The following is a 131,520-nucleotide window of genomic DNA, read 5'->3' as shown; positions in this document are numbered from 1 at the left end:
ATCTTCAACGTATTTATAAATGGTTAAGAATGGATACGGCTGCAGCCTCAAGCTCTAATCAACATAAAGTCCCAGGGATTAATCCTTTACAAGTGTAGTTATGGAAAGAAAGACGTTGATTTTACAATACTATAAAATGTCTTGTAAATCTTCAGCACAGTTCTCCATCGTTAGTAGTAGATGCGGCTTTGCATTGCTTCAAGCTTTGGTCAAGTAGTTTCAAGTCCCTGAACTAAATAACGCATCGGTTTTGCTTCATAATGATGGAACTTCATTATCTAAAACTCCAATCTGATGTTGCGATCAAATAGCACAACGAATATACTAAGGAAAAATATATGGCCTTAAACCAGCCTGAAATTTGATTAACCATTATGAAGTCACACGGCTTGATAATTAGTAGGTAGTGCTTTTAGATGATGTGAACAAATCGTCTTAAAGTGCAACCCTACTCATGATAGGATTTGATTTTATAAAACAACAAAAAATCATCTACATCTTCAACGTATTTATAAATGGTTAAGAATGGATACGGCTTTGGATTGCCTCAAGCTTTGGTCAAGTAGTTTCAAGTCCCTGGACAAAATAATGACTTGATTTTTTAAAGCTACAAAATATCATGTATATAAATATCCAATTCATTTGTAAAAGTGAAGAATGAATACGGCTCTAGATAGCCTCAACTTTTGTTCAGGTAGTTTGAACTCCCAGGACTGAATAGTTCATCGGTTTTACTTGTTTTTACGGAGGTTGTGCTTTATGATGACGTGGCTTAATCGTCTTAAAGTACAACCCGACTCACTTGGACTTGATTTTATAAAACAAACAAAAAAATCATCTTTATCTTCAACAAATATATAAATGGTTAAGAATGGATACGGCTTTGGATTCCCTCAAGCATTTGTCAAGTAATTTGAAGTCCTTGGACTTAAATAATTCATCGGTTTTCCTTCATAATGGTGGAAGTTCATGATCTTAAAACTCCAATCTGATGATATGAAATAGCAGAAATATACCGACGAATAAACAGATGACCTTAAACCGGCTTTGATTCGTCAGTTTGAAGTCGTAAAGGCTTGACAAATAGCAAGTTGCGCTTTGTAACAATACGACTTGATCGTCTGAATGTACAGCCCGACTTCATTAAAACATGTCTTGCACGGTTAGAAAAATCTTATACAACTTTAGAAGGACCAAATTTTTGGAGTAACGAATATGGATTCAAAGATTCAAATTTTATCAAGTAGTTTGACCTACCGTCATACACTGCCTAGAAATACCATTAATATAATAGGAAATATTGATATGGTCTTAAACTTGCCTAATCACATTTAATCACATGAAAGTCCTTTACGATAATGCTTTTTAATTAGATAATTATATTAAGAACTAAAGTTTATTTTAACGTGGGGAATTTTCAAGTCCCACGACTTATCATACTAACGGTTTTTCCATTTAAATCATAGTTCTCGATCTTTTAAAGTCCAAATAGATGTCGGTTCCGAATACTATTGAGGACTCATACGGTCTAAATTGGTCCAAACTTTGGTCAACTTGTTTCAAGTCCCTGGACTTGATCAATAACGAGTTGTGCTTTAAAACGATACAACTTGATCATTTTAAAGTACAACCTGATTTTCATTAGAAAAGGATGATGTAGGTGTGTTAACTTGTATATGACCATTGTTGGGCCAAATTTTTGGAGTCGATGTTCCAGGACTTAATTCAGCAGAAATTGTCAGCATTGGTAAAACTCTATGGTATCTTCAAGTTGACTTAAAATTCGCTTATCGCGAGTATACTTGAGAAATCCAAGACTGGCAAAATCAGTATATTGTAAGTAAACTCATGACTCATGTGAGAAATCCTTATGACATGGGTCTCTGGATCGGAAGACTCAAGGTAAAAGCAAAAGTCAAAATGTCCTATAATCACACTTATGACACTTTGATCATAAATGTAGTTACAACTACAAGTCTTCAGGTATGATCAAATATGATTCGGATTATCAATTGAAAATACGAAAGTACTAACCTCTTAATGCATCGACGTGCTATACGGAAATTGGGCTTTTATATCCTTAGTGAGTTAAAGTTATGCGGCAATGATCATGATCAGCTGTCCCTCGGTCAATAATCATCAAATGCCCGATTGACAATGTTTAGTAACATATGAGCCAAAAAAGAAGAACAAGAGTTTTTTATGTTTTAACTTTGTTTCCAATACTGCTCATAAGTTTTAGAAATACTCGGTATTTGAGCTTTGTAGCTTGTTGAACGATTATGAACAACTTCAATCTCTGCGATTAGTCTTTTAAGTAGGAATGAAAATTAACGAGCCTGTTGGTATGATCAACAAGGAAACCAAATATACCATAATAGTTCCTTCCTATTATTCAAGACAAGAAAAATTATGCCAAAGCGACCAAATTACTCGAAAAAAATTAACTTCACAATGTTTTTCAACTCCCTTAAAGGACAATTGTTTCAGGTTCAATCTGATACTAATCGATTATTGCGAAGTGTAAATTAATCGATTAGTCTCATGCCAGAAATAAGTATGCACAAATGATTACCACATGTGGGCCAAATGAATGGTAGCGTAGTGTGAATCCCTTGGCAATAATAATCAATCCGTTCAGCTACAAATCGTTTATTTCTAAGCCCAAAATAATCGATTAGTCTCATACCATAAGTGATATGACCCTAGATGGGCCAAAGTGGCCCCTGGGAATAATCAATCCGTCCAGCTACAAATCGATATCAATCTATTATTTAAACGTTCAAAATGAGCGATAATACTATACAACAAACACATTTTGTGGCCATTGGCCAAAATTTTGGGCGCGTAGTTTCATACCCATGGTTGTTATAATCGAACCATTAAGCCAAAAATCGATTATTTAAAACTCCTTCGTAAGGAAAAAGGAGAACTCACGTTCAAAAGACAAGGGGATTCAATAATAACAAAAATCTTACTTTCATGATTAAAGATAAAAAAAATAGTAAAAAGAATGGTTCGCAATAGCCACGAGTCGGCTATTGCAAGCGTAATCATAACGGCATTGATTAGATAACAGTGACAAATTAAAAAGTGAGGTTATCTAAACAAATCACCTCAAATAAGGCTGGAAACAAAATAATAAATTTAAATAATCGTACTATGACCGATACATGGATGAGCCAGGTTGGCGGCAAGAGGTCAATCTGACTCATACACTACTAAAAACATACTGAGATCGATCGGATGATTAGTACATTTCCATGAACAATATATTCGGCGACGATCATGATCATAATATGCTCAAGTTTGTATTTGGTTCTGTGAAAAACTTTATAACTATTTTAAATATAAATTCTGTACTACAGTTTGTGTCGTACGAATCATGACTAACATACATTCGTCATGATATTAAACAACAAAAACTGATTTTTTGGTCGTTGAGGAAATCTGACAAATCTCACAGCCATAACTGATACAGTGACAAACCAATAAAATCTGTAAATTAAAATAAACTTGATCATGATGATGAACCATGATTCAAATAGCGGGCTAAAATATGGACCAATGATCAAAAACATACGATGTTAGAATCCCAAGAACTTCGGAGATGACCATGATACTATTTACCAGTTTGTATTATATTACGTCTTATACCTGTGTGATATGTTATCTCAATTAATATTTCATTTTCCTCGAAAGGGGGAAAATTATAAAGGTGAAAGCTTCGTGACGATGTTTTATACAGCTTCGTGTTCGTAGCTTTTTTTGTTGTTTTACGTTTTTGACTGTATTTCGTTTGCGTTATTTTTAATCTGCCAATACGGAAGAATTTTATTCAAAACGAGCCCATGTACAACGCAAAATTCCGAGGTTCACGTAGTGACAACTTTCGTGATTAGCTGTTCTTCTTGTCTATCCCTCAAAACGGTTTAAATAAAGTACAGAATTATGGACTGTAACAAGACCAAATTTAAATTAACGTAACGTTCGAATTTAAATTATTACCATTGAAGAAAGGTTCAAAAAAGTAAAAGATTATTTCCGCCATTTGGTTTAATGTAAAATTAGGTGATTGGTAAACAGTAATAAATTGATTTTTAAAATGATTTCTCTGGCACAATAAAAGGTCAGGAATCAACGTTGTATTTGAAATAGGAATTTTTTACCGCATAAAGACCGGATTGATTATTTGAAAAGAATGATGTCTTTTATATAGAAACCGTAGAAAAAGTGTCACAAAAGGATTTTTATGGGATTATAACCAGGAGTGTAACCTCCAAAAAGTTACAATGGAAAAAACCATGTTTATATAATTGATAATAAACCATAAGTTGAGTTGTTAGTTTTGCCCCAGGACCTAGATGCATTATAATCAGCAAAATTGTAACCTCCAATGGGGTTATTTGACACGACAGACAAAATAGCCATATTTGGGGAATGTTGTAAGCCGAGTGAGTCAACCTTACCTCACCTTAAAATAAACGATATGAAAATAACCTGAAACATTATAACCTCTCATAGGTGTTGAAATGGATGTCATCGTAGAAGCTAGGAATGCATGACATTGCGTGTATTTTTGATCTAAACGGGAAGATCAAAACATTGAACATCATTCAAAACATTTTTAAACATATAACCTGATTGCATGTAACCTCCTTATTATATACTTGTGATACATAACCGAAAATCTACTATTAAAGATTGAAAGTGGAAAATAATCACCAAAGGAATTTTTCTACGAAATATATAACCTGCCGTCGTGATGTTTCTAACAAACGGAAGGTTACAATTCGGAGTAATTTAAAGTTACAGAAGGTATGGATTGCGGAGGTAATTGCTGATAATCGATATTGCGTCTAAAAACAATGCGTGTAAACCCACATTAGGTTAATGAAGGTTGGTAAGTTATGGCACTCTTGATAACCTGCAACGGTAACCTCCAAGGTTAAAATTCGAAAAAATCGGCTTCTATAAGTTCTATAAGTAACTCCTTTAACCAACGGAAAGATAACCAACAATAATGAAACATAGGAGGTTATGTAAGATTAAAATATATATTATGAGTAGGTCATATAACAAAAGGTAACAAACTTTCCAATAAATCTGGTTTTAAGAAAAACGGCCGATCCAGTATCCTTGTTATAACCTGCAGTGAGGAAACCTCCAAGCTTTCATATAATACTAGAGCTATTAAGATGGTAACACGTTCATAACCTGGACGCTACGTCCGGTTGTCATACCCGGGAGGCTATGGTTATGTCATTCCATTTATATGCCATAACAAATTTTCAGTAGTATTATTAGTAATGAGGGCGACGGGATATTCAACATCTTTTGTTTCTAAAAATAACCTGTTTGAAACCTTTCAACCTAAAACGTAAGAAATATAGGACGGACACCTTAACAAGCAAATTTGTTGCCTGCATAATGCAAACATTTTACAGATGAATACTAGACAACGATGAACAATAATCTGTAAATTTGTAACCTTCCACAGTGAAGGTTATCTTTTCAGGAAAGAATGATAGACAGTTTTACATTCAATATTACATTCAACCGTGAATGTAAATATTGAATGTATATAACTCGAGCGAGTTAACTGTAAGTTAACGAGAACTGTTAATAAAATCAGTGCCATACTGAAAAAAATTTCCTGTAGTATTATTAGTAATGAGGATGATGGGTATATATTCTGATCGTTTGAACAAACATTGTATTTAATAATAAAATCTGGCAGGTTAAAGAATTCTATCATGATGACACTTGCTAGTATATAACCTTCAATACTGAAACTATTTACAGGTTAAGTTAGACCGAACGTGTTGTTCTATAACCTGCACATTAATAGGTTGAGGTAGATTGTACGTATTGACCAGCAAGTTTAAATTAAGGCAAACCGAACGCGTTACCCATAACCTGCAAATTTATAGGTTAAGATAGACCGAACATATAGAACCATTATCTGTAAGTTTATAAACTTCGATAGTGCAGGTTATGTTTAAAGAGAATCCACGGTTAGAATGCTGTACACATACTAATCGTGGATTTTCAGCCCATAGATGGCTTAAATAAGCAGTTTGCTAACCGAAATTATTCAGTGATAGTATTACTAACGGGAATGACGGGATAAACAAATCTGTGATTTCTGATAAAGGCGCTGTACAAAATTGGACCATTTTAGTTTTTGTAATTAAATGAACGGAAAAATACCCTCCAAAAATTAAACACAGCCATGGAGCTCAGAATTATTACTAAAGTAAAATGCTATGTACGTAATAACTTATACTGTATGTAACCTTCCTGTGAACATAATGTAACAAAAGAGGTTTTAACCAGAACTTATATGCTATAACCTAAGATATGAATAAAATAGTTTCAATATTTGTAAAGCCCAAAAGCAAAATATGTACAAATTTAAAAATTTAAAAGCCCATCAGAAGGTTAACAAACAATTTGTAACTGCTGGTAACCTGATAAGTAAAGTGACAAAACTATAACCCGAAAGTTTGTTAACCTTCAGAAGGTGAATTTTCAACTTAAAAGGTTATAATCACAACGTAAACATCTTTAGGCAAACCTAAATGAGTATAAATTACTATGTAACATTAGCAAGCAATTCTAGAATTAATGGGGATATTTCTTTCTTGAGCTTGTTGAATTACTATGATTCTTCATTTATTAAATATTCCGAAATTAATACAGAAGGAATAACCTGCAGTGTTGAAACCTCTTACCTTGCAGGTTATGCAACTCTTAGCAGTAGCGATGAAACCATTTTTCTTTGCGTTTTAGGCGAAGCATTTTTCAGTATGTATTCAAAATTAACCTTGTTAGCACAACGTAATCTGATTTATGGTTAGCTTAAAGTTTATGTAAGGTTATAATATTAGATTAGACGAATCAGTTACTAGCGTGACCAAGTTAACTGAAAGATTGTAACCTCTTTGAAGCTATCCTTAAAGTAATTAACAAATTAGGGCAAATTGAATCGTGGCCGACATATCAGAACGCCATTTTTTTAAAGGAAGGTTATATAAAAAAGGGTTTTCAATATGTAACCTCCAATGCCTTAACAACTTATTTTAAGTTCGTTGGGTATGGACCACTCAGATAAAATATTTTTTTAAAAATTTTAATAAAGCACCAACGTTTACGGCTCTACGGTAACATTTCCGAGGTTATGTAAGGTTAAACACAGGTGTTTTTACCATGAGGAAGAAAAAAAAGTAAAACAGTTTGTAAACAAAATGGACAAAGCAAATTTACCACGCTAAAGGGCGTAAGGTTATTATAGGAGGGTACGTGAGGTTATCCTGTTTTCCGCTGGGGTAGCCAAGAAGATAAAATATTGAAAGTTTTAGCTTTATCTTGTAAGACAGAGGAAAACGTTGAGAAGAGCAATAATCTTAAATAGTTTAACATTCTGAACGTTAAGAAAAAATATAAGTGAATATATAAGAAATATAAAATAAAAATATAAAAAGGCTACCTTTGTGAGGTAGCCTCCCTGATTGAAAAGAAGGTTACAATACAATCTTTATTGAAGGTAGTGTAAATGTGTAGAGTAAATTTACTAATTCTAGAATGATGACCTAGTGTGGTTGTTCAACAATATCGAACCATGGCTTTTTAATTAAGGATGAGGACTCTTAAGTAACCTGCAAGAACCTTCCCTATACAAAACATAAACATATTCTCACGTAAATGAATGAGGTTACGGTTTTAGGGTTACAATAAAAACAGTTTTTTCTAGTGTAGAGCTTAACCTGCGCGATTGAACTTTGTGTTAAGACGGTTCTAATATCCGTTTGTATAATGGAAATTTTAACAACAATTTGATTTTTATAACCAGTTTTGTCTGTTGTAACCTTCAGTAGGTTAACGGAAGTGCCAACTTGATGTTTAATTTGTTCATAAATGTAATTTCTAAACGTCAAAACCTGCCAGGTTGTAACCTCAAGGTCAATTGCTTGTGGTAAACGAGCCTTATGAGAATTCGGTACACTAAGATTTTTTTTAATACCCTTAGGAAATAATCTGACAGAATTTGACACCTTGTATATTAAAATCTAAAAAGAAATAACATTCAAGGGTCTAAAATGATTATTATAACCTGATCTGTAACCTCTTAGAACGTACCTTTAGGGAGGTTACACTTGGCTGAGAACCTGCGGAAAATAGTATGTCACATTACCGGATGATATAAAAAACCAGACTCAATGAAATAGACAATTTTGCAAACTAGACCGGACATAACCTCCTATTTTTTACGTAACCAGCTCTTTACCAACCTTGATTACAACAAAATGAGTCTTTTTTTATTAATTCGGAAAGTTAAAATAGTAAAGAATTGGGATTTTTATATTCATAAACGTAATTTCTAAAGGACATAACCTGCCAGTTTGTAACCTCAAGGTCAATTTCAAAAGCCTATGGTACAACGAGCCTTATGAGAATTCGGGCCATTCGAGGTCTTTGAAATGTTTTTTCTTTATCCCGCAAGTTTTAAATTACATTGCAATTATAATAATTGGGACGTCACGTATATAAAATTGGGGGGGTTAGAAATAGATTAATCGTTTTTGGTCCTCCGGGCCGGATACGTCAATAGACCCAAGACAAATCGACGTGTCCGGGTCGTAAGAATGATCATGAATGAGCTGACGAAGTAGATATACAAAAAATATGGATTGTACATTTTTTTCCTCTTCATAAACCAAATCAATATGAGAAACTGTACTAAAAAACACCTGGGAACATCTATGACTCGATCTTTGATCAGATTATGCTATGTATGTAGTTTTCATACATAAAGGCTTGAAAAACAATTCATACAAAAGAAAATTTCGGTAATCTGCTTGATCGTAGCCGCAAGGGATAACTAAGGTGATGGTAAAACAGCTCGTTATCTAGGCGTTCTGCGGAGAAACTGAAGTAAAAGTCAATGCAGTGAGAGCACAACCTGCAAGAAAGTAGCATCAGGAAGACCTAGAAAGTAGCATCAGGAAGACTTTTATAACTTTATTGACATAACCTCCAATCCGTTATCAACTATCTACTTCATTATTGATTGTTTAACTTTTAAGTTCGGTACACCTCTCATTCCATATGTAATCTTCATTTATTGAAACTATCCTGTATGTTAGTTTTACTTGCTAGCAACCTCAGCTAAATAAATACAACCACAAAGATAATAACCTCTTGAAGAATAAAAATGGTTGAGAATATTGAAGTTGAACGTATACTAAGAGGTGTAACAATATAACCTGCACAAACCCTCCAGGTCATCTTCCTACAGATATAACCTGAAAGATTGCAACCTCTTTTAACAATGTAATACGTTTGAACAACATTAAGGTAAAGAACGTTTACAATATAACCGAATAATGAGTAGAAGGTATAAGAAACTATAACCTGAAACGATGAAGCCTTCAAGGTGTTCATTGCACCCTGGTTAAAAATTTAAATCTGATTAATTCCTCCTTATCTGAATGTAGGTTACAAATCAACCAAAAGAAGCAAAACATTCATGTCACATTGCTGATGATATAACCTGCGAGATGGAAACCTCTTCGATGTTCAAATGTAAGTGGTATACAATTTATGGTCACGTATGTTGTGTCTAGAAAATGAATTTGTACTATAACTTGATCCGATGCAACCTCAAATTCAGCGGAGAATACGAGCTGATAGTTTAACCTAAGAATACGTAACCTCTTGGATATTAATTATAACTAAAAGGAAAAAAGCAAATATAACCTGATAGAATTTAACATCTTGGTAGTTAAAATCTGGCACGAAGTAACCTCCAAGATGTCAAATGCAAATCGTAACCTGGACAAATATAACGTCTAAGAAGGACGCATGGTGTTATATGGGTAACATATTGCTGAGAAACCGCAGAAAATAGGTGTCACATGTTCATCGGACATAACCTCCTGTAATATTAGCGATAGATAATACCTAGTCGTTTGTAACGTATTTACTCCGGAAATGTATACAAATCAATTGTAATATTTGCAAATCTTATCATTTAACTGGAATGGTCCCCCGGGACGGATGAAAGTTTTGGTGATATATTTTTTTTTTCTTTTTGTAATTGCAGCAACTAGAAAAAAGTCTAATCGGTCTTCTAAGAGGTTACATGAGGAAATAATAAAATTCCCTTTGGGAGAAATAGCAACTAGAGATGCTTTATATAAAGGTTTCACACTCGATATATGACCGAATAACAATGGCAGGAGGTTACGCTATTTTAAGCAAGAACGTAACCTCCAGCGGGTAAATTTAATGGAATTTTAACTATGGAAGATTTAAGCATGTTAGGGCAAAACCATCGAATAAGATTAATTTTAACACAGCTTGACAAAAAAATCTAACCAAAACATAACCTCAATATAAACAGCGGTTTTAAATAATCTTCATAAATTTTAAATAAAGATTGTCTTAACTTTTGTAATGAGGATGAACTGCCAAAAGATTATGTACTTTTCTATTATAACAAGCTAAGCTAGACAAGTAAATCATAAAATGAAGTTATCAAAAAATGAATAATTACGGTAATTTAAACTTTTGACCAACTGACTAAAGAACTCGTCGAGGTAACCCTCACGTAACCTTGACAAGGCAAAAGAGGTTGTAAGGTTTATAAATTTTAAATGATTGCTTTAGAAGTTAATTTAAAGCTTTTTTCCCATGTTAAAAGTCCCGCAGTGTGCCCAGGTTACAATATATTGAATTAGCTCATAACCAGCCTCCTGGTCTTAGTTATTGTATGAAAGAACGATTAGTAATTTCGGTTACATCCATAGTAAACCTAAACATCCCCATATAACACTCACATAACCTCCTAGAGTTGGATAAAGTCTGCAATAATATGATCTGCATGTTATTGTGCTTTAGAACCTCACCCTCCTTGATAGAACCTTCACATACGACGTTCCTGCACGTAACCTCCCAAAATTTTACTTACGTTGAAATTCGAGACATATCCACCCGTTTTGCTTTCTGGATTTTAAAAAAGAAAATAAATAAGAATTTATTATCCATTATCTTTTTTAATCTTGACATGTTAATGGCCAGGAGTAACAAACAAATATTACGATGAAAGACGTGTTTGTAAACTTTGTCGACATGTTATCTCCTTGTCCGGCCTAATTTCGTACCGGGACACTCCTTATCTGATACGCACAACTATTTATGACATTCGAGACGTGAAAGGGTGAACTAAGAGAAACAACCGAAAATAGAGCAACCCGTCTGGAACTAAACCCGGAAGCAGGGAATTCGCTGCATAACCTGCACAGTTGTAACCTCTGAGAGGTTATGGAAAGGCTGAAATAAGCTTATAACGATGTACCGTATGAAAATTCGACATGTCAGCAACTACAAGACATACAATTAATTCATAAGACGAAACGACGCATTCCGCCGAATACTTTATAACGAAACATCTTTGAGGTTATGAAAGGTTACAATAAAAATAAATGCTGTAAACATTTTGCAGCAACTATAAATTAGGGTAATGTAAAGAGTACAATGTGAATCTCGAGTCGCCAAGACGTGTTTAATGTGATAACCTGCGCGAATTTAAAACCGCGGAGGTTACCGATTACAGTTACCGATGACCTGCAGCTATAACCTCCACTGGTGAAACCGCCGAGGTAAAACCAGTATTTAAGACATTTTTTATGCTGTCTCTATTGTAATATGCACGACTCCTCTACATCAAACCTGCTCATGGGCGTGAGGTTTGAGGTTTTAACCTATCAGAGTAACACTTGGAGGTTACATATAACTGATAGTATGTAAAATACTTGTGATAGTATATCCTGTTTTATATTATTATAACCTGTTTTTAACAACTGTTGTAACCTGCTCGGATGAGACCTCCTAGAAGGTTACAACAGTGTAAAACCTAAAAATGGCAGATAATACGAACGAACGATCAATATCTAACAAAAAAACATTTATGTAAACTGATCGAAATAAAAGCTGCATTATCAAAATCTCCAATTGATATATAATCTTTATAATAAAATTGTCATAATATGGCCAGTACAAAATGACTCCAATTATATTTGTCAATAAGTATTGCATATGTATTATTTGTTTAAAGTGAATAGGGGTAACAGTGATGTAACCACCTGGAAGAGAACGTTTTTGCCTTCTGGTCTATGGAGTGGAAATAAAGTATTTTGGTAAAGAACTGGGCTCTTTTTTAAATTATAATTATATATTTTTTAACTCTATTTGACCTGATTTTTCAATTGACTTGAAACGGACACGGATATCTTTTTTTGGATCAGCCTGGACCAGCTCTAGAGAATACGGCGAGACCAGGCGGACCCTTCCGGTTAAATGGTTAATTTACAAAATCCCACACAGCCCATGGAAAAGAATTCGGTATTTTTTTAGCCAATTGAACTAACTACACATTTTGTAATTAGGAAGGCCTGGAGAATTTTTTTTTAAAAAAGAAATAATAAAAAAATTGGGTCTGCAGTTTTTTTACTTGATTTTAGAGATCTGTACTGATTTGAAATGGTCACCAATTCTTTTTGGGTCCGCCTGGACCAGCTTGAGATGGGAATGCGGCGAGAACAGACGGACCCTCTGGCTTAAATGGTTAATATTCAAAATCCCGCTGGTTAACATTATACTCTTCGTTAAAGAAATTCGGCTTCTCGACAAACATCGAAAGGTCCACGAGGAAAGAAACTTCGGTTTACTGAGAAGACACGATACTCATGACTTTGTGTCTGACATGAACTAACCAACCTCGGTGAATAACCTTCGGGTCTGACTCAATCCCGCAAACATTCTTTACATCATATCATATATATGATGACAGTCATATCTTCTCAACAGAGTAAAGTTAGAACTCAGGAAAGCATAGATACCATATGGTATGGAGGTATCAGATGACTACTCCAAAACAAACGAAGGAACCTGATCGGGTGTTTTCTGATGAAACACTTAGCAATTTATTTGCATAGCATAGTAGCTTGCATTTCTCAAAATCCTTCCTGATAACCTAGGGGACTCAGGACTTCCCTTCATGTAGCTTTGATTTAGACAAAAACCTTCTCTCACTGCCTTATACACCAAAAAATAGACAGCTTCGATTTCCTGCATACTAAATCGTGCTTTCCTGAAAAATAGAAGCTACTTTCGGAAAAACCAATCCTGATACTAAGAACAAGGGGTTCCATTAAAAAGCAGGAGCTTAGTTTCTGAAAACCGTACCTGATACACTAGCAACTCAGATCTTCCCTTGAAGTAAACCCATTCTGTCATACCAGAAGGTTTATTTGAATCTTCGACTTGAAAGGGTGGATTTTCCGAAAATCCAGTGATATCCTGCTACCCTAGTATCCCTTGGACAGGATTAGGGTGGAAACGTATGACACAACTTTCATACGAAAGGTAAGGAGCTTTGGCTTCCTTTGACATCATGATACCACTAATCAACTTCAAGTAGTAGCTTCCAATTTTTTAAAACGTTCAGATCGCAAGTTTTACGCATCGTCGTTCGTCTTCGAATTTCGGAGGGAAAATCTCCCGCGACTCATTGCGCCTGCGCTCGCGCCTGCCCGTCACCAGGTTCCGTATCGATCGATCCTTTTGGGAATTTCCGTCCGGGGATTGTCAGCACTGGTCCGAGCCGCTTATATGGCAACGTTTTGTAGCCCCGGTAAGGAGAACAAGCAGAGCGGAGGTGAGACCTGTCCCAAGAAGACGTCGACGAAGAGGCTGCCAACGGACAAGCTGGCGATTAACGAGGACGACGAGAAGATGACGGAGCACGTCGCCGTCAAGAACTTCAGAGAGTACCTCAGGATACCCTCGGTCCAGCCCAATGTCAATTACGGTCAGTCAGATTTTTCCATACATTTTCACCAAAAAATAATAAAATAAAATAAATAAAAAATAAAATATATGATGCAAACCAGACCTGGCATAATAAAAATAAAAAATAAGAAAAAAAACAGTATAACGACCAAAAGGTACACACAAAAAGACAATAATTGACAACTGTTGAGCCATTGATTGTCAGCTTAGTCTCGCTATGTCCGTGTCAAGAGGTGTCACCTTGCCCCAGCAGTGTAACAACCCGCAACCGCAACCGAGACCCGTGTCTTCCTGCATAATTGTCAATTTGATTATGGTGCAATACCGGCTTTGGGTCTGTTTAGTTTCGCTGTTTTTACTTTTTTCTTATTCTTTACGAAGCAGACCATTACTCCATAAACTGATCTGGAAGGTTTTCCGGCTTTTGAGGGCGAACCGTACAAAAATCTTGAGGTTTCTTCAATCCCGTTGGTCTCTCTCTTTCTTTTATGACCAATGAATGGCCCAAAACCAGAAAACGCCACGTTTTCCCTTCCTGACAATGGCCAAAATTTGTGATCATGTGATGATGACCTTTTGGGTGCGGTAGATCTCATAGTTTTCTTTTTTAGGGAAGAAAACAAGTGGCCAATAAAACTGGGTTATTTTGGCAACAGCGGGTCCGCCCGGTCACGCTTTTTTGTAACTAAATCATGTTCGAACAGAAAACCGTACAATCCCTGGTTCCTTTTGGTCCGACACATCTCATTTAAAAAAAAAACTAATGACCTCTCGACTGAGTAGTTTTTTTAGTTAAAACCTAGGTCCGTATCGTCTCGCTGTTTAAAACGAGTACAAATCTGACCTTCGACCCTAGAAGTCACATAGAATAACCTTACACTCCTGGTTAAAACCGTTGGGACCACCTAGTCTCGCTCCCTTTTTAAAAGATTCGTACAAGAACTATGAACTGAAACATATTCGCACTTTGTCCGTGCGCTATCGCTTTATCACATCGTGATAAAACTTCGTCGATACATCCAAATATGGTTGGATGGCTAACACAGCCAAGTCGAACGCCTTGAATGATCCCTTGTGACCGCCTGGAAACGCTATTTCCGATTAAAATTGTTTGCTCTGATCCAACAAATAATTGGGGTGTTTCGAAAAAAAAAATTAATAAAATAAAATTGTCCTGGCGCCGTACGTCCTCGCTAGGCGTCGGAACGAAGCACAAAACCTGATATTTTCCGTTTTTTTATTGTTATTACCTATAACTTATTAATTTACTATGTACTTTTATTTCAATCAGGTATGATCATCATTCCAGTAACTGGAGGTTTCGATTTTTTATTTGCCTTGAAATAAATAAAAATTGCCTAAGCATTTGGACTAAAAACCAAACAAATGTAGCCTGAAAACACGGTTTTACAGAGATCTTTCTGAAAATGCGCCATCCCTTTTACAAAAAAAAAATTAAAATAAACAGAACTTTCAGTCGTAAATGTAAACACCTCTTTTAAGATAAGAAGCATAAAACATTGGAGATTATCGGGCCAGATAAGATCTGAGGCGGTATGAAAACAATACTTTCTCATTTTCCTTTACTTATAAAGGTATAAAAGAATTAACATTTATTCATTATTATTATATTTAAAACTTTCGACGTGGAAAATAAGAAATCGAAACCTTTTCATTTTTTAAAAATAAATTATAGGAACTATCTCGTGTTCAGACACACCAGATATTTAAAATTTGAGAGATAGTGAATATTGATAATTTATTTTCGCACTTAACAAACAAAAATAAATTATCAATAACGATAAATAATTCTGTACTTATGTGAGTCGATCGGGGCAATAGATATAGTCATTATTAATTTCATTCGTTTTGTAAAGAAATGAAGTTATATAAACAGTTATTTTATCGATTGACAAACAGTAACTATTGACAAGCATCGATATATATACCGACCGACAATGTATCGATTGACGAATCAATTTATCAGTGTGAAAATATCGATTACCTGACATCGATATAAAAACTTCAACTGTGAAACATAGATGGCAACTTCGATATAATAACATCGATATATACCGACTGGCAATTTAAAAGTATCGATTGACGAATCTATTTATCAGTGTCAACGATAGATATAAAATGTGTCAAATATTCAAGTGAAAATGTACACCGACAAACATCGGTGTTTTTATCGATTGGCAAACAACGATGTACATCGACTGAACGACACTGTGAAAAAGATCGATTAACTAACATCGATATAAAAAATTCTGCTGCGAAACGTCGATAGCATTTTCGCTTGACAAAAACATGCGTATATACCGACTGTCGATGTATCCAGTAACAAATCGATTTATCGTCAACTATCGATATAAAATGTGTCAAATATTCACGTGAAAATGTACATCGACAAACATCGGTGTTTTTATCGATTGGCAAACAACGATGTACATCGACTGAACGACAGTGTGAAAAAGATCGGTTAGCTAACATCGATATAAAAAATTCTGCTGCGAAACATCGATAGCATTTTAGGTTGACAAAAACATGCGTATATACCGACTGTCAATGTATCCATTAACAAATCGATTTATCGTCAACTATCGATATAAAATGTGTCAAATATTCACGTGAAAATATATATCGACAAACATCGCTGTTTTTATCGATTGACAAACAGCAAAAAGATCGATTAGCTGACATCGATCTAAAAAATTCTTCTGAGAAACATCGATATAAACTTCGATTGACCAACATCAATGCATATCGATTGACAAATATTCACTCGAGAATATCGATTAACAAATATCGATACCACCGATAGATAAATGACCAACATCGATTGAGTTGTATGTCGATGTCGTCGATAGTCAACTATCGGTATAAAAATATATATATCGATTGTATATTTGAATCAACGTCGTCTTTTAACTATCGTTGACAAACAATCGATTGCTAAACATTTCGACTTGCAAACATCGATCTGAAAATATCGATTGATGGGTTTTGTATACTTTTTATAGTATCGATACCAACTAATAGTTTCGATATCAACTAATAGTTGGTATCGCTTTAAAACTGGCACATGGTTTTTCCAAATTTTCTTCTAGCGGTTTTAAAATTTATGCTGTTGTGCAACCGTGTTTGACTATAGACTTAAATAATAAAAGTCTGGAAGGCATGTAAACAACAAAATAGAGTAAACAACAATAAATTACCAGGAAGAAACATTGTGTACTTTAACACAGATAAAACTAGGAAAAATAGTCAACAAGAAAAATTGTTCGAGTTTATCGCCTGTCAGTATAAAAAAATCGGCGCCCCTGGTGTATTAAAATAATATGTATGAATTTTTTTTTTAATATAAAAGGAATATTGTGCTGTAGGGTAGAGAAGGAACAAAATCAAAAAGGTTCGAAGTTCCGTCGAGGTTGCAGCGAGGCAGGACGGATCCAATGAAGTTCAAGACATTTGATTTTTATGTCAGGTTACAAGGCTCTTTATAACAAATTTAGAATAAACTGACAATTTTTAGTCAAGCTCCTTCATGTAGTAGCATCGTGATATCATTTGCTTTAGACCAATTTCAAACGAGCTCCTGTTCATTGTTTTCCCCTGTACGAAAACCGACGGATTTTGAACAAGAGCTCGTTTTTTTAAGTTTCAGCTGTAATAATTAATTGCTACTTCAATTTTGTTTTTGTTTATTCAAATCCTGACGGTGATCTTCCAGTGACAGCGAGGATAGGCGGGCCAAAATGATCGCTAACGACCAAATCTACAAGACTTTTTCTTGGGGTTTGTTCAATGGCCATTATTAGTATGAACCTGACGGATAACCGAGAACCTTACTAATTGTTCTTGTTTGTTTTTATATGATACTGTTACTTAGGAGCTTCAATATCCAAGGTTATATATATAATTATTATTATTATTATTTTTTTTTTTTTTTTAATATGATCGGGAGCTTTAGAATCACGTGATTTCCTCCAAATTTTTATAAATCGATTCTGGTGATATACTATATAGGATACTATGGAAAAGCTTTTAATATCTTTTATTGGATCTCGATACCTTAGAAGCTCCTTTAGATATTATCTGCTTTTGTTATCCTGCGCTCTTTTCTTTTCATTCTTTATTTACTGTATCCTGATACGTTAGGAGCACGTTCCTTGATTTTTTTTTAGATTAGATTTTTGTCAAACTTTCATATGATTCTATTACTACTTAGGAGCTTTATTATCTACGGTTTGTTTGTTTTTAAATAACGATCATGATACCTCAAGAGCTAATCAAAATCACAGGAATCCCTTTTTTATAAATCCATCCTGGTGATTATAGGAGCTTTTAAGATCTTTTATGGGATAGATACCTTAGAAGGTCCTACAAATTTGTTAAATCCTGTTTCTACGTGCGCTCTTTTATTTTTATTTCTTTTTTTACTGTTATCGTGATACTTTAGGAGCACCCTTATTTTGACTTTTAGTTTAGATTTTTTTCTAAATGTTTTTATATGATCTTGTTATTTATAAGCTTCTCTATCCAGGGTTTGATTTTGTTTGGATATGATCCTGATACCGAGAGCTCTAGAATCACGGGAGTTCTTCCAAATTTTTATAAATCCTGATGATTGCTATATAGGAGCTTTTAAGATATTTTATTGGATCCTCGATACCTTAGAAGCTCCTTCAGGTTTTTTTTTTGTTAAAACTTGGCTCCATATGCGCTATTTTTTCCCTGTATATATATATTTTGACTTCGGAACCTGTCAACAGCAGGTTATCGAAATATTGCATCCTAAACGAACCGGCTTCGAGTAGAAATAAACTTTTTAGGTGGGAAGCGGTCTTTTAATAGATCCACTTGGGACCAGGACGAGACCAATTAACGTCCAACGCGCAGTTCACTCATATCCGGGAACCCCCCTTCGTCACAACTGTTTTGTTTATCCGAGGCGTTAAATTAAAAAATAATAAAATAATAAACTACCTAAGGCCGCATTGCATAACCTTCGATGGCCCACTAGTCACCGTTAATGGCAGAGGGCAATGCACGTCTCTTGATCGATCCCCCAGTGAGATATCCATTGCAAACTTCGCCCTCTCGGGGGTGGCACTCGGTCGACGCTCTGCTGCAAAGTAACGTCCGCATCGGCCGTTCAATGAACCCCCCCAGCCGACGATGGTGGAAAGGTCGTGATCGACAGACCTACCAGACAATCCACACTGGAAAAGTTTCAGCTTAAGTTGGAACGTCAACCAGTCACGCATTGTCATCAAGACTCGAGCTTGTCACCCGGACTGTATGCCATGCCCTCAAAATCCTGATTAATCAACGATAAATAAACGAACCTGAAATTTTGGGATTCCTTCTGATACTTAGCGTACGACAGTAAAGTTATGCTCCAGATTGATAATATCCTCGTGATTTAGATGCTCTGTTGGGATTAAAAGCCTGATACCATATTATATTGAGGTTGGGAGTTAGGTATCACCAAGTGGGAAGGGAGTAGGACAAGGGGGCCCTTATCACCGCTGTTATTTAACATAAGTGATAAGTGATTTTAGATTGATTGGTGAAAAATTAATGGGATATTGGTATCAAAGTTTGGTTCGTTGGGGTATGAGGACGTTCTGGTAATAGGCGCGCCTACGATGGGGTTGCAGAATGTTGATGAATCCAGCTGTTGGAGGAGTATTGAGATTTTTTTTACACTTAAGTGACCAACAATGGTCCATGGCTGTATTTGCCACATTACGTTCCCAATGGTTTGGGGTTTGCTAGGAGTTTGCGCTTTTCCTTATCGAACGAAATAGAAATTAGCTACTACAGTGATGGTGAAGAAGGCAAAGGTCTGTTTAAATCCTGTTACCTCACAAGCTCCTGTAAATTTTTTGTTCAATCTTTCGATTTCTCTTTTTTTTCCTGTTTCTTCATTTTGAATCTAATATATCTATAGAATAAGGATTATTCTGCTGTTCTATTAACGTAATAAAAGTTCTAGATTTTTTGTACAGAAATTCTGATACTATAGGAGCTCCCGTGGATTATTTTTATTGGATCCTGTTACCAAAAGAGCTCCTATAAAAAATCGTTTTTATCCTAACATTGGAGCTCTGTTTTTAATTTGATTTGAAACCATTATCTTTTATCTTTATGTATACCATTCCCTGGTAGCTGGCAAAACCACATATTTTAGATTTTCTGATGAAATTTACAGAAATTCTGATACTGTAGGAGCTCCAGTGGATTATTTCTATTGGATCGTTACCAAAAGAGCTCCTATAAAAAATCGTTTTTATCCTAACATTGGAGCTCTGTTTTTAATTTTAATTGAAACCTTTATCTTTTACCTTTATGTATACCATTCCCTGGTAGCTGGCAAAACCACATATTTTAGATTTTCTGATGAAATTTACAGAAATTCTGATATTAGGAGCTCCAGTGGATTATTCTTATTGGATCCTGTTACCAAAAGAGCTCCTATAAAAAATCGTTTTTATCCTAACATAGGAGCACTGTTTTTAATTTGAAATGAAACCCTTATCTTTTATCTTTGTGTATACCATGCCCTGGTAGCTGACAAAACCAAATATTTTAGATTTTCTAATGAAATTTACAGAAATTCTGATATTATAGGAGCTCCAGTGGATTATTTTTATTGGATCCTGTTACCAAAAAGAGCTCCTACAAAAAAATCGTTTTTATCCTAACAATGGATCTCTTTTTTGAATTGGGATTGAAACCCTTGATCAATGAACTCTTTTATCTTTATGTTTATGTATACAGGGTGTATTGTTTACCATGCCCTGGTAGCCGACAAATCCATTATTTTAGATTTTCTGATGAAATCTCTATACCGTCGATCAATATAACCCTAATCTATTCTGAGATTTGAGGAGGTCCTGGTCTTTGCTACTGACACGTGGTTCAATTAACTTTGATGTAAGCTATCGAATTTCAAACCTAAAAGGCGATTTGTACACTGAATATTATTTACTACCAAAAAAAGTTAAGCTATGCATTTTGTAACGTGTAGAATGAAACAAGAATAGGAGCCCCGGTAAACCCATAAATCCTGTTCACCTCTGCCTGAAGGACCGCAAAAATTTTATATATAGATGGCCTTAAAAATGCTTGATGTTTTATTATTTATATTTATTTCAGACGGTTGCGTCGACTTTTTGAAGAGGCAGGCTAAAGCCTTGGACCTTCCGGTGCGGGTGTTCGTACCGACGCCGGCCAAGCCCGTCGTCATCATAACGTGGCTGGGGCTCGAACCGAGCCTGCCTTCGCTCTTGCTCAACTCCCACATGGACGTCGTTCCCGTCTTTCCCGTGGGTATTTTATCACTAGAAAACGACCGTACGGGGAAAATAACGTTTTGCCTTTACAGGAGAAATGGACCCACGATCCTTTCGGGGCGGAGAAGGACGCCAACGGCAACATCTACGCGAGGGGGGCGCAAGACATGAAGTGCGTCGGGATCCAGTACATCGAAGCGGTTCGCAGGCTCAAGGAGTCGGGTGTACGGCTCAGGAGGACGATCCACATGTCGTTTGTGCCAGGTAAGAAAAAGAGCGAGGCGTTTTTTATTCTAAAACCTATCCTACTGAATATGATAAGGGATTTAACTTTTCTAAAAATTCCCACTTGGGGGTTGACATCCAAATTTGTGAGAAAGAAACACGAATAACAAAGTCAAGTTTATGATTAAGCATAATAAAATTTAAGGTCGTAAATGCAAGCTGTGAGCTCTCCACTGGATAATGAACCAATCCTGATATCTTTCGGACTAGAGCGTTTCGAATTCGGAAAGATATTAGGATATTAGGATCTTAGGAACTTAAAACTGAACTGAGTGACGACCTCGAGTTCCTAGCCGAGGCTTCTAGGTCGAGCTCCTCAAAGAAAATCATAATTTAGAACATTTTTGGACGGTCTCGAGCTTTTGTGATAATCTACGTCAAGCTCCTAACAGAAAATCCTGATACTTATCGAAAATATAAGTTCATATCGGAAAAAACCTTAAAATACCGAACGAAGCCCGTGCTCCTGTGACCACATGGGCCGAGCTCCTTACCGAAAAATCTACTTACATCCTCATATCCTTAGATAGTTAGGTGGATTATTAAATTCTTAAATAAGAACTAAATTAAGCTCTTGTGAGAATAGGTGACTCAAGACGTTCTTTACTGCAAATCTTGAAAAATTAGATATATTTCAAAAATGACAGGTTCAAAAAAATCGGAAAGTGTCAGGATAATCCATAAATCACAAGTAATTATAATCTACACAATCATCTTGAGCAGTTCGATAATTTGTTAAATCGGAAAAGTATCAGGAATCCGAACAAAGCCCAGAGCTCCTGTGACCACATGGGCCGATCTCCTTACCGAAAAATCTACTTGCATCCTCATATCCTTAGTTAGGTGGATTATTAAATTCTTAAATAAGAACTAAATTAAGCTCTTGTGAGAATAGGTGACTCAAGACGTTCTGTACTGCAAATCTTCAAAAATGTAGATATATTTCAAAAATGACAGGAATAAAATTGTCGGAAAGTATCAGGATCTTAAATCGAGCTTAAGATGGAGCTCCTCTAAAACAACTTGCAGTTATGAGTTTTCCTTATACCGTTTGATAATGTGCGTCCAGTCTAAGGAGACCTGGGTCCAACCTTATAAAAATCCTGTGTATATCCTAATACTTTCCGACAGAAAGTGAAGTGCTAAGTATGAATTCAGCCAGCAAGCTCCTGGAAACTCCTTTTCGTGCGAATCCTGATACTTTCATAAGAAATCTGAAGCATATGGAGCTCCTTAGTTCTGAATCAAGAAGATACTTCATAATTTTTAATAAGTTTTTTTTATCTAATCATAGACGAGGAGATTGGAGGTGAAGACGGCATGGGTAAATGGGTACTCACCGACGATTTCCGCAGCCTCAACGTCGGATGCGCCCTGGACGAGGGTATGGCCAGCGTCGACGAGACGTACTTGCTCTTCTACGGCGAACGGTCCATATGGCGTGAGTATTCCTAGGGTCGAAACAGTTCCGATTATCAGCTTTGGTTTCTTTGCTTAGAGGTGCACATCCACTGCCAGGGCACCCCGGGCCACGGATCGCTTCTCCTCCCCGAGACTGCCGGCGAGAAGATGAGGCGTGTCGTCGATGCGTTCATGGACCTGAGGGCGACCGAGAAAAAGAAGCTGGAGACCAACCCCAAGCTGACAATCGGCGATGTAACGACGATCAACCTCACGAGAGTAAAGGTATAACAAAAAACTGACCGATTCATTTCCAAGCAAAATAATTAAAATGAAACTTTTTTAAAAAAATCACCTCACGTTGCATTATTTTTGTTTTAATGGACGATATACAAAGGGGAGACACATTAAGCTCATTGATTTTTATTTGAAAACAATATTTTTGCCATTAAAAAGTAAGGTTCATTTCATCCAACAAACAGAAAATTATTGTTTATTTATTTGAAAAAAAAAAATATTGAGAATTTATTTTTTATTATTTTATTTGTTATGGTTTAACAATTTATTTTTTATTATTTTATTTGTTATGGTTTAACAATTTATTTTTTATTATTTTATTTTTCAAGAAGAAAAAGAGACACGCTAAGACTTTTGGACGCTATTCTTTTACGTTTTATCTTGTTTCGTTTAGTTTTTAATTATCGAATTTTTGGTTTCTTTTGAAAAATTTGCTTTTTGCACAAAGTGGCCACGGTCATTTTTAAAAGTATTCCACGTCGAAAAAAATCACGTTATGCTATCCTGAAATGGTTGAGAATGCACCAGGCCTGGGAAGAAAGATATTCTGCATCCTGATACTCAAAGGTGGTCTGAACAATTTCACGGGCTCGTACATCCTGGTAATATTTACGAGGGGCTCGAGAAAAGCTCGTTTTGGACCGATACATATCGATAATTTACCAGAAAGAAAGAGCTCGAGAAATGACTTGAGTTGATGCATACTTCTACCAGGAGCTCGAAAAGGTCCTGATATTTCTGACAGGTTTTCGAAAAGGCATTTGGTTGTTAAATCCTGATATTTGTAGAATGAGCTTATATAATTAATTTTGGGTCGCAACTCCTGTAAATAAAATGTTGACAGGACCTCGAGAGAAATGTCTGACCTGATGCATCCTGACACTTCTGGCGAGGTTGTGTTTTGCGTCGTTACTACTGTTGGCAGGAGCTCGAGAAATGTCTTGAGTTGATTCATCCTTACACTTCTATCAGGAGCTCGAAAAAATTGGATGAGACATGAGACACCCTGACATTGCAGGCAGGATTTCAAAAAGACATTTGGGTGTTAAAAATCCTGGTATCTGCTTGCATTTAATAACAGTTGGACAAAATGTTACAAATAATTTCGCAGGAGCTCGATAAATGTCTTGATGCATCCTGATACGTCTGACGAAAACTCGAGCAAGTTTTGGGTCATTACAGGATGTGAATATTGTCAGGAGTTCTAGAAATGTCTGATTTTAATGCATGCTGATACTTCTGGTTCGAGAATATGGCTAAGTGACCAAAACGTCCTCATGCTTCTTGCAGTATCTATGGATATTGACATTTTTTCATCCTGATATTGCTTACAGGAGCAAGAGGTCAGTACGTTAGAAATTGACTTTCTCGGCCTTCTTGATTTAAGCGTTTCTAACAAAGCCTTCTTTGAAAACGCCAAAAAAATATATGAAAATGTATTCCAAGAAAACGAGAAAGGTGTATTAAGCGTCGTCCAAGGCGATTAAAAAAATATTTTTGAAAGTTTTACCGGGCTGCATATTTATTTTGTTGCGCCACTTGTAACACGACAGAACCCTACTTCGTCATCATCCGCTCGTTTTTGATTAGTTCGAAAAAAATTTAGAATATTCAAAACTAGGATTTTTTTTTTAATCTATGAAACTGAAATTGCGTACATTTTGTCATTTCTGAAAAAAAATGTAATAAAGAAATTGTGGAGGTGGCATCAGGACGAATTCCGAATTGGATTTCATCCTAATACAACCAGAAAACGGGCGACTGCAAATAAATAATGTATTAGTAAACTAGAAATTAATGGTTAATAAATTAGGGCTAAAGTCAACCGTATCCTTGTTTCGTAAACCCTCAACAATTTCTCACATCCTGATATTTTTTATACTGTTATCAATGACATTTCCAAAACAAGTCACATCCAAATATTTTTGGAAAAGTTTGTGCTTTCCGAAAGCCTCACGTAACCTCTCACATCCTGATAGTTTTATTCGCCATGCAGCTGAAAATCAATCGTAGGAGCTCCTTATTTCTTAAACCCCCCACAATTTTCCACACCCCTGGTATTTTTAACCATCAAAAAACCTACGAGCTCTCGGTTACTATATGGCTTTTCAAAACAAGTCTCATCCTGATATTTTCGGGAAAAATTTGTGCCTCTCGTCACTTCTCAAAAAATGGCGTAGGAGGTAGGCTTTCTGTGCGCCCTTGATCACCCCAGAGCCCGAGTGCTTTTTCAACCAGCCTTCATAATACGGGATCGACTTTGAAGAGAGAAAAAACCTACGAAATATAAAACGGGCCAATGGTGTTTTATTGTTTTTAAGGGGACCAAACCACCCCTAAAATAAAGAATTTGTGTCTTTGCAAATTTAATTCAATTCTCAAATGTTACATGTCTATCGTTAGCGAAGGTATGTAAACATTTTTAAATACATTTTCTTTCTTCTTAAATGTTTTTTGGGGAGAGAGTTAAAAAGGGGAGATTTATTCTTTTTTTGTTCCAATTTTTACCTTTAAAAAAAATTCAGATAAACTGATAAAAATTAAAAAAAAGGATTTCTTGGTGTCTCGTTTTTTAGATATTGTGACAAGATAGACAATTTTTATTTTGGTTTTTTTAGTGTTTTTTCGTTTTATTGGTTAACTGAACATTTTTCCCTTGGACATTAAACACATTTTTTGGGGTTGTTGGTTTATAGATTTGCATGTTTTTGTTTTATTTGTAGTTAGGACTTTCCTCACTGCTGCGGTCTTGAATTGCAGTAGATGAGGAGCCCCCACTAGTATCCCTTTTAGTGTATTTTTTTAAATTAATTAAAATTAAATTAATGAAAAGAAATGTCTGCTTTCATCGATGCGACCTGCCCTGCTTTAACCCAGGGTGAGGCCGTTTTTACTAATGTAGTCTTTTCCTTGTTTTCCTGTTGTACCGTGGACTGACGAACTGGATGAAAAAAAAATTAATTAATTTAAAAAAATTATTTGAAAAAAAAATTTGACTCAATCGTGAGAAAGGGAGGCGTCCAGAACAACGTCGTACCTCCGGAATTGGTCGTCGGGTTCGACTGCAGGCTCTCGCCGACCACGGACCTCCAATCCTTTGAAAAATGGATACTAGTAAGTAATTAAAAAATTAAAAATTAAAAATAAATTAACTGGAATAATTTTTAAGGACGTGTGCGAAAAGGCGGGCAAAGGTGTCTATCCGGAGTTCCAGCAGAAACAGAACGCAAAAGCTCTTACGAGGCTCGACAAGACAAACCCGTACTGGGTCGTTTTCAAAAAAGAATGTGATAAACTGTAAGTCGAACCCCCTCCCATAAAACAACAACAACTACTCGATTTTTTTTCAGAGGTTTGAAATTGAGAGAGGCAATCTTCCCAGGTGGCACCGATAGCAGGTTCGTCCGCGATGTAAGTACAAAAAACTATCTAATGACCTAACTACTACTACAAACTTGACACCCAAGACTGCCCAAACACTCACAGTTGAGAAATTATGTTAATTTCTATCTAGTATGAACAAACCTGAACACTCACATGGCCTCCGACCATCTTCCATCGTCTGTAACATCTTTGTACGGATTAGAAACACCTAATCTCTAAACCGTGTCATTAATAACCATCACATTTAAATATTATTGATCAATAATGATAAATATGGCCAAATACGATAGAACTCCTACACCATCTGGGCACTTGCCACATCCAATAATTTAGAACTGGTGTGGATCTATTCACAAAGACATTGATATGAAATCAGTATGGATAGCGTCGATAGGGTGCTATATCGCCATTTGATCCCATGGCGTTTCATGATCCGAACGTGATTAGTAAAATTCAATGGACTATCATTCATGAGGGACACTTATGGAAGTTTTCCGAGGTCGAATGTACAAAACCGACCATCGGTTGACAATGTACAATAATATGTAGGTTAAAATTCAAACTATGATTAAATAAACTATGGACCCAACTAGCGAAACCGTGATGGTACAAAACACTAGAGCTGATATGAAACGAAGTGAGGGGGTTATGAAATTGGTTCATCAGCCGAACTAGGTTATACCTTGGTTTCACGCTTACAAAAATCTGTTATCTCAATAACTATGGATGTTACGCCAGGGCAAAACACCTTTAGTTATAGTTCAAAAAGTTGTTGATTATAGTAGGAAATTAAGAATTACTAGCAACAAAACACTATCGGATGTAGCGAGGTAGGTTAAAACGATGTTACAGTTACAGTCTGACACAACATCTTTAGTTATAAGGGAAATCTCGCCTGCCTAGAGATTTTATCTCGTAATGTGAAAGAAATTAAACATTTACTTTATAATCAAGACAGGTTATTAAATGTTTTTAAATTTGTTATGAAATCTTTAAAAAACGAATACGTTATCCACCTAGGTTTCACGTAACACCATTAGTTATTTGGCTTACTCGGAAGATTATGTTATCTTAAAAGATTTAAAAAAAAAGACGCCTTCGTTATTAGGATATGACGTTTTTCTAAAAGACAACAGCTTGGTAGGTTACAAACTGCTATCTCTTAGAGCATTTTCTCATAATGTATTCTTAGTATTGGCAAGTTATATGCTGTGAAAAAAAATAAATTAGCTATAATATCCGCTATGTTATTACATATTGAAATTGGAAAGTTATGATGGTTATCTCGTACAGTAAATTTTATTTGAACCAACATGGTTACTAGTTAACAAGTTGTTATGTTAAAAGGTGGCTTATCTCGAAATCAAGATTTTGAGGTTAAATAGAAAGATTATGAGCAATAACCTCTAGGGTTAAGGTTTGTAAGCGCAAGCGCAACTAGTAAAATGGCGCCATCTTGGAAGATTATGATCAGTTTTCCAAGGTAAAAGCAGGTTATGCCCTTGGTTTGATCTGGCATGTTATCTGGTGTAATGAATTAGTGAAACCATGGAAGGAAAGAAATTTTGATTTTTTAGAGATTTCATATTGGTCTGATCCAATGCCATTAGTAAAGATGTCTCCACATTGGAAGGTTATAAGCTTTTATCTAGGAATTCCTTGTTTTATCAAATGGCTTTAGTAGGTGCCATTGTTAGAACTGAAGAAGTTTACGTCTGATTTGATCAGAAACTACTAGATTGTTAAAGGAAGGTTGTTAAATGTTTAAATGTGAAGGTAATGTGATGTTACTATCTCAGAGGGTTCGCGTTTGTTATCGAACGCCATTATTAGAAGTGCATCACCTTGGAAGGTTAAGAGCAGTTGTCGCAAAGATTCCGTTAGTAAGAGGGCAACATATTTGAAGATTATGAGCAGTTATCTTTTCGTGATGCCAGGTTATGTTCTGAAGCGCCTTCTTATATGGATTGTGTACATCAATATGATGGATGTTTTAAAACTTTTTTTTTCAGCTTGGAATTCCAGCATTCGGCTTTTCGCCAATGAACAAGACGCCCGTCCTCCTCCACGACCACGACGAGTTCCTCTCAGAGTCAACATTCCTCACAGGTCTCGACATTTACACGAAACTGATCCCCGCCCTGGCCAACTCCTGACATCCGGAGGCCGGTGTCGACCCGGCCGGCCTTCAACAACAGCCGAAGAGGAGGCGGCTCGCCGAGCCGACCATCCTCAACAACATAAAAAGGAACAGCTAGTATAGGAAGGAGCGGGGCCGGACGGACCCACGACCGGGAAAACGGCCGGTCGGACGTCGACGGTTTTTCAACATCACGCGCAGCTTTCTATTCGTGAGTCGAACGATAAAATACAGGCCCAGTTTCCAGATGTTCCGGAGTCAAAATTTTAGTCCGCACAGTCTCGCTGTTTACACCCCCCACCCACACCCCCATCATCAAACCCTTAACCCAAACCTTCACATGATTGTCGGGAAATGAGTCGCATGTCTAGCTAGAGGGTCGTTAAAAAAAACACGTTTTAACAGGGGACACACATGATTAGATTAAACTAAATTAATATCACTAAGTAGGATTTTTTCTGTTTAAAAAATTGTCTAAAAAATATCAAAAAAAAAATTTTTTTTCGGACAAAAATTTTAATATTCTGTTAAATATTTCAAATTTTATTATCATAATAAAGAAGAATATATTTTGTTCTCATTTTGTGCTATTTTGTTTTATATAAAAAAACAAAAACCTACAAAAAAAGTTTGTACTGTTGTTCCTTTTTGTTTGATTTTCCTTTCGAAGTTGTTCTCTTCGGCTGTTGTGGCTTGGTGGTCATTTAATTAATTAATAAAAAAAATTAAAAAATTATTAACAACAAAAAATCGGGTGTATTTTCTATACACGATTAGTAAAATGATAAATATTATAACTAATTAAAAAAAATATTAAAACAAAAAATCAAATTTATATTGTAATAAATAATATAAAGATGTTTAATTTGTGTTTTATTTCTGAGACCCCCCTTAAAAAGGTTAGGTTACACTTCAGAAACTGTTACAACAGGACGAGGTTTCACGATCATATTGGCATGACTGTAATCTAACAATTGACGTTGGAACCAGAAGTTGGAGGTTGCACGATGGGACTGTTATATCATAATCTTCAGGTCCTTAAAAATAATCGAGGTTACACTTAAAAGACTGTTATCCTACGATAATCATAAAACTTTAATAACACACAGCTTGTGGAAAGACAAACAAAAAGGAAAAACCAAAGAAATGGCAGAGAGTACACTTAGAGACAGCTCACGGGTGTTGGAGGTTGCACAGTGGCTGTATAATAATCATCGACAAAAATATGTTTCAGGTTATAGTTTAAGACTATTATAACGAGAATAAGTGGAGTTTTCAACGTATATTACTGATATATCAACTTCATCATTAGTGTCCTCAGTGAAATGGTTGAGGTTACACTTTAAGAAGTTAGTTTGATAGCCTAAAACGATAAGTTGGAGGTTGTAAAAATGGATTGTTAAATCATCATCATGAGTGAAAACTTAGCAAAATGGTTGAGGTTACACTTTAATACGGCTCTTACGTTTGATAAGAATAAAACAAGAAATTATAGGTGGAAACAATGGACTGGTATTTATCCAGTCCATCATCATCATGAGTGACCACTAAAATGGTTAAGGTTACACTTTGACACTGTTATCTCTGAATTGTATAAGTACTTCAGAAAAGGTTTATTAACCTTAAACTTGACTTTTAAAAATTTTCGTTGCTAAAGAGACGAGGGGTTAAACGTACGATGGAAGAGGGTAATTTCTTCCATATATATTTGATGTTTTGAGGTTCACTGTTATCTCACATGTTTAAAATGTTTCAGGAAAGTGGGTTGAGGGTTTTTTATATGAATTATGAATAAACTATGATAAAATTTTGAATCTTACTGTTATTACAATAAGAACCCATTTTAACCCAAATTGTTATAACGTCTTAAAACAGATAGTTGAGGTTACACTTTCTTACTGTTATATCACAGTAAGAAGGCATAACCTTGCCAAATGAGCGAAGGGCAAGAACGCACACTTTCGGATTTTTATATCATTATGGTCAGTAAGTGCTTCCACGAGAATTGTTGAGGTTATAGTTTGAACCTGTTGACCCATGCTATCTGAGATACATTAGGGATATCGTAAGTTAATTTCGTCCAATTTAAACTATTTTATGGACTGTTCAATCACAAGCGTAAGATCTTAAGATACTTCGTAGAGGTTATAGTTATGACTATCCAAGTGTCTTAAGACTGATTGTGGTTACTGCAGCTGTTATCTCAATTGTAATAAGCTTACGAAAAGTGGATGATGGTGAGTCTTAGAAATAAAGACGTAAGTGATGAGGTTATACTGTTGTACGGTAGCGACCGTACTAGTTTGAGATAACCCCTGTCAACACAGCTCACTAATTCAGTTTAGTGGCTGGTTAAGGTTATAATTTAGAACTGTTACCATCCGATGGCAAAGGTGATATTATTAATGAAGACATAAATAAATGTATTGAGAAAGCTGGTTGAGGTTACAATACTGTACGTTATACCAGTTACCACTTACGACCAAAATACCTTAAGATAGATGGTAAAGGTTATTTATGGAGTCTTATCTTAAGATATATGGTTGAGGTTATTCTTGATTTCTCGCTGTTGACGGTTATTACTGTCCCATGTTAGGGCATTGGTTGAACCATTTTATTACCGGTAGCTTTGTATTTTCCACTAAGGTTAAAAGAACTTAAGCATCTGAACAATAAATACCTATCATTCTGTGCTGTAAATGTATTTTGCGTGCTGCCAACACTAAAAGGACAACGATGTAGTTTATACGATAAATGGTTGAATAAGGTTATAAACAGTTGAGGTTACTCGTTCAACGACGAGTAGATTTAAGAAAAGTATTTGAATTTTTCTTTTTTAACAAACTGTGAAGTTCAACAGAGAGCCCTACTTTCAAAAGGGACTTCTTAAGGATGGAGGTTATAGTACGGTTAAACGGAGGCTATGACCTTGTTTATACCACTAGTTTAAAGTTAATAAAATTGCTTTCTCATCTAATGTTTCGCATATTAGGGCGATGGTAAAATTTACATTTATAGGCCGAAATATAAATAAGACTTATCTTGGATGAGGTTATACTTTGTCTTATTATAGAGTTGACATAACCTTTTAGTCGAAGGTTATTATTTTAGGTCTTCACTGTCGAAGCCAAGGTTTGTTCAAGCCAACAAAGATAAGATTACACTTGTTGACCTGTTACATGTTATTGCACTGGTTTAACGAGATTATTATTTATTGGACATGTTATTGCAAAATTACAGGTATATATATTTGCCAATTAAGTTTGAAAGAACGTAAAATATCATCTAAACAATAAATGCCTTTCATTCTGCGCTGTAAAGATAAAAATGGAGTAAGGTTATACGGCCATTGGTTGGACGAGATTATAAACAGTTGAGGTTACTCGGTCAACCATTGGTCTGTAGATTGAAGACAAGTTTTTAAGTTTCTTCTCTTTTGAAGAATTGTTAGGTTGAGCAGTCTAGCCCAGCTTTCAAGTGACATATTACGTTGGAGGTTATAGTACGGTTAACTGGAAATTATGTCCTTGTTTATAGAAACTAGTTTAAAGTTATAACATCGTTCACTCATCTAATTAATGTTTCACATATTAGGCGAGCCGGACAAACACGATTTTAATCGATATTTGACCGATAGGTTACGACTTTGTTATATCAAATGGATGTTAGGTTAGGCGTAACACCAACCGCTGTAACCCCTCTAAAACTACATTTTTAAAAATAAATTAGCAAATAGTGATTCATCCAAAAAAAAAGGTTCGAAAATAATCTGTTGATACGCCGACCAACAAAGTTCAGATGTCAATAGGAAATAACAGGCAAGTAATAATTTGAATATTCAATAAAGAAAAATTGTACGTAAACGGAACGTGTTTGTTTCTAAAAGATTTCTGAAATAAACATTCAAAACCACAGCGAAACAACCCGCCTAAGTCGGATAGCTTACGCATAATCTGGCCGAGGTGGAAGGTTATTGATCGAGGATCACCGAACAATTTCGGTAATAACAGTTTACGTACAAACGTTCCATCTTAACATAGCCTGTCGAACCGTAAACCCACATTAAGGTGGTCGAGTCAATATTTTTATTTTGAACAAATGTAACCTTAGTTTGATAGGTTTATGTTTCTATGATTATGGTTGTGCGTCATAAACTTTTCAAGGTCCGTATTCCAGATGGCTTTTGTTGTAATGTTACTATTGTAAACGTTACTGTTACGTTGTACAATACTCAATGTGATGTGTCAACACGTACCTTCCATGACAGGTATTTTACATACATTCTATATGAGAGGTTATGTTTATCAAGAGTTATCTCGATTAAACGTAGCCTCCCAGATGCACACGGGCATTTCTGTCTTTACCTAGGTAAAGAGGTTTACGTACAGGTTAGTTAGGTTAGGTTGAACAATTATAAGCTGGTTAAAACATTTAGTTTTCTTTTCAAGCGTATTATATAGCAAGATTTTTATTTCAGCTTATGACTAATCCGTGCCTTATGTGAAAAGAACCTTTTTTTTATACGTAAAAAAAGCCTCGTGAGGAATGATAATTTCTACCACAACCTGCGCTCCAAATTTAACTTATGACCATGTAACCCGGCCACGCGTAAACTCAGCCAACTTATTACAAATGGGCAGGCTATGGTCTTGTCTTTTTTATTTTTAATAGAAGTCCACCATCCCTAACCATCCCTTAACCATTTATATAAGACACCATGAATTCATCATTCTATTTTGATACGGAATTTTTCCTCTTTATAATCAAGTTCACTTTTTGAATTTATATGGCAGGGTACGCAAGATATAGGCTATCAAGGCTATGCTACTGTTAAATAAAATTTTGAAGCTTATACAGTCACTAAGTTGATTTGTTGATAATTCACTTGTGAAAATAAACGGACGGACTACGTGATGATTTTCGTAAGGTTACGTTCTGCCACCATAACCTGGCCAAACGTAACCTACGGCTGTTATACGTGTTGAACTGCTACCCCGCACTTTGTAAGGTTACAGAATTATATCTCGTATAGTAATCAACTGATTGGACGTCCTTTATTGCACCTATTTAATAGATAGGCTTTTTTTTACAAGCATTATAATTCATACTTATAACTTGGCTTAACATAACCTACCGGTAGGTAGGTCAGGCAATGTTAAGCATGACGGGTTGTCAGCCTTGTTGAAGGTGAGGAGTAAAATACGTTATGCACTAAGGTCATCATTTCATTTTGATTTGGCTTTTAACTATTTTCAATTTTCATTGCGTGTTATTTAATTTTTATGTTCTGAATTATTACCTGACTGTAACCTACTCTAGTTACGTCAGGAAGTTTTGGCCGTAAATGTTGAAAGTTCATAAAACTGGTTGAACTCTTCGGTTACGTCTAGACACGTTGTCTTGTACGAATGGTTATGCGTATAATTGTAACCTGGCTAAACGTAACCTTTTACATATTTTTGAAAGCTGATTTTTTTTTAATTTTTTCATTTCAATCGTACATTTTCTCTTTACCAAGGCTAGCTACAGATGCTCGGCGTAACCTCTCAGTACAGCTGCGATAAGGTTATGTTGGAAAGTTATACTTGAAATCACAAGCTGTGCTGTTAGGAAATAGTTTAGTTAGAAGTTCACTATTAGATTGAGATTCATCTGTATGCGATACTCATTACAAAATAATAATTATCACAATTATAAATTATGATAGAAATATATATAATGTACAGGTTAAGTTACGAGTTAGATGATTTTGGCAATTAGTAACCTAACCAAATGCAACCTCCAGTATTGTGCCTACACCTGTAGTTGATGTAGATTTATCAATCATTTCGTGTTGCAGGTTAGTTTAAGACGATTTCCAAACCACGACCATAATACCATAACCTGTTATTAACATGTCCTAGCATGTTATGATTTTATGTTTAAAGAAAAATTGCTTTATTCTTAACCTGATAGAATGCAACTTTTCGTTTGCCGGTATGCGCAGGTTATTTCTTTATTCGATTTTTTAATAATAAACCTTTTTCAAGGTTGTAAGTTAGGACTGATCCTTAACCAGACTAAACGCAACCTCCCTTTTTAACGCGCATAGGCATGTTACATCTGATTGTGTTGCAGGTTACTCACACGTAACAAGTCAGGTTATGTTCATTTTGAGCAACGAAAACTGATATGCAATTGTTTTCAATCGTTTCGGATCCGGTGGGCCTTGGGATCAAATCAAAATTCCTACTGTTCACTATGTAAAAATTAAAAATAAATCGGCTTTGTTTTTGTTCATTTCCAGTTTTTTACAAAAAATTAAAGCAGAAAGAAGACGAAATTTTCGAAAAATTGAAAAATTTAAGAACGTCCAAGAAAACAGCACTATTGTGATTTTTTTCTTATTTCGATCGTTTTTTCAGCACTAATAGGTCAGAAGGGCCCGGAGTACACAATACACTTCTGTGGGAATCGGGCATCATTAAAAAACTTGTATATATAATTAAAAAAATTTATTGTGCTTAAAAAAAATAGTAATAATACAATAAAACTTGCAAGTGAGCAAAAAGAAACAGGAGCGTTACGATAAAAAATATATAATCGAGAGAAAAAAAGAATAGTAGTAGGAATTCGAAGAAAGAAGGCAAGCAAATTTGAAACCACCAAAATAATTTTATGTACAGTTTTGATATTTAACATTAAGATTTGTTTTGTTTAATATCTTAAACAGGGCTTATGACACCATCCCGGGTGACCTCGTACTGATGACAGTCTTCAGCGGATCGAACGTCAGGTCGATCTGCTGAAAAGTGTCGTCACAGGTCTCTCTGTTTTCTCCAAAATAATATAAATAGTTCGCAGATCGTATTTCTTCTCCCAAAGTCAGTGTTAAAAATTAATTTTTCCATGTGGGACCCAGTCTAATGGTATACTCAACTCAGAAATAATAACCAGATTTGGGTGGAGAAGCGTGTAAAAGTAACTCGAGAAACAACTCTGGAAGTACACGAAGGTTTTTTTCAAACATCAGGAGATCAGGGTAAAGTTTTAGTCCCAGGTTTAAGAACTAAGGGAGAAATTGAACCAGAGTTGCGTAGGAGTAAAACTAGAATAACTAACTAGCTTAAAACCAGAAGTAAATGAAACTGGGGCGATAGGAGCTTGATATATCAGGAGTAAAATGAAAAAGAGCTTTGGCTAACAGGAGCCACTGGAGTTTGAACTCTCAGGAGAAAAGGAATTTGAGCCCAGAGGTGCAACAAAGGCCCAGAACTGAAGAGATAAAAGCTTAAATCATCAAAAAAAATTACATTTTAGGCAATTTAAGCTCATATCTGTGAAAGGGCCCTACCCAGGAGCCATATAAGCTTGAAATGTCAGAACCCACATAAAAAAGTTATGCAATCGGGGACGATTGGAGCTTAAATATCAAGAATAAAACGGAGAGGAGCTCGGGCTAACAGTAATCAGAAAAGTTGACATCGCAGAAGAAAATGAATTTGAGCGCAGGGGGGCAACTAAGTTTCAAAACTGAATTAACAGATAAGAGCTTATATTATCAAAATCGTTTACGTTTTTCACCATTTAAGCTCTTATCTGTAAACTTACCCTCGCCATAGAAGCTTGAAATGGACCCACAGGACTTAAAAGAGTTATGCAATCAAGCAGCTTAAATTATCAAGGGCGACAAGAGTAACAAGTGGAAGCTATCTTGGCAACTGCTTCAAATATCAAGAGAAAACGAAACCGTAGCGTATTAAAATCAATAGGGGAGTCGAAAAGTCAAGACAATAATCAGGTGCAACTTCTTCAAATATCAAGAGAAAACGAAACCGTAGGATCTTGAAATAATAAGGATTGTTGAAAAGTAGACGTCGAAAAGAAATTTTCCATCATGAGCAGCAATAAATTGAAATATGAGGAGTGTCTGTAGGTGGGTAAAACTGTAACCACAGGGATTGAATTATCACGAGTAAATGAGACTAAAACTATGGAGCTTGAAAAATCGGGAGTCTCAGGAGCTTGTAAAATCAAGAGTAAACGGAAAAAGAAATTTGGGCTTATCACCCACAATAAATTGAAATACCAGCAGTGTGTGTAGGAGGGAATCCACGAGCCACAGTAGATTTTATCAGGAGTGAATGTAAACGAAACAATTAGATTTTTATCAGTCACAGAAGCTAGTAAAATGAAAATAAATGGAAAATGAATTTAGGCAATCATGAGCAATAAGATGAAATATCAGAAGTGGCTGTAGTTGTGAATTCAGCTGAAGCCATATGGGATTGGATTGGCAGGAGTATGTCAATGAATTAGCTTGAAAATCAAGAATAAGAAAAGCTATTTGGCTATTATGAGCGCCATATACCATCTTAACCGGAAACATCAGGAGTCCAGGAGCTTGTAAAATGAAGAATAAACGGAAAAGAAATTTAGGCTATCATGAGCAACTATCAGTTGAAATATCAGGAGTATCTGTAGGAGCGAATCCGGGAGCCAAAGGGGATTGAATTATCATGAGTAAATATAAACTTGAAAATTCAGAAAAAGAAAATCTTTTTAGCTACTATGAGCACCAGCACGTTCAAATATTATTATAAGTGCCTAAGAATAAATTCAACTGAATCCAGATTGCAAGTGAAACCATCGAAAAATAAAGACAATACATGGAAAAAGAATTTGGACAATCCTGAGCGACAATAAGTTGTAAATCAGGAGTGTCCGCAGGAGTAAAATATCAGGAGTGAATGTAATCAACAGGAGCCCCAGCAGCTTGAATTATCAAGAGTAAATGCAACTCTAGCCACAGGAGGTTGAAATATCGGGAGTGAGTTGTAGAGTAGTGAATTTACAAAGTCTGTAATAGTCTGCAAGCCAGGACCCACGGGGGATTTAATTATCAGGAGTAAATGTCTAAATGCTCAAATATATTTGAACTTGAAAAATAAGGAAAAAGTAAATCTTTTTACCTATTATGAGCACCAGTAAGTTGAAAAATTCAAGTGCAGACGAATTTGAACTCGAAAATTAAGGAAAAGTAAATCTTTTTAGCTATTATGAGCACCTACTGGTAGCTAGTAAGCTGAAAAATTCAAGTGCAGACGTATTTGAACTTGAAAATTGAGAAAAAAGAAAAGCTTTTTAGCTATTATGAGCACCAGTACGTTAAAACCTAAATAAAAGTGTCTAAGAATAAATTCAACTGGATCCAGATTGCAAGCGAAACCATCGGAACCGGAAACATCAGGAGTTCCAGGAGTTTGTAAAATAAGGCAGTAAATGGAAAAAGAATCCGAACAATCCTGAGCGACAATAAGTTGTAAATCAGGAGTGTCCGTAGGAGTGAAGTATCAGGAGTGAATGTATTAAATAGGAGCCCCAGGAGCTTGAATTATCAAGAAGAGCAACAAAGACGTTTAAATATGAGTGTCTGTAGAAGTAAATCCAGGAGACACAGGTGATGAATTATCAAAAGTTAATGTAAATGCATTTCACCTAGAAAATTCAGAATAAGAAAAGTTATTCGACTATTATGAGCGCCAAGAAGTTGTCTACGAGTATAAATCCATTGGGTATTGAATTATCAGGAGTTAATCGAACAGGCGATAATCAAATTGAACTATACGGACAATTGAAAGTACAGGAGCAGTGCTCGTGTTCTTTCAACGATCCATAGAGGGGAAAAATTAACCTTTCTACGAAAAGATGCTGACCAGGGCTTTTTCACGCAATGAAGACGATGGGAGGACGCCAAAAGGATTGACTAGTAGCGAATTACAAAGATAACGAAAGTCTTTTTGAGTATTTGTACACTTTTTGTGTTATAAATTTAAAAATATTGTAAGATTCTTTTTTATTGTCATGTTTGCCTGTATATGTCTAGGTGGTGTTGGACGGGCGGAAGTGGAACGGCGAGCTCCTCATCCTCTGTTTCGTATGACCTTTTCTCGTCTGAATATGGTGGCGTGAGGAGGGACCAGGTCGCAGGCTGGCTTTCATGCCTCGGAGGCGAGAGGAAGGACGACGCGTGGCGTAGGACGGTCGGCCTCACCAGATTGGCCGTGTTGGCCGTGGGTCCGCCGGCCATCGCTTCGCGACACGCGATCCGGAGCCAGCGCTTTTTCGGAAGCTCGCGTTTCCGAGGCGAGACGACGGCGGGCGAAGGTGGCGTCGAGCTGGGCTGGGTGAAGAAGAGATTCTTGACTGGGCGCGACCTGTCCGCGTTGCAGGGTCGCGGAGTCTTCAGTGGTGACTTTCGCGGCGAGGTCCACTCTAAAAGAGAAAACAAGTTGAAATCAATATTTCCCACTCCGTAATTGATATTACAAATGGCACTTTAAGAGATGAAGTTTATAATCGATAGTTGAACGACATCGACAAGCATAAGTATCCTAGTGTTGATCAAAATTGATATACAAATAAGTAAAGGATAATTTACAGTTTCATACAACGGACGTCGACATATACAGGCAAAAAAAGTAACTAGAAGCAAGAATCGATGTTATCAACAACTTAATATTCGATACGTAATATACAATACACGTTGGCGAAGTATGTTCAAGTTCGTATTACTCCAATACGTCGATGTATACAGCATATGTCGATATTTCTATGCTGAAGATGTGACAAGTATTAGAATCGATTATTAATCGATTGAATTGCGATGTGTAACCTACAAACGTTAAGAATGGTCGGTATTCTTTCTCGCAAGATACATCGACTTTTAAGAGTAAAAATGGATTACTATTGATGACGGATAGCTTCATACAATATATATCGAGGTATACAGCAAAAAGGATCAGTAGAAAAAAAATAAGTCGCTTACGTGATCGATATAAATCGAAGTGCGGTATTCGATATGCAACATACAATCGATATAATTTGGAGAAGGTTGATTGATACTATATCGATATTTAAAAACATACACTAAAAATATCAATCGATTATTATCGATACTTATAATTTAAGTATTAATCTATCGATTGTTGTCAATATATAATCGAAAAGTGTGATTCGATATGTAACTAACAATCGATATAAAACGAAGGTTCATTGATATTGTATCAGAAAATCTACATCGATATTTAATAACTACTGTATGTCGATATGTACGTACATATACATTCATGTACTTACTTATCGAGTTGAGGCTGCAACCGCAAGAAATTTGAATTACGTTTTCAAAGTATAATCGAAAATAAATGTTGATAATCGATGTAACGTCCATCGACCAGGGGCGTTGTCTTATTTATGGTGGTAACATAGCAGAATAAGGTGGTTAACTATTGTCAAATGAAGAAGTAGAAAAAATATTGAAACGTATATTGTCGATCCTTAAAATTATAAAGTTCTTCAATCAGATAAGGTAAAATTAGCGTATAGTTTAAATATGCCAACGTTCTAAAGCGGTCATAATCGATACGTAAGATTGCAAACTTTCACGAATCGATGTTGCCTGGGTGAGGTATCGAACTGAAAATCTTTTTTAAAATGGCTAACGGATAGTGCTGCCATTACGACCCCAATGAAAATCGACTTGGCGTATGTAGGGTTATGTTGTATGGAGTTTATTCGATATTGCATAAGATATATAAAAAGTGGCCAGATTGTAATTTATAAGTGCTAAATTTTATGAATCGATATGTTGACCGAGTGGTATCTGAAAGTCTTTTTTAGGCTAATCGAAAGTGCTGCCATTACGGCCCCAATGAAAATCGACTTGGCGTGTAGGTTATGCGGTATGGGTTTTATTCAAATTGTATATTATATATAAGGCACGAATCTGTAAGTGCATACTTTCATGGATCGACCGAGGTGGCATCGATTAAAAAATATATTTTAAAGGGTTCATCGATATAGCCTCCATCATGGCAACTGAAAATCGACTTGTGATGATCGATTAAAATCCGACAACGGATAAACAATTATCCTGTGTAACTTTTATGAATCGATATGTGAGTGTTATATATAGAAAAAATCTATTAATCGATATAGCTGCCATTACGGCCCCAATGAAAATCGACTTGGCGTATGTAAGGGTTGTTGGGCTTTTTGATGAACTGAAGCATATGGATTTGTTTATTTGGGGTTGAGAAATCATTCAACAATATAAAATCCTTCTTTCCACAACTGGGCAGGCACATTTGGCAAATTGGAAAAAAGTTCATCGTTCCTTATTGACTTCGAGAATCAACTAGAAACGAGGATACTAGGACGTCATGTGTTGATGGGCCCTTATATATTCAATATATTAGGCGAATTTGGTATGAATTTTTAGGTGAATGTTTACCGATTGTCTCCCCGGAGGCTGAGGTAAAATTTGTCATGTCGGCAAGCTCTCTGTCCTCGGTCCTCGGTGTGAGGACGTCAATTCTCGGCTTGCTCATCGGTGTCTGCAATGTGTCCTTCTTCTCCGCGGACCTCGTCTCCCTTTCAGCCCTGTACTTGTTGAACCACTGAAGTACTTCCCGGCTGCGCCCTGCCTGTTCCATGTCCAGGACGGGCGCCTGTTCCTCGGACCTAACGAGCGGTGCCTGAGGGTGTGCGGCGCAGTGCCTGTTGGCGTGTGTGAACCTGCTCGTGCACCTTCGAAAATTGAACAAATTAAGGATCGAACCACCGTGCATAGTGGGGGGGAAAAGTCTCACCCGTCGGCAGAGCATAGAAACGGCCTCTCGCCGGTGTGAAGCCTCTGGTGCGTCTTGAGTTGACCGCTCTGCTTAAACTTTCTCATGCAGCCGGGAAAATCACAGCTGTAAGGCCTTTCTCCTGAAAATTCCAAATGTAACATTTTAAAATGTATCCGTTATGTGTGTATATATATATTTAAAATGTATATGATATCATAACGTGTGTATGTAACAGAAACAAACTTTAAAGTTGGTGAGGGAATTCACTAACAATTCGCTCCACTACTGGCTGTAGTTGCATTACAGGCATTATAGTGCTCATATTTCATTACTGGCATCCTGTCTATAACAGTCACGATCTGACAAGTCTGTTTTTCGGACTTCACTTATGCGAACAACACTACCCGGGATTCAGCATCAAGAACCGTGACCATCCATAACAATCCGAGTACAGTCGGGTGGTCCTCAGACTATGACAAATTGTGACCGAAAATGCTGATATGAAATAATCGGTATCTACAGTTCGAAGAAAAAATAGCTTGGCATAGATTGTAAAATTAATCGAGTTTCGATAATCTACCACTGGAATAACAAACCAGCGGGTCAAAGTGCAAAATCCAATTGCGCTATTATATCGATATAACTGATATACGCTTAGTGTAGTATGAAGCATTATCGATGGTAGCAAACATCGATCCTAACGAAAATCGATATATCGATACTAAGCGATATCTTAAAACCCTATTGAAAAATCCATGTCCAAACAGATGAATGATATTATGAACTCTACGGACGAGGCGTATACAAATTTAAAAAGAACAATCAATATGTAACGCTAGCTGATCTGAAGTCATATATGGTAAACTTGTCAGGTCTCTCGCGAGACTTGTGTCCGTAACTCGGTAACTCTCCTATGAGGTTAGGAGGTTGTAACGTTAAGGTTAGGGAGGATGTAATGTCATGTTAACGAAATATGTTAAGATGGCGGCCCAACGGGATGACCGTGCTGTGAAGAACCGGCGAGTGAAGGCACCACAGCTATTATCTTCAACGACTAGCGACAACTGTTTGGCCTGCAGCGCTACAATAATGGTTATTTATGAAAGACTCAGGTTTAAGCGAAATCATAGACAACCAATAAGATTGAGATATAATCTACGAATATAATCCAATTAATAACATTAATCTATACAGCAGAACAATATATTGAGCGTAGAAATCGATATATATTTTAGGTAAATTCAGACATAATCCATACTGTCAAAAGAAGACAATCAGGTTATGTTACGTTGAGTTTTTTAAGCGAAAAATAGCGATATTTTTCATCAAAAAAGCATCATTTGATGTACGTTTAGACACAAAAAGATAATCGATTATACGTACATGTAGGAATTGAAAAATTCATTCTATGAAACGCAATCGATTAATATTGACAATTCTTCCAGTCCACTTGTCAATAATTCTATTTTAAAAAAAAATAGAAATAAAAGTACAAAAATAAAATTTTTGACATTCATAATTCTACTTGTCAATGAATTTGGGACAGTCGATGTGTAGATGTACATTTTTCAAAAGTAAAATCGATATTTTGCCAACAGTAATCGATTCCAAAAATCGATATTTTTCTTAAATGGAAACCGTGTAATCGATTTCGAATAAGACGATAAAAAGATCGAAAAATAAGAAGTACGTCTAAACATGGTCGATTAAGTGAAATAGTTAACTTTTTATCCTCCCAGAAATGATAATGGTTATATGATTTCTGGACAGATGTTTTATTATAAAAATTTAGAATATAATTTCTGTGCGTGGCTCGATTCTCTATAATAATAATTAGAATGGACGTATAAACTATGCGTCATGGAATTTAGTATGATAATCGATATCGTTGAAATTGGAGAATCGATATAAATAGGATCGATACTTGGCGTTTAACCGATGCCTACAGACAATGGGATTTCCCTGATGAACAATCAACATCCGCAGACGGGAATCGATACGGATTCGGATAAGTACCGATAGATATATTCAATATTTTATTAAATCTTTTAATCAACGAAACTTATTTTACATTAAGTATCGATAAGACGAAACAATTTAAGGATCAATTTTTTTACATTGAAATATGACGTATAAAAAACAAACAGGAATATCGATAGTTCCAAGACAAATCGATACGATGTATAAGAATCGAAATCGTTATCCAACCATTGTTATCGATATGCTTTTAGAAATCAATTGTAGTTATTTAATCGATATCTTACGGATATTAATCGTAATTACAATCGTATAGCTACAAGAACAATAAAGCCAATGGAAATAGGTTAGTTTCTATTTGATGATCTTACTTTTTTTACAATTTTTATTACAAAACGAAATAAACAATTTTATAGAAATCGATGCTGTATTTTAGGTTTTTTAGAAAATTATTAATCGATATATTTTTTTAAATCGATACCTCAGTTTATGGTGTAATCAATATTGGACGTAATGAAACGTACTAAAATTTTAAAATGGGAGCATCTACATAATTGTTATAGGACAGCAAACCTATATCCACAGGATTAAAAAAATAGATATGGATAATCGAGTCCGCCACAACGATAAGATAAATCGATTAATAACAATCAAAATCGATGTTTAAGTTGATTAAAAAAGGTCGACTTTCGTTCAATATCGATTAGTGGCAAGTCGATAAAAAATTCGGAAATCGATATCGGATTTGATACAAGTTTTGCAAATTTTGCCATGAAAATTGATATTCATCGATATACGTATTTGGAAATCAATTACTGAGTGGATCATCGATATACTTTTAAAAATCGATGACAATTAAACTGTATATTTTAAGGAATCGAATGTAGAAAATTATTTATTCGCTACTTTTCAAAAAAATCGATACCTTAGCGATTTTAATCGCGTTCCCAATATTGATCGTAATGGAATAAGTGATACAGTATTCAAATGGAAAATCGATATGACTTTCTTACGATTATTTTAACAATCGATATGCAATGGAAGAAATAATCTAAACAAGAATTGATGAAATTTCACCACTTGGCAGTCTTAAACCGATATATCGCTTCGATAACAATTTCATTTTTAAAGCGTATAACCTATAAGGTAAGGTCGTTTAGCCACCGATTTGATTAGTTTTTGAAAATCGATATTGGTTGTCAATAGAAACCTTTTAAATTTCGATTTGTTAATCGTCATGTTACGTAAAAACAGATAATCGAAACTTAAATAGTGTACAACCCAACAGTGGATATATTAATTGATAGGCGGTGTATTATCCATTTTGGAGTTATTCATTCTATGATTTAACTGACACGTTACAATTAATAAGTGTTGCCAACAGTGGACGTAATGGAAATAGGCGATATCCTTTTAAAATGTATAATATTATTTCACTATTATAAACGGTGTTAAGTATTAAAAAAATTGAAAAATAAAAAATGGTTAATACAAAATAAACAGAAAATTAACAACTCGCCAGGTGTTATCCGATACTTTTTTGAAATTGATAAAGTTGTTAATAGATACTCTTAAAAATCGATCTAATCGTTAATCGATAAACTTATGTTGAGAATTGGTTTGTTATAAAATATACAAAAAATCTATTTAAAACAGTAATAATCGATGTATCGATATACTTGGTATATAATGCAATTTCTGTACAAATACGGGCGGGGAGCCGCACTTTGTACAGAACCACAGGTAAATTTGTACAAGAATGACTCAGTCAGAACGAAACAAATACATGCAAAACTCGATTTGGTTTTGCAATACGTTAAAATAAATCAAGTCATCTTTTGGACGTCAGGATTACTTTGCATTATCAAATTAAGCGACTTGAAGAACTCAATGGAGCTTGAACTATTGTATTTTCGATCAGTTTTCAATATTTTTTTTTAAATGATGATCGATGTTTTAACATTACTTGTTAATCGATATTCAATGTTAATAAACGAATTCGTTATACGTTTTATAATCGATTTCTGTCGTTACTGGATATCAATTATTCTAAAAAGTTATACGAGAATTGGAATAATCGATGTATGTATAAAAAATCTATTTGGCATGTTATTTTAATCGATATGTAGCACTTATTAATCGATACTTTTTACAAAACTGTATATCAAGGTTGTCGATCTACATAACCTTTTTAAATCGATACGTGCGGTAAATGTTAACTGATGTGGTTCATAATAGATTTTTGACAGTATAGGATATTAAAATCAATATCTGACATAGAACGAAGGTTTTTTTTTAAAAATCGCTTTTCTGATAAACACAAAAAAAGTAAAAGAAACCACAAATTACAAATGACAAATATAAATAATTATCAATTCGATATATGAGATGATGTACCTCCACTAATGATTCTGAACGATTTAACAACTTTTGAAACTTATTTAATTGATTTAACACGTTATTAATAGAAATTTCACATTTTAAGAAAGCTCAAAATTCAATTATGCGGAGTTTCAAAAGATACAAACGGCAGAACATATTTGAAAAATCAAATTGGCGAAATATCCGTATTCTTTTATCCATTATAGATTTAAAAAACCCCTCCACAAATCGGTGGATTGGAAGGAGGCTGTCGACCTTAGCCTTTGGACGATCGTGGCGGCCACTTCGTACTAAGTAAAAACAGGCCCTTTATTAAAATAAACTGGGCTTCACATAAGATAATACGGATGTTGATCAGATATTCTTCAGGCCAAGAGATTCGATAAGAATGGAGTAGGGCGCATGAAATGAAAAAGAACACCGCTCCACCAGATACCACTGGAAAAGGTGAATTGCTTGACAGCAATTCTAGAGACGTGGAAAATGCTAATCAATGCTACAGCAGTGAAAGCAAAGAACGATAATTATCAGACACCTATGTATGTATCCATAAATTAATTTATGTCACGAAATGTCATAAATTAATTTACGACAACTAAGTTAAATTTTGTCCAATTGCAACCGCCCTGCTGGGGCAATGTCAAGTCAAGGCCTGCCACACAGCACTCAAGCTGATATTTGTAATTTTTCGTGGACCAATAAACCATGGTTTTTTACATTTTGTCCAAAGACACTTGTCAAAAAAAACACAGAAAATCGTCGCAACATCTGTGCTACCCCTTCAAGCTTATCTGGAAAGTTATGTTGATAGAAGACGAGACAATTCGCACGTTTTGTGGACAATAATTTTCCGGCTGGACCATCCAAAAATTTATTTTTTAAAATAATCATTTTTTTTATTTAATAAAGATATTAGCAGATGTTAAGAAATGGTCACACTAGCGCCCTCTGGCGGTAGATCGGGGTACTATTTCCCCCTACTGGACAGTACACCAGTACAATTTTGTGGACTGAAATTATTCAGATAGGTTTCAACAAATGACACAAAATTGGCCAAATTAAGCGAAGAGAATTTTTACTTTCTTGAAATATATTTCGATAAGAATAGTGGCAATTTGAAATAAAAACCAAATGTCATCCACAAAAATGGACCTAACACACCTGGGAGAAGAATCTTTTGCTAGCTTCAATGATTAACTGCCCAAACTTAAAATTTTCTTTTGATGAAAAATAACACAAGTTAAAAAAGCCAATTATCATCCACAAAACGGGACCAATATCATATATGAGAATTCATATCTTGGAACATCATACTTCTGGCATTTTGACAATTAACATTTGGCCAATACTATCCACAAATTTTTGAATTAACTATAGTTTAACTCCTTCAAACAGTCTTTAACCAATATAACATCTTTAAAATGGTATTGGCCTGAATATTGTTCATCCACAAAACGACCAAAATGACAGGAACAAGAAATTGTCAATTTGCTGTTTTGAAGAAATACCATCCTTTACAACAAATATTGGTTTTGATGATTCCTTTTTATAGTCCTTTTCCTTCAAATATTACATATATAATTGTCTAATATTATCCAGAAAAAAGCATCAAAGATATAAAGGGTGAAATTTACTGTCTGAAACTTTTTTTATTGACGACTCTTAAGCCCCCAAATTATCCACAAAAATCATAAATGGAAAGTATGAAAATTACTGTCTTCAAACTATCATAACTGAAAATAAGCAAGTATTATCCAGAAAAAAAAATGCGTGATTTTTTTTCTCGAAAAAATCAATTTCATGGAAAAACCATCATATGCAGAAAGATGGGTCAAACGGATCAGGGAAAGGAACTCTTCAGTATACAGTCATCAGTTATCAATATGACACTTAAAAATAGCCCGAGGATATCTAGAAAAAAGCATCGAAAATAGAAAATGGTAAATTTGTCTTGAGAAATTGAGAATAAGGCAGTATCCTACAGAAAAACTAGGGAAAATTCGTGCAACTGTCCAATATTTTTTGATCGAAAAAATCGATTTGATGGAAAATAAAGATAATTTAAAACTGACCAATAATATCAAGAAAGACGGGCCAAACGGATCAGAGAGAGCAACCGTTCACAATTTTCATCTTGAATATGACACATAAGATTTGTCCAATATTACACTCAAAAATCATCAAAGATGATAAATGTGACATTTACTGTCTTCAACAAACTATCTTAACTGAAAAAATAAGGCAGTATTATCCACGAAAAATTGAGAAAATTCGTGCAATCGCCCAATAATTTTTGTGGGTCGAAAGCATCCATCTGATTGAAAATAATGACAAATTTAAAACATATATGGGCCAAACGAATCGGGGAGAGGAACCTCACAATTTACATCTTGAAACATTTTTTTTATCAATGACACTTAAGAACTGTCCAATATTATACACAGAAATCATCAATGATGTAAAGTGTGAAATTCACTGTCTTGGAACTTTTTTTTATTGATGACATTTAAAAGCTGTATGTTAATACAGAAATCATCGAAGATGGAAAGTGCGACATTGTCTTCAACAAACTTTCTTAATTGAAAATAAGGCAGTATTATCTACAAAAATTTGAAAAAATTCGAGCAAATTGTCCTTTTTTCGTTGAAAAAATCCATAAATGGAAAACAGACTGTTTAAAACTGACCAATAATAACCAGAAAGCTGAACCAAATGGATCAGAGAGAGGAACTGTTCACAATTTACAGTCTTAAATTTTTTATCAATATGGCACTTAAAAATTATCCAATATTATCCACAAAAAAAATCATCGAAGATAATAGAAAGTGGTAAATTTATTGTATTGAAACTTTCTTAACTGAAAATAAGGCAGTATTATCCACAAAAAATTGAGAAAATTCGAGCAATTGTCCAATTTTTTGTCGAAAAAATCCATTTGATTGAAAATAAAGGCAATTTATAACTTGAACCATCTTATGCAGAAAGATGGGTCAAACGGATCAGGGAAAAGGAACTCTTCACTATAGTCTTGAAACTTTTTTATCAATATGATACTTAAAATAGCCCAAAGTTATATAGAAAAAAAGCATCGAAAATAGAAAATGGTAAATTTTGTCTTGAGAAACTGAGAATAAGGCAGAATCCTACAGAAAAACTTGGGAAAATTCGTGCAACTGTCCAATATATTTTGATCGAAAAAATCGATTTGATGAAAATAAAGACAATTTAAAACAGACCAATAATGTCAAGAAAGATGGGCCAAACGGATCAGAGAGAGAAACCGTTCACAATTTACATCTTGAATATGACACAAGATTTGTCCAATATGTTAGACACAAGATTTGTCCAATATGTTACACACAAAAATCATCAATGATAAACGTGACACTTACTGTCTTCCACAAACTATCTTAACTGAAAATAAGGCAGTATTATCCACAAAAAATTGAGAAAATTAGTGCAATCGCCCAATATTTTTTGTGGGTCGAAAGCATCCATTTGATTGAAAATGGTGACAAATTTAAAACATATATGGGCCAAACGAATAGGGGAGGGGAACTTCACAATTTACATCTTGAAACATTTTTTATTATCAATGACACTTAATAACTGTCCAATATTATACACAGAAATCATCAATGTTCACTGTCTTGGAACTTTTTTTTATTGATGACAGTTAAAAGCTGTATGTTAATACAGAAAAATCATCGAAGATGGAATATGCGACATTGTCTTCAACCAACTTTCTTAATTGAAAAAAATAAGGCAGTATTATCTACAAAAATTTGAGATAATTCGAGTAAATTGTCCTTTTTTCGTTGAAAAAATTCATAAATGGAAAATATATAGTTTAAAACTGACCAATAATAACCAGAAAGCTGAACCAAATGGATCAGAGAGAGGAATTGTTCACAATTTACAGTCTTAAATTTTTTATCAATATGATGGCACTTAAGAACTGTCCAATATTCACAGAAATCAATGATGTAAAGTGTGAAATTCACCATCTTGGAACTTTTTTTTATTGATGACACTTAAAAGCTGTCTAATGTTAATACAGAAAAATCATCGAAGATGGAATGTGCGACATTGTCTTCAACAAACTTTAATTGAAAATAAGGCAGTATTATCTACAAAAATTTGAGATAATACGAGCAATTGTCCTTTTTTCGTTGAAAAAATCCACAAATGGAAAATATATACTGTTTAAAATTGACCAATAATAACAAGAAAACTGAACCAAACGGATCAGAGAGAGGAACTGTTCACAATTTAGTCTTAAATTTTTTTATCAATATGGCACTTAAAAATTGTCCAATATTATATCCACAAAAAAAAATCATCGAAGATAATATAGAAAGTGGTAAATTTATTGTCTTGAAATGTTTTACATTAAAAAAGAAAAATATCGACTTTCGAAAATGGCCAACCTTATCGGCGAAATTGAGAGGAAACGCAACCGTCCCAAATTGTATTGTCCACAATTTGTTATTTTCGTAGCTTTTTAAATATTTAAATGACCAGTGGTTTTTAATTTTCCCGCCCGGCTCAGGGGCTGTTCTGATTGGTCGGCTGGTCCCCGTGAAAAACACGGTTTCTTAATGTAAATAATCCGGGGTTTTTTCTACTTTTTCCTGTCTATTTAATGTAATTTGGGTCGTTTTGGATTTTTGGTCATTGGAGGAACGATTTTCAGGCGGTTTTCGTGGCAAAACGGGACTGTTTTGGGTTATTCAGATCGCGGGGGTTCGGTGTCGGATTAAGGCTTTTCTAAGTGGATTTTGACGTTTTTGTTCGTTTTAGTTCTGCAGTTTTGGACGAAAATTGTTTTTTTGGTCGGTTTAGCAATGTATAAACGTAGTGTTTACCTGTGTGTACGCGCCGGTGGGCTTGGAGCGACTTGTCCCTGGGAAAGACCCTCGAGCACACTTCGCACCTGATCCCCGACTGGGATGTCGCTCCTTCGATGATCAGGTTGCTGATCGCAGCAGCTTTCGGCCGCCCGCGTCGCGACTCCGACGACCTGGGGCTGGTCGGAGGCTGGTACACGTTCTCGGACATGCCGACGGTGCGGTGCCGCTAAAACAACTGGTGGCCGCGGGAAAAGGGGCACGGCTGCCAACTTAATCACAACGGGCCGAGTGGGAGGGAAATAAAAATTCGAAGAAAATAAGCGCGAAAAAAATCAACAAACACGAAAACAAAAACAAAAAACTAATAAAAAGAATCCTTTAACAAAAAATCCGACCAAAATTAGGGGAAAGTACATGAGAAAAGGGTTTAAAGTGTCCTCGGCGGCCCCTCCTCGAATTCGTTAAAAGAAATCCAACCAAGGCCGTTCCTTTTAAACTGGTCTTTAAAAGTTGTAGAGGGGATGCTTAACGGATTTACCCGCTTCGACTACCTGCCTTTAAAACCCTCCGACCCACTTTTCCAGTAAAATTAAAAAGACAAGGATTACTTTTTTTTACTCTTCAAAACCCCACAAACACAGGGTGTTTTAAACGACATACATAACTTCAAATTGTCTTAAGGCAACGCCAAATTATCGAATTATGCCCATTAAGATCAATTTCTCAATGGACCGGACAGAAAAAACACATTTTAAAAATTGATCAGGCTTAAAAAGCCAGTTTGTAATAGACCTGGTCAATTTTAAATGTATCGAGTCGAAAATAAGACAAACTAAGTGTCGAATAACGATGATGGAATGCAATAATTAATAAGCTATCTCAGACAAATTGCTTACAATCGGTGGGCGTATAGTTAAAAAAAATGAAGCTTAGACGAATTACTTAAAAATAGGATTGATCAATAATTTGAACATTATTTTAACCGTGAACAAAAATTTTTGTTTTTAAATGTTTTTTTGGTATTTTTTAAATATCCTGGCCCATATTAATCAAAAATGATCCTAAGCATAGATCTTGCGTCGAAAAGAACTAGATGAAAAGTTGTTTTTCGACAAAGATGAAAATTAGTGGAAAAAATGGATTAATTATTTCAATGTTTGTTTTCCGTAAGTGGTCATTCGCATTAAGTCGAAGACCCATGGCCAAGATTTTCGCGCCCATTTTGAACGTGAAAGGAGAAAAGTGGTTGAAACCGAATTTATTTCACAATATAGCTCAATATTCCTTAGAATAGAGCATTTACTGAATTTATTTTGAATAGTATTTCTTAAGTACGGTCAAAAGCTGCGAACCCAAGAAGAAAAGACTCAATCCTTTTTTAAAAAACATAGTTCCTACTCACAGTAAGTTGTTTCACAAATAGCTCAATATTGCTCAGAAGAGTATTTACTGAATTTATTTTGGTAGATTTTCTTAAATATAGTCAAAAGCTGCGATCCCAAGACGAAAAGACCCATGGCAAAAACTCCCAAGTGGTCAATTTCCGACTTAGAGGTTAATACGTTGATCTGATCATCGCTCAATATTCCTCAGAATAGAGCACTTATTGTACTAATTTTATGTAGTATGTCTTAAAAATAATCAGAAGCGTGGATCCCAAGTCGAAAAGACCAAGGGCACAATGAGCCACGTGGTCAATTTCTGACTTAAAGGAGACTTAGAGGTTAATNCTCAATATTACTCAGAATAGAGCACTTGCTGTATTAATTTTATGTAGTCTCTTTATATTTCACAAATAGCTCAATATTCCTCAGAATAGAACCATTTGTTTTTAAAAATTGGTGAAAAGTGTCCATCCCATGTTTCTCAGAAAAGACCTAGGTCACAATGTCCCACAAGGTCAATTTTCAACAAAAGGGAGAATAGGGGTTAATACGTCGTCCATCATAGAAATCGCTCAATATTCCTCAGAATAGAGCTGTCAATAATAATAAAGGTGAGTCAGAAAACGGACAACGGAAACAATAAAAAACAGAATAAAGAAACAATAGTCAACCTCCTACTCGGTTTGGAGGGACGCCACGTGGCCTAACCTCTCAACCCACGCGATCGGAGAGTCGAGAGTGAAGAGGTGGATTATTCGAGAAAATGCCGAACCGCGTTAACATTAACAATTGTACGTGTTATAATTGTTGGATTAATCAACAGATACGTGACGACCGAGCGGAGGAGAACCGTACCGGCTCGAGTCTTAACAGATGAAGAAAAAAGTGGGGGTTGGCACACTACGTCATGGAGACGTACAATTTATACAACAAATTTTCATTTTTCAATACCTTTAATATAGTTTTATCATTTTTTATAGTTGTTCGTTTACATAATTTTCTTTCTTTCGAAATTTTGCCTTTTTTTTGACCACTAGTATATTTGAGTTTAGAATTGGCTCCCCAGAAAGCTCGCATTTATTGTATCTATTTTGAATAGTATTTTTTTAAATAATCAGGCGTGCATAACGAAGTGCCACGTGGTCAATTTTCGTCTTGAAAAAGACGACATACAAGTTAATACATCGATCTCAGAAATCGCTCAATATTCCTCAGAATAGAGCTCTTATTGTATTAAATTTGTGTAGTATGTCGTAAAATAAACGGAAGTCTCGATCCCAAGTCGAAAAGACAGGTTATAAATACCACGTGGTCAATTTTCGACGTAAAGGGAGAAAATAGGTTAATGCTTAGTTTATCGTAGAAATCGCTCTCCGTATTGCTCATAATCATGAGTTTATATTAATTTAGACTAGTATTTCTTTAAAAACGTTCAAAAGCGGCGATCCTTTTCGAAAAGACCGTGGTTATCAAGCCCCACGTGGCCAATTTTCAACGTAAAGGAAGACAAGAGGTTAATGCGCAGTTTTATCGTAGAAATCTCTCGATATTCCACAAAACAGAGCATTTATTGTATTAATTATGTACAGTAATTTTTTTAATTATCAGAATCATAGATCCCAAGTTGAAAAGGCCTGCACAACTAAGTGTCACGTGGTAAATTTTCCTTTTAAAGGAGATTTCGAGGTTAATACGTCGTTGATCTGATAATCGCTCAATATTACTCAGAATAGAGCACTTATTGTATTAATTTTATGTAGTATGTCTTAAAAATAATCAAGCGTGGATCCCAAGTCGAAAAGACCTTGAGCACAAAGTCCCCACGTGGTCAATTTTCGACGTAAAGGGAGAAAATTTGTTAATGCGTAGTTTATAGTAGAAACCGCTCAATATTCCTAAGAATAGAGCATTTATTGTGTTAATTTTATCCAGCATGCCAAACAAATAACCAGTCGTCGATCCCAAATCGAAAAGACCTTGGGCACGAAGTCCCACGTGGTCAATTTTCGACGTAAAGGGAGAAAATTTGTTAATGCGTAGTTTATAGTAGAAACCGCTCAATATTCCTAAGAATAGAGCATTTATTGTGTTAATTTTATCCAGCATGCCAAACAAATAACCAGTCGTCGATCCCAAATCGAAAAGACCTTGGGCACGAAGTCCCACGTGTCAATTTTCAACGGGAGGACTAGCGGTTAATACGTAGTTGATCTTAGAAATCGCTCAATATTCCTTAGAATAGAGCATTAATTGTATTAATTTTATCCAGCATGCTAAAAAAATAACCAGTCGTCGATCCCAAGTCGAAAAGACCTAGGGCACAGAGTCCCACGTGTCAATTTTCAACGGGAGGACTAGCGGTTAATACGTAGTTGATATAAATCGCTCAATATTCCTCAGAATAGAGCTGTCAATAATAAACAATAAAGACTAGTCAGAAAACAGCCAATAGAAACAATAAAGAAAGATTAAGTCAACCTCCTACCCGGTTCGGAGGGACGCCACGTGGTCCTAACCTCTCAACCCACGCGGTCGGGGCGAAACGCGAATACAGGTGTTAGAACAGTTAATGCGTAGTTTATCTTAGAAATCGCTCAATATTCCTAAGAATAGAGCCTTTGTTGTATTAATTTTGTCTAAAAAATAATCAGAACCGTCAATCCCATGTCGAAAAGACCTAGGGCACAAAGTCCCACGTGGTCAATTTTCAACGTTAGGGAGACGTTAGGGGTTAATGCGTATATCGTAGAAATCGCTCAATATTCCTCAGAATAGAGCTATCAATAATAAACAAGAAAGATAATAAAGTCAACCTCCTACTCCGGTTCGGAGGGACGCCACGTGATCCTAACCTCTCAACCCCACGCGGTCGGGGCGAAACGCGAATCCAGGTGGATTATTCGACAAAACTTCATACCACGTAAATGTAACGTTTGTACCTACTATAACTGTAAATGTCGTGATAATGGATTGACGGACACGCGATGATACGTGATGACTGAGCGAAGGAGTGAACCGTACCGGCCGACAGCCCGAATCGAACTGACGAAGAATAAAGTGGGGGTTGGCTGACTGACTACGTCATAGAGACGTAAAATTTCTATACATTTTCATTCGTCCAAACTTAACCCCACTTATCCGAATCATCGATCTCAAGTCAAAAAGGCCTGCACAACAAAATACCACGTGGTAAATTTTCGACCCATGGGAGAAAATTTCTTTATACGTAGTTTATTTGAGAACTCGCTCAATATTCCTCAGAATAGAGCATCGATTTATTAATTTCTGTTTTTAAATATTAGAATCGTCGATCCCAAGTCGAAAAGGCCTCCACAACGAAGTACCACGTGGCCAATTTTCGTCTCAATAAAAGGAGACTTAAGACGTTAATGCATCGTTGATCAAATAAATCGCTCAATACTCCTCAGGATAGGGAATATATTGTACTAGACTTGTACAGCAAGTCTTAAAAATAACGAGAAGCGTCGATCCCAAGTCGAAAAGACCCAGGGCACAAAGTCCCACGTGGTCAATTTTCGACGTAAAGGGAGACAATTTGTTAATGCATAGTTTATAGTAGAAATCTCTCAATATTCCTAAGAATAGAGCATTTGTTGTATTAATTTTATCTAGCACGTCTAAAAAATAATCAGAACCGTCAATCCCATGTCGAAAAGACCTAGGGCACAAAGTCCCACGTGATCAATTTTCGACGTAAAGGCGAAACAGTCAATGCGTAGTTTATGTTAGAAATCGCTCAATATTCCTAAGAATAGAGCCTTTGTTGTATTAATTTTGTCTAGCACGTATAAAAAATAATCAGAACCGTCAATCCCATGTCGAAAAGACCTAGGGCACAAAGTCCCACGTGGTCAATTTTCAACGTAAAGGGAAAACAGTTAATGCGTAGTTTATCTTAGAAATCGCTCAATATTCCTCAGAATAGAGCCTTTGATGTATTAATTTTGTCCTAGCACGTCTAAAAAATAATCAGAACCGTCAATCCCATGTCGAAAAGACCTAGGGCACAAAGTCCCACGTGGTCAATTTTCAACGTTAGGGAGACTAGGGGTTAATGCGTAGTTATCGTAGAAATCGCTCAATATTCCTCAGAATAGAGCTATTAATAATAAATAAGAAAGATAATAAAGTCAACCTCCTACTCCGGTTCGGAGGGACGCCACGTGGTCCTAACCTCTCAACCCCACGCGGTCGGGGCGAAACGCGAATCCAGGTGGATTATTCGACAAAACTTCATATCACGTAAATTAAACGATTGTACGTACTATAATTGTAAATGTGGTGATAATGTATTGATGAAAACGCGATGACACGTGTTGACCGAACAGAGAAGATCCGTACAGGACAACGGCCCGAGTCGAACTGACGAAGTAAGTGGGGGGTCTCTCATGTCGCCGGAACTATTAAAATTTTTTACTTATTTTTATCGTTACGAACGTTTATTCTCGTAGTTTTATAATTTATCTTGATATAATTGACGTTTTGTTTATATTCTGTTTTCTTTCTTTTGAGATTTTGATTATTCTTCGACCACAGGTTGTATATTTGGGGTTCGCCCGATCTAGAAAGTCTTGGCGGTTAGTTTGAATTATACTTTTTTTTGTATATATATTTTTTCCTCCTATTTTAACGTTTTTTTGTGCTTTATTGCTTATTTCTTTATTATTTCTGTTAGTTTATTGTTTAAAAAAATTAATTTGCGTTTTGGCGCGTCGGGTCATGTGACTTTTCCCGTATTGTCTGTTTTTCCTTTATAAATAATAAAAAAATCTTTCACAATTCCTCTACACTTTTACACACTATTCTGGCTCTATTTGTTCAAAAAACTAATCCAACACAAATGCGTCGACTTGCGGGCTTCGAGGATGATCCTGACCTGTGATGGAGTTCATAATCGAGATCATCCACCTTATTAACTTCGGCCTACCGTTCACCAACAGGAAGTTCCGAGCTATACTCTACATAGTCACTTACGTCACACCGTCACCGGTTCAGTTTATAGACGACGTCAACGCCAACGACTTCGAAGACATGTAAGAGACCCGGTGGACCCACATAAAAAACAAACTCAATATATTTCCGCTTCTGAACAGATTCTGATGGACTCTTTCAATCTGCTCATCGAGTGCGTCAACGTCCTCACCGTCTCGCTACCTTTCACCGTCGAGAAGCTGGTCATCACTTTCTACATGACCGTGTACGCCTGTCCATACCCGGTTGAGTACATCGACAACATAAGGAGCGAGGAATTCGTCAATCTCGAGGAGTAATTTTTTTTTTTTTTAAATAGGGGGCCGCGTGATGGGACGAGACACGACGGACCCACAGGACCTCTACTGACAAAACTGTAGTTGAAACACAGTTTATATTAGACATGGGAATGATTCATGATTGTGACAGAAAATCACCTCAACTGTTTGGACGTTTGGACAGACCTCATTTATCACTCACTGAATTTAACAGAACAAATAATGATCTCAAAGGTTTAGACACAAGAATTGGAAATTGACCTCAAATGCCATGAAAACCAAAGACCCTTGTTCGAACTAAAAACAAAGAAATGCCATCAAAGACCCCCCCACTGTGCCCAGCAATAACCAATACTGATTGAAACAACTAAAACTTTGACAGCTCTGGCGTTAAAAGTTGGAAATGACCTCAAATGAAAACATGACACCTAATGACCTTACCCAGTCGAAATAACCAAAACCCTTGCTTGCACTGACGCAAACGTTGGGAATGACCTCAAATGTAGACATGACACCTAATGACCTTACCCAGTCGAAACAACCAAAACTCTCGACAGCACTGACGTAGAAGGTGGAAATGACCTCAAATGTAAACATGACACCTAATGACCTTACCCAGTCGAAACAACCAAAACCCTCGACAGCACTGACGTAGAAGGTGAAAATGACCTCATATGTAGACATGACACCTAATGACTTCAACCGGTCGAAATAACAAACACCCTTGACTGCCCTGACGTAAAAGTTGAAAATGACCTCAAATGTAGACATAAAAAACATAACCTAATAAAATATGAATTATCTTTAGAATTAGAAACCTTTTGGAACGTATCTTCCTCAAAATTAATTTAAGCTCTACTAACGTTAATACTCAGTAAAAACAAGAAATTGGTGTAACGTAACCTCCCCAAAATTAATTTAACCTCTACTAAACGTTAATACTCAGTAAAAACAAGAAATTTGTGTAATGTAACTTTCCCAAAGTTAATTTAACCTCTACTAAACGTTAATACTTAGTAAAAACTGAAAATTGATGTAATGTAACCTTCCCAAAATTAATTTAATCTCTACTAAACGTTAATATTCAGTAAAAACAAGAAATTTGTGTAATTTAACTTCCCCAAAGTTAATTTAACCTCTACTAAACGTTTATATTCATTAAAAACATGAAATTGGTGTAATGTAACTTCATCAAAATTAACTTAAGCTCTACTAAACGTTTGTTAATATTCAGTAAAAACAAGAAATTGGTGTAATGTAACTTTCTCAAAATTAATTTAAATTCTACTAAACATTAATACTCAATAAAAACAAGAAATTGATGTAATGTAAGCTCCCCAAAATTAATTTAACCTCTACTAAACGTTAATACTCAGTAAAAACAAGAAATTTGTGTAATGTTACCTCCCCAAAGTTAATTTAACCTCTACTAAACGTTAATACTCGGTAAAAACAAGAAATTCATTTAATTTAACCTCCCCAAAGATTACATCTAACCTATACTTTATAAATTATTGAGTGAAAGTTGGTTTTTTCCTTTTCAGAGAGTACCTGTCCTCGGAGGACGACCTTGGGATGTAAGTACATACTGATAAACGCAGTTTGATGAGTTATTTTAATTATTTTGCTTTTCTAGCCTCCCGTTAGACTTCATAAACCCTGAATAGAGTTTGTGAGGAAATAGCTGTCGAACGTCCTTGTCTCCGTCTTAAAACCGTCCCTTGTGCTAACCTTGGTAATAAGGAGAGGAGAGAAATAAAAGAGTGTATTTTTTGATCGTTGTATTTGTAGTTGACCGGTCAGAATGAAGCGGACGAGCCTTTGTAGCCAGGTGGTATGAGCCGCCTGATCTCGCTCATCCTCTTGATCGTGCTGAGGAAAGTATCCTCTCGGTTGATGAACTTCGACGCCTGGAAGCGTTCCCTGTTTTTCCTGTTCATCTTCTCCAGCATTATTTTGTTCACACCTGGAATTACCAGACACACGAATTTTTTTAAACAATAAATAAATCAGAGAAAAATAAAAGAGGCGCGTTTTTGTTTTGGGTGAATGGTCACCTCCGTATTTCGTTTTGACGTTGTCTATGTAGCCAATGTCTCTGAGGTACTTGGGCTGATAAGACTCTGGATTCTCGACGAGCCAGACGACAAACTTCTCCAGTATGCTGTACAAAGGACAAAAAACAGGTAAAAAGGTTTATCTCAGGGTAAAACTTGTCTTACTCAGAGTCGAGTAAGTTCTTGAAGAATGTCTCTGTGGTGAGCAACTCCTGTGGAATTGCGTCCGTCTCGATCCACTCCCTTATCGGGTCCGGCTTGATTCGCTTCTTCTTCAACACTTTACTGAAGAAGGCGTTCTTCTGATCAGGCCTATCGTGCTCGATCTTGTCCCACATTATCTGCCTGTACAGCTCGGCGCGGGTCGACTCCTTTAAAATTAAGTTTATTATGTGCATAGATTTTTAAGAAACAAATTACTCACAGAAGGCGCGTGTTTGACGATCTTGCTCGGTACGCTCTGCAGCTGTCGGACGTTGATCATCATAGACTCGACGACGACGTTGTCGGTGAACTTGAAGCGGAAGAGGTCCGAGATCGTCTCGACTGTCAGAACTGGGCTCTGAAGCCCTTGGCTGTTGGCCCACTCGCACAGCTCCTCGGCGATCTGTCGGACAGCAGTTGAGAGAGGTGATGAGTGTTACAATATCAGCTGATAATCTGATTGAAAGCGAAAAAGTTTCTAAGAAAATGGCGATGGAAACGACCAAAATCAAAGAAACCAAGACATCATGAAAACAAATCGTGTACTCCGATGATTTCCTGGAAAATGTTACATTTTATGGACAAACAAAGGACTCTAGGAAACATTGAAAATAACTTGGATAAAGTATGAAATATTCGATTTGAAATAAATGCAGGACGAGACTAAGAATCGGCCAAAAACTACACAAATCAGGAGGCCATAACTATTGTGTTCCACAAGAATTTCCTACAAAGCCTTATCTTTTGTGGACGAGTTATGTTGCAGAAAACGTCAAACATGGTTTATGTTAAGTAGAAAATGGTTAGGCTTTGAACAAAAATATAGGAAGATAAACATAGAAACAAAGACAAAACTAAAGCCAATTTAGGCTACAAGGATTCTGAAAAACTTCTATGATCCAGGAAAGGTCCAAATTCCTTGGATAAAGTATGAAATAGTTTCGTTTTAGAAGAGAGGGCATGGCAAAGCCGCGAATTGGACAAATTCCGCAAGGATTTTCTGAAAAACTTGAAAATTTTACTTTTTGAGGACAGATTTATAGTTCAGGGAACATCCAATATATTTTAGCTAAAGCGTAAAATGGGTTGGGTTAGAAAAGAAAGAACCAGGCATCACCAAGAAACGAACAAAAACCAAAGAAACTGTGGCAACCACCTGCAGATGCCACGGTACCCACTAGGTGTCACCAACATGTCAGGCAGGTGCAGCCAATCAGAGTGGAGCGATGCTGTACATAAGCAGGGGGACTAAACCGCTGACTTCACACGGTTAGAGGTCTCAACACGGAAGATTCGTCTCTCCGACGAGCTGTATCTACCTGGACAACCAGCTTAACAGCAAGGGCACTCACAGCATCAGCCTCGCTCTGGCCCTCCCAACAGCCGACTTGGCTGCCGGCCACCTGCTGCTGAATCCCTTCTTACGCTGCTAAGTCTACCGGATTCACGATGTCTGACCGCGACCTCTACCAACGGCACGTACATTCACATCCATCGGCTCTAGCTCTACACTTCACAACCACCAGCCCTTATCAGGGCCACCAAACCTCCCAATCACTAAAACAACCATGACAAAACTTACCTCATAAACGAGCGCTTCGTCAGTGTCGATGACGTTCAAAGGCTTCGTCCTCTTCTTGTCCTTCTCCCACTGCTGCCTCACGTCATCGTCCGTCTTGTTCCTGAATTTGTTGAACACCTTGTGGTTCCACCTTCTTTTCAAGGGTACAAAAGTTTAGAAAAAAGGCGAAAAAGTATACGGGGTCGAAACGACTCACCTGTCGTCCCCTTCCACCTCGGCTAGGCCGCTGACGTGCACCTCTAGATCGTCCTGGGAGTCTTCGATCTCAGACAGATTGTCCTCATGGTGCATCTCCTTCTCGAAAGGGAGGTCGCTTATCGAGTCCATGACCCAGAAATTGTCATGATCTGCATCCTCGTCCACCGAAATGTTCATCTGGAAGTTTCATTTTGTTAAAACTGTACAGGTTTTTGTTCTTTTAAGGGAGGACCTCGAAAAGGTCGCGTTTCTTGTCTTCTTTGCCTCGCCAGTAATCACTCTGGTAGTAGCTCTCCTCGGACGAGATCGTATCTTCGATAACCTCTTCCTCCTCCACTTCAGATTTTGACGGCTCGGCTCCGGTCGGCTGCGTTGTCAGTGTGTCTGTCATAAAGGCCCAATAGTCATAACAAATATCCCAGTGGTTAAAGGAAACGGCGTACCGATTGAATTGTCTTCTCCTGATATCCGTTCGCACTTCTCTAGGTCGTACATGTCAGCCAGCTCTTGGCAGTGTTGCATCATGCCGTGCAGCCGCAGAGGAGCCTCCATGAACTGAAACTGCAAAACCACAATCAGGCAATGATCACCCTCTTGGCCCATCGATCCTCAACCTTCTTCGCGTCTTTCTCCAACTGGGCAAGCCGCTGTTGACGCATCTTCTTGAGCTCTTCTGTCGTCTTCTCGTACGGGCTGTGGTCCACAATGGTCGTCCATTTCATCTCGCTGTCGAATATGAGTACTAACAAACCTAAACTAACTCTAAAGAAACTAAATCTAAAGACTAACTAAAACAAAGTTTTCACTAAGGTCAATTCATCTACACATGATTTTTTCACACAGCTTTTTTTTCTTTAATATTGACAAATTACATAGATGACATAGGTGAGAAAGTGTTTTGGGCCATAGGGTATTTAAGCTTTTGCCTTATTTTCAGGTTGAATAGGGTGTGTTTCTTTTTTGCTGTGTTGTGTGTTTTGAGGTGTACCTGTGACCTTTAGAAATTAAAATTTTTCCTGGATTTGAAAGCTCTTCAAACCTCCAAGTGCTGGGGTGACTACGAAACGCAGAAGCTTTTTGAACATGGGGCACGTGAGCTGAAAGCTTTGGGTTTTTTGTTAGCTGTATGGTGTTTACAGGTGTGACCTGATCGACGTTTTAAAGCTTAAAGCTCTTCCTGCGTGTTGAAATCTTGTCATACGTCCAAGTTCTGCGATGTCCACCAATCACTGAAGCTCTTCCGCGTGAAGGCAGGTTGTTTTAGGCACATCACGACCTATGACTGTTCAAAAAACTATAAAGCGCCAAAAACTTTGCCTGCCAAAAGGAAACTTGTGGGAGTGAAAATTCAAATTTCCCGCGTTGGTTTTGTCTTGCCGACGGGGGAAGAACCAGCTGTGTCTTGTGTTCATGCGTTCAGAAGGTTACCAGTAATATTTAAAAAATAAATAAAAAATTTCTGTCCAAAATTGTTTTTTCTGTTTTGTGGATGCTGGAAGCGGATCCACGAAGAGCATCGACGAACCTGAAGAAGGCGGTACTCCTGGACTGTCTTTTTGTTAAAAAGTATGTGTTTTTTATATATTATATATCTGACGTTTGTATAGTTTTCTTATTTTTAGCTTTACCTTGCGTGTGGTGTTTTTATGCCTGTACCGCCCAGTGGTGCTAGTCGAGGTGTGCATGGTCAAACGTTGAGTAGGTAGTTTCTGGGTTTTGTTGCATGTTCAATACTTTGTTGTTGCTTATGTGTGTGTGTGTATTGTGCTTTTTATTGTGTTGTTTGAACGTTAAGTAGTATGGATGTTGGTGTAGTAAGGTCAGTAGTTGTTGGTTCATGGCTTAACTCTATTAAAGGACAAAGGCAGTGTCTTTCTCTCTTAAAAAAAGTCTTTAATTGACGTTCACAAATTTTTTCTGCGAGTTGGTCGTTCCGATTTTACCGATCCCGACAGTTTGCTGTCTTTGAGCCGGTCCGAATTGTCGGAAGCGCATAGGCGGGTTAGCGACCGGGTCCTTCTTCTTCGGCGTCGCCTTCACTCTCGTCGCCATGCCGCTATTTTGCCTTGACAAGGATTTAATAAGAGTCGATTGTTGAAACGTAAAAAGATTCGACTTACGATTTGACAGGCTGCGGCTTGTTCTGTAGCCGTAGTATCTCCTTCTTAGCGTCGTTCAGTTCCATCTCTTTCACCTTGAGCTCCCTTGTCCTGAAGTCGAGCTCGTTCGCCTTCCACGAGTTGAGGTTCCTAAGGTTCTGTATTTCCTGGTTCAGCTTGAGTATCTTATTCCTGTTAGCCCTCTCCCTCTCCCATATCCTCGTGCACGCCTCCTCCCTCTTTTGCAGTGCGCCTTTGAGCTCCATCATGTCCTCGTCGATCCTGTGTATTTCTTCCCTTGAAGAAAGTCAGGAGTTATTATAAAGAATTGGATCGTTTTAGCCAAAGTCCTTACCCAGAGATGATGATGCTCTCTGAATTCTTGACTTCGCAGATGATCTCTTTCTTGGAGCCGCACTTGGAGCAGAAGTCGTCGGTAGATATGAGATCCGTGGAGGACGTGGAGGCGTTGAGGGTCTCGCATCTCATGACCTTCTTGACGCCTTCTTTCCCCTCGTTCATGAACATCTTGAGCGCCTCTTCGAGTTTTTTGACCTGAAGGCTCATATCGTATGTCTCCTTTTCTGCCAAGATCCTCCTGCCTTCTAGATCCAAGAGCCTTAACGCAACAAAAAGAACCACAATAAAAAAAATAATAATAATTTAAAAAAACACATTTACTTGTCCTGAAGGAATTGGTTGTCGTCGAAGAGGATGGAGTTGCGTCGGGTCATCACCTTCCTCGAGTCCTCGGCTATCTTGTACTTCATAGTCAAGGTCGCGAGTATGTTCTTGAGCTGTAGTATCTCAGCCTTCAGCGACTTCTCGCCGTCCTCGCCTGGCTCAGGGTCTGCGGGAGAAAAGACATACGTATTTCGTCTCCTAAGCATGCCGTGGTTCGGGGACTTACGCTTCACCGCGAAGTCCTGACCGTCGGCCATGTGGCTCTGAACTGTCAACCCGCCCCCCTCCATTGAATATCGGTAAAGATATTCCACTATGAATTTGGCCAATTTTTTTGTGACTTACTTGTTTTTTTTACAATTTGGAGCCAGAAATTGATTTTGTACCATGTGATCTCGAGGGATTTTTTTAAAATTTTTTTATTAATTTCATCTGTTCGCCTATTACGAATTTTGGAACCGTCTCACATTCAATTTAAATCATATTTAAATAGACCTCTAGACAATATCCATAAGCATATTGCCATCCTTCTGCTTCTCTTCCTTGTCAACACCCTTCTACACCGTGACTCTTTACCAATTTACACACCATATTCTTCTCCCACCATACCAACTTGGCATACTCATACCAACATACTTAGACGCATCGTACTATTCGCCATATTCCAACATCCATCACACAAACGTTACATCCCCCCATGGTTGTTCATCAAAATTTACTCTATATCCCCCACCGAGTCACATCATCATGTGTCATGCTGCATCCAACATAATCTGGCCTTGAGAATATGACAATCAGCGCCATAATTGTTTATCAAATTTGCAAACCATATATTTCACATACCAGCAAAACCATTCCGCATACTCATACCAGCATACTTAGACTAATCAGGCCATATGCCATTCTCCACCATCCATAATACTTTAAGCTTGAGAAAGGTGACAGTCAGCCTATGAACTGTTCATGGAAATTGAAATCACATATTCTATACATACCAATAAACTCACCCTGCATATTCATACAAGAAACTAAGACACGTCATACCATATGATTCAACCTCCATCAAATCCTGACCTTTAAAAACGATACAGCCCGCCCCATGCGGTTAATTAAAATTTACATTACATATTCTCCACATACCGATAAAACCCAATCGGCATACTCATACCAGCATGCTAAAACACATCAGACCACATAATCTAACCTTTAAGAAACTTGCCTACCTATTAATCATGTTTACATTCCATATCTCTACAAACCAACAAAACCAATACAAACATAAGACCATCTTGACTGGCATGGCATCAGCCAACGTCAGGTTGTCTTATCTTTCCTGCTCAGCTTGTCAGGTTCAGAGTACTTTGGTTCAATCATACTTCGACACATTTGACTATATGCCAAAGGATTTACATCTCATCCAGCTTCCTCTTGTTCAACCGTACAAAGAAGGCCTTTATTCCAAGGGGCTTACATCTCATTCAACTTCCTCTGGTCCAAATATACCAGAACCCATATGACTTTATGCCAAGGCACTTACATCTCATCCAACCTCTTCTGGTCCAACTATACCAGGACCAATTTGAATTTATGTCAAGGCACAGTCATCTCGTCCTGCTTACTCAGGTTCAACCATATGCCGGTATATGCCAAGGCACTTTCGCCACATCAAGCATACTCTAGTTCAACTATGTCATATTCTCAATCTTCCAGATAGTCGTTCTCTTCACCCATACAATATTTTTTTAGGGATGTCGGACAGCTTGGAGCTTCTCAACAGGTTAAGCGTTTCAAACGTCTTGTTGGACAACAGGATGTACAACCTGAAGGCGAAAATCGCCGGGAAAAAAGACGAGGTAGGAAGGATAGAAGATGAGATTAGGAGGGAGCAGTCGGACCTTGCCAGGATAGAGGAGGACCTGTCCGACGGCAAATCTAAGGAAGGGAAACTACTTAAAACAGTCCAAGGGTATACTTTTCAAGTAGAAAAAAAGAACGACTTCGAGATTGATGTTTTTCTGCGCGTTGAAGGCTGCAGCAGACGAAATCGATGTTGGCCAACCTGAAATCAACTTTGGAACGTGGGATCAGGTCGGTTCAGGAAAATTTCAGCCGAGTCGTGTCAGAGAGAAACGGCATTCTGGACAGGTACAGGCGGACAATCGAGGCCCACCGGACCGGCTACGAGTCGCTGAAGGCATACAGATCCATCTCAGCCAAGAGGGCGGAACGCGCTTCTCTCAAGATCCTGATCAAAAAGTGCCGCTTCGATTTGCTAGAGTACAAGGCTAAAGTCGCCAAGTTGAGAAAGATCTCAGGTACTTTAATTTTTAAGCACGGCCTAACTTCGACTTAATCTTTTTCCTACTGAAGCGCTCAGGTTGAACAGTGCTGTAGTCGAGTTTGCCAAGCTTATGGTTACGATGAAGAACGCCAGTTTACTTCAAGTCCAGCCACAACCATACAGGTCCATTTTAAATGAACTTCAAACCACTGTTTCTTTTAATGGATAAACCTTTTACAGGCGGACGGATGACTTTTCTGAAGAAAAGGCGGCCCTGGCACGGTCGGGCGTGACACTGACAGTCAGGAAAGTCCCAATGAAGATGACGGTACTTCGTCCATTCGCCTATGCTTATTATTATTATTTATTTATTTATTTTTTTAATTGAACACCGATTTATTTTTATAGATTTTACAATCCGGCTTCACCTCGATAAAGGAACGCATTGGTGTTAAATCGGTAAGTCAGTTAGAAATAAAAATCTTCCTTCTTCTCCGTTCTTCTTTTTCTAGACTTTCACGTCTCCGTACGTCTGGGAAGAAGGAGGGCCGAAGAGCTTCCAAGAGGAGTTCACGCCGCAGGCTGCAAGCAGCCAAAACCCACTCGAGTACACCTTTCCGCCCGGGACTTCGATCTCGATCGTCTCGCCCACCGTCGAAGATCCGTCCATGTCGATGGACGACATTTCACAAAACATATCAGCTATCTTTCAGTTTTAACTTTTTTTAAAACTTTGTACATAATATTCAATAAAGCCATACGTGCTTTCAACGAGGTGTTACCTAAATAAATAAAATATCGACATATTTTGGATTGTCTTAATTCGAAGGTCGGTCAGTGCTGACAAATCTAAGTTGAATTTCACCTGAAATAACAACTTTTTATAATGATAGAGTACTACTATCAACTTTCCCAGCAGCTGTTGTGTAAATGAGTGAAAAACATACTTCTTTTGGTTTCTTCCCATACGGGGCTTAGTTTATGACAATTTCCGAAGAAAGATGTATAGCAATAACCTTAGAACAAAGCAACATTTTAATCTTAATCTTTAACTTTCAGGCCAGGAGCTGATATTTAAACGGGTCTTGGGATGATCAATTTCAACTTGTGCTTATTCACGACTTAGCTGATGACAGAATTATGGTTTATTTCGGAAGAAAGTTTAGTAGGAATAACTTAGACCAACACAATGCTTGCATCTAGTGAACTTTGCAGCCACGAGCTGTTATGTAAACGACTCTTGAGATGATTAATTTTGACTTGTGCTTATTCATGACTTAGTTGATGATAAAATTCTGCTTAATTTCAGAAGAAAGCATAACAGAAATACCCTCATACCAACGCAACGCTTTAATATGACGAACTTTCCAGCGAGGAGCTGTTTTGTAAACGCCCCTTGAGATGATTAATTTTAACTTGTGCTTACGCATGACTTAGTTTATGACAGAATTATGCTTAATTTCAGAAGAAAGCATAATAGAAATAACCTTAGACTAACACAAAGCTTTAATCTAGTGAACATTCAGGCCAGGAGCTGTTTCGTAAACGACTCTTGAGATGATTAATTTTGACTTGTGTTTGATGGTAGATTTATGCTGAATATCATCCGAATATTTAGCAGTAATAGCCTAATCCAAACTTTTCACTTAGAAACTGAAATGAAAACGAATCATGTTAGGATTATTAATGATTTGTTCTCATTTATGGCATATTGGAGGAATTGTTTTAAGTACTGTATTGTAGGCTGATTTTTTTACATCAACTTTTTTGTTATAGGGATGTCCATATGTTTTATTAATTTTATGCAACAAATTTTTCGGTTTTTTGTGTCTGGCTTAGGTTTTGATAGAAGAAAACTAGAGAAGAATGTGAAATCACGATATATTTTGTTGGCTGAGATGTCTGTCACTTCTGCGCGTCCAACATACGAAGGTGCAAGTCCACAGGGACGTCTTGGATCGAAGCCCGTCAGTTTTCGACGGGCACGTGTTCACTGAGGGTGCTTCCTTCTCAACACTGGCTGCCGTTCCCTCGCCTTTTCGACGTACTTGCCGTTCTCGTACGCCGGTATCAAGTGGTACATGAGTGCGAGGGAGGAGTCCGGCTCCGGAACCCCGGCGAACGGAGCGTAGTCCTCGTACGCCATCTCATAGCCGATCCTTCCGCCCAGTTTGAAGGACATGTTCTGGGATATGAACGACGGGTAGATGCCGGCGGCCACCTCGATCCTGTAGCCACGGCACATGCAGAACAGACACTTCAGAAGGGCCTTGCCAATCCCTAAAGAAAAACCGAAGAAAAGTAGAAGAAAAAGACAAAATCTAAAGAAAGATTCCTTTCCCACCTTTTCTCCTGTAGTCTCTGTGAACGACCACCATGTATATTTTGTAGTACTTGTTCTTGGACAACGACTTGAAGATGTCAAACTTCTTCGAAATAAAGTGCTTCGTCGTCTGCACCGTCCTCAGAGGTTCTGTCTTATACATCTACCACAAAAACAAATAAATATTTTGTGAAAAGAATATTTTTTAAAGAAATCATTTCTATGGAATTATGGACTATCAAATTGGTCTTTCAATTAGCTAAATCATTATTTATTATCATGGCGATGTTTTCTTCGAGTTCTTCATTTTCTTCCTTGTTTAATATTTTTTAAGTTGTCTACAATAAGCCTGTTAGTGGTTTTTAAGGTATTGGACATGCAGAGGTCAAAGGGTAAATCAGTTCTGTCATCCTCTATGACATTTTGGTTGTTTTTATTTGTGAATTTTTTAATAATGAGAAACCAAATGATTTTTAGACTTAGAAGACCCCCAAGACCATACCGTACCATATCTTCGTCGTAAAAGACAGTCACAGGGGCCCATTTTTTCTTCGGCATGGGTATCATATCGTGGGGCCGTTCGAACCTGTTCACCCTCCTGACCGGAGGGTCGAAGGGCATGGAATTGTCCCTGCTGTTGGAACCTTTCTTCTTCTTACCGCCGGTTTTAACGCGAGGCCCGTTGACGCCGGAAGTCTGCCTCCTCTTTGTCTTCTTCGACGACGATCGCTTCTTGTGGACTGGCGATTTGGACATCCTTCCCTTTTTCAGCACGATGCTCGACACGTGGTAGGTCTCGGTCGGGGGCGCGTACACCAGCTCTTCCTAAGGTTTTTTTTTCAAAGATTAGTATGACTGCACGTTGTAATAAATCATAAGCCTTACTTCAATGAGAGAGTACTCGAAGTTCATATCTTTCAAGACGCATACCCTGCCTATGAGAGCGCCGACGGCTTTCTTCTCGCCTTCTTCGACTGCTACCAGACTGCAAGTGTCACGTATCCACACGTTGCAGAGTGAGAGAAACTCGTCCATAGACGCCTGGTCCTGGGACATCTTGACGGACCTGAAGGTCGGCTCGTCCGGGATGTAGTGCCGCTGGAAACTCCCCCGGTTAGCATCAACACAATACCTGTTTTAAACCAAGGCACCTTGACCAAGTCGACCACTTCCTCGTAGTATGACGTTTCCAACTCCTCGATCCTGACCCCGAATGGTAGACGGCACCAGACGACCGGCTTCTTCATCCGCGCCATGAAAGCCACTGTCTCCGTGTCCATGATCGCCTTCTCAAGGCCCTCGTCCTGCTCGTCCATGGCTTCAAATTTATTGTAATCGAGTTTTTCACTTAGCTATTTATAACGGATCGGAACGGCAAACTCGGCAAACTAAAACAACAAAAACATGTGACCTTTTTCGACCAAATGTGAAAATTGATAGCATACCATGAACCTCGACGGGAGGGGGGGGGGCAAATTGCTTTAAACGGATATATTTAAAAGGAAATCATAAAACATGTTGACATATTCTTGTTTGAATTGTATTTAATAAAAGAACACCATGACCTTTATATCTGATTCAATTCAAACACCTTATTCGCGACAGTTACTTTATACTTGTCCAATCTGTATAAATTTGCATGCTCACCTGCGATCCAAAATTAAGCACACACGTATCAGCAGCAGTCCCACTGAAGTACAAAAATCCTATTAAGACTTTTACATAACAGCTTGTATGTGGAAAGTTCATCAGATCAAAACCATGACTAAGATTAAGGACATTTCTTTTAAATTTTCTTCTTAAATTCAGAATAATTCTGTCAGCAACTAAGCCGCGGATAAGAAGAAAACAAAATAAATACATTTTGCACTCGATTACCCAACAGCTCATGGATGAAAGAGAAGTCAAGCCGTACATCGGCTTAGTCCAAGCCCATATTATTAAAATTTCTGCCGAAATTCAGTGTATATTCATGATCAATAGTGACTTTGAATAACAACAAACTAAAATAAACTCATTCTTATCCATTTAAACAACAGCTTGTGGCTGACATCCAATGGCTGAACTGTCAGCATTTGAACTATTTTTCATCTATGAAACCAAAACGTTTTTTTATGAAACTGTGCCTTAATGTTCATACCTTACAAACTACAAATAAACTTTTCGTTGGAACTATCATATGTTTTATTGTATTATTCTAGTCCACAATAGTAGTTTGTAGTAGGCAAATTTCAAAATCTCTTTTTTCGATCTTAATTTTTTTTATTTTTTGTTGTGTGTTTTTGTTGTTTTCTTTGATCATGATCCAGCAGGAACAGAACGACGTCGGCATGGAGGACGCCCTAATGGACAGCCAGGCGAACGCGTTCATGGAAAAGGCGAAGAAGCCGATCGTCTGGTGCCGTCTCCCTTTCGGCGTCCGTATCGAGGACCTCCACCAGTCCTACTACGAGGAAGTGATCGACCTGGTCAAGGTGGCTTGGTTTAAAACGGGTGTTGTGTTGATGTTAACCGTGGGCGTTTCCAGCGGCACTACGTCCCGGACGAGCCAACCTTCACGTCTGTCAAGATGTCCCAGGACGAGGCGTCCATGGACGAGTTCCTCTCACTCTGCAACGTCTGGATACGCGACACTTGCAGCATGGTAGCAGTTGAAGAGGGCGAGAAGAAAGCCGTCGGAGCTCTCATCGGCAGGGTCTACATCAAGAAAGAGATGAACCGGGAGTTCGCACGTGTGTCGGTAAGGCATTAACAAAACAACCCACACAATACAAATTTGTCAGTTAATTCTTGTTTCGTTTATAAAAAATTAGCCCGAATTCGAATACATGTCGCCGCCTCCTACTGAAAAGCGCATGTCGACCGCTAAAGCCGCTGACCGTCCAGGATCGAAAAAGTCCATTAGGAGGCCGTCGTCTAAAAAATCAATCAGGCGACAATCTTCCAAGAAATCCATCAGACGCCAGTCCTCGAAGAAATCAATCAGGCGTCAATCTGCAAAGAAATCCATCAGGCGCCAATCTACGAAAGGGAAACACGGCCCGAAAGCCGGTAAAAAGAAACATTCGTCACGGAAAGACAATGCGTCCATCACGTCGGACACGAACAAAGTCAAGAGAGTGTACACTTTCCAAAGGCCTCACGATTTGATACCGAAGCCGAAAAAGAAGTGGAGCCCGGTGACCGTATTTTACGACGAAGACCTGGTACGTCAAAAGCAAGAAACCACCAAAAAGCTTCAAACTAAACCGTGACAAAAACAACTTGGAAAACTTGAAAAAAGACCAAAAAGTTCCATATGGAATGACCGTAATGACTAAAACATATGTCCTGCTTAGGTCTTCCTAAATTAAAACTAGCATTGTTTTATTTCCGCACCGCTTGTAAAACTTAGAACACCATCAGGAAATCGAGGAGAATCTGAAGAAACCGGACATCAACCTTTTTAACTATGACACCCTAGAATATTAAATTGTTGTTATACTAAAAACATTTCCTAACACCGAAATGTTCACTTTTTGTTGGGTAAACTATGTTTTCTTTTTGTGTGTTAGATATACAAGACAGAACCTCTGAGGAAGGTGCAGACGCTGAAGCACTTTATTTCGAAGAAGTTTGACGTCTTTCAGTCGTTGTGCAAGAAGAAGTACTACAAAATATACATGGTGGTCGTCCACAGAGACTACAGGAGGAGAGGTAAGATGACATTTGTTTTTTATGTTTTTTATTTCTTTCGTTTTTACGGTTTTCCCAAGGGATTGGCAAGTCTCTCATGAGGTGCGTCTTCGGCATGTGCCGCGGCTTCAGGATCGAGGTGGCCGCGGGCGTCTTCCCATCGTTCATATCCCAGAACATGTTTTTCAAACTGGGCGGCAAGGTCGGTTACGAGATGGCGTACGAGGACTACGTTGTCGACGGGAGCGTTGTCTTCAGCAGCACGGGCGACCTCAACTACTCTCTAGCGTTGATGTACCTCATCATACCACCGAAGGACGAGGGCGTATACGCCGAGAAGGTGGAAGACAGGCCGCCTGTACCGAGGAGGAAAGACCTGCAGTTCGTTTCCGAGTCGAAGACAGCCAAATCATGACCTATGGGATGCCAATGCTGTGAACTCCGACTTAGTCAGGGTCAAAGACGTACACGTCCCAGCCAGCAAAATATATCATTTCAAACCTTCTTACCTTTTCTCCGTTCTATTTAAAAGAAAGTTTCTGTTTTATGGTGCGCGTGATATGGGAGAAATGCGGGCATACATGTATGCGCAGGTTATATGAGCTCGGTGCGGAGGTTTAGTTAGTACAAGTTATGAGATCTCAGATTACGTGGCGCAAGTGAAGTGAGTGCAAGTTAAGTGCGATCAGATTATGGGAAAGAAAATCAAGATATATGAGCAGGGTATAGAAGCAAAGGATATGCTAGTGAAAATTATGTGCAGGTTATCTAACATTAAGAAGTGCGGGTTTTGGAAAAGTACGTTACATTAGTGCAGGCTACGTGTCATCGAAAAGTTGAGATTCGAAACTTATGAAAGCGCAGAGCTTAAATTATGAAGTTATGTGAGTGCAGGTTATACGAGGCCAGATTATGTTAATACGTTATAGAAGCAAATTTTATATTAGCAGAGATTAAATGAGTGCAGGCCCTGTGAACTTAGATTATGAAGCGAAGGTTATATGGGTGAAGATTATGTGAGCTCAGGTTAAAAGAGTTCAGGCTGTCAGCTTAAATTATGAGGTGAGGGGAAAAGATGGTTATGTGAGTGTAGATTACACATGTCCAGATGTGAGTAGGCTTTGAAAGCATAGGTTATATGAATGTAGGTTGTTAGTTCAGGCTGTCAGCTTAAATTACGAGCCATGTGAGGAAAAGCTGAGATTTGACTATGGGCCTAACGTTATGTGACTGCAAGTTAAGTAAGTGCAGGCCATGCGAGTTTAAATAACGGAGGGAAGGTTATGGTGAGTGCAGGTTACACATGTCCAGATGTGAGTAGGCTTTAAAAGCATAGGTTATATGAGTGTAGGTTGTTAGTTCAGGCCATGTCATCTTTAATTACGAGTAATGTAAAGAAAAGCTGAGATTGGTTTATACCTAAGGTTAGATGCGCGCAAGTTAAGTGCAGGCTATGCGAGTTTAAATAATGGTGCGAAGGTTATGTGAGTGTAGCATAGGTTATGTGAGTTCAGGCTTTGTACCCACCGTCGCCCCTGATCCTTGTTTTCAAACAACCCTTCAATCCAAAAAATAAAAATAAAAGTTCGGATATATTCACGTTCGCTGGCTAATATGCAGCATATTATGCTTTAGCAGATGCTCTTCATGATTATTCAGGAATGATTGAACCTATGATTAGATATTAGTGAATGAACTTAAAGAAAAAAAAACTGCCAACGTACAAAAAGCATCTCAGTTTATTTGTTGACGTCCGTCTTATCGAGCCCGTCTTCTGAAGACTGTAGCGTCGGGGCACAGTCCTTGTTGTCGGGCTTCCGGCTCGTCTTCAGCTTAGCCATCACCGTCCCGTACTTGGCCTTGTCCTCGTGGTTCTTCTTTACCTGTTCCTCTATCATCTCCTCGATCCTCTTCAGCTTCATCTCGATCCTGAGGCGGTTCTTCTCGTAATAGGCCGCCTCCTCCTCGATGCTGGCGAACTTGGCCTCTTCCATGACGCAAAATTTGATCGGTGGTGTGAGAAAGGAAACAGGCCTAAGTCTTTATTTGGTTTTTTTGAACTTTTTGCTTTTTTACAAAGAAAAAATTAACAGAGGCCCACTGGGAAATTTAACAGTTTTTTTTCTAAAAGCCGAAATGCATTTTATGCCAATTTGATGCTATCCGGGAAATAACATGTGGTAAAAATTTAAAAAACAAAACAATAAACCGACAAAATCAAAAATTTTTATTATAAAAAAAACATCACTTGTCCTCCTCATCGGTTTCAGAAAGTACTTCAATCCTATTCTAAAAAGACAATAACAATTAAATTAAAAAAATAATAAAAATAAGCCCTCTGACGCTAAAAATGTAATCAAAAACATGATTAAAAGAAAACGGCAGTGTCCCCATTGGGGCCAGTTCGCCAAAGAAGCCCTCGTGTATCAAGAGTACCGTCGATGGGTACAGTATTGATTACGGATGATCTGAATGTATTTATTAGCGTGAACGTGTGACGTGAGAGGGTCGATGGCGGAATATACAGACCCAATCGACCCTCAATAAGGTCAGTTGTATAGTATGTGTAAAGGTTGTGTCGAGAGTGAATATATTTATTAGCATGAATGTGTGACGTGAGAGGGTCGATGGCGGAATATCGAGTACTCCATCTCAATTAGGTCAGTTATATGATCGTGTAAAGGTTGTGTCGAGAGTGAATGTTTATTAGCGTGGATGTGTGATGTGAGAGATTCGATGGCGGAATATAGAGACACCATCGACCCTCAATTAGTTCAGTTAAGGTTATGTAGTGAGTGAATGTATTTATTAGCGAGAATGCGTGATGTGAGATTGTCGATGGCGGAATATGGAGTACCCCATCGATATTAGGTCAGTGTATAATATGTGTAAAGGTTGTGTAGAGAGTGAATGTATTTATTAGTGTGAATGGTTAGAGAGCCTCGGTTGCTGAATGGATAAAACTGCCAACACCACGGGTGGGTGATCTTGAGTCTGCCGGCAATTTACTGTAAATAGCTGGAATTGCCGGTGGACTACGAGTAGTAGGTTCAACTCGGCACATGTTTTTATGTATGTTCGTACATATATATGAGCCTATACAAATACAAATCATAAAAATAAAACATGATGTATACTTGAATCTCCTTGGCGGCGGACGTCCCCTTGTTGACTATCGTCTTGACGATGACGTTGATCTCGTCCTTCTCCCTCTTGCAGACGCCGTCTTTGTCCTCGAGCTCCGTGCATCGCTTGCTCATCTCGTTGCAGACGTCGTCCCAGGTCCGCTTCATCGCCTCGCCCTTCGTCATGAACGGCTCGGTGCGTATCGTCTCTCCGGAGGTGGCCAGCTTGTCAGCCACGTTCACTAGCATTTTGGCAACGACCTCGTTCCTTTTCAGCTGCAAGGAGACGTCTACCAGTCAAAAAATGGAAATTTCATAATTGGAAGGGTAAACTTGGCAGTCACAATATGAGCAGTTTCATACTTAGGAACACAACCAACTTAGGAGAAGGGTCCCATGCTGGATATTTTGTACTTGGGAGACAAACATGATAGCGACAAAATGTAAATATATTTGATAGTAAAAACTTGTCACAAAATGGAAATTTTATGCTTGAGAAAACAACTTGATGGTAACAAAATGCAACATTCCAACTTGATAGTTGTCCTCCCAAGGCCAAAGTATAAAATGATTTTTTTATTAGTGCGTTTTAGTTATTTTACTTATACGTATAAAATTCTCATTTTGAGACTGTAGTAAATTTTACTTCCAAGTATAAAATTCACATTTTGTGACTAGTAAATTTTACTTCCAAGTATAAAATTCACATTTTGCCACTGTAGAAAATTTTATTTTCATGTATAAAATTCACATTTTGTGACTAGTAAATTTTACTTCCAATTATATACATCTCACATGTGACTAGTAAATTGAATTTGTGAATAAAATTCACATTTTCTGACTAGTAAATTTTTATTGGAGTTGGTGACGTACACCAGCTGATACAATTCGCTCTCCATTGTTCGGAATGTTTACTAGTGAATTAGTGTGTGTACCGTTTTTAAGTGTATGTAACTTGTAATATTGATGTATATACAACGATTGTAAGCGATAGATGAAGATAAAAACATTAAAGATGGGAAGATAAGGATTGACTACCTGCCCACCGAGAGTATGCCAGCAGATATAATGACCAAAGGACTTCCAAAGAAGAAACACGATTATTGTTGCGAAGAATTGGGAATTAAAAGGATAATTAGTTAAATAATGGAGATTCGATTGAGAGGGGGTGTTGAAGTTGGTGACGATATAATTCGTTCTCCATTGTTCGGAATGGTTGTGACTATTGAATTAGTGTGTGTTCGGTCTTTTAAGTGTATTAACTTGTAATATTGATGTATAATTAAAGTTAATAATAAATCTTGCTTCTGCTTTTCACTTTTGCCCCTTAACAAATTTTACTTCCAAGTATGAAATTTACATTTTGCGACTGTAGTGAATTGTATTTCCAAGTATAAAATTACCAATCTGCCATAACCATCCAAGTATAAAATTCAAATTTTGTGCCTATGTAGTAAATTTTACTTCCCAGTATAAAATCCATATTTTGTGACGTAAATTTTACTTCTAGGTGTAAAATTCCCATTCTACCGTAATCATCCATTTATAAAATTCAGATTTTGTGGCTATGTAATAAATTTTACTTCCAAGTATAAAATTCCCATTCTACCAAAACCATCCAAGTAAGATTTACCCTTTTTGACTACTATATTATCTTACCAGGCAGAAAATTCTCATTTTGTGACTACGTACCAAATTTTACTAAAAAGTATAGAATTTCCATTTTGTGACTAGTACGTTTTACCACCAAGAAAACTAAGAAATGAAATGTTATACTTGGTAGTAAAAACTTCGTAGTGACGACAAGAGAATTTTATATAAAGTAGTACAACTTAGAGAATGTAAATGTTATTCTTCTAAGTAGAACTCGGTAGTCGCAAAATAAAAATACGAACTTTAAATTACCAAACATAATGATCAGAAATTGACACTTTTACATAGAGAACCAGTTATTCTTATATATCACAAAAGGGCACTTTTTACTGAGAACTACGTAACAGTCATCATTTATCACCAATGGATACTTTTGATCAGGAAACGTTTCAGACAAACCACAAACGTCTCTTTGTAACTGCTAGGGTATAAGTTAATCTACAGGTCGTCCCGAAAAACTAGTCATACCTGACCGCTGATCTGCCTATTGAGCATAGTTATGCCAGAGTTGAGCTTTGCGTACGAGTCCGTGTAGACGGTGGCGTGTCCCTCCTCGCTCGGTTGGGCCGAGTCGATGGCGTTCCTGAAAGTGGTCTTGCTCGCCCTGATGAACGACCTGAGGTCGTCGAAGCCATTGGGCGGTGCCCTCGGGTCAGACTCGGTGAGTGCGGTCGTCTTCGACTCCCTGCAGAAGGTGCGACCTCCTGCCGACAACAGCTTCGACGCAGACCTCATATCCGATATGTTGTTTGGCGGTGGGAGGGGGACTTGATTTTTTTTTAGGACTTGATATTGACTTGATTTTTAGGTTTTTTTCGGAAAGTTTCTAATTCATGGCTTGGCGTTTCAAAACAGCTGTCAATTTTCGGCTGATGACACCTGGAGCAGCAATGGGACTGAAAGTGTTCGGGCAGCAGGCTTAGACGCCTCCTTGCACAATTCGGTCAATTTTGAGGACAAGACAAAATCTGAAAAATTGTAGACACGACTTTATTTATTATTTTACATAATGACCCACCCTTGTATATAAAAAATGGTACAAAAATAAACTGATTTTTTAGTGTTTTATATCCGCGTTGTCTTTGTGAAGCTTCCACGTGAAGTAGGTGTTCCAGCCGAGCGCGACTACCTGGACGAAAAGCGTCCGGTACTGGAGCGGGACCAGGGAGAAGTTCAAGACCTGGACGAAAGGCCAGATCTTGTAGCTGGCGAGGAGGACGTCTTTGAAGTTGGTACGGACTTCTTCGACGACCCTCTTACCCTCGAGGAGGGCGACGAAGGAGATCGAGAGGGACTGGCAGGCGGGTGCGAAGAGGATTTGGTCCGTGGCTAGCTTGACTGCGAGACGCTTGGCCGTCAACTCATGGCCGACGACGCTATCCAGATACCTGTACCACTTCGTCACAACCGGGCCTATCATCGCTCCGAAAATAAACATTCTGAAAAGAAAATAATTTAAATAATACAGGCTGAAAACCAGATTTAAAGATTGAGAAACGTCAGGGAGGTCTGGGGATCAAATTTCATTAGGATACCGCATTATGGAGGTAGAAAGTCATGCTTTTTTTATCATTTTTGGTATATCTTTGCTTACAAGGGGTTTAGCAAACGAATAAAAAGATCCTACTGGTTAAAACAAGCTGAAAATTAGACTTAAAACATGGAGAATAACGGGGTGTTTTTTTTTAATTTGACCGGGATTTTTTTCTATTTTGACACTGGAAATAGCTAAATGTCACAGGCTGAAAATTAGGTTTAAAACAAGGAGATTATCAAAGCCTATTTTTTTATATTTGACAAGAATTTTTTTTCGATTTGAAGCTAGAAATTCCAGTTTTTCTAGTCTTTGTGGGCCTTCCATTGATCAGAAAACGTAAAAAAAATTTCTTTTTACTGGATAAAAAGGGATAAATTAGATTTAGAACTAGGAGAATATCAGGGAGGTCGGTTTTTCTGTATTTGACCAGAATTATTTCTATTTGCTGCTAGTTTTTCCGGACTTTATGGGTTTCTATGATCAGAAGAGTTTAAACCAAGAAAAATATTTTTGGCTAAATGTCACAGGCTGAGAATTAGGTTTAAAACAAGGAAAATATCAAGGCCAATCTTTTTTATGTTTGACAAGAATTTTTTTCAACGTGAAGCTGGAAATTCCAGTTTTTCTAGTCTTTGTGGGTCTTCCATTGATCAGAATACGTAAAAATATTAGATCGGGATATTTTTTATTCTGAAGATGGAAAATTTTTTCTTTGTCTAGTCTTTGTAGGTCTTCCTTTGATCAGGAGTCGTAAAAAAATAGGAATATTCTTTTTAAAGGATAAAAAGAGAAATACAGTAGATTTGGACGTAGGAGAATATAAGGGAGGTCAGTTTTTCTGTATTTGACCAGGATTTTTATTATTTCCATCTTTGAAATACTAGTTTTTTCTAAACTTTATGGGCTTTAAAAAGGAGAATATCTAGGCCTATTTTTTATATTTCATTTTCTTTTCGATCTGAAGATACAAAGTCCAGTTTTTTCTGGTCTTTGTGGGTCTTGTCTTCCTTTCATTACAAGTCGTCAAAAATAGAAAAATTCTTTTTACCGGATAAAAGCGGAATAAATTAGATTTACAACTAGGAGAATATCAGGGAGGACTTTTTTTCTGTATTTAATCAGAATTTTTTTTATCTTGATGCTGGAAATACTAGTAATTTCTCAACTTTATGAGTTTCTACGGTTAGAACAGTTTCAACAACGAAAATTTTTCTGAATGACACAGGATGAAAAGTGCGTTTAAAACATGAAGAATATCAAGGCCTATGTTTTTATATTAAACCAGTATTTTTTGTCTTCAAATTTGAACCTAGAAAATCCAGTTTTTCTAGTCTTTGTGGGTCTTCCTTTAATTTGAAGACGTAAAAAAAAATAGAAAAAAATATTTTTATCAGATAAAAAGAGAAATACAGCCGATTTAGAGTTACAGTAGTGTAGTAGATTTTTTTTTAAATTAAAATGTGCGGAAGTCTATTTTATATAGAAATATGTGTGGTGTTTAGTGATAAATATATATTTGGCAAGGATTTTTTAAATTTGAAGCTAGAAATTAGAGTTTTTCTAGTCTTTCTGAATATTCCGTTGGTAAGAGGACTTGAAAAAAAAATACCGGATAAAAAGTCTTTATCTGATCAGAAGAGTTTTTAAAATGAGAAAAAATCTTTTTACCAGATAAAAAGACAAATACAGTAGATTTAGAGCTAGGAGGATATAAGGGAGGTCAGGTTTTCTGAATTTGACCGGGATTTTTATTATTTATGTCAGTAATAATATTTTTTTCTAGACTTTGTGGGTTGTAAACAAAGAGAATATTCAGGGCTATTTTTTATGTTCGGCAAGAAATTTTTTTTTCGATTTGAAGCTAGAAAGTCCAGTTTTTTAGTCTTTGAGGGTCTTCCTTTAATTTGAAGACGTAAAAAATAGAAAAAATTCTTTTTACCAGATAAAAAGAGAAATACAGTAGGTTTAGAGCTAGGAGAATATCAGGGAGGTCCTTGTTTTATATTAGATCGGGATATTTTTTATTCTGAAGATGGAAAGTGGAATTTTTTCTTTGTCTAGTCTTTGTAGGTCTTTGAAATACTAGTTTTTTCTAGACTTTATGGGTTTTAAAAAGGAGAATATCTAGGCCTATTTTTTATATTTCATTTTCTTTTCGATTTGAAGCTAGAAAGTCCAGTTTTTTCTAGTCTTTATGGGTCTTCCTTCGATCAGAAGACTTAAAAAATAGGAAAAATATTTTTACCAGATAAAAAGAGAAATACAGTAGGTTTAGAGCAAGGAGAATATCATGGAGGTCCTTGATATACATTAGACCGGGACATTTTTTAATTTGAAGTTGCAAAGTGAAATTTTTTCTATCCTTTATAGGTCCTCCTTCGATCAGAAGACTTAAAAAAATAGAAAAAATATGTTTACCAGATAAAAATTGTAATGCAGTAGGTTTAGAGCTAGGAGAATATCATGGAGGTCCTTGATTTATATTAGAACGGAACACTTTTTATTTTGAAGCTGGAAAGTGAAATTTTTTTGGCCTTAGTAGGTTTTTATTTGATCAGAAGACTTTAAAAAAAAAAAAAAAAAAAAAAATAGGAAAAATATTTTTACCAGATAAAAGAGAAATACAGTAGGTTTAAGGTTAGGAGAATATATAGTATTTTTTCTAGACTTTATGGGTTTTAAACAAAGAGAATATTCAGGGCTATTTTTTATTTTCGGCAAGAAATTTTTTTTTTCGATTTGAAGCTAGAAAGTCCAGTTTTCTTACTCTTTGAGGGTCTTCCTTTAATTTGAAGACGTAAAAAAATAGATTTTTTTTTTTATCAGATAAAAAGAGAAATAAAGTAGTTTTAGAACTAGGAGAATATCATGGAGGTCCATGATTTACATTAGACCGGGACATTTTTTATTTTGAAGCTGTAAAGTGAATTTTTTTTGGCCTTTGTAGGTTTTTACTTGATCAGAAGAGTTTTTAAAATGAGAAAAAATTTTTTGTGAAATAAAAAGGGGTTTAAATCAGGTTTAAAGCTTGGAGAATGTCAAGGACCTGTTTTTTTCTAGTTTTTTTCTTTTTAGTTCGATGTTGGAAATTCTACTTTTTTCCTGAAATTGTGGGTTTTTATTCCTTGATCAGTTTTACCAAGAAGAAAAGAAAAAGTTTTATGTATCAAAAAAGACAAAGAAAATGAGGTTTAACCCTTTAGGCTTACCATCCGTTTCAGCCTGGAGAGGAAAATCCTCAATGTTTCTTGGAAAATGAATTTTCTCCTTGATTTATTGTCTATTAAATTTGATAATTAATAGATAAATAATACCTCATCGTCCTGGCGCCATCGTATTTCTTCCGTTCGAACACGACCTGAGCGATCCCGTCCCCGGCCGCGGCGAGTACTGCCGTTGTCGCAGAGTTGGTGATGTACGGCCTTTTGTAAAGCAGGGCTTGGTACGCCGCCAACACCCTGGCAGGCCTCATTCTTCTGGGTTCAACTCATGAAGGACCCATTTTCTTCGTACGTAAACGAAAAAAAAACAGAAAAAAACTCCCCTCCTATTCTCATTAACAGGCTGGAGGTTCACGAACACGCCTGCCAGGGTGGGGAAAGATTAGATAGCAAAAATCCCTGGGATAAGAAAAACATAAAATACAAAATAAAAATACTTTAATTTTTTTTTAAAATCTATATACAAAATAATTTTTTTGAGATCAGACGCGTAGTCCGAGCTTCTTTGCGTCGGCTTGGTACTTCTTTTTATAAGTGCCGGATGGGTCGTAGATCCTCTCGAGGACGGCGTAATCCCGGGGCTTGTTGTTGATGAGGTATCGGATCACCTTCTCGGAACCGGATCTCTGCTTTGGCGTGCACTTGTTGCACCCGGTGGCGAGGGCTTCGGGGAGGGCATCTGCCAAGAGAAAAAAAATCATCGATAAGAATGCTTTTTCTGTACCTGAGTCTATTTAATCTGACAAAAACGGAATTTTCCCATAATTAAACTCTTCTAATCATCAAAAGACCCGCAAATACCAGAAAAAACTGTACTTCCATCTCACAGATTAAAAACATTCCGGTCAAATAAAAAAAACGACCTAGATATTTTTTTGCTTTAAACCTAATTTATACCCTTTTTTATTTGGCAAAAACAAATTTTATCTATATTTTTAAGTATTCTGATCAAATGAAGACCCACAAAGACAGGAAAACTATACTTCCCAGCTCCAAAACAAAATAAAAAATATTCTAAAAAAAATTTCTTTTTTGCTAAACCCCTGTCCGGCAAAAATAATTTTTATATTTCCTCTGACCAAACGAAGACCCGGAAAGATTAGAAAAAACTAATTTCTAGCTTCAAATTTAAAAAATCCTTGCTAAATATAAACTGCCACTAAATCTACTGTATTTCTCCTTTTATCTGGTAATTTATTTATTTTATTTTATTTTTTTTTGAGGGGGATTTCAAGTCATTGAAAAACAGAAGGAAAATTCGGCTCTTGTAGAGAAAATTTCACTTTCCAGCTACAAAATAAAAAATGTCTCGGTCTAATACAAATCGAGGTCATCCATGATATTCTCCTAGCATTAAACCTATTGTATTTCTCTTTTTATCTGGTAAAAAGATTTTTTTTTTAAATCTTCTCATCAAAGCAAAACCTATAAAGAGAAAAAGGTCACTTTCCAGCTTCAAAATAAAAAATGTCCCAGTCTAAAATAAATCGAGGACATCCATGATATTCTCCTAGCATTAAACCTATTGTATTTCTTTTTTTATCTGGCAAAAAGATTTTTTTTTAATTTTCTATCAAAGCAAGACCTATAAAGGGTAGAAAAAATTTTACTTTCCAGCTTGAAAATAAAAAAATGTCCCGGTCTAATATAAATCGAGGACATCCCAAATATTCTCCTAACATTAAACCTACTGTATTTCTCTTTTTATCTGGCAAAAAGATTTTTTTTAATCTTCTATCAAAGCAGGACCTATAAAGGGTAGAAAAAATTTTACTTTCCAGCTTGAAAATAAAAAAATGTCCCGATCTAATATAAATCGAGGACATCCCAAATATTCTCCTAACGTTAAACCTACTGTATTTCTCTTTTTATCTGGCAAAAAGATTTTTTTTTAATTTTCTATCAAAGCAAGACCTATAAAGGTAAAAAGTTCACTTTCCAGCTTCAAAATAAAAAATGCCCCAGTCTAAAATAAATCGAGGACATCCATGATATTCTCCTAGCATTAAACCTATTGTATTTCTCTTTTTATCTGGTAAAAATATTTTTTCTATTTTTTTTAAAGTCTTCTCATCAAAGCAAGACCTATAAAGGCTAGAAAAAATGTCACTTTCCAGCGTCAAAATAAAAAATGTCCCGGTCTAATATAAATCGAGGACATCCATGATATGCTCTTAGCTCTAAACCTACTGTTTTTCTCCTTCTATCTAGTAAAAATATTTTTTTCTAATTTTTTACGTCTTCTCATTAAAGAAAGACCCACAAAGACTAAAAACACTGTACGTTCTAGCTTCAAATAAAAAAAAAATTCTTGTCGAATATAAAAAAATAACCCTGGATATTCTCTTTGCTTACAACCCATAAAATATAGGAAAAACGAGTATTACCAACATTTAAATAATAAAAATCCCAGTCAAATAGAGAAAATCTGACCTCCCTTATATCCTCCTAGCTCTAAATCTACTGCATTTCTCTTTTACCTGGTAAAAAGAATTTTTCTAATCTTAAAACTCTTCTGATCAAATAAAGACTTTTTATCCGGTAAAAATATTTTTTTATATTTTTTTACGTGCTCTGACCAACATAAGATTCAGAAAGACAAAAAAAAACTGTAATTTCTAGCTTCGAATTTAAAAAATCCTTGCCAAATATATATAAAAAAAAGACTTCCTTGATATTCTAAAAAATTTCCTTGGTTAAAACACTTCTAACCATAGAAACGCACATTTTAACTTTTTTTACGTCCTCTGATCAAAGGAAGATCTGCATAGGCTAGAAAAAAATTTCACTTTCCAACTTAAAAAAAAAAAAAAAAAAAAAAAAAAAATCTCGATCTAACGTAAAACAATAAACTCCCTTATATTTTCCTAGCTCTAAACCTACGGCATATCTCTTTTTATCTGGTGAAAAAAATTGTTCTCATTAACTCTTCTGATCAAATAAAGACCAACAAAGACTGGAAAAAAGTCCACTTTCCAACTTCAATTGGAAAAAAGTCTTGTCAAATATAAAAAATAGGCGCTGATATTCTCTTTGTTTTAAACCTAATTTTCAGTCTATGTCATGTCAGCCAAAAAAAATTCATTGGTTAAAATACTTCTAACCATAGAAACGCACATTTAAATTTTTTACGTCCTCTGATCAAAGGAAGTCCTACAAAGGCTAGAAAAAATTTCACTTTCCGACTTCAAAACAAAAAAATATCTCGGTCTAGCGCAAAACAATAAACTCCCTTATATTCGCCTAGCTCTAAACCTACTGCATATCTTTTTTATCTCCCATTAACTCTTCTGATCAAATAAAGACCAACAAAGACAGGAAAAAATTCCACTTTCCACCTTCAAATTGAAAAAAGTATTGTCAAATATAAAAAATAGGCCCTGATATTCTCCTTGTTTTAAAGCTAATTTTTACCCTATGCCATGTCAGCCAAAAAAAAAAATTTCTTAGTTAAAACTCTTCTAACCATAGAAACCCATAAAGTCGAGAAAACACTAGCATTTCCAGCATCAAAATAGAAAAAATTCTGATCAAATATAGAAAAACCGACCTCCCTGATATTCTCTTAGTTGTAAATATAATTTAATCCCTTTTTATCCAGTAAGAACAATTTTTCTAGTCTTCGGATCAAAAGAAGACCCACAAAGACTAGAAAAAGCTGGACTTTCAAGCTTAAAATTTAAAAATTCCTGATTTATATCAAAAAATAGGCCTTGATATTCTCTATGTTTTAAACCTAATTTTCGGCCTGTTATTCAGCCAAAAATATCTTACATGGTCAAAACTCTTTTAAGCATAGAAACCAAGTCCAGAAAAACGTTCCAGCATTAAAATATAAAGCAATCCAGGTCAAATACAGAAAAACAACCCTCCCTCGTATTCTCCTAGCTTTAAATTTATTATTATTTATACCCCTTTTCGCGACACTTTTTTTTTCATTTCATCAAATAAAAATCCGCGAAGATAAGAAAAACCAGTACTTTCCAGCTTAATATAAAAAATAAAAAATTCCGGTCAAATGGAAATTTAGAGCTCCCTGATATTCTACAAGTTTTGAACATAATTTATACACTTTTTCTTGATAAAAACAAATTTTCTCTTTTTAAAAAACTCCCTCGATCAAATAAAGACCCACAAAAGATAAACAAGACCGTAGTTTCCAAATTCAAAATAATAAAAAAATCCCGGTCAAATATAGAAAATAGATCTTTCTGACTTTTTACTAGTTTTAAATGTTATTATTACCCCATTTTTTTACCTGATTAATTTTTTCCCCGTTTTAAAATATTGTAAGGATTATTAAAAATAAATAGAATTTGATATAAAGTAATTTAATTAAAGTCGCTAGAATACAAAACGCCGTTGTCCCAAACAACCACAACTGCGCAGTTCTCCGTGCGTACTACCGTTAGTCCCGTTTCTTTGTTCTTCCCTCTCGTCAACACCAACCCCTCAGCGTTGCCAACCGTCCCAGTGTTGCCGCCGGTTCTCTTCTAATGTTTCGGAGGGGCGCCTCTTTTCCCTCCTCTTGTCCTCTTCCATAACAATATTTCTAATCAAAGAAAAACAGATAAAAATTAGGCATCGCCAGACGTCATGGTAGTCCCATTGAATGAAAAATAGTAGTTTGGTTCCCCAGGCTGAACGTCACAATAGTCTATTTAAAAGTACTAATTCATAAATAATAAATCATTTATGTTTAGAGGCCTACTTGACCATGTTAATTATTTCAATTAATTATTCTTTTTATGTAAGGTCTTGGTCAGAACTCGCTTGCTACTTCATAAGTCGCTGAGAATCGAATCCTGATTACACGATATTTGAAAAATGGCAAAAAGAGGGAAAATTTCCAAATGTTATAGGTTGAGATGGGGAGTTGGTGTCCGATTGGATCGAAGTCCTGATAGCTCAAGTGTTTAGAGCAATGGCGTATTGAGCCGAAGGTCGTGGGTTCGAATCCCGCTCGTGACACTAACTTTTCATCTCAACCAAGACATTACATAAAGAGAACAATTAATTGAAATAAATAATAAATTTTTATTCCACCTTTGAGCTCTTTGCCGTCCGGCGTACACCTCCCCTTGTTCGTGAGGCATTCAAAGTACTTCTTGTACAATCTCTGGTTTCTTAGGATCTCGTCCAGGTCGATGTTGTCGTACCTCGTCGTGTATCTTTCCGCCGCGAGGGCGACCGCTGCGAATGCAAGGATGAGGACGAAGGATTTCATCTTTTTTTAGAGGAAGTACTGGCATTTCCTAGGCAGTGGGTACACTCTTATAGCCGTGGTTCCCACCCCGCGATGGGCCAAGGACGACCAGGCTCGGACTGTTTGTATTTATTTTATTCTTCTAGATCTTCTTCTACTTCCCCCCTGTTCTTGAATCGCGTTGTGACGCTTTAAAAATTCCCAGCCCGATTTGCGTCACTGGGTCGAAATCCTTCCGACTACCTTCCGAACCGGATTAATCTCTGAAGCGACAAGAGCCCTGGGAAAAAAAAAATCAAGAAAATTTTATTTTTCACACGCAGAAAAGGATTTTGGCCACTTGTGATCCTATTTAGCCCCGGGTGGATCCTCAGGATTGTAACAAAAGAACGCAGGCTGGTCCCCATGACGCGCGGAACCGGTTCATCTCACAAGTTCCATTTTTTATTATTCCAAACTTCCTTTATTAAGATTTGAAAGTCACGCGATAATTATACGAGGTTATGAATAAATTAAGAGACAAAAACACGACCCATTTCAAGAGAAAAACCCATGAGAAGCGGACGTCAATTGAATAAGAAATCAACTGCGCAAAATACGATCTGCTTGGGAAACTTTAACCGGAGGTCTGATCCAGGATGATTTGTCTATGCTGTCTCCGTTTGGAAAGATGTTGAGGTGCTGGTAAAGGACGGTTTGGAACGAATTAAGGGAAGCGTCTGTGCGGATTGGTAAAGAAAAAAAATTTATAACTAGAAGGACCGCTCAAATGTAAAGATTACATGTCGAAGGAGGTACAGGTCATTGGGAAACGAGCGGGTGTTACGAGAGTAGATGGAAGATTTGAATTGGACTAGCTTGGGTCAACGAGAGTTTATGGACTGAAAAGGAAAGAGTCTAGGAAATACCTCCTAAAGAAGTATGGATAAAGCCAGAATAGGTCTGAGCGTAATTTGGTTAATTTCAGGAAAGGTTTTGGTAATACCGAGGCTTTTAACAGTGGAGCACAAAGAAATGAGCTGTTCATGGTGAGAAGTATGTGGTGATGGATTTGAGGATCTGATGATGATGAAAAGATACCGGAAAATGGAGTTATATAAATTCAGATAAATTCTCTCAAAGACAGCTATTGTGCCATTAGCTCAGTATTGTTCTATACCTGCGAAACTAAGAAATAAAGCTAAATTAAGTTACATACTTAGGTTCTTGGCCCAAGGTTAACCTGGAAACAACACCTTGAGAAGTTATGCGGCTGGACATTCATTTTCTCACCAAGACTCCAGTAGTGTGAGTGTTATCGAAGGTTACAAGCAGAACGACAGGATCAGAGTTGCTTGAAGATGGGTTATGAGGTATAGCTCAAAGTATTAAGGACAGAACCTCTACCTTGAGGAACACCACCAGGAAGATTTATCAGAGGTTGCTGTCTAATTTGATAATCCTGATGATGATACTATAAAGTGGGAGTTTTGGTTCACCAAGCACTGCATATCTAGTTCCTTAGTTTAGCCTATCGACTCGACCCTTTTTTTTAAGGAGTACTAGGTCAATGACTGTCGTTGATACAATTCCCTTACCCTGGTTTTCTATATCATTAAACTATTGCTTTACATTCAAAGATAGATGGCTGTTCACCCACTCCATCTCGGGTTGTACGGGTTCTTTTATAACCTATCCAATTGGTGTTCCTGGGATTCCTGTATGTTGTTTCTACCAGAAAACTAGTAAACCTATGTAAATATCCTACAGTATTCCAGTTTGAAATCATAACGATTGAACACTGCGCCAGGGAAATAAAAAGGCTAGGAATGCATTGACAGAAGATAGTCATCTTTTCCGATAGTCAGGCCCTAGTCACTAATTCCGTAGTCGAAGTCAGTGACACTAATGACCTGACCATGACATGGGCCTCTGGGCACTCACGGCATAGAGGCAACGAAAAGGTTGACATGTTGCCCAAACAGGGGGTCAACATGGACACTCAAGATCCTGAACCCTACTGTTGCTTAGCATCCTGCCACAAAAGAGCATACATCTTAAAATAGAGTCCAAAACCTGGTGGACCAATACCACAGGTATATGGCACGCAAAAAAGTTCGTAGAAGGACCATCCGCAAATTACTGGAAGCCAACCGCAACCGAATCATGATCTGGCTGGACTCCCGCTAGGACATTGCCACTTAAGAAAGCACATGCACCGGATAGGAGTACAGATAGAGGAAACACTTGCAGACACTCAGGAAAAGACCGCAGAACAAATTTTATGTTTCTGTGAAGGTCTATGTAGGTGCAGGTTCTTGCAACTAGGACAAGAAAAACCGCAAGATCCTACACTAAATAGGCCCTGGCTAATCATTGGAGGCTGATTAACAACCTGAAGCTGGCCAGTGAGTTATAAAAAACAGGGGAGCACAATAGGTCTATTCAGATCGAGGTGAAGAAGGCCTTGTCGCTGCCTCTTTTATCCCTATCCCCTATGGGTGGCTGTTTCTTCCTCCTCATTGTCTAACTTACAAATGACGTCATAATTGGATATGGCGTGTAGATGTTTTCTCAGATGCCAGTCCAAATAGTCAAATCGCCTCTCTGACTGTAAGGGGTGTTAGGAGGGAGTATTTGGTGAGGGTTGTTTACTGAGTTTACGCACTTCTTTTTTGGATCCTATCTGTAATGGACGATTCTGTATTTGATTTTGTTATTCCACGAATAGGTTCAGAGCATGGTTTTGAAGATCCTCCTCTGGCCAGTGTGTCTGCCCTCTCGTTAACCAAAATTTCACTTGTGTCCTGGTACCCAAGATTGTTGTTTTTCCCCCAGGTTTTTACTTTTGCTTTAATACCTGCTTGGGTATCCGATCTTATGAGGATTTTTTTGTCAGCGTAACCTATTTTAAGATATTCCAAGGCACATGGCATGAATTCTGCTTGAAAGACCGATGGTTTTGTACAAAACACTATTCCTTCTTGTGTTTTCGAGTCATCAGTATACCATTGTATCTGATGTCCTCCTGAACTCTTTTTCTTCTTTGTAATTAGTCCCCATTTCTAAGAATATATGTCTGATTTTATTAATTGTTGTTGTATACCCGAAGTGTTTTAGGTCCCATCCAGTTTGAAAGTTGCCTAAATAGGCTTTTCCTTGCTTCTCCTTGTAGGAATATTTCCTATAGAAGCTTTGAACTTTCTAAGATTTAACACAAGGTTGTTTTTATGTGACCATTCGTTGGTTTATTTATCGTCCATCATTTTGTGCATTCTTTTAGATTTCTAATTTTCTTTTTATCATCTGTCTGTTTCTGAACTTACAGTCTGTTTCACGACTAAAAACCGGCTGTCTACACGAAAAGACGGGCGACACGGCAAGTCGCGGATTACCATAAACGGCAAGTGGCTCACTATGCCAAGGGCGTGACCGTGAAGAGATTAAACATCCGGACCCAAAGGACTTCCTCATATATGATCAAAGACACCGACACACAAAAAATCTTGTAATGATAGATTAAAATCAAACTAACAATTAATCCCTACATCCTTCATTTAGTGACACAACTCGAGCAACATGGAGCATGTGGGTGCTTGAGGGAATTCGTGCGGACACGAGTTTATGGATTTGATTTTGAATGGTTGTTGGTTGTGCGGTAAAGTGAACGGATTACATCTCGGACAAAAGAATATTTAAATCTGTGTGGATTGTTTAGTTTGACACATAAAATGGAGCATTAAAGATTTTTCTGAATAATATGGATTTGTAGTTTTGATGAGACGTATATTGAAATGTATGGCTGAACCCCACACTTCCAGTCTGTAAGACAATATCGCCTTCATTATGGTAATAAGTCGTGAAAGTGCTCTGTATCGTGTCATAACCTCTTAACGTTTCTGTCTTGGGTGGGGATTCTATGTTAAGCGTTTGGCGAGACCTAGATACCGCACCTTGTCCGCTGTTGGGAGGATTGAAATGCACTGGGGCAGGGTTTTATCGGATAGTGAAAACTATACTTGAATTCTATTCCCTTCTTTTCACATCGAGACTCCAGCACGGTGAAGCGTAGAAATGATTGGATCAGAGCTCGCTGCAAAAGTTAGTGGTTTGAAGACGGGTCGGTCAGCTGTATACACCAGATCCAGAACATCTGATTAGGTATTTGACGCCAACACTTCAATGACTCGGAAGTACCGGTCAGTGAGGCAACAGCGAAGGATTAATTAGTAAGTGAATAAAAACAAGCGTGTACCATACATGATCGATTTATGTCCCCAATAAATGGAGCGAAACAAAGCTTCCAGCAGAACTTCCTTATTGTACCTTGTACAGTCCCGTTGATCATCTGATTGCCACAAATCAAACAGGCAATTATCTCTGAAGAGAACCCTCATTGATCAAATGCCCGAGCGAGATGCTGATTTGCGAATAGTCGCCTTTATACCCGATGCCTCTCCAGTAGTAGAGAACCTGATGATCACGAAGGCTTCTGATGATGTTTTAGAGCTCACCCCTTTATGGACTGTTTGGAGTTAACTAGCTATCAAGGAAACCGTTAAATGACGGTAAGAGCAATAAAATGATCGTCTATACATCGCGGTGACTTGAACATCTTAGGGGACTTCGGACTTACCTTGGTTAATGACTGACCAAACATTCAGACCTTAAGAGTGTCGGCAGACCACTGACTGAGTTAACACGAATAGCTTAATCTACATCATACTTACCTACTTTGCACTGACCTAACATAAAGGCTAAAGTGCTTTATACCTATTTGTAAGAAACACCGGTGGGTTTGGAATAAAACAGGTTGTTATTTTCCTCTCATGAGTGTATTTGTTGAAGCTATTACATTGGGGACGACCTGATCGGCCGGGTTACTACTGAAGCTTGCTCATGCTCGGATTTAGGGTAAGCCTGCTAGTGTGGATTCGTGAAGCGTTGGATTAAAAGACGAAAGGTTTAGTATTCTTCGGCGCCTTCGTCTCCGCCTTCGACCGAATCCATTCCAACCTCCTCGTAGTCCTTTTCGAGAGCGGCGAGGTCCTCCCTGGCTTCGGAGAACTCCCCTTCTTCCATCCCCTCGCCGACGTACCAGTGGACGAAGGCCCTCTTGGCGTACATGAGGTCGAACTTGTGGTCGAGGCGCGCCCACGCTTCGGCGATGGCGGTTGTGTTAGATAGCATGCAGACGGCGCGTTGGACTTTAGCCAGGTCGCCACCGGGCACGACGGTCGGCGGTTGGTAGTTGATGCCGACTTTAAATCCGGTCGGGCACCAGTCGACGAACTGGATCGTCCTTTTTGTCTTGATGGTCGCTATGGCCGCGTTGACATCCTTGGGCACGACATCCCCTCTGTAGAGCATGCAGCAGGCCATGTACTTACCATGGCGGGGGTCGCACTTCACCATTTGGTTCGCAGGTTCAAAGCAGGCATTCGTGATTTCCATGACGGACAGCTGTTCGTGATAAGCCTTCTCGGCGGAGATGACAGGCGCGTATGTCACCAGAGGGAAATGGATCCTGGGGTAGGGCACCAGATTCGTCTGGAATTCCGTCAGGTCGACGTTGAGTGCGCCGTCGAACCTGAGGGACGCCGTGATAGACGAGACGATCTGACCGATAAGTCGGTTTAGATTCGTATATGTGGGACGTTCAATGTCCAGATTGCGCCTGCAGATGTCGTATATGGCCTCGTTGTCGACCATGAAAGCGCAGTCGGAGTGTTCCAGGGTGGTGTGGGTCGTAAGGATCGAGTTGTAAGGCTCGACGACCGCCGTCGACACCTGAGGAGCCGGGTAGATGGCGAACTCCAACTTGCTCTTCTTCCCGTAATCCACGGAGAGCCGTTCCATGAGGAGGGACGTGAACCCTGAGCCGGTCCCGCCGCCAAAGGAGTGGAAAATGAGGAAACCTTGGAGGCCGGTGCACTGGTCCGCGAGTTTCCTGGTCCTGTCCAGCACCAAGTCGACGATCTCCTTTCCGATCGTATAGTGCCCTCGGGCGTAGTTGTTCGCAGCATCCTCTTTACCAGTGATGAGCTGTTCGGGGTGGAAAAGCTGCCTGTATGTCCCAGTCCTCACCTCATCTAAAAACGATGTAAATTAATTCATTTTCATAGAATTGTCACCGATAACTCGCTTACCGACAACAGTCGGCTCGAGGTCGACGAAAATAGCGCGAGGAACGTGTTTCCCGGCTCCGGTCTCGGAGAAGAAAGTGTTAAACGAGTCGTCGCCACCTCCGACCGTCTTATCCGACGGCATCTGCCCGTCCGGTTGGATCCCGTGCTCGAGGCAGTAGAGCTCCCAGCAGGCATTGCCGATCTGAACTCCGGCCTGGCCGACATGGATTGAGATGCACTCACGCTGAAATGGAAAAGAGATCACTTGTTAACAAAGATGAAGCACACAATGATGAGACACGACGTTGTATTTAGCCTCACTTAAATCTGAGACCTTAGAATGTCTTGGGATTGATTTATTCTAATGATCTTTCAAACTCAAGGAATTCAATCGTACCACAACTATGGGAGTCAAGATATTTCATACTTTATTTAGAGAAATTTTGCTTAAATCGGACAAACCTTTCCTTTGAGCCGGCCTAGCAGAATCCGTCTAAGTCAGAAAAAAAATCCTTTAAGTCAAAATCGTATAAACCGATCCTTCGAGTCAGTCTAGCCGCTGGAATTGGTTGTAATTTGGACAAACCGATCCTTTGAGTCAGTCAAGTAGCTTGAAATTTTTGTAATTTGGAGAAACCGATCCTTCGTGTCAGTCAAGCAGCTGGAATTTGATTCTAAGTCGGACAAACCGATCTTTCGAGTCAGTCAAGTAGCTGGAATTTGTTGTAAGTCGGACAAACCGATCTTTTGAGTTAGTCAAGCAGCAAGAATTTGTTGTAAATCGGACAAATCGATCCTTTCACTCAGTCAAGCAGCAGGAATTTGTCCTAATTCGTTAAAACCGATCCTTTGAGTCAATTCAGCAGCAGAAAGTTTTGTTAGTGAAGAAACCGATCCTTCGAGTGAATATTAGAAAAACCGGCCTACCGACTGAATCCGTCTTGAGTTAGAAAAAAACGATGCTTTGAGACAAAATCTGACTTTTCCTTTCAGTCAGCCAAGCAACTGCTATTACCTTGAGTTGTGAAATATTTTCATTTAAAAAAAAAAAAACAAGAAAAAAACGTAATGACTGGCTAGCTGAAAGCAAATATTTTTTATCTTGATGGCCACTGTGGCTGACTCAAGATGTAAAAGTACGAAACACCAGTAAACTCAGACGATCAAAGCTTTTGTGTTATTGAGTTTTTCCTATCTCAGATAACTCAACGGGAGGAAGAGTAACTACGGTCCTTGGCCCATAAAGGGGGGCCACGCCTCAAACACCTCTGGGCGTGGTGGGCAAAAATACATATGTGGAAACAATCTGTGTAAGATGATTATTGAACATTAAACAATAATTATTGCAAACAAATCAGATGGGAATTGTTTCAAAAAACAAATGCCGGGTTGTGCAATTTCTCCAAGGAGTTAACAATGTGATGGGACTTTTTATGGATTTTGTATATTTTTGTACTCACCATTTCGGTTTCTGGTGGTTTTTCTTGAGAGTGGGTGAAAAAAAATTAGGCTCACTCGCCGGCTGTGAAAAGACGGACGCGAAAGGCTGACAAAGTTGCCCGAAACGACCGCTCGCAGTCAGTGAAATGAGCCGGCCGGGGGCGCGGAGGTCATTATATATACAGGGTGCGACGAGGGTGGGGGTTTTAAATTATACGGGGGTTGCTGGGGAGGCCCGGGCCGAGGCAAAACAATAAAAAAAACGTCCCCAAAGGTGGAAATTACCCAAGGAAAAAATTACACACAAAAAATGCCTTTTGGAAAGTTTCATTTTTGGAAAAATCCGATTTTTCAGCCGTTTTTCACGTACCCCCGGGGTTGTCGCAATGCGGCGGTCGATAAGCGGCGAGACTGCGCGGACCGATCGACCCCATCTGACTCACCGGAAGCCCCCGGCCACGTGGCCGACTAATGCCAATAATCCTAAATTATTCAAACATCTCCTGGTCGAGACAAGGAAGGTGACATCATCAATTGGCGTTTTTTTTTTCTCCCCCAATTATCAATCAAGAATGACCCAATTTTTTGATAAGCAAAACGGTCCATCGGATTGCCGAGAAACACCCACTGACAGGCCTTGACACGCGATTTATAAGATGAGAACAAGCAGAAAACCGAGGAATACAGTTGTATTTCAAATATTTTCATGGGTTGTTTTTGGTTAAAAGTTTATTTTCCTATTCATTAATCGCCCGGAATTCTGCAATTCCGATAGCTAAAAAGACCAGTTTGTCCAATTCAAAACAAACTTCTGTTTCTTGGCTAAAGGAATGATTCGACCGATATAAGACACATTTCTACCGATTATCCTGGTCAAAGGATCAGCTTGTCCTATTCAAAACAAATTCTGTTCCTTGGCTAAAGGAATGATTCAACATATAAGACATATTTCTGTCGTTTATCCTGGTCAAAGGATCAGCTTGTCCTATTCAAAACAAACTTCTGTTCCTTGGCTTTCTCAAAGGATCAGTTTGTACATTTCTATACATCGGCACATTCAAATGATCACCTTCGTTCAATTTATGACAGGATTGAATTGTTTCCATAACTTAAGAGATGAGTTTGTCCAATTTAATTCAAATTTGAGTCACTTGATTGATCAAAGAACCGGTTTGTCCAATTTAATACAAATTTCTGTTTCTTGACTGATTCAAAAGATCAGTTTGAACAATTCTGTACAAATTTCTTTGGTTTACCATAGCTCAGAGCTCACAAAGGACCAGTTTTGACTTAAGACAAATTCCTGTCTCCTTGATGAAAGGATCATTATGTCTGATTCATGATGAATTCCTGTTGCTTGTTCGACTGAGGTGGTCAGTTGTCAAATTTAATAAATTTCAGTTAGTTGGCATATCTTAAAGCAATTGAGTGTACAATTATACTGTTTTTTTCAAGCATAACTCAAAGGAATGGTTTTTTTGATTTAATGAAAATTTCTATTTCTTGGAGGATTCAAAGGATCAGTTTGAACAATTCTGTACAAATTTCGCTTGTTTGCCATAGCTCACAGTATAAATTTGTCCTGTTCAAAACAAACTCTAGTATCTTGGTGGACTCAAAATACCAGTTGTACAATTTAAAACAAAGTTCAGAACCTTGGCTTTCTCAAGGTGTACATTTCAGTTTTTTAGTTCATTCAAATGATCAGTTTGTCCAATTTAAGATAGGTTTGACTTGTTTATGTAACTCAAGAGATGTGTTTGTAAAATTTAATACAAATTTGGGTCATTTTGCTGATCGTAGGATAGGTTTGTCCAATTTAATGCAACTTTCTATTTATGGCGCATTCAAATAACCAGTTTGAACAATTCTGTACAAATTTCTTTGGTTTGCCATATAGCTCACAGTATAAATTTGTCCTGTTCAAAACAAACTCTAGTATCTTGGCGGCCTCAAAAGAATAGCTTCATAATTTAAAACCAATTTCAGTCCCTTGGCTTTTTCAAAGGATCAGTTTGTAAATTTATGTTCCTTGGCACTTCAAATTATCAGTTTGTCAAATTTAAGATAGGTTTGGCTTGTTTGTGTAACTCAAGAGATATTTTACTAAAATTTAATACAAATTTGAGTCATTTTGCTGATCGTAGGATAGGTTTGTCCAATTTAATGCAACTTTCTGTTTATGGCACATTCAAATGATCAGTCTGTCCAATTTATGTCAGGACTTAGTTGTTTATGTATCTCAAGAGATGATTTGTAAAATTTAAAGCAAACTTCTGCCCCTTGGCTATCTCAAATTATCAGTTTGTTCAGTTTAAGACAGGATTGAGTTGTTAACACAAGAAATGCGTTTTTCCAATTTAATTCACATTTGAATCTCTTTGCTTTCTCAAAGAATCCCTCTGTCCAATTTAATACAAATTTTGTTGACATATTCAAATGAAAAATAATAATAGAGAAATTCTAGAAAAGGCAGTTACAGCATTTAGAGGTATTAAGAGAAAGGTCATCGAAAGAGCAACTTTTATCGACTAATTTACATTCAAAGACTGATTGGGGCTTGTATTTTAAGACTGATAAAGTGGAAAAATCCAGTAGATTACTAAAATTTGCAATACTGTGAGGTTTTGAGCCTAAAAGTGAGATAAAACCCTTGAACCTCTACTCATAAATGGTGTCAACGGAATTCAATAATACTTAAAATTAAGAAATGCTATGTTATCACTTGCACTCGTAAAACCTAACTCATCAATTATGATTGTAGATTATGTCCCTTTATCAAAGAGCACCTAGAAGAGAACACCAATTGGAATGCTGTTATGTTTATTAATGATTCGCTTTTCTGTTTATATAGTGATAACAGGCGTCGAAGAGTCTACCGAGAACAGGGGATGCATACAATGCCCCAGTTTGTGCTCCCTTCAGTGTATTTTGGAGGAGCTGGTGTAATAGTCGAGAGCTGGGATTTACACTGGAGGACGAACTGGACTCTATATTGTTGAAGGTAACCTCTCCACAGTTCATTATGTCCAAGAAATTATCAAGGCCCTCAAATCAGGCATCTTATTGGCATGGATTTTCGATTTTTGGATGACAACAGCAGACCTCATCAATGTTTAGGAAACCTGGGAATTTCCAATCTGTCCCTTTACCCATTGTCTCCAGTCTTCAATCCCATTGAGCGATACGTTTGCAGAGAATTGGATGGAGATTGGATTGAGTTTTCTGTATCAAAAAGATAATTCTTATAGCAAATATTCGACAGTGTTTTACATTGGACTCTAAGATATGAAAATTTTGAATAATAATAATTATCAAGAGTTTGCTTGTACAATGAATGATACATCTTTTTTTGCTTGACTTTTTCAATAAGTTCTACACAAAACCATTTCGGATATGGGTAATTATTGCCAGTTTTAGTTTTAGGAACATACATTTCTATAGCTATTGAAAGAACTTGATAAAAATAATTTAAACACTCGTTTATATCTGTAATACTAAATAGAATATCCCAACGGAAGTGGGAAAGATAATTTTTCATGGCATCATAGTCAACCTTGAAAAAATTGTATTCAACATTAGAGAATTTTAAGAAAGATTTACTAAGTTTATAAGGTAAATAAATAAATAAGGAAGGATGAAAATCGTCTTCTCACGAATGCTTTGATTTTCTGGGAAAGAAAATGTTTAAACGATTTGAAGAGGGTTTGACTACGGAGATTATATCGGTGGCAGGAAATGCTGTCACTTTGGAGGCTCAGGGCACAGTTATCATAAAATTTAACACACTTTCATGGCCAGTGACTTTCAAAATTCTCAAAAATGTGCCTATATATATGCTGTTGGGATATTCCTTTTTTCTTAAAACGGGTCTTCTCTTGGATGCTGAGAATTGGCAGATATCATTTGTAAATAATCCTTTGAAAACTTACCCATTATTAAGTACCAATTCCAAGGCTCCGGTAGACACAAAAACACTCGCGAACACTATCAATTTAACGATAAAACTGTAAATCACACAAAGGTTCTTACAACTCAGTTTTCAAGAAAAGATTAACTCTCAAGAGCAAAATGTAAACAATCACTTTTCGAGCATTAGAGATCAACTAAATTTAAAAAAAACTTCCAAACAATTTCAGAACCCCCTCCCTCGCAAGACATAGTCTTTTATCAAACATACATTTTGTCAAATAAATTAAAAAAGGTACAATCGTCACTATGCGAAAAATATTCAGGACCCTACAAAATAATCCAAATTTTTAATAAGTTATTTAAATCCACTAATTTCGTGGTCGGAATCCGGTAGGTTCCGTGGTAAACCTAAACGTAAATAAATTAAATATCCCACGTACAAGGTCTATTGATAAAAAGTAACAACAACGTTATTTTAAATTTCACTAATTTCGTGGTCCGCTTGACCAATACATTACAATTAATTAAGGTTTTTTGTTGAGATTAAAAAAAGTTAACGGCACGAGCGGGATTCGAACCCACGATCTTCGGTTAGATGCGCCGCTGCTCTACCACTTGAGGCCTTGAGCTATCGTCACCTCGATCCACTCGGACATCAACTTCCTACCTCAACCCCACCTTGAAAAATGGCAAAAAGGAGGGAAAACTCATAAGGTGTGGTTGAGGTAGGAAGTTGATGTCCGAGTGGATCGAGGTCACGATAGCTCGAGTGGTAGAGCAGCGGCGTATCTAGCCGAAGATCGTGGGTTCGAATCCCGCTCGTGCCGTTAACTTTTTATCATCTCAACTAAAAACCTTAATTAATTGTAATTTTTAATAAGGTATTATTTTTAATACAATCTCTTGATAACCCAGAATTGACAATCCAAGCACACATAACTAAATTAAAACCTCAGACCGCAATGCAAAATTGATTACATCAAGCAAATAATCATGGTAATAATAATAAAAAATAAACTAAAATAAATAATATTTAAAAAAACAATTAAGATAGAAAATTTTTGAAAATGAATATGGAATAAAATTCCATAACCGATACTGTAGTGGAGACGTTATCTTGCATAGGACATATACATAGGAAACCATTGCAATTTTTGTTTTTATGTATTAAAAGAGCTTATATTTATTTTCATGACATAATTTATTTTCCTTGATGGAAATATTTATTAAGTTTTCATTTAAAATTGTATTACTATTAATACCATGGTTTACGGATAGTTTTTATATTTTGCAATCATGAAAGAATTATATTGTAATTTTAAATAAAGTATTACACTTCTCATTAAAAAAAATATAAAAAAATAAAATAAAAATACATCTGCATAACGGGAACAATGTCCTACAATTAGCATGGAAAAGATATTGGGACCAATCCCCCTACATCACATGGTAGAAAGGACAGCACAGAAAACCATAATCAACTTTATTAGAGAGAAACCTCCAACAGGAATAAAACTGAAATGAAGAGACAGAAACAAACTGTGGAAAAACCATCCATAACTCATGGCTCCAAGAGATGACATGAACAGGAGGTTTGACTTTAACCAAAAATTCCTAATACATCTGGGCACCAAAAAGGAATGGGAAAGAAAGGGAAATAACTCCCTCAAAAATGGCACCATCCTTTGGTACACAGATGGATCTAGAATGCAGGAAGGTACGGGGGCAGGAGTGTTCGGACCCGGAACCAAATACTCAGAACCCATGGGAAAGCTGCAAGACAACACATAGCCCCCGAACCTATTCTTGGGATAACAAGAACAAATATAGAATCCTCCATCACAGAATGGATCCAAACAAAACAAAAGGAGAAGTGGATAAACTCTAGCAGTGCTAGACATAGTAAACTTATGATGAAACAACCCTCACCGAGACTGGCAAAAGCACTGCTGCAATTGGAGAGGGCCAAACTCAGAGGAGTAGTAGGACTACTAACTGATCACTGGCATCTGAGAAAACATCTGAACAACATGGAGGAAATAGCCACTCATATCATCTTCGAATGCGAAGCAACAGCTCAATGGAGGTTTAACCTAATGTATGGAAAAAATTTAGGGAATCAAATTGCAGCAGCGACAGTCAATGACTTGATACTTCTAAGAAGAAGGATTGAGATTGCACTGAACTAAGGAACTAAGGAACAATAAGCCAGAAGGCTGCAGTGCCTGGGGAGCACAAACCCCGCATCCTAGTTTCCTTATTACTATACCATACCATGGCAGGTTTTGGAGATTTTGGATATATTCACTATTTGTGTACATTGGTGTAAGATCGTAGGAAGGAGGTGTCCATGGGATGACTCCTCCTCTGCCAACCCACGTGGGATAATGCTGGTTCGACCGTGCAAGGGATAAAAGGATGGCTGGGACCTCAAGGACGACTTTTTTGAAATTGCGCGGTCCTCCCTGCTCCGAAGAGGTCCTGCGCCGGCGGCCGGCCGCCTTTTCGGCTGTGCGCAGCGTTCGTCGTCCAAAGGCAACGCCGTCGCAGGTTATAAAAAACGCTCCTGTCAATGATCTGGGAAAGAGGCGCGACGCTACGCCGAGACGGCCTCGAAGGCTCGCTCTAACCGACGCCCGTTTTCACATGCGACTCGAATTCGCCTCCGTCTCAGCAGTTCGACCAGCCCGGAAATGACCTCGGCCGTCTACTTGGAGCACTACTTGGACAGTGAGTACGCCCCCCCCCCCGAACACCGAGCTCCTGGCTCGCCATTTATCGGTTTTTAGGCCAGTTTTCTAATCAATATGGACAAATTGTCCCTTTAAATTGCAGAAAGAACGGAAATTTATCTTAAATCAGGCAAACTCAACTCTTGAGTTACTGAAAGAACTCAATCCTATCTTGAATTGAACTAACTCATCTCTTGGCATTGACAGACAACCCAATTCTGTCATAAATTGAGCAAACTGATCATTTGAATGCGTTAAGAAACAGAAGATTGCAAATTGATCATTTGAGAAAGTCAAGGGACTGAAATTTGATTTAAGTTTGGACAACTGACATTTTGAGAAAGACGAGGAACAGAAGTTCATCTTAAATTGAACGAACACATTTCTTGGTTTACAAAAACAACCCAGTTCTATCATAAATTGAGCAAACTATCATTTGAAAAAGTCACCGGACTGATATTGGGTTTAAATTGGACAACTGATCTTTTCAGAAAGACGAGGAAGAGAAGTTTTCTTAAATTGGATGAACTGATATCTTGCGATACAGAAACAATCCTGTTATAAATTGGGCAAACTGATCATTTGAATGCGGCAAGAAACAGAAGTTTGCAAACTTATAATTTAAGAAAGCCAAGGGACTGATATTCGGTTTAAATTGGACAACTGATCTTTTCAGAAAGACGAGGAAGAGAAGTTGTTCTTAAATTGGACGAACTGATTTCTTGTGATACAGAAGCAACTCAATCTTGTCTTAAATTGGACGAACACATCTCTTGGGTTATACAAACAACAAATTCTGTCATAAATTGGGCAAACTGATCATTTAAGAAAGCCAAGGGACTGAAATTTGATTTAAATTTGACAACTGGCATTTTGAGAAAGATGAGGAACAGAAGTTCCTCTTAAATTGAATGAACTCATTTCTTGGGTTACACAAACAACCCAATTCTGTCATAAATTGGACAAACTGATCATTTGAATGTGCCAAGAAACATAAATTTACAAACTGATCCTTTGAAAAACCCAAGGGACCGAAATTGGTTTTAAATTATGCAGCTATTCTTTTGAGACCGCCAAGGTTCTAGAGTTTGTTTTGAATAGGACAAATTTATATTCTGAGCTATGTCAAACCAGAGAAATTTTTACAGAATTGTTAATATTGATCATTTGAATGTGCCATAAACGGAAAGTTGCATTAAATTGGACAAACCTATCCTACGATCAGCCAAGTGATTCAAGTGTGTATTAAATTGGATAAACTCATCTCTTGAGTTACATAAACAAGTCAAGCCTATCTTAAATTGGACAAACTGATCATTTGAATGAACTAAAAAACTGAAATGTACACCTTGAGAAAGCCAAGGGTCTGAACATTATTTTAAAATGTACAATGTACTTTTGAGTCCTCCAAGATACTAGAGTTTGTTTAGAACAGGACAAATTTATACTATGAGCTATGGCAAACAAGAGAAATTTGTACAGAATTGTTCAAACTGATCTTTTGAATCAGTCAAGAAACAGAAATTTGCATTAAATTGGACAAACCGGTCCTTTGATCAGGCATGTGACTCAAATCTGAATTAAATTGGACAAACTCATCTCTTGAGTTACAGAAAAAAATCAATCCTGACATAAATTGGACAAACTGATCATTTGAATGTCCCAAGAAACATAAATTTACAAACTGATCCTTTGAAAAACCCAAGGGACTGAAATTGGTTTTAAAATATGCAGCTATTCTTTTGAGACCGCCAAGGTTCAAGAGTTTGTTTTGAATAGGACAAATTTATATTTTGAGCTATATCAAACCAGAGAAATTTTTATAGAATTGTTCATATTGATCATTTGAATGTGCCATAAACAGAAATTTGCTTTAAATTCGACAAACCAATCCTATGATCAGCCAAGTGATTCAAATGTGTATTAAATTGGATAAACTCATCACTTGAGTTACTGAAAGAACTCAATCCTGTCTTAAATAGGACAAACTGATCATTTCAGATAGTCGAGGAACAGAAGTTCCCAAATTGGACAAACTGATCATTGAGGATCCAAGAAATTTACAAACTAATCCTTTGAAAAAGCCAAGGGACTGAAATTTGATTTAAATTTGACAACTGATATTTTGAGAAAGACGAGAACAGAAGTTTCTCTTGAACAAAGAACAAACACATCTCTCGAATTACATAAACAAGTCAAGCCTATCTTAAATTGGACAAACTGATCATTTGAATGTGCCTAGAAACAGAAGTTTGCTAACTTATCATTTAAGAAAGCCAAGGGACTGATATTCGGTTTAAATTGGACAACTGATCTTTTCAGAAAGACGAGGAATTGAAATTCAACTGATCTTGTGAGTCCGCCAAGATACTAGAGTTTGTTTGAATAGGACAGAATTATATTCTGAGCTATGGCAAACTAGTGAAATTTGTACAGAATTGTTAAACTGATCATTTGAATGTGCCATAAACAGAAATTTGCTTTAAATTCGACAAACCAATCCTATGATCATCCAAGTGATTCAAATGTGTATTAAATTGGGCAAACTCATCATTTGAGTTACTAAAAGAACTCAATCCTGACATAAATTGGACAAACGATCATTTGAAAAAGCCAAGGGACTGAAATTGGTTTTAAATTATGCAGCTATTCTTTTGAGACCGCCAAGGTTCTAGAGTTTGTTTTGAAAAGGACAAATTTATATTTTGAGCTATATCAAACCAGAGAAATTTTTACAGGATTGTTCATATTGATCATTTGGATGTGCCATAAACAGAAAGTTGCATTAAATTAGACAAACCTATCCTACGATCAGCAAAATGACCTAAATTTGAATTAAATTTTACAAACACACCTCTCTTGAGTTACAGAAACAAGTCATTCCTGTCTTAAATTGGACAAACTGATCATTTGACTGTACCAAGAAATAGAAATGTACACCTTGAGAAACCAAGGTTCTGAACTTTGTTTTAAATTGTACAACAGGACAAATTTATACTATGAGCTATATCAAACCAGAGAAATTTGTACAGAATTGTTCAAAGTGATCCTTTGAATCAGCCAAGACATAGAAATTTTCATTAAATCATAAAAACCGTTCCTTTGAGTTATGCTTGAAAAAACAGTATAATTCCTCAACTCAATTCCTTTAAGATATGCCAACTAAGTGAAATTTATTAAATTTGACAAACTGACCACCTCAGTCGAACAAGCAACAGAAATTCATCATGAATCAGACATACTGATCCTGTCATCGAGGAAACAGGAATTTGTCTTAAGTCAAAACTGATCCTTTGTGAGCTCTGAGCTATGGCAAACCAAAGAAATTTGTACAGAATTGTTCAAACTGATCTTTTGAATCAGGCAAGAAACAGAAATTTGCATTAAATTGGACAAACCGGTCCTTTGATCAGTCAAGTGACTCAAATCTGAATTAAATTGGACAAACTCATCTCTTGAGTTACAGAAACAATTCAATCCTGTCATAAATTGGACGAAGGTGATCATTTGAATGTGCCAATGTATAGACATTTATGAACTGATCCTTGGAGAAAGCCAAGGAACAGAAATTATTTTTGAATAGGACAAACTGATCCTTTGACCAGGATAAACGACAGAAATGTGTCTGATATCGGTCGAATCGATCGTTTAGCCAAGGAACAGAATTTGATTTTGAATTGGACAAACTGGCCTTTTTATTTATCGTAATGGAAGAATTCCGGGCGATTGATGAATAGGAAAATAAACTTTTAACCAAAAACAACCCATGAAAATATTTAAAAATACAACTGTATTCCTCGGTTTTCTGCTTGTTCTCATCTTATAAATCGCGTGTCAAGGCCTGTCAGCGGCTGTTTCTCTGCAAGAAACAGAAATTTTCATTAAATCAGACAAACCGGTCCTTTGATCAGGCAAGTGACTTAAATCTGAATTAAATTGGACAAACTCATCTCTTGAGTTACATAAACAAGTCAAGCCTATCTTAAATTGGACAAACTGATCATTTGAATGTACCAAGAAACAGAAATGTACACCTTGAGAAAGCCAAGGGTCTGAACATTGTTTTAAATTGTAGAACTGGTATTTTGAGTCCGCCAAGATACTAGAGTTTGTTTGAATAGGACAAAATTATATTCTGAGCTATGGCAAACTAGTGAAATTTGTACAGAATTGTTAAACTGATCATTTGAATGTGCCTTAAACAGAAATTTGCTTTAAATTTGACAAACCAATCCTACGATCAGCCAAGTGATTTAAATGTGTACTAAATTGGACAAACTCATCACTTGAGTTACTGAAAGAACTCAATTCTGTCTTAAATAGGACAAACTGATCATTTGAGATAGTTGAGGAACCGAAGTTCCCAAATTGGACAAACTGATCATTTTTGTGCGAAGAAACAAAATTTACAAGCTAATCGTTTGAAAAAACCAAGGGACTGAAATTGGTTTTAAATTGGTCAACTGATAATTTGAATGCGCCAAGAAGCAGAAGTTTGCAAACTAATCCTTTGAAAAAGCCAAGGGACTGAAATTCGATTTAAATTATGCAACTCTTCTTTTGAGTCTGCCAAGATACTGGAATTTGTAAATAGAATAAATTTATACTGTGAGCTGTGGAAAACGAGAGAAATTTGTACAGAATTGTTCAAATGATCTTTGTAATCAGGCAAGAAATAGAAATTTGCGTTTAATCAGACAAACTGTTCCTTTGAGTTATGCTTGAAAAACAATATAATTGTACACTCGATTCCTTTAAGTATTGCCAACTAACTGAAATTTATTAAATTTAACAAACTGATCACTTCAGTCACACAAGTACAGGAATTTGTAATGAATCGGACACACTGATCCTTTGTGAAGGCCGAGGGACGAAATTGGTTTCGAATTAGACTCACCCTTTGAATTATGTCGAACCAGAGAAATTTGATTGAACTGTTCAAACTGATCATTTGAATCAGCCAAGAATTTTAATCACTCATTTCTTTTCATACATTTCTTTCGTTTTTCTTAACTTAAAGGATAGGTTTGGCTAATTTAAGACCGATTTGTCTCATGCTGGATCAATCATTCTCATAAGTTTCAAAATTTTATAGGCCTCGAGCACCTGCCGGTCGAGCTCCAGCGCAACTTCACTCTCATGCGCGATCTTGACACGAGGGCCCAGAACGTCATGAGGAACATCGACCAGCTTGCCGATGACTTCATGGCAAACCTTAAGAACCTGACAAGCGAAAAGCGCAAGGAGGCTATGGCCGACATACAGCAGCAGTTCAACAAGGCTAAGGAGTACGGTGATGACAAGGTCCAGTTGGCGATCCAGACGTACGAGCTTGTCGACAAGCACATACGCCGCCTCGACTCTGACCTTGCACGTTTTGAATCAGAGATTCAGGACAAGGTCACTTCAAACACTCGCCCCACAGACGATCAAGTATCTGTCGCTGTCAAAAGTAATTATCTTGAGAGAAAAAAATCTATTCTGTCAGTTTATTCTAATTTTGTTTGTTTTAAAGAAGGAAGAAAGAAAATTAAAGAAAAAGAAAAGAAGAGGAAAGGGTTGAGTTCTGACGACGACTCAGGCGGAAAAACATTAAAGAAGAGAAAGAAAAGTATATATATTTTAAAATTTTATTAGCATAAAAATAATGTTTATTTTTCCTTTTAGCCGGAGGAAAAGCAGTGGGTGGTAAAAACGCAGGCGGTAAAGCAACCAGCATACCTGCGAGCGACTCCCCATTGGCCGTGCTGCCTCTAGCCAGCGGTGATGTCCTCGACATGCCAGTCGACCCGAACGAGCCGACCTACTGCCTCTGCCACCAGGTCTCCTATGGGGAGATGATCGGTTGCGACAACCCTGATGTAAGATTATACAAAATAAAATAAATAAACGCTAACATATTTTTCTGTATTTTTTTTCAACAGTGTCCAATCGAGTGGTTCCATTTCGCATGTGTTAACCTGACGACGAAACCCAAGGGAAAGTGGTTCTGCCCAAAATGCATTTCGGACCGAAAGAAGAAATGATCTTCACATTTTAGCGTATTGTTTTTTGTTTGTTTTTTATTGTAATTTTTTGATTTTGTATGAACGAACGGAGAAGAAAAAAATTTTTCATTATGTAAATTAATGATATATATTTTGTATTAATTAAGTAAGCTTAAAAAAGAAATTAAAAACATAATAAATTATATTTAATGTTGCAATTTTTTTCTTCTTTTCTATTTTCCTAATGTTAAATTTTTGCGTTGCTATACTAATACTTTGCACAACTGTTGTATGTGACGCCATATTCTGCCACATAGACGGCCACATAGATATTGTCAATTTGGCATAATTTTGTAATGTCCCGTCAAAATAGTGAGATCGATTGGACAAATTGTATTTATATAATTTACAACCTCCTTTGTCTTAGATTCCTGAAAGCGCAAGCCATTCAGTTTTGGACGATGTTATGTCGAGATATCTGAACTTGAACTCATTCGAGGCAAACAGATTTTTCATCTAACATGGTGGGATTTGGAAAGTAGTTTGTAGCTTCATTGGTCGACCCGAACTTGAAAATGTGAGTCTTCTTTGTACTATGGTTGTTAAGGTCAGTAAAAGTGTCTGTATAGTGTGTGGCTTCCCAAACTGTGGTACTTGGTGATCGTCGAGAAAAATGCAGCATGAATAAATCAAATTAAAAACTAATAATAACATAGTCCTGATTTTTTAAAATTTTATTTATTATACGTTTATTTTTGAAAACTTAAACAAAATAGGTAAGGTAGGATGGATGGGACTTGACTGTTTGGTCGATCGGTTGGAATTTTGTTGTTGATACTGGGGTCCTTCATTACCAGGAACTGATACTTCTGGAACACACTGAAATTTTTCCAGTGTTGTGTATAAACAAAAAATATTGAGCAGATGCCCACTTCTTCTCTGGTGCCTACAGCCTCCACGGCCAGGCATTTCTGTTGCGAGCAAGTGCTCACTTCATCTCTGGTGTCTACAGCCTCACCGCCAGCCAATTCTGTAGCAAGCATGTGCTCACTTCTTCTCTGGCATCTACAGCCTCTGCGGCCAGGCATTTTTGTTGTGAGCAGGTGCCCACTTCTTCTCTGGCGCCTACAGCCTCGCCGCCAGCCAATTCTGTAGCGAGGAAATGCCCACTTCTTCTCTGGCATCTACAGCCTCGTCGGCCAGCCAATTCTGTTGCAAGCATGTGCCCACTTCTTCTCTAGTATCTACAGCCTCGCCATCAGCCAAGTCTATAGCATGTGCTCACTTCTCTAACATCTACAGCCTCCGGGGCCAAGCATTTCCATTGCGAGCAGGTGCCCACTTCTTCTCTGGCGTCTACAGCCTTGCCGCCAGCCAATTCTATTGCGAGCAAGGTGCTGCTTCTTCCCTGGCATCTACAAGAAGCCGGTAATGACGGATAGGACCTTGTGTGCGCCATCCTTGAACACATTGAACAAGTTTTTTTTTAAGCGCATGATCTGAAAATGGAAAAAGCAGTTGAATTTTAATGAAAGAAGCAAGATTTCGTACTAATTTAGATACAAACGTTTCTAAACTTACAAATCCTTGATACATTCGTAACATTAATTTTATTTTTGTACAGGAATTTAATTTAAGCATTCAAGCAATAATTATGATATATTATAAAATTTATTTTATTGTAATATTTTACTTCTGCGAAGGACTATTTTTTTCCTTTCAATTTATTATTAAATTTTTTAAATGGCCTCGCATAAAAAAAGGAAAATATAAAATTAACCTACTACCCTTTTAGTCGAAGTTAAAGGCAACTGGGCCAACTGTTGCAGCGGACTAGAAAAAAAACAAGATTGCGATACTTACCACTTGCTTGGTAAATGGCCCAGAGAAACTGGATCGCAGTACATTTGTCCGATTGGATCCTCCATGGTGGACACAAGAAGTAGCGGACAAGAAAAAGCTGGCCCACCGAGCAAGGCCATCCAACAGAGCTGAATACCGACAGAAAGAGAAGCCTTCCATATGGCGTTTCGTGAGGCTAAACAAGACTTCCGCCAGGAGCTCCGTAGAGCCAAAAGAAGCCAATGGAAGCGTTTTGTCGAAGAACAAGACCTGACTAATAGATGGGGACTGCATGCTAAGATTGCTCGAGGAAAGATCACGAGCAGACTACCCCCCTTTGGTCGGGAGTTATCTGGCCTTGAAGCGGCCGGACGGGCACTGTTAAAAGAGGCCTTCCCAGAGGATGATGATTCGACAGACCAGGCCACCCATGTGATGCTTCGCCTTGAGGCCCGGACCATTGCCAGGGACCAGGGGAAGATTTGGCTGAATGCCTCAATCTTCATTAGGAGTATTTTTCCTTTTTCTTTTTTTTACATTTTGGATACAATTTTTGGACTGATAGTGTCAGAGTTCTACTAGAAATAATTCAATACGTCAATATTAAAACTTGCAACTAACACCTCCACCGGTAGGTGAAAATCTAAAAACAGATTTAAACATCTCCTTTTTTAGAATTTTGTTACTATGCTTCACTATTTTAAAAAGTTTTTTTACATTTTGGGTAGAATTTCTGAAGAGTATTTGACATCTACTAGAAATAGTCGAATATGTCAATACTAAAACTCAGAAATAACACCTCCAGCTTATACGCAGTTCAGTATAAACAGTTCAAAACCAATGAAATTATTAAGAAATTTAAAAAGTGTTGCAATTTTCAGATATCAAAAATCCAAACCCCAAAGATTTCTTTTTTTTTATTTTACCCTATTATCGATATATTTTGTAATGTTTTATGATATTTTTCTGAATTATTGGTTAAATAAACAGTTTGTGACAAAATAAATGAATAAAAAATTGGATAAGAAATGAAATTTGCAGATAACAAGTCAGAACAGGCAGATTTACTCCTTTTCGCTATTATACATTATTGCTGCAATTTTGTGTAATTTTTATGATTTTTGCTTTACCAGAAGGCTAAATAAAAAGGTTATAGGTATAACAAACAAAAAAAGTGTTGAAATTTGAAGATATAAAAAGTAAAACTTTGAGAGAACTTTTTGTCATTTTGCAATTTTTTTTTTTTTTTTTTTTTTTTTTTTTTTTTTTTTTTTTTTTTTTTTTTTTTTTTTTTTTTTTTTTTTTTTTTTTTTTTTTTTTTTTTTTTGTACTTCCTGTGTTATGTTTATGATTATAGGAGGATAAATAGACACTATAACAAAATAAATGAATAAGAAATGTAAAAGTATTGAAATTTGCACATATCTAAAAGTCAGAAGAGCCAGATTTTATCTTCTTTTTGTATATTTGTATAATTGTTGATATTACTTGCGGTTTCATTGAAATTTGTTTTAATTTTTGGCTGAATAAACGGTTCTTAATAAAAGAAATGAATGTTAAAAAATGAGGTTTAGGTATAAAGACTGGCAGATATCAAAAAAACAATGCACTAGGAGATTACCCTCTTCTTGCCTTTTTGCAATATCATTACTTATATTCTGTCTATTTTCTAGGTTAATTTTGTTTAGAGTAAGCTAAATAAACAGTTTATAAGAAAAGAAATGAATAAATAAAAACATTTACAAATATCAAAATCCCAGCACTGGCAGATTTACTTCGTTTGTCCAATTTTCCATTGTTGATATTTCCTGCATTTTGTATGATATTTTTATTAATTATAGGCTTGGTAAACAGTCGCTAACAAAAGGAATAAAGTACAAATCGAATCAGGAGTGAATTGTGCACATATCCAAATGCCAGAAACTAGCTTTTTTTTCTTTTTCCCCATTTTACAATATTAACAGTACTTTTTGTATTTATTATAGTTAAATGTGGTATAAATGTAACAGTTCAAAACTGTAGAAATTGTTAAGAAATTAATAAAGTGATAAATTTGAAGATTTAAAAAAGTCAGTCATGGCAGATTTTCACTTTTTAGGGGAAGCTATTTTGATAGTCATAACTTTTATTTTCTATTTTTTATATTATTGCATATATGTTATTCATTGAAGTTTATTTAGCCAATACATAAAATATCAAAAATAACGCAAAATAACAAAACACACCAATCTTCCATGTCTGACTTTTTATATTTCCAAATATTAGTATTTATTCCATTTTTTTTTCTTTCTGTTATAATATGTTTATTTAGGCTCCTTTAAACATATCCTTATCAAACATTTTAAATTGTTTAATAATCCATTTAGTTCTGAACTGTTTATTTATACAACATTTAACAGCAATATTTTTGAAAATGCAAAAAAAGCAACAGTTGTAATGGAAAATTGCAAAACTGAGAAATTCTTTGGGATCTGGATTTTTGATATCTGAAATTGCTACATTTATTAAATTTCTTAAAATATCTTTAGTTTTGAACTGTTTATTTATACCGCATTTAAGATAAATAATTTTTATAATACCAACAATATCAGTTGAATTAATGGAAAATTAAAAAAAAATAGGAAAACCTCAAATTCTGATTTTTGATATCTGATAATTACAACAGTTTTCAAATTTCTTAATAATATCTTTAGTTTTGAACTGTTTATTTACACTACATTTAATATAAATACAAACTATATCAATAGTACTGATGGAAAATAGCGCAATTGAGTAAATCTTCCTCTTCTCGGTTTTCGATATCTTCAAATTTCAATCGTTATTCTATTTGTTATTCATTTCTTTCATTATTAACTGTTTATTTGGCCTACAGTAGACAAATATCTCAGAAAATCAGAAATATTAACAATGAAAAATAGCAAAACGGAGTAAATATCACCTGACTTTTCAACATCTGCAAATTTCTACACTTATTCCATTTTTGCATTAATTTATTTTAGATTAAATCTGCTATGTGAATTTTTGGTACATACACATTTCAACCCTTTTTACATTTGTTTTCAATTTCTTTAGTTATAAACTTTTGTTGAAATTTATTTATCAAAAATAAATGTTAAAATATAAAAAATTAGTCAATAATAATGGAAATGGACAAAAGGTGTAAATCAGCCAATTTCATTTTTTTTTTTAGTACGAAAAGTGTATTTATGCTACATTTAACAAAACATATAAATTACAAGAATTATCATTATCAATGGAAAAATACAAAAAGGTGCCAATCTGGCTTGTTTGACTTTCTGATATCTGCAATTCTCTGTTTGTTATGCCAAGTAGTTCATTTTTGTGTTCGTTCATCATCAGTGATGATGTTCATCGCTGTGAAGGTGGCAATCGTAAGTAGAGCGACGAAAAAAGAATCCCGCGGTGGTGGGAAAAAAGCCATTGTCTAAAGAGCTCTTGACAACCCTGAAAAATCCATAGTGAGTCATGTTTGACACAAAAGCCTGTCGAGAATTAGCGAGCACTAATCACGGGGCCGTCTTCTCGAGAGGGCTCTTTGTCGTGGGGGTTCTTTTATATTTGAGGGAGTCCTTTAAAAAAAGAAAAAAAATGCTTCACCCGTGTCTTAACCCGAGGAAACTAAACCAAAGGGGGTTTGGCAGCTGGCCATCTGCTCTCTTGAGAAATCGCGAAATCCGGTTTTCAAAACTCCTTGAATAGTTCCAACTGGCTCTTCGACGACCTCCGGCTCTACGGTACTGATTTCTTATGGTGCTAGGATATCTCGGATTTAAAACCCAGGCTCCGAAAGAAATCAGTGCCGAATCGGCACGGCGGAAGACTCCTTGAAGACTGCGGGTCACCGGTGGCACCCTCGCCTTGATAAAGGGCCGACGATCTGCTCCAGGACGCCTGGACAAGAGAGCGTCTCGTGTTACCGGGAAAGGAAGTCACGCTCCGAAGAACTTTTGGACAAAAACATATATTATTTTTTATTAACAAGAAGAAAATACGTTAAAGAGCAAAGCGAACATGTTTTTTGCGATATCCCGCCTTACGTGATAGGAAGAGGTGAAATCATTTGGTTGATGACCAATTTACAACTGGATTCTACAAGAACTATTTTGCATCACAAGAAATTGGGTGTACGACATACACCCTTTACAGTTTCACAGCCTTAAGTTGGAAAAAGAAATGGTTAGAAATCAAAAGTTGTGAGGTGAAGACTATTTTTTCGTAGGATACATCTGTAAATTGTAAAAGGATTGTTATCGCCCTACGGAAAACATTCTATCTTTTTTTTGTGGCTGCAAAAAAATAATCCATTTTTCCTAGGACCGGCTGTAAAGTTGGATATCGTCTCAGTCCAGGTAATCATGACGTCTTGAAATTCTAGAAGAATCCTTTACTTAGAAACGAGGTGTAAAGTTTGACATCAACCCAAAGGACTTAAATATGTCATTCATAAGATAGTAGAAGAATCTCTTCGTAGTTTCCAGCTGTGAAGTCGGACGTCAGGCTCCCGGTAGCTGAAGAAATGTCATAAATGTCATGTCATCATGTCGTAAATATGTTGATGAGGAATCATTTTCGTAGGATCCAGCTGTAAAGTCGGATGATTCATTCGTAATTTACAGCTGTAAAGTTTCACTACAAACCAAGAAAGGCATTCTATTTTTTGTAATTAGAAAAGAATCTATTTCTTAAGATCTTCTAAGAATCTTTTCATAAGATAGTAGGAGAATCTCTTTGTAGTTTCCAGCTGTAAAGTTGGATATCATCAAAAATTTGTCATTCTGTCCATTTCTATGATTTTGGAAGCATCTTTTCATAAGATAGTAGGAGAATCTCTTCGTAGTTTCCAGCTGTAAAGTCGGATGTCAGTCTCCCGGTAGCTGAACAATCAATTTTTCCTAGGATCCGGTTGTAAAGTTGGATATCATCAAAAAAATTTCATTCTGTCCATTTCTTATATTTTGGAAGAATCTTTTCATAAGATAGTAGAGGAATCTCTTCGTAGTTTCCAGCTGTGAAGTCGGACGTCAGTCTCCCGGTAGCTGAAGAATCAATTTTTCCTAGGATCCGGCTGTAAAGTTGGATATCATAAAAACTTTGTCATTCTGTCCATTTCTATGATTTTGGAAGAATCTTTTCATAAGATAGTAGAAGAATCTCTTCGTAGTTTCCAGCTGTAAAGTCGGACGTCAGTCTCCCGGTAGCTAAAGAATAAATTTTTCCTAGGATCCGGTTGTAAAGTTGGATATCATCAAAAAATTTTCATTCTGTCCATTTCTTATGATTTTAGAAGAATCTTTTCATAAGATAGTAGGAGAATCTCTTCGTAATTTCCAGCTGAGAAGTCGGACCTCAGTCTCCCGGTAGCTGAAGAATCCATTTTTCCTAGGATCCGGCTTTGAAGTTGGATATCATCAAAAATTTGTCATTCTGTCCATTTCTATGATTTTGGAAGAATCTTTTCATAAGCTAGTAGAAGAGTCTCTTCGTAGTTTCCAGCTGTGAAGTCGGATCTCAGTCTGCCGGTTGCTGAAGAATCCATTTTTCCTAGGATTCGGCTGTAAAGTTGGATATCGTCAAAAATTTGTCATTCTGTTCATTTCTATGATTTTAGAAGAATCTTTGCATAAGTTAGTAGAAGAATCTCTAGTTTCCAGCTGTAAACTCGGACCTCAGTCTGTTTGCTAGTAACTGCAGAATCCATTTTTACTAGGATCCAAAAAGAAAGAAATCTGTCCTTTGCGGTGGTTGGAGAGGAATCATTTTCGTAGAATCCAGCAGTAAAGTTTGGTCATCGATCCAAATGAAATAAATGAGTAATTTTCTTGTAGTTGGAGAGAAATCCTTTTCATAGGACCCAGCTGTTAAGTCGGACAACACTTCTATTCTTGTTCTTCTTATTGTGTTCCTTTCTTGAGGTAGGAGAAGAATCCTAAGGAATTCGTAGGTTCCAGTTGTAATGTTGAATATCACCAAAAATATGTCATTCTGTCCATTTCTTATGATTTTGGAAGATCTTTTCGTAATATAGTAGAAGAATCTGTTCGTAGTTTCCAGTCTGTTTGCTGGTAGCTGCAGGATCCATTTATGTATTTATTGCTGCAGAATAATTCTTTCCGTGGTCTCCGTCTTCTACTACGGAATAGTTTGTTTTGTGTGAAGTGCAGTAATGTTGCACTTCACACAAAACAAACTATTCCGTCTAATTTTTTTTATAACTGGAAAAGAATGCTTCCGGTAGATCCAGCCGAAAAGTTGGTCATCGCCCCAGCGAAGTCATTCTGTCCTATTCTTGTGGTTGCAGAAGAATCCATTTTTCCTGATCCAAGTGCAATGTTGGTCATCAACCCATGGAATTCATTTTACATATTTCTTGTGATTTTATCACCCGAAAGGACGTAAATATGTCCTTTTCTGGTTGTTGTAGAGGAATCCTTTTCTTAGGATACCAAAAAGAGGAAATCTGTCCTTTTGTTGTGACAGGAGAATATTCATTTTTCCTAAGACCCATCTGTAAAGTTGGATATCGCGAAAAGTAGCCAGTCCGTCTATTTCTTGTGATTGGAGGAGAATCCTTTTCTTAAGATCTTTCTGTAAAGTCTGACATAACGAAATTTCAAAATAGTATTTTGTAGAGGGAGTCAGAGATGGTTTTTGTTTTAGTAAAATAGTTTCAATCAGGTAGTTATTGTTTTTACGTATTAGGTCCGTCAGGTCTCGCCTTTTTCGGGTTTTTTTCCCCTACCTTGGGATAACTTAAATAAATTTTTATGGGGATTGAGCCCATCGGGCAGGGGAAAAAAAGAAAAAGTTATCGAGTTATGCGGGACGTCTGTCCGAAGCTCGTGGTATGAAGCATTACAAGTAGGACCCAAACCCGACACCGTCCTCCTAGGGTTTCACTTCTGGTTCTCTGGCATTTTTTTTCCGCCCTCAGCCCTCGTTCCTCTCTCTATCTCACTCGTCTCTCTTCCCTCCCGGTTTACGATCCTCGTATCGATTTACAAGGATTTCCTCCTGCCCATATGGCGCACTTTTGTCTTTGGCCGTGGACAAAAACAACCAGACAAAACAACGGTCGTTGGTGAACGACCCGCGGGGGGTCCGAGAGGGAATCGCATCCTTCTGGAATGAAAGTCGGAACAGAAAAATGGATCGGTGGCATTTAGGGGGGGGGGGGGTAAGAAAAATTTTCGACCAAAAACTAAACTCTGTGAAAGATTAAATTCCTCGGAAAATAAAGATGATGTAAAGTAAATAACAATAAATAAAAAAGGAAAACAGAAGGAAGACATATTTCAAATACAGCTATTACCAATTTAATTATTAATTCAAATTTTGTTAGTTCAATACTTGGGTCACACTTCAATTTATTTCATACTGACAATGTGGTGATATCAGTCTCTTTAAAGTTTCATTTTGTTTTTAATTTCAAATCGATATAAAGCAAATAATTAAATAAAAAGGTTACACTTATTTTGTTCCAGTAGGTTTATAAGTTACGTAAAAAATTTCCCTTTCGTTTTGATTGTAATTTAAAAAAATGCTTATAATAAAACAAACAAGAAAATAATAAATTTGACTTAGGGGCGTCGGTGGCCGCAACGGTTTGGGCGTTGACACGGCGCTCATCACTGTAAGGTAAAGGTCCCGGGTTCGAATCCAGCGGCCCTGCATTCTAACCCGACATACTTACAAATGGGCTTTTTTTCAAAAACACCGGCACCCTGAGGGTTTATATGACCTCTGCTGTTGCGAATCCTCGAAAAAAAAAATAAAATAAAATAAATTTGACATCATACGAGCAAACCGCCAAACCTGAGCATCCCAACAAGCGATTGATGTAGAGACCGCATTAAAAATTGAACTTGAGAAAAAGATACTAAATAATAAATTATGGGTGTATTTTTGTGTTTAATGTTAGCGTCTTGTTTATCGTTCACAAATCTTAACGTTCTAGCCTTGTGCGAGGAGAAGTCATGAGCCCACTTCTATTTGTCATACACGATATTACATTACATCAGTTACGACAAAGCAAACATTTATGAATGCAAAGTACGAAAATGTAACAAAATTGGTAATTTGTTAATTTCTTTCATACCAGTAAAATCGTTTCTAATATATCGGACGTCATATGTTTAGCGGACTGCAAGGTGAAATCATAAAAATACGTTTTGAATTTTTCTTCGGATAGTAAAGTAGTAAATTTTTACCAACATATTCATAGCAAATGTAATAACAATTGTCAATGAATACACTAATATAATGAATGAATAAAATAAATACAATTGAAAAATGGCAAAAAGAGGTAGAATGCTAAAGATTATGGGTTGAGATGGTGAGTTGGTGTCCGAGGGGATAGAAGCCGAAGGTCGTGGGTTCGAATCCTGCTCGTGACACTAACTTTTTCATCTCATCACATTCTTAAAAGTTCATTTTGAATAATATTTAAAAAAATAAAAAGTAAATTTGACAATTCTAAAATTTAATAATAAAAGCTATAAAACAGGATTTTTTTTCTTTGTATAAACCAATGCCAGATCTGCCCCTCGATGCTCCAAATGCTATCTTTTTTATCAAAACGCTCAACGATCGTACAGACGATATACGATTCCAAATCATAGCAAGGATTCACTCTAATGAAATGTACTACATTTGAGGGAAGAAATTGAACTTTATGGCTACATCCTTTGATCAATCAGGACGAGACTACCTCGCACCATCGCGGAAAATAGTTCAAGACATTTATCAAGAACGAAGAAAGGAAAACCAGGCGCGGAATTGTTGACTTTTGGGATTTATGACCAGACCTTGATTTTTGGTGTTATGAGGTCTCATCTTGTGAAACCCGCCTCTCTTAACACAATGTTTGAGCATGCATGACTTCAAAGGAGTCCATTCAGCATTTAGAATGAAGCGAACAGCAAGAAGTAGAGAAAGAGAAAGCGTGAGAGGGGGAGGAGGAGGGGGATAGAGAAAGAGGGAGAGGGATGGAAGGAGAGAGAAAGGGATAGAGAAAGTGGGAGAGGGAGTGAGAGAGAGAGGGAGAGAGGGATATAGGGAGAGGGAGAGAGAGAGAGTGGGAGGGAGGGAGGAATAGAGGGAGAGGGAGAGAGAGAGTGGGAGAGGGATGGAAGGAGTGAGAAAGGGATAGAGAAAGAGGGAGGGAGAGAGAGAATTTGAAAAAATAAAATTGAGAACGAAAATTTGTAAATAGGTTCAAATATCTAACAGTTCAGTTTTAGTAAATTCGATTTTCATAGAAATTATAATACAATAAAAATGTACGGTTTACAATTATAACGTCATATGAGGAGAGTAAACGAACTGTATCATTACAACGAAACACGTGAAATTTCGTTTTTTTCCCAGGTCTTGATCGGACCAGTAAACAGAAATTTCATCTCTAAAAAAAATATATGCAATAGGGTGGATGGGTACTCACTATTTAATTATAGTCAATCCGCTGTGAACGATGTCTTCTTCAGAACTCTTTTTTCGGATTTAAAATTTTTAGTCTCTCATGCACGAATAGGCTGGATCCCGGCCTCTACCCTAAAAGTGTGGGGATCCCTTTTTTTTAAGCGCTGTAGGGCTAATTGTGAAGTATAAATCACAAAGCTGTCACTACGAAATAAATTAAAGTGTGGAACGTATAGACTGATGACAATATGTCTGTACAAATTTAGGAGAATGAGAGAGAGAGAGAGAGAGAGAGAGAGAGAGAGAGAGAGAGAGAGAGAGAGAGCTATTCCTTCTTCACATATTCTCATGATAAAATATACAGAAATTAATTAACAAATTGCCTTAAAAAATTACAAGAAAACTACGCTTTTCACTATTTTTACCCTGAAAATTTTAGCCTTCTTCCTAAAAGGTCTACACGTTAAAAAAATTGTTTTATTGTCAATTTACCTTGGATATATTTTCGTTCTTCGGCCACGTGGCCATCCCCCTGGACCGTTACCGGCGCGGACTCGGCATGGCAATGAGGGCGAGAAGGGGTGGCAACTGGCAGAAAGAGTGAAAAGGGAAAGGGGAGGCTCCCCTCTACGTCTCAAGAACAAAACTACCCCCTGAGCCGTGGGATAACGCTCTTTTCGAAAAAATAAAAAGAAGAAGGGGTGGCCCTTTTCTTATCCCTTCCTGCCTAATTGGTCTCTCATTTTCAAAAACACTTATGTCTGCTGGAAATAACACCTAGGTGATTTAAAAAAAAAAAAACGTCAAAAATTATACTAAAATTAAAAAAAAAATCAGGTTGTTCAATCATTTTGTTGTTGTTGTTGTTGTTGTTCAAATATATAGTATATTTTGAGACTAAATAAATAAATGATTATAGAAAATTATCATTTTTTCCTCTTTTGTAAATAAAAAATAAATATATACGACGATTTTTCATTATTTGACACCGACTTCATTTGTTGATCTCCTTGATGCTCTTCTTCGGCCTCACGGGGACGAATTTCGTATGACCGTACCTGATCGGGTTCTTCTCCCGGGCGAACTTCTTCTCCTTCACGGGCACGAGGTCCTGGAAAAAGGACACAGTTAAAAAAACCTTCCTTGGTGATCCAGTGTCACCTCTGTGATTCGACATGACCGGTTTAACGGGTCTCAGAGTCTGCGTAGTGAAATTTTCTGTTCGTCCCTTTACATTTTAGTCTGTGTTTATGTTTAAATTTTTCGCCTGTTATTTTAATTGTTTGTTTGTCTGTAAATTTGTATTAAGTTGGTTTCTTTGCCCATTTTATTGTTTGCTTATAATGTTGTATTGTCTGTGTTTGTGTTCCCTTTTATGATTAAAATATGCCCTTGTTCCTCATAATGTGATTTTTTTCCCTTATAATGTGGTCATTTTGTTTGTTTGTGTGTTCATTTGTTTTCCTTTTTTTGAAATATTTTGTTTGCTTGTAATGTAATTCAAAAAACCCCGTCCTTATAATGCGGTTTTTTGTTTGCGTTCATTTGTGTTCGGTTTAAAAAAAAAAAAAATAATTTGTCTGTTTTATTGTTCCCTTATAATTTGATTTTTTCTTGTGTTAATTTGTTCTGTTGGTTAAAAAATTGTTTTTGCTTGCTTATGATGTGGACTTTTTATTGATTACTCGTAATGTTTTTTTTATTATATATATTTTGTTTGCTCATAATGTGATTTTCCTAATATACATTTTCTTTTTGTCCTTATAATGTGGTCTTTTTTGTTTGTTTGTATGTTCATTTGTTCATTATTTTGTCTGTTTTATTGTTTGCTTATAGCGCAATTTTTTATACATATTTGCTTGTTTTTCTATCCTTATAATGCTGTATTTTTTATTTTTTCTCTGTGTTAATTTGTTATGTAGGTTAAAAACAATTTTTTTGTTTGTTTATGATGTGGACTTTTTATTGATTGCTCATAATGTTTATTTTAATATACATATTTTGTTTGTTTTATTGTTTGCTTAAAATGTGACCTTTTTTTGTTTTTTTATAATATGGCTAGTTTTACGTTGTTTACAACGAGGTCTTTAATTGTTTTTTTATGTTTGTTGTGTGTTCATTTGTTCCTTTTTTTGTCTGATTTATTGTTTGCTTATAATGTGCTTTTTTCATATTTGCTTGGTTTTTTTGACTTTATAATATTGTCTGTTTTGATTTATAATTTGATTTTTCTTGTTTCTTTTTGTTGTTCATTTGTTCTATAGGTTAAAAAAATTGTTTTGCGTACTTAAGCTGTGTACTTATTGTTTGCTTATAACGTGGCTTTTTTCGTTGTCTTTTGATTGTTTTCTTATGCTGTGTATTTTTTACACTTTGGGTTCCGTTGGTTTTTTAAAAATCTTTTGTGCTGTGTTTTATGGTTTTCTTATGTGATCTTTTTATTGTTTGTGTGTTCATTTCTGTTCAGTTTTTTAGACATCCTTTTTGTCTGTGTATAGTTTGCTTATGTTTGTTTATAGTTGTTTGGTTAGTGTACACGCTAGTTCAATTGGGCGTTGAGGACAAACAAGCCAAAACACATACACAAATTAAAAAAAAGACGATAACTGTTGGTAATTTGTCTTATTGGGGATCTGTTACAACAGCTGAGCCGTTGAGGATTTTTTAAAAATTTTTTGTTGTTTTTTACTATGGCTGTTAATATGGTGTCGGGAATATGGCGGTATGAAAATAGTTGTGAGAAATATTTACGTATCGTTCGTCAGGCTCTTCGTCTATCTCACTGAGGACGGGACTCCTTGAGACGCGTTTCTTGAACTTGGTCCCCTTCCAGACGCGTTTGTCCGAGCTTTTCAGCTTCGAAATGAACTCCTCGTCCGCCGTCGGGTCGAACTTGACGCCGTCCTTCCACGCGTTGCCCCAGAAGTCGTTCTCGTCGAGTGTCGGCGCGTGGAACGAGACGCACTTCAGCACGTCCGTGGCGGATGCGGCCGGGCTGGCGCCCCTGTGATCCTTGATGACGTCCTTGGGGAACGGGAGAACGGCCGACGAGGAGGATCCGCGTACGGCCGGCTGGTCGAACTTTGCCGGCCTTTTATCCAGGGCCCGGCGCGCTTCCTTCACCGGCGGGTCCTTCTTCACCGCGGTCCCGTTCTTCCTCTGGGGCCTCTTCACCGTCTTCAACGACTCCTTCGGCTTCTCCTTGAGCGACACCTTGCTCGGGGTGGGGCCGATCTCATCCTTGGACGACTTCTTCGTCGACTTCTTCATGCTCGTGTTCGACCTAGACGCCTCGACGCACTCACCGGACGCCTGCTTCTCCGGCGGCTTCGCGTCCTTCTTCCTCTTGGCGATCTTCTTCTGCTTCGGCTCCGCTTCCGTCTGGCCTGCCTTGAGCGCGAGGGCGTTCTTCAGACCCTCGTCCTCGCCCTTCTTCACGACCTTCTTCTTCAGGATCGTCATCTTCTTCGCAGGCTTAGAAAGGGTCGAGTTTCCGCTGCAGTTAGCGAGCTGGGCAGCAAGGAGGTTCATGGAAGATGGCGACCTCCCGTCCTCCGTAGACTGGGGCCCATTCACTTTCTTATTGCCGCCTTTCTTCCCACCTTTATTCATTACTGACAAATCCACACCTCAAACACCTTAAAAAAAAATAAATAAACAATAAAAAATACTAATAATCAACAAACCGAAGAATAGTGCATCTTACCGAGTATTAAATCGCCCCAAAACAAAATACACTATTTTCCCCCTTCAAAAACAGCTTAAATAAAAAAAAAATGAATTTGGAACTATATCTTTTGTCTGTTTTTTCTAATGTTGAAATAAAAAAAGTAAAATATATTCTGTAAAAAAACGATTAAATAAAAAGCGTGTTTTGTGTGAAAATCTAATGTGAATTCATGTAACCATTCCTCAGGTTGGGGGGAAAAACAAAAACAAATAAATATCAAATTATTAAGAGAGAAAAGTGCATATGGTGCACAAGCGCGGTAGTTTCTCATCTGGGCCGAACGAGTAGACCTCATGAGTCATATAATACAAATAAATTCTTTTTTTTTTTCGTTTGATTTTTTATTTTATTTGACAAGGAAAACTATTCTCTGGGCTTTTTAGATCCACGGCTGAGCAGAGAAAAAAAGCACCGACTCACCGGACCTCGCACTGCGAAAATACACCCCCTGCCCTGCTGACTTTCCTTTTCCCTTTGCCATTTTCCGAACGGTCTTCGGGCAGGCCAGGAATTCTGAAACATTTTAACATCAGATGTTAAATAAACTTTTATTTTTAACATGCAATATTATGCTCGAGTATCCTTAAGAAAAATTTGACCTAAATACGATAAAACCAGGTCAGAAGTTAACACTACCTCAACTTGGTACCGGCTTTGGCGTTAACAGTGGGTCGCTTCGTTTCCTCCAGGGCCGGTGTTGAAAGGAGCTATTGATTGTAGTAAGATGACAACTAGCGAAAGGCCTTGGGGAGTTCGCAGCCAGCTGTTGAGAGTACCCATGACCAGTCTGCCCTAAACAATAACCAGGTTATATACAGGGATGCTGTAAACTTTGTGCTGGATGGAAGGCGGAGGCTAGTGGAAACTTATAAAAATGTAAAGTCTTATGGTTAACTAGTTACATAGCTTCAGCAATTCGGCCTTTGTGTTTAATCAGATCGCGTCGACTCTGCTCAATAAGTAAGCAAGTGAGCCCTGCTTACAGGGTGTTGCATGCTAATTGGATGCTGCCTGAAGGCGGAATGACTGCAACAGAGGTGACACTAATTTAAAGACCTGTGGTTAACTAAAGTTACCTCTCTGCTTCAGCAAATCGGCCTTTCAGGCAGCTTCCAATGGGGTCATCCCGCTTACTGCTTAAGACAGACTCGACGAGATTTCACCACTCGCTAATGGACCACCACAAGGTTCAAAGGTTCTCTCAAGAGCTGACGTACTTGTAAAAATAAGTAAGCCAAGACTTACTGCTTGCAACTGGTCCTCGCAGCTTGCTCCAGTTATGAGTGTTGATCATCGTCGAGCCTGACCTAATAAATAAGCACATGAGCCCTTGCTTACAGGGTGTTGCAAACTAATTGGATGCTGCCTGGAAGTCCGAATTACTGCAACAGAGAGTAAAGTCCCGTGATGACTGGTAGTATATAAGATAAAGTTAATTTTCCATTTGGCACGGCAAAGTTATAAAGTTATGCGCTAAATCCAAAAACTACTATATACAGGTCCTCGAGAAACCTGGCTTCTCCTCTGAAGGAGTTGAAAAGCTCTTAACAGTAGAATGCCCTGCACCAAACCCAGGAATAGGATAGCAGGGAAAAGTAGCCGATATGCTGAAACTCTGGAAATAGAAAGTGTTAACTCCAGTTTTTACCTATCCATTTCTTGTATATAAGCAGGGGCTCAAAATCCTTAAAGCTGACTCGTCGAAGTGATCTGGAGCATCAAGGGTGCTCTCAATAGCTGACCTGGACGCCAAGAGCTTGCTGCTTGTAATCTCCATTTCACGACCTCTCAGCAGGCATGCTTTTGCTGGGTATAACCAGTTCTGAAAGCTTGACGCTTCTATTCTCTCGGACATTGGGTCATTTTCTGCTAAAGCCTCTTTAAATTTTTGCAGTTTGTCGGTTATACCATCAGGCTCAACAACTTCGTGTGTTACATATAGTTGAATAACTCACTCTGTATACTTACAGCAACTTTGGGCTTGAACTTATACAAGTCCTAGGTAATTGTGCTTAGAGCCAGTACCTCCATTCCTTACCTCATATCCATCAATATAATTAACCTATTTCTGCCATACCGACAAGACTTGATCAGACCTCGTGCTAGAAGGCCAGAGTCAAATCTTCTTACCTTAACTCACTGACCTTAAGACAGTCATAAAAATTGATTTGTAACCACCCTCTAGGCTATACTTCCTTAACGTCCAACTTTACACCTATGACCCTATGACCTCATGACCCCCTAGCCTGACCCTGATTATAAGTAAATCTTTCATTTTGAATTGAATCTCCCGGCCCTCTCGAAGAGCGGGAACGAATCAGTGACGATGGGAAAAATCGATTCGCCATCATCCTGTGATGACTGTATTATGATTCCGTGGGTTTTTCTCTTGTGTCAATCATCCTGGATAAGCAGGTGGAGGATTTCCCGTTTTTTTACCCGTCTCTTTTGATTTTCCGTTTCTATTTTGTATACAAGGCCCGTCGGGTCTCGCTTTGACCGAACCACTCCCCCTCGACCTCGACGATCAGCTGACTACGTTTCGTCCTATAGATCCGAGGGTGGTGGTCAGGAGATAAATACCCATAAAAAAACTACAACAATGACGGATATTTAAAAAAAACACATACAGCAGAAGAAGACAACAAAGACGAATCGACAATGCCGAAAGATTGAAGAGGAAAATATAACTAAAAGAAATAAAATAAAAGGCTTAAAAAAATGAAAAGGCCAGAGATAGACATCATAGACACCGACTGCCTTTTGAAAAACCTAAAAAATGGAATGGAACTGGTAAATATTTAAAAAAAACTGATTGACAAAACCTTTCTCGCTTATGTAGAATTTTTTTTTTACATTTTTCTTTTATGTTTTTATTATTTTGCTTTGTTTACTTTTAGTTGCTGATTTTTTCTTTGACCTCCTAGTTTAAAACGGCAGAAAAACCTACTTTTTTTCTTTTTTGTGGAAAGGTAACTTTTTTCTTTTTTAATATTATATTTCTATTTAGTTTGCGGTTTGAATGTGGAAATGGTCCGGAATGGTGACAAAGACCGTAGTGCTTTGTTTCACAACTGATGTCAATATTGACTTGTCGAGGAAACAGGCCGCAGAGGTTCTTCCTATTTTTGTTTTTTATCTTCGTTATTTATATTTGTTATTAATTGATCCAGAGCCCCAAAGTGTCAAAGAAATGAGTCGATGGTTTACTCGGCTAATGTCAATATTGACTTGTTGATGAATGCTACAAAGGACTCAATATTTTTCATTTTTGTTTTAATTTTTTGTCATATTTATTTTATTATATCGCTAATCAGTACAAAAACAAGCCTCAAAAGATCGATATTGACTTGTTGATGAAACATGCTTCAAAGGAAGATTTTTCATTTCTGTTTTAATTTTTTGTCATATTTATTTTATTGTATCGCTAATCGGTACAAAAACAAGCCTCAAAAGATCGAATTGACTTGTTGATGAAACATGCTACAAAGGAAGATTTTTCATTTCTGTTTTAATTTTTTGTCATATTTATTTTATTGTATCGCTAATTGGTACAAAAACAAGCCTCGAAAGGTCGATATTGACTTGATGCAACATGCTACAAAGGATTCAATATTTTTCATTTTTGTTTTAATTTTTTTGTCATATTTATTTTATTGTATTGCTAATCGGTACAAAAACAAGCCTCGAAAGATTGATATTGACTTGATGAAACATGCTAGAAAGGACTCAAGATTTTTCATTTTTGTTTTAATTTTTTGTGATATTTATTTTATTGTATTGCTAATCGGTACAAAACAAGCCTCGAAAGATAGATTTTGACTTGATGAAACATGCTACAAAGGACTCAAGATTTTTCATTTTTGTTTTATTTTTTGTGATATTTATTTTATTGTATGCTAATCGGTACAAAACAAGCCTCGAAAGATCGATTTTGACTTATTGATGAAACATGCTACAAAGGACTCAAGATGTTTAATTTTTAATTTTTTTTTCAACATTTATTTTATTGAATTGCTAATAGGCACAAAGAGAAGCCTTGAAAGATCAATATTGATATCACAAAAAAAAGCTAAAAGGTTTAATTTTTTCATTTTCATAATATTATTTAATTTATGTATTAAATTTATTTAATTTTATTACTAATTGACACTAAAAGAACCTGACCTAGAAGGTTGACAGTTGGCTTTGTTCTATTGTTTTCAATTTATTTTATTACTAATTAACATATAGAGAAGCAATTAATTAAGGTTTTTGGTTGAGATCAAAAAAAGTTACTGGCACGAGCGGGATTTGAACCCACGATCTTCGGCTTGATACGCCGCTGCTCTACCACTTGAGCTATCGTGACCTCGATCCACTCGGACATCAACTTCCTATCTCAACCCCACCCAGTTTTCCCTCCTTTTTGCCATTTTTCAAAAACCTTAACAACCAATAACCTTAATTAATTTTAATGTATTAATTGGTCAAGCGGACCAAGAAATTAGTGAATATAGAGAAGTATTGAAATGTCTATGGTCGGCTTTTGACGACTGATATCGATATTGACTTGTTGAGGAAACAGGCCACAGAAGCTTACAAGGCGAGGCAGTTTTTCATTTTTCCTTTCTGTCATCAGAATTGATTTAATTTTGTTTGCCGATTGACCGCAGAAACAGCCTGGCCCTCAAGGTTGAAACAGGTTGCGGAGGTTCTTTCTATTTTTTTTCATTATTTATAATTGTTCTTAATTGATTCAGAAAGACCCTGGCCCCAAAGTGTTAAAGGGATGAGCCGATGGTTTCCTCGGCTAATGTCATTATTGACTTGTTGACGAAACATGTTATAAAGGACTAAATAGTTTTCATATTTCCTTTTTTTTTTTTAATATTTATTTCATTGAGTTGCTAATTAGTACAAAAAGAAGCAGTGAGAGGTCAATATTGTCTCCACAGCTAAAAGATTTAAATTTTTTATTTTTGTTATGTTATTTATTTTATTTTTTTCCTTGGCTTTGCATCAATGCATCGGTCATGTGTTTTCCTTTGGTGTCGCCGCATTCTATAGAATTTACTATGTTTCTTTCACTACATGTTGTTGTCTTTTGTATTTTGATGTCATTTTTTTTTTATAAAGGTCATTAAACTGTCAAATACTGGAATATTTTTAGTGTCGCTCAATATAGTTGCTATATTTGTTGGGAACGCTACTCTGTGCTTTCTTAAATTCTCATATAAATCCTCTCTACCTTTGTTTCTGCTGGGGTATGCTAATATCACATGTTCCAGGTCGGCATATGTTTCTCCGTCACAGTCGCAATTTGCGTTTTCTATTAGGGATATTTTTGCTAGATGGTGCGGAAGTTGGTTGTGGTTAAGTCTAAGTCTGATAATGGTAGTGAAAAAGTTCCTTGGTCTAGTAAGTCTGTGGAACCATGGCTTATAAGGAATAGCGGGTTGCATTCTTGCATAGTATTTCCCTTTAATTCGTTTGGATTCGACGTATTCTTTTTGCCAATTCTGTTTGGCCATTTTATTTATATGTGCTTTGCTATTGCATGTTGTTATTAATTTAAATCCCCTTCGGGGAAAAAGCACTTTCAGGTAGTCACCCCTTGTGATTATGATTATAGTCTGGATGATGACCATCGTAACATAGACTGGTACACAGATGGATCACTTATCAAAGGAAGAGGGAGTGGTGCTGGAATTTACATACCAAAATTAGGAATCAGCATCTCCTCCCCTCTTGGCAATAACACCTCCGTTTTTCAGGCGGAAATCTGGGCCATCAATGTGTTTGTAGAATACTGATGGAAAATAAAATTATGGGAAAAGATATTAAAATCTTTTCTGACAGTCAGGCTAGTCTTAGGGCATTACAAAAAGATTTGTCAACCTCACGACTGTTGGAGGAAACTATAGATCTTATCAATAGGATCACTTTTAGGTTTGAGAACAAGGTAACCCTTATTTGGATACCTGCACATAAAGGACACCAGGGCAATGAAAAGGCGGATGGCCTAGCTAAAGAAGGTTCTAATACTGCGTTTGTTGGGCCACAACCTTCAAAGGTCTAAGGCTGCCTGTTCCTATGTCCGTTTCCGGACTTACACAGGATGGTTGTGCAACCATATACCCCTGAAGGCCCAACCCTCACGTCACCAGGCGTTAGCCACGGCTGCAGCCATGCCCAGGATGGACCATGGACCGCGGGGAGGTGCCTGGTCGGGCACCGGGTCGGGGTTGTGTTGGGCCACAACCGATATTACCCCACTCTATGAGCACAGCGAAAGAGAGTATCAATAACTGGGGCATGAAACAATTCCTTAGGGAGTGGAATTTATCCCCCGGACATAGGCAATCGAAAGAGTTTGTTAAGGTGATCAAACCAGCAGAATCAAAATGGCTATTCTCTATCTCAAGGAAGGGAATTAGGAGGCTGATAGGTATTCTGACGGGCCACTGCCCACTGAGAAGACCTCTTCATAATTGGTATCCCACCAAATCACTCCCCAAGATAAAATGGTCCAAAATCTTGGGGTCTCCAATTGCCTAGGTCCTAATATCGATTTTCCCAATACTAACCGCTTCAATTTCATGTGTGTGTCTAGAAGGAGGTGTAACTTTTGGTGGGTTGGTGATCTTAATCCTGTTAGTCTTGTAGGAGCTAGTTTGTCAAGGCTTCTCATTACTGGGTGGTCGATGTTAATTCGCTTAGCCAAGAATTTGCCGGCAAACATTTGTCTTCTGACACTGAGCGGAGATATCATGGCTTCGACTTGTAGAGAGCTGGTGGGTGTTGATTTCATTTGTTTTCTCAGGGCTCTGTACTGTACCTTGCCGATTCGTCTTAAATGAGTTTTCGCTACGTTTGCGTAAAAGATGCTCCCTTAGTCTAATCTTGACTGGACCAGCGACTTATAAATGAGCGTACATACATTGGGGTGTGCTCCATATTTTATCCTTGCTATACATCTTAGCACATTTAATGCTTTTTCACTCTTCGATTCTGTACGTTCAATGTGGGGTTTCCAGAGCAATTTTTTATCGAGTATAACTCCCAAGAACTTGTGTGTTGCATGTTTTTATCTTTAAGGTGCCACATTTTATACTTGTTGGTTGGGTACGTCTGTTCCTCGTAAAAAACATTGCAGCGCTATTTCGTTCTGATAGATTTAGATTTATTTAATTTTATTACTAATTGACACAAAGAGAAGTCTTGAAATGTCTATGGTCGGCTTTTTTTTTGCCGATTGACTGCAGAAACAGCCTGGCCCTCAAGGTTGACAAAAACCGGAGTGCTTTGTTTCACAACCGATGTCAATATTGACTTTTTGATGATACAGGCTCTAAAAATCTACAAGGCACTGTTTTTATTTTTACAATTTTTCCTTTTTGTTTTCAACATTTTTAATTTTAGTTTTAATTGGCCAAGAAAGAATCAGGCCCAGAAACATAAAAGGATGAGACGTCTTACCAGGGCTGATGTCAATATTGACTTGGCGAGAAAACAGACCACATAAGTTCTTTCAAATTTTTCCCAGTATTTATATTTGTTGTTAATTGAATATTTTTTTTTTGATTGCTAATTAATGCAAAAATAAGCCTTTTTTGTATTGGCTTTATAACCAAAAAATAAGCCTTGAAAAGTCTCAGGTTGGCTTTTACTCATTTCAATATTGACCTGTTGAAGAAACAGGCTGCACAGTTGTTTTCTTTTTTGTTTTCTGTCCGTATTTATTAAATTTTATGAGTGGATTCACCCTAGAGATAGCCTTACCTTGAAGGTTCAGAAGGACCTTTGTGTCACAACTGATGTCAATATTGACTTGATGAGGAAACTGACACAGATAAGTCCTTATCACAAATAAATTATACAATAATGATAATAATTTATTATAATGACATCTCCTTGGCCAAAGGCCATCGCCATAAAAGTATATATATATATATATATATATATTTTATATTTGCAGTGTAAAAACATGTGTTTAAATGACAGGCCAATAATATAGAAATCTCATTTTCCCTTCGACCAGATAAATTGTTCAACCTTTGACATTTCGTATTTCAAAACGTTTCTAGGTTGTATCAACAGAAGAGAAAGGCGTCGGCTTGGCAAGCCTCGTCGTTCGTTCGGTTGCCGAGATACTCAAGCACGGACTTAGGGAGCCGAAGGTGAGCTTTTGGCATATAGTTCGCGACCTGACTCATTCGAGCACGCGTCAGTGCCTCGCTCGATCTCTCAAGCACATTCATGACAATCAGCAACGAGGTAACTATCTAAACAAAAAACAAAAATCGTTAACAAAAAAGTGATTTTTTTAAAAATTATTCAGGTCTCTTTTGGATTTATTATACTCTGATAGAAGGGTCGCTTGACTCTTATATGCACTGTTTAGTCTCCGACGGAGAATGTTTGAACAGGAACTATTTGGATTATGCACTACTTCGGGATAATTTCTGCGTAACTAAGTTTATATTATTATTGACTTCTTTGGCTCAGGTCAATATTACACCTTTGGTAAGTATTTTTAATCAAGTTTTTGTTGTATTGCTTTTTTTTAATTATCTATTTTTTGTTTAGGATTCAACAACGTGTGTCGGACTGAGGCTCGAGTTCCATAAGAACTCGAAAGAAACCATCGTCTCGACGCCAAGTTCCACAATCAGCTCGCCCGGCGATTCAGGTCTCCATGAGTCAATGGATGACACGTCTGATGGCGTTTTTGATTTGAACAAAGTATTGACAATCTTTTCTTGTTTTTTTGGTTTGAAATATAAAAAAAATCTAATGTTTTTTGAAGAAATTATGCTCCTCGGATTCAACGTTGACCCAAGTTGAAGCCGCTTTTTCGGACTGCAGCCTCAGCTGTGCCACAGAGCCTCTGGCCAAGGCTGTACAAAGGAGGAAGCGGGTGTCGTTCCACGAAACAGTCATGGGTGAAGGTAATCTGTTTATTACCGTTCATTTTTTACATAGTATTTTTATTTATTTTTTTAAATAATTTCAGACTCGAAAGGTACGATTTGGGAGAGGAGGTCATGCGACGTTGAAACGATGGCGTGGTGGAAAGCAGGGCTCATCACAGCCGGCGAGAAAGGCGAGGACGCTTTGAACATGGAGCGCGGTGCTCCAGAAGGTTCAGAAGATCCACAGGCTTTCGGTATGCCAATTTAAAAAAAAAAAACTTTTTTAAAATTTATTTATTTAAACTTTTGTACATAGTACTTATAGTTGTGGCATAATGTTTAACAGCATCAAACAGTTCTTGGATCCTTAAGCTCAGCAGCTCCCTCCATTAATTATTTAGAATTATTATTAATATTTAAATTATTTACACATGATTTAATCTA

General features: G+C 37.0%; 14 protein-coding genes and 1 long non-coding RNA gene across 25 annotated transcripts in view; 6 read left to right on the top strand and 9 right to left on the bottom strand.

Moving 5' to 3' along the window:
- Window positions 1–13,621: 13,621 nt before the first annotated feature.
- LOC106670786 (aminoacylase-1-like) lies at window positions 13,622–29,079 on the top strand. The gene is made up of 9 exons (XM_014401377.2): window positions 13,622–13,876; window positions 21,025–21,194; window positions 21,254–21,425; window positions 22,741–22,887; window positions 22,945–23,132; window positions 26,157–26,258; window positions 26,314–26,441; window positions 26,495–26,555; window positions 28,541–29,079. Exons 1-9 carry the CDS (start codon window positions 13,678–13,680, stop codon window positions 28,682–28,684), a joined length of 1,311 nt encoding a protein of 436 aa, XP_014256863.1. The 5' UTR covers window positions 13,622–13,677; the 3' UTR covers window positions 28,685–29,079.
- Window positions 29,080–36,310: 7,231 nt separating this feature from the next.
- On the bottom strand, window positions 36,311–51,422 carry LOC106670787 (zinc finger protein 367-like). The gene is made up of 4 exons (XM_014401378.2): window positions 50,507–51,422; window positions 41,298–41,418; window positions 40,940–41,235; window positions 36,311–38,922 (listed from the first exon to the last, which is right to left on the bottom strand). Exons 1-4 carry the CDS (start codon window positions 50,697–50,699, stop codon window positions 38,510–38,512), a joined length of 1,023 nt encoding a protein of 340 aa, XP_014256864.1. The 5' UTR covers window positions 50,700–51,422; the 3' UTR covers window positions 36,311–38,509.
- Window positions 51,423–56,607: 5,185 nt separating this feature from the next.
- Window positions 56,608–59,171, top strand: LOC106670847. The gene is made up of 5 exons (XR_001341136.2): window positions 56,608–56,930; window positions 56,991–57,163; window positions 58,691–58,723; window positions 58,783–58,881; window positions 58,938–59,171. It is a non-coding gene; the product is annotated as an uncharacterized LOC106670847 (long non-coding RNA).
- LOC106670843 lies at window positions 58,899–62,022 on the bottom strand. Of its 2 annotated transcripts, none has more exons than XM_014401488.2 (9): window positions 61,802–62,022; window positions 61,631–61,748; window positions 61,420–61,571; window positions 61,186–61,364; window positions 60,990–61,122; window positions 59,628–59,810; window positions 59,369–59,574; window positions 59,204–59,310; window positions 58,899–59,112 (listed from the first exon to the last, which is right to left on the bottom strand). In XM_014401488.2, exons 1-9 carry the CDS (start codon window positions 61,907–61,909, stop codon window positions 58,946–58,948), a joined length of 1,353 nt encoding a protein of 450 aa, XP_014256974.1. In that variant the 5' UTR covers window positions 61,910–62,022; the 3' UTR covers window positions 58,899–58,945. The 2 variants fall into 2 exon arrangements, with proteins under 2 accessions (XP_014256974.1, XP_024081084.1); XM_024225316.1 differs by having other exon boundaries at window positions 60,990–61,119.
- A 587-nt stretch (window positions 62,023–62,609) lies between these two features.
- LOC106670844 lies at window positions 62,610–67,057 on the top strand. 3 transcript variants are annotated; one of them, XM_014401491.2, is made up of 8 exons: window positions 62,715–62,753; window positions 62,810–62,885; window positions 65,717–65,936; window positions 65,999–66,285; window positions 66,341–66,434; window positions 66,492–66,579; window positions 66,660–66,710; window positions 66,764–67,028. In XM_014401491.2, exons 2-8 carry the CDS (start codon window positions 62,834–62,836, stop codon window positions 66,968–66,970), a joined length of 999 nt encoding a protein of 332 aa, XP_014256977.1. In that variant the 5' UTR covers window positions 62,715–62,753; window positions 62,810–62,833; the 3' UTR covers window positions 66,971–67,028. The 3 variants fall into 3 exon arrangements, with proteins under 3 accessions (XP_014256979.1, XP_014256977.1, XP_014256975.1); XM_014401493.2 differs by lacking the exon at window positions 62,810–62,885 and having other exon boundaries at window positions 62,610–62,753; XM_014401489.1 differs by lacking the exons at window positions 62,715–62,753; window positions 62,810–62,885 and adding an exon at window positions 64,533–65,609 and having other exon boundaries at window positions 66,764–67,057.
- Window positions 63,058–64,384, bottom strand: LOC106670845. 3 transcript variants are annotated; one of them, XM_014401495.2, is made up of 5 exons: window positions 64,197–64,384; window positions 63,968–64,136; window positions 63,642–63,905; window positions 63,308–63,583; window positions 63,070–63,252 (listed from the first exon to the last, which is right to left on the bottom strand). In XM_014401495.2, the coding sequence occupies exons 1-5, from the start codon at window positions 64,258–64,260 to the stop codon at window positions 63,081–63,083; spliced, it is 945 nt and encodes a 314-aa protein (XP_014256981.1). In that variant the 5' UTR covers window positions 64,261–64,384; the 3' UTR covers window positions 63,070–63,080. The 3 variants fall into 3 exon arrangements, with proteins under 3 accessions (XP_024081085.1, XP_014256980.1, XP_014256981.1); XM_024225317.1 differs by having other exon boundaries at window positions 63,058–63,243; window positions 63,968–64,384; XM_014401494.2 differs by having other exon boundaries at window positions 63,058–63,252; window positions 63,968–64,382.
- A 1,058-nt stretch (window positions 67,058–68,115) lies between the features above and the next one.
- On the bottom strand, window positions 68,116–70,524 carry LOC106670797. Of its 2 annotated transcripts, none has more exons than XM_014401392.2 (6): window positions 70,222–70,524; window positions 69,726–69,962; window positions 69,460–69,672; window positions 69,082–69,399; window positions 68,596–68,737; window positions 68,116–68,531 (listed from the first exon to the last, which is right to left on the bottom strand). In XM_014401392.2, exons 2-6 carry the CDS (start codon window positions 69,888–69,890, stop codon window positions 68,242–68,244), a joined length of 1,128 nt encoding a protein of 375 aa, XP_014256878.1. In that variant the 5' UTR covers window positions 69,891–69,962; window positions 70,222–70,524; the 3' UTR covers window positions 68,116–68,241. The 2 variants fall into 2 exon arrangements, with proteins under 2 accessions (XP_014256878.1, XP_014256879.1); XM_014401393.2 differs by lacking the exon at window positions 70,222–70,524 and adding an exon at window positions 70,020–70,207.
- A 229-nt stretch (window positions 70,525–70,753) lies between these two features.
- Window positions 70,754–72,753, top strand: LOC106670796. The gene is made up of 5 exons (XM_014401391.2): window positions 70,754–71,048; window positions 71,102–71,314; window positions 71,388–71,780; window positions 72,129–72,270; window positions 72,330–72,753. The coding sequence occupies exons 1-5, from the start codon at window positions 70,875–70,877 to the stop codon at window positions 72,662–72,664; spliced, it is 1,257 nt and encodes a 418-aa protein (XP_014256877.1). The 5' UTR covers window positions 70,754–70,874; the 3' UTR covers window positions 72,665–72,753.
- Window positions 72,754–73,970: 1,217 nt separating this feature from the next.
- On the bottom strand, window positions 73,971–77,920 carry LOC106670798. The gene is made up of 3 exons (XM_014401394.1): window positions 77,496–77,920; window positions 75,387–75,650; window positions 73,971–74,538 (listed from the first exon to the last, which is right to left on the bottom strand). Exons 1-3 carry the CDS (start codon window positions 77,760–77,762, stop codon window positions 74,494–74,496), a joined length of 576 nt encoding a protein of 191 aa, XP_014256880.1. The 5' UTR covers window positions 77,763–77,920; the 3' UTR covers window positions 73,971–74,493.
- Window positions 77,921–78,000: 80 nt separating this feature from the next.
- LOC106670800 (protein sym-1-like) lies at window positions 78,001–82,135 on the bottom strand. Its single transcript, XM_014401395.2, has 2 exons — window positions 81,879–82,135; window positions 78,001–78,466 (listed from the first exon to the last, which is right to left on the bottom strand). The coding sequence occupies exons 1-2, from the start codon at window positions 82,034–82,036 to the stop codon at window positions 78,085–78,087; spliced, it is 540 nt and encodes a 179-aa protein (XP_014256881.1). The 5' UTR covers window positions 82,037–82,135; the 3' UTR covers window positions 78,001–78,084.
- A 71-nt stretch (window positions 82,136–82,206) lies between these two features.
- LOC106670801 (ejaculatory bulb-specific protein 3-like) lies at window positions 82,207–87,051 on the bottom strand. Its single transcript, XM_014401396.2, has 2 exons — window positions 86,832–87,051; window positions 82,207–82,464 (listed from the first exon to the last, which is right to left on the bottom strand). Exons 1-2 carry the CDS (start codon window positions 87,010–87,012, stop codon window positions 82,268–82,270), a joined length of 378 nt encoding a protein of 125 aa, XP_014256882.1. The 5' UTR covers window positions 87,013–87,051; the 3' UTR covers window positions 82,207–82,267.
- Window positions 87,052–91,786: 4,735 nt separating this feature from the next.
- Window positions 91,787–94,695, bottom strand: LOC106670833 (tubulin alpha-1 chain-like). The gene is made up of 3 exons (XM_014401469.2): window positions 94,559–94,695; window positions 93,120–93,342; window positions 91,787–93,062 (listed from the first exon to the last, which is right to left on the bottom strand). The coding sequence occupies exons 1-3, from the start codon at window positions 94,559–94,561 to the stop codon at window positions 91,936–91,938; spliced, it is 1,353 nt and encodes a 450-aa protein (XP_014256955.1). The 5' UTR covers window positions 94,562–94,695; the 3' UTR covers window positions 91,787–91,935.
- A 2,762-nt stretch (window positions 94,696–97,457) lies between these two features.
- LOC106670895 (inhibitor of growth protein 5) lies at window positions 97,458–108,401 on the top strand. Of its 3 annotated transcripts, XR_002909927.1 has the most exons (6): window positions 100,922–101,180; window positions 106,278–106,634; window positions 106,698–106,793; window positions 106,850–107,043; window positions 107,107–107,746; window positions 107,799–108,401. XR_002909927.1 is itself a non-coding variant. In XM_024225282.1 (5 exons), the coding sequence occupies exons 2-5, from the start codon at window positions 106,322–106,324 to the stop codon at window positions 107,206–107,208; spliced, it is 705 nt and encodes a 234-aa protein (XP_024081050.1). In that variant the 5' UTR covers window positions 97,458–97,542; window positions 106,278–106,321; the 3' UTR covers window positions 107,209–108,401. The 3 variants fall into 3 exon arrangements, 2 of the variants coding, with proteins under 2 accessions (XP_024081050.1, XP_014257048.1); XM_024225282.1 differs by lacking the exon at window positions 100,922–101,180 and adding an exon at window positions 97,458–97,542 and having other exon boundaries at window positions 107,107–108,401; XM_014401562.2 differs by having other exon boundaries at window positions 107,107–108,401.
- Window positions 108,402–119,362: 10,961 nt separating this feature from the next.
- LOC106670902 lies at window positions 119,363–123,801 on the bottom strand. 2 transcript variants are annotated; one of them, XM_024225286.1, is made up of 4 exons: window positions 122,816–123,801; window positions 122,600–122,692; window positions 121,201–122,087; window positions 119,363–119,560 (listed from the first exon to the last, which is right to left on the bottom strand). In XM_024225286.1, exons 3-4 carry the CDS (start codon window positions 122,059–122,061, stop codon window positions 119,444–119,446), a joined length of 978 nt encoding a protein of 325 aa, XP_024081054.1. In that variant the 5' UTR covers window positions 122,062–122,087; window positions 122,600–122,692; window positions 122,816–123,801; the 3' UTR covers window positions 119,363–119,443. The 2 variants fall into 2 exon arrangements, with proteins under 2 accessions (XP_024081054.1, XP_014257057.1); XM_014401571.2 differs by lacking the exons at window positions 122,600–122,692; window positions 122,816–123,801 and adding an exon at window positions 122,156–122,479.
- A 945-nt stretch (window positions 123,802–124,746) lies between these two features.
- The window catches only part of LOC106670859, a 13,294-nt gene continuing 6,520 nt past the window's right edge, over window positions 124,747–131,520 (top strand). Inside the window, exons 1-7 of one of the 2 annotated variants that reach the window (XM_014401512.2) lie at window positions 124,747–124,972; window positions 125,080–125,151; window positions 130,249–130,438; window positions 130,503–130,687; window positions 130,751–130,906; window positions 130,971–131,112; window positions 131,178–131,330. In XM_014401512.2, coding sequence (XP_014256998.1) covers window positions 130,553–130,687; window positions 130,751–130,906; window positions 130,971–131,112; window positions 131,178–131,330 — 586 coding nt within the window. In that variant the 5' untranslated portion in view covers window positions 124,747–124,972; window positions 125,080–125,151; window positions 130,249–130,438; window positions 130,503–130,552. The remainder of the gene's footprint in view (window positions 124,973–125,079; window positions 125,152–130,248; window positions 130,439–130,502; window positions 130,688–130,750; window positions 130,907–130,970; window positions 131,113–131,177; window positions 131,331–131,520) is intronic. The other variant, XM_014401511.2, reaches the window with a different exon arrangement.

The sequence above is a fragment of the Cimex lectularius genome, unplaced genomic scaffold, assembly GCF_000648675.2.
Source record: "Cimex lectularius strain Harlan isolate CLEC.00 unplaced genomic scaffold, Clec_2.1 scaffold21, whole genome shotgun sequence".
NCBI lineage: Eukaryota > Metazoa > Arthropoda > Insecta > Hemiptera > Cimicidae > Cimex > Cimex lectularius.
Note: the sequence above shows the minus strand (reverse complement) of the source record. Positions and strands in the feature narration are given on the sequence as shown.

Bases quoted from the DNA above. Each gene is read 5' to 3' on its own strand.
- LOC106670786 (XM_014401377.2), top strand. From the start codon at position 13,678: ATGGCAACGTTTTGTAGCCCCGGTAAGGAGAACAAGCAGAGCGGAGGT. The intron at 21,426-22,740 runs GTAAGAAAAAGA...ATCTAATCATAG, and splicing joins CCACATGTCGTTTGTGCCAG to ACGAGGAGATTGGAGGTGAA. The intron at 22,888-22,944 runs GTGAGTATTCCT...TTCTTTGCTTAG, and splicing joins CGGCGAACGGTCCATATGGC to AGGTGCACATCCACTGCCAG.
- LOC106670787 (XM_014401378.2), bottom strand. From the start codon at position 50,699: ATGTCCGAGAACGTGTACCAGCCTCCGACCAGCCCCAGGTCGTCGGAG. The intron at 41,419-50,506 runs GTAAACACTACG...TGGAATTTTCAG, and splicing joins CCACCGGCGCGTACACACAG to GAGAAAGGCCTTACAGCTGT. The intron at 38,923-40,939 runs GTAAACATTCAC...TTTCTCTTTTAG, and splicing joins AGCCTCCGGGGAGACAATCG to AGTGGACCTCGCCGCGAAAG.
- LOC106670843 (XM_014401488.2), bottom strand. From the start codon at position 61,909: ATGAAATGGACGACCATTGTGGACCACAGCCCGTACGAGAAGACGACA. The intron at 59,575-59,627 runs GTGAGTAATTTG...TTAATTTTAAAG, and splicing joins TCGTCAAACACGCGCCTTCT to GAGTCGACCCGCGCCGAGCT. The intron at 59,311-59,368 runs GTAAGACAAGTT...TCCTTTGTACAG, and splicing joins AAGAACTTACTCGACTCTGA to CATACTGGAGAAGTTTGTCG.
- LOC106670845 (XM_014401494.2), bottom strand. From the start codon at position 64,260: ATGGAGGGGGGCGGGTTGACAGTTCAGAGCCACATGGCCGACGGTCAG. The intron at 63,584-63,641 runs GTAAGGACTTTG...ACTTTCTTCAAG, and splicing joins GAGAGCATCATCATCTCTGG to GGAAGAAATACACAGGATCG. The intron at 63,253-63,307 runs GTAAGTCGAATC...ATCCTTGTCAAG, and splicing joins AAGCCGCAGCCTGTCAAATC to GCAAAATAGCGGCATGGCGA.
- LOC106670844 (XM_014401489.1), top strand. From the start codon at position 65,492: ATGCCAAGGCACTTACATCTCATCCAACCTCTTCTGGTCCAACTATAC. The intron at 66,435-66,491 runs GTCCATTTTAAA...AACCTTTTACAG, and splicing joins GTCCAGCCACAACCATACAG to GCGGACGGATGACTTTTCTG. The intron at 66,711-66,763 runs GTAAGTCAGTTA...TTCTTTTTCTAG, and splicing joins AACGCATTGGTGTTAAATCG to ACTTTCACGTCTCCGTACGT.
- LOC106670797 (XM_014401392.2), bottom strand. From the start codon at position 69,890: ATGGACGAGCAGGACGAGGGCCTTGAGAAGGCGATCATGGACACGGAG. The intron at 69,673-69,725 runs GTGCCTTGGTTT...GGGAGTTTCCAG, and splicing joins AAGTGGTCGACTTGGTCAAG to CGGCACTACATCCCGGACGA. The intron at 68,532-68,595 runs GTGGGAAAGGAA...GTTTTTCTTTAG, and splicing joins CAGAGACTACAGGAGAAAAG to GGATTGGCAAGGCCCTTCTG.
- LOC106670796 (XM_014401391.2), top strand. From the start codon at position 70,875: ATGATCCAGCAGGAACAGAACGACGTCGGCATGGAGGACGCCCTAATG. The intron at 71,049-71,101 runs GTGGCTTGGTTT...GGGCGTTTCCAG, and splicing joins AAGTGATCGACCTGGTCAAG to CGGCACTACGTCCCGGACGA. The intron at 71,315-71,387 runs GTAAGGCATTAA...ATAAAAAATTAG, and splicing joins GGGAGTTCGCACGTGTGTCG to CCCGAATTCGAATACATGTC.
- LOC106670798 (XM_014401394.1), bottom strand. From the start codon at position 77,762: ATGAGGTCTGCGTCGAAGCTGTTGTCGGCAGGAGGTCGCACCTTCTGC. The intron at 75,651-77,495 runs GTATGACTAGTT...GTCTCCTTGCAG, and splicing joins ATAGGCAGATCAGCGGTCAG to CTGAAAAGGAACGAGGTCGT. The intron at 74,539-75,386 runs GTATACATCATG...TTGTCTTTTTAG, and splicing joins CCGCCGCCAAGGAGATTCAA to AATAGGATTGAAGTACTTTC.
- LOC106670800 (XM_014401395.2), bottom strand. From the start codon at position 82,036: ATGAGGCCTGCCAGGGTGTTGGCGGCGTACCAAGCCCTGCTTTACAAA. The intron at 78,467-81,878 runs GTATTATTTATC...TTTTCTTTTCAG, and splicing joins GATGGCGCCAGGACGATGAG to AATGTTTATTTTCGGAGCGA.
- LOC106670801 (XM_014401396.2), bottom strand. From the start codon at position 87,012: ATGAAATCCTTCGTCCTCATCCTTGCATTCGCAGCGGTCGCCCTCGCG. The intron at 82,465-86,831 runs GTGGAATAAAAA...TTCTCTTGGCAG, and splicing joins GGACGGCAAAGAGCTCAAAG to ATGCCCTCCCCGAAGCCCTC.
- LOC106670833 (XM_014401469.2), bottom strand. The intron at 93,063-93,119 runs GTAAGCGAGTTA...CATCGTTTTTAG, and splicing joins CCTCGAGCCGACTGTTGTCG to ATGAGGTGAGGACTGGGACA.
- LOC106670895 (XM_014401562.2), top strand. From the start codon at position 101,144: ATGACCTCGGCCGTCTACTTGGAGCACTACTTGGACA. The intron at 106,635-106,697 runs GTAATTATCTTG...TTTGTTTTAAAG, and splicing joins AGTATCTGTCGCTGTCAAAA to AAGGAAGAAAGAAAATTAAA. The intron at 107,044-107,106 runs GTAAGATTATAC...TTTTTTCAACAG, and splicing joins TCGGTTGCGACAACCCTGAT to TGTCCAATCGAGTGGTTCCA.
- LOC106670902 (XM_024225286.1), bottom strand. From the start codon at position 122,061: ATGAATAAAGGTGGGAAGAAAGGCGGCAATAAGAAAGTGAATGGGCCC. The intron at 119,561-121,200 runs GTAAATATTTCT...TCCTTTTTCCAG, and splicing joins AAGAGCCTGACGAACGATAC to GACCTCGTGCCCGTGAAGGA.